General features: G+C 39.0%; 4 protein-coding genes across 4 annotated transcripts; 2 read left to right on the forward strand and 2 right to left on the reverse strand.

Annotated features, from left to right (window-relative positions):
- Positions 1-30,679: 30,679 nt before the first annotated feature.
- Positions 30,680-96,172, forward strand: doc2d (double C2-like domains, delta). The gene is made up of 11 exons (XM_041785736.1): positions 30,680-30,805; positions 40,868-41,273; positions 41,745-41,824; positions 42,335-42,409; positions 51,518-51,627; positions 68,058-68,184; positions 68,417-68,473; positions 69,173-69,297; positions 86,920-87,001; positions 87,085-87,181; positions 94,301-96,172. The coding sequence occupies exons 2-11, from the start codon at positions 40,886-40,888 to the stop codon at positions 94,438-94,440; spliced, it is 1,281 nt and encodes a 426-aa protein (XP_041641670.1). The 5' UTR covers positions 30,680-30,805; positions 40,868-40,885; the 3' UTR covers positions 94,441-96,172.
- Positions 96,173-100,350: 4,178 nt separating this feature from the next.
- On the reverse strand, positions 100,351-108,685 carry serping1 (serpin peptidase inhibitor, clade G (C1 inhibitor), member 1). Its single transcript, XM_041784357.1, has 11 exons — positions 108,532-108,685; positions 108,309-108,356; positions 108,058-108,163; positions 107,796-107,957; positions 107,375-107,677; positions 106,952-107,167; positions 103,963-104,106; positions 103,624-103,827; positions 103,401-103,540; positions 100,967-101,189; positions 100,351-100,722 (listed from the first exon to the last, which is right to left on the reverse strand). Exons 2-11 carry the CDS (start codon positions 108,354-108,356, stop codon positions 100,475-100,477), a joined length of 1,794 nt encoding a protein of 597 aa, XP_041640291.1. The 5' UTR covers positions 108,532-108,685; the 3' UTR covers positions 100,351-100,474.
- A 1,986-nt stretch (positions 108,686-110,671) lies between these two features.
- tmem134 (transmembrane protein 134) lies at positions 110,672-118,509 on the forward strand. Its single transcript, XM_041786022.1, has 8 exons — positions 110,672-110,894; positions 111,328-111,572; positions 113,092-113,159; positions 113,250-113,336; positions 113,437-113,513; positions 113,921-113,965; positions 115,705-115,758; positions 115,858-118,509. The coding sequence occupies exons 2-8, from the start codon at positions 111,372-111,374 to the stop codon at positions 115,938-115,940; spliced, it is 615 nt and encodes a 204-aa protein (XP_041641956.1). The 5' UTR covers positions 110,672-110,894; positions 111,328-111,371; the 3' UTR covers positions 115,941-118,509.
- Positions 118,510-123,951: 5,442 nt separating this feature from the next.
- On the reverse strand, positions 123,952-137,343 carry adra1d (adrenoceptor alpha 1D). Its single transcript, XM_041784461.1, has 2 exons — positions 136,125-137,343; positions 123,952-125,361 (listed from the first exon to the last, which is right to left on the reverse strand). The coding sequence occupies exons 1-2, from the start codon at positions 137,080-137,082 to the stop codon at positions 124,811-124,813; spliced, it is 1,509 nt and encodes a 502-aa protein (XP_041640395.1). The 5' UTR covers positions 137,083-137,343; the 3' UTR covers positions 123,952-124,810.
- Positions 137,344-142,032: the final 4,689 nt, after the last annotated feature.

Consider the following 142,032-nt stretch of genomic DNA (forward strand, 5'->3'; position numbering starts at 1 on the left):
TTTAGCATTGAGGTTTTGTGGCTAACCCTCCTTGTGGAGGGTGTCAATGGCTGTCTTCTGGACATCTGTCAAGTCTGCAGTCTTCCCCATGATCGTGTAGCCTACTGACCCAGACTGAGAAACCATTTAAAGGCTCAGGAAACCTTTGCAGGTGTTTTGAGTTAATTAGCTGATTAGGGTGAGACACCATGACTTTCCAATATTGAACTTTTTCACAATATTCTAATGTTCTGAGACACTGAGTTTTGGGTTTTATATTATCTGTAAGCCCATCAACCATTTAAAGAAATAAAAGCTTGAAATATTTCACTCTATGAGTAATGAGTCTATATAATATATGGGTTTCACTTTCTGAAATGAGTGACAAAAATATTGAACTTTTTCATGATTTTCATAATTTTTTTTAGATATAGCTGTACTGTTTTAATGAAGTCCCAGTGCTAGTGGCAATGTTTTGAGGCTTTTGGCTGTGCAACACCTCTGAGACGACTGGTCATAAAAGTCCATTTTTGGCTGATAAAGCTGCTCATCTTCTGATATCACCTCTGGTATATTTCTGTATCAAAATTATAGAGCATGTAACAATTTATGTAACCAAAATACTAAACTAAAGTCTTCTGTTGACATTCAAACTGGGGATACACAATGTTATGAGCATATTAGTATAAGACTGACACATTGAATATAAATGTTGGTCTTTAAGGGCTGTATGTGTAGATAAGTTTGTGGATTTTAGAGCAGAAAAAACAGACATTCTTCTTTTTCTTTGTTCATCCTCATCCTTTGAACTTTAAAGTGTACTCTGAGGACTAAAGTTTGATTCTTTGTTCAGCCTTTAACTTTAAAGGTTGTTTAAAGGACCAAATTTTAGGTCTGAACTACATTTACATATTGATATATCAGTATTGATGTCATTATCAGCTACAATGAATTTGTAAACATTGGCATATTGGAATATTTGCAAAAATCCAATATTGTGCATCCCTAATTCAGATCAGTGGGGCTGAGCAGGCTGTTATGCTGATGGTAACAGAGGGTAAAATCAAGCAGTACTTTGCATTGATAATGACACACAGATTTAATTAGTACAAATTTGGAGGTAAATGCAGGGCAGAGCAAATGTGGGCTGCACCAGAGACAAAACATGGATATAAATAGCTTTCCAAAACAAAGCATTAGAGCATTTTCCCTCTGGCAGCCCAGTAATCAGGATAGCAGCTTCTAGGTAACTGAAGGACTATTCTGTCACCTTTTTAATTAGCTTCTAAAGTTAAACTACCTCTTTAAAATCTCAAGTTATTCAAAAACTACTTAAGGTTTGAAAAGGTTTGATCTTTTGCTTCTGCATCACATGAAAGCTGCCAACTCTGGGGCTGACAGCTTTCATTTGGTTGGGAATGGAAGTGCACGCTGACCAGGGGACAGAACTTGCGAACTTATTTCACTTTACTGCAGTAAATAAATGCTAATATATGCTCATAAATGACAGTGCGGGATCAAGTGATGCTATTACTAGTTACCATTTTTAATTAATTAAAAAAAAAATATCTGAGGTTATTTTGTAGGTTATACAATTCTAAAAAGTTACAGCGCCGTGCTCGCGGAGATCATATGATCAAAGGCAGGTGCTCACTTATCATCTCTAAATTAACTGTTTTTTTTAGTAGGATAAAAAAATTAATAATGCTTCTAAAGGCTTGCTATGTTCATTTTAAGCTCATTTAGACTAACAAACAGATTCAGGAAGGAACCTTTCATGGATTAAACTGGTCCCCAACTAGGTGACTTTTTTAATTACCTATTGTTTTGTGCCTGGGTGTAATTTTGGTTGACCAAGTTTTTCTTTGGTTGACGACAGGCCTTGCCAAGTCAAACAGAAAACCTTGATCCATATCACAGGTTCCCAGAGTGGGGGTCATTAGATACACCCCTTCAAAAAGAAAAAACTGAATGACTTTAAATGGTATATTTTACTCATTATTGTACATAAAAAACAACGCCTTAATCATGAGTTGGTATCAAAGCAATGGTTTAAAAAAATTAAAATGTTGGGTGCAGATTGTTAATGCACCCCATGCACGGGTTTGGCCTGGGTTCATGTCCGCCCTGCAGCTACTTTCCTGCATGCACCCCCCCACTCTCTGATCCCTGTTTCTGACTCTATCCACTGTCCTCCTCTATGAATACAGTAGTAGTGGGTGGTAAACCGGTATTAATACTATCACTGGTAACATTTCTGTGTTTAAACTCAGGAATTGCTTGATGTAAGTCCATGCCAAGTCCAAGAAGCGGGCTGTAGTGTTAAACAAAGTCAGAGAGAGTCATCTGTAAACACTGCAGCAGCATTAAGTCGCTGGTACCGCTACAGAAGCTAAGTTGAATCAGTGATGAGCCACTAATTTATTTCCTTCACAATAAAAGCCCATAGCTGGTTTTATCTCTTGAGTGCTTCTATTGTTACAATCCCATGTAGTATAGTAAATAGTTGCTTAAAAGATCTCAGCACTACAGAAGTGAAACTTAAAAGTACTGAAGCAGTCACAAAGACATGAACACAGATAGACTTATAAAGTTATGTTTCTGTGATCTTATGCTCAGACATGAGTTCAGCATGCCAGCACTCTTGTAACATCTGAATATGCATGTAAATTTATTTCTATTTTAATTCTGTAATACTGCTATATAATACCGTTACTGTGAAAAGCAAGAAAAATACTGTGATATATTTTGGACATATGGCCCAGGCCTAGAAAAAAGGCAAAAAGAAAAAAAAAGCCCCCAAAATTCTTGGACTCTTATTTTGGGGGCCATAATTTTCAAAGATTGGGAACCCCTGATCTACATAACTAATTTAATACAACCTTCAGACAGTTTAAAAAAGCTATGCTGTTGTTTGGACAGGGCCCATGATATGAAAACCAATTATTGGGAAAAGTTTGGTTTATCTGAAAAAGGAGGTGGTAAAAAAAAAAAAGTGCCACATTGGTGTCGGACTGGTTGAAACTTTAAGGAAACGCAGATGGGAGATGGTCTGACTACAAGAAGGGAACAACCAATCAACTGACAAGTATATCCTTTCAATGTATAAAGATACAAAGACAACATAGAGTTAATATTAATGGCTGTGTAAATACCACAAGATTAATTCAGCAATTAGAATAAGAAAACTATCATACCCCTTATTGAACAAATAGGACATCCCACCATGCAGCTTTATAGTGGTCGTCCCTAAGACCCGTTAAACATTTGTAATGTAAAAATGATATAAAGAACGTAATGTTTTTGGACATGTATGCTTAAAGAAAAATGACTTGGCAGTAGTTTGTATTTACACCAAATGTCAGTAAAAGCTGTTGCATTGTTTTTGTCCAATTGTCCACAAACAGACAACCAGAAGGGAACATTACTGAACTCCCTGGTGACATGAAAACATTCAGAAGCACAAAAAAGAAGAGGGAGTGCTCATCTCGGATTGGCTGAGCTCAGGTGAGGCTTCCCCCGTCTTTGTACTCTCCTTCAATTTTCTCTTTGTTTTCGTTTTATCTTTCCATTCGCCTGCTGTCCAGTCAGAAGACAATCAATCCCAGAGGGGCCAAACCAGCCTGTGTCTGATCCATAAACAACCCGTAGTAATGCAATCGGGTCTGGCACTCCATCTTATCTTCACCTATCTCAACACTTCTCCACCACTTCCTCCTCCTCACACCCTTCTCCCACCTCTCCACCCCCCTCCCTAGCACTGATTTCATGTCATGGCTCCAAAATGAGACTGTCACCTTCAGTAGGAGTGAAGATAGGGGAGGGCTACATCCCCCCCCCCCCCCCATTTTCACACACTCATTTTCCTGTCTCTTCATCTTGGACAAACTCTGTATTGCTAACTGTATTTGTATAGTTGTTGTCTCATTACCACTTCTTCCTGTTTGTGTTTCAGGAGACTAATCACACAGAGAGGCAGATTTTAATAAGTCTGTTGATGTAATTGTATTGTGGCAAGTAACAGGGGCACAAATATTGAACCAAAAATTCGTGGGCCGGCCATCTGTCGCCTTGTAGAGCAAAATATACTCCGAATCCAGAAAATCAAATACAGTACTATAAGCAGGGAAGCAGATGTCTGTCTGAGTGTGAGCATTCTGCAGAAGGTGTGCTCACAACAAATCAGTGATTTAAAGATTGCTCAGAAGCTAACAGTTCATTGCAAATAATTAGTGCATCAGAATATACGTCTCTTACCTTCTCTGGACCTTGAAAGAAAATAAATAGAAGATTTTATCAAATGTTTATTCTGTTTAATCTGATTGTCCCCTTGTTTGTCCTGGGTGATAAATGTGAATGAGGTGTATCTCTGTTGTATGAAGCCTTACCTAACAGGAGGATTATATCATGCAAGGTGATTATCCAGCTAAATATGTCAGGATTAGAGATGCAACCAACTGCCTCTGTCCTCAAGAACAAAAAGGGCAAATATTTTCTTCCTGCAGAGAGATATTAGGGAGCCAGATGAGCAATTGAAAGATTGCTCATCATGAGCATTGAAACTGATTACAAAATGTTTCAATTCAAGCTGTTACAGTTTAAATGGTTTTGATACAGTTGAGTTTTATACCTGAGAGACCAACCCTGGTGTCCATGATTACAATAACTTTATTTTATTTATTTATCCCTGAAGGGAAATTCATTGGTCTGGAGTCTCATCTGTTTATGGTAGAATTATATAGTCTGATTGCTGAGGGTATGAAAGATCTTCTATATCGGTCCTGCAGCGAAGAGAGAGGAGCCATCCACCACTGTTGTTTTTTTTTTTTTTTTGGGTCATTTAGGGTGATATGAAGTGGATGATCCATGTTCCCCAGAATGGCCTCCATCTTCTTCAGTGTACATCTTTCCACCTCATCTTCCAATGAGTTCAACTTGATACCAACCACAGAGCCAGCTTTTTTCACCAGTTTGTTCAGATGCCTTGCATCCTTGTGTTTTACACTGCCTCCCCAGCAGACTGTCGCATGAAAAATGACAGGATTACAGGATTGATTGACTGATTACAGGAGCAGCACTAACTTAGTGCATGATTTAGCAACTGACAACCGGAAAAATAAATAATTTTAACTTAAATTAATTTTCTTAATGTAAATTTTAAATGTATTAAACTTCTTGTATAGGTCTGACACTGTGATTAAAACTAAGGGGCCCAGTCACCAAAGGAAAAATACGGAAGAGTATTAGGGCCACTGAAAAAAATTTTTTGAGACAAATTTTTTTTTTTCAATTGTGAGATTAAAGTCAGAATTCTGAGTTTAAAGTCAGAATTCTGAGATTAAAGTCAGAATTCTGAGAAAATAGTCAGAATTCTGAGATTAAAGTTAGAATTCTGAGAAAAAAAGTCAGAATTCTGACTTTATTCTTCAAATGAAAAAAAGTCTCAAATGTCTTTTTTTCAGAATTCTGACTTTAATCTCAGAATTCTGACTTTAAACTCAGAATTCTGACTTTGAACTCAGAATTCTGACTTTTTTCTCACAATTGAAAAAAAAAAAAAATTTGTCTCAAAATTTTTTTTTTCAGTGGCCCTAATACTCTTCCATAGAAAAAGCTATTAAATACATACGTATTTAAACAAGGGAATAAGAATGTCATATGATGCTTGTTACATTTCATTCTGCATTTAAATGACTACAGAGTGAAACAAAAAGAGGAAACCACAGAGAAAATTACAAACAGCCTAGTTAGAGACCCCTTCTTAAAAATAAGTTTTTCAAAAATGTCAATAATTTGGTACTTTTTGATACCTTGTTTTAATATATTTGATTGAAAGGATCAGTGTCAGCTGTTTGTCTGGTTCTGTGGCTTATTTAGACCTGTACAAGTGCTGCTTAAAAACATAGAGGGATATTCAATTAATCGTTTTACTCTATTTTTGAGAGGAGACTGGCTGCAGACTTTACATCTCTGACGGCCCCTCAAGAAGACTAATCATGTGAAATGCTGTCTCTTTCAGAACTGAAATACATGCTCAAACTTTCAAAATAAAACCGGATTAAACTCATTTTAGGGTAAGGATTAACGTAAGAGTAAGGATACCAAAAGTTCAAAGTTAGAAACTTGACCTGCAAAACCCAAAACGTTTCATAAAGCAGAGTAAACAGTCTGTTTACAGGAAAAATGCTGATCCTTCTTGAAAACATTCTAGCTCAGCAAAAGTAGTTTACGTAGCTCTGTTAGCTGCATAAGCTATGTAGATAATAGAGCGATGTAGCAAACATAGCTATAGATAAGCTCCCAAGCAGCTATGTAGCTACATTAATAACTATTGTAACTCAAGCTACGTTTAAGAATATGAACAGTGGTTTGCTGCTACTCTTTTGAAAGTCTTCATCTGCAGTATCTTGTTAAAAGATGCTCAGAATAACATCACGCATCTTTTGAAATGTTTGAAGAGCTCGCCTAATATCATAGCAGGAGAGCGTGAAGATTTTCTATTGATGAGGTAACATATGGCAACCATTATGGGAAAAAATGTTCTTAACAACACCATACAGCGCTTCACTTTTCAGCAAGAGAAGTGGCACCTCAATCTGTGCATTTGGGAACATACAGGTGGTTGTCTCTCTAGCACATGCAAAACGTTGTTACATAAAAAAAAAAATGGTCATGAAAAATATAATTGGATGGTAGTAAATGTAGCTGGGAGGCCCACTGTGTGGGAAACACTATTGATATTATGCAGCTTTTTATATTATAATCTGTTACTGCTGGATTTTAAATATCACCTTCTCAGTAAAGAAGAGTAAGAGAGGTTGAATTTTTTCTTTCTTTATTATTGGCTATATAATAGGATTTGAAGAGGATTTGACGCAGTATAAAATGTCTTTATGGAGATGCATTTGATTTGTATTACTGTTTAAATACGCATTTTGAGGCATGGGTTGTTTACAAGCAAGAAATTTATGATAAAAATGGATTGTTGAGATTGTCAGGGTGTACAAATGAAAGGAAGAGAATTCTGGTAACAATGGAAAGACTGTTGAAGTTGTCTCATACAAGATGCAGTTGCAAATTGTATCTTTAAAAGAGGTTAGAATAAATTTTCTAAAACAGTCAGTGTTGTAGCCTCAGACTTAGGTCCATGCAAATGAGTTGCTATATATTTTTGGTGCACACTAATTGTGTAAATCTGGGCCAACATTTTTGAGAAAACTTAAAACTCCTTTGCTAATGCTCAGTATGTCTCTGCTTCATAGCTTGAAGGAATAACATTTCCAATAAGCCCCGGACCTTTGCAGATGAAATGTCACGGCTTAACAAAGATGCCACTCCATGGGTGAGTTGAGGTTGTGTGGAGAGCTACAACAGAGGAAGGTATCTGATACTCTTCATTTTTAAAACAGAGCATACCTCTTAATGTCCAGATTTATAAAAAAAAATTATGGATGTGATACCATGCTATGATGATGTGTGCTCCCATGCTAAAACCTGACCTGCACTTTGTGGTTTCAGATTTTTTTGAGAAAACTTGGAGAAAACTGCAGAAATATGCTGTTTTTCAGATTGGATAAAAGAAAGGGCATGTAATGACACAGGCAGACAGAGAAAGGCAGCTGATTCTTCACTCATAAATAATGTCAAAATGATATATAAAACTGTGTAACCATGGAAGGAAGCACAGTATAACCTCTAAACAGAAATACTTGAGGTTTTCTTCAAGACTTTGCTAAAAATATATACACAGTTTTGCATTTGGTTATGAAACTTGTATGTCATTTTGTTGCTGATCTTCAGCTCTGACACCATTAGACACTCAATTATTATTAAGTTGCAGTTGCAGAGCAAGCAGATGATGTATAAATGGCTATTAATGTAAAATTTAACCCCCCAAAGAGGGATAATGAGATGAGACCTTAAGGTTCAAGGGGTTAATTAGCTAATAGCTGAACAGAATGGCATCTATTTAAGCCTGAGGTGACAAGTCCACTCAGTGACACATGGTGTTTTAAATACTGCCAGTATAGCGATGCTTACTAAGGTTGAAGATAAAGATGTTTTGTTAAGTTGTCTAAGCAGAGCAAATAATATATAATCTGTATCAGTGTGTCCTAAAATGACAGGACGTAGCGCTACTGACACTCCTCTACCGTGCATCCTTTATCACAAACGCTTCCTTCACTCGTCACTGACTGACATTAGTGGAGTCAGACAAAACGTGGGGAGAGTTTTCATGTCCCTTGGTGCCACAATGCCCATCGATAGCTGACTTGTCCCAAACATGCGTGCTGTTCCCTCTGAAAGGACACCTCGAGTAACCTATAAATGAGGGCAAAACTGTCTTTTTTTTACCTCAGTGTGGATGTCAGGTCTTTTTTTCTTGAAAGTTACATAAATGACACATCTTAAGTCCCTCCGGCAAACAAAGGATGTAACTGTCCATACAAATTCTGTTTTTTGTTCGTTGGCATTTTGTCCTGCTCTGCTGTGGTCAGTGTTTGAACTTTGTCTCACTTCGGTGGACAAACCAGCTGAGTGACCCACGACTCTCTCAAATGTCACACCTCACAAAAGCAAAAAAACAACTAAATCACTAAATCCTTTCTGCATTTATGTTCTAATGGGAAAATATGCTCTAAATTAACAGAAGCATAACGTTTTGTTCTCCTGAAGCAACTCTTAAATACGCAGATGGAAGTCCAGTAAGTAGAGCAAAAAAACTTTGTTGTGCTCATGAGAAAACAAAAACTGCAGGTAAGGCACAATCTAATTTTTACGCCTGTTTCTCTTTCCCTCTCTCTCCTCCTGTTCTTTGCCCAGCGAGGCACAGCTGCTGTGGGAAACTGTTGAGGAACCTATTCCCCTGCGCAATCAAACCCTCGCCACGCTCAAATATGCTTAGTGCGTCCAACCAAACCCCTTATTTAGCGCTTTGGCTTTTTTTTGAAGAAGAGGAAACTTATTTCACCCCTTACCTTCACAAAAAAAAGACAAGAGAGTGCAATAATGTCACATTTCATGCACCAGTCAGCTCCCGATGGAGTGCACACCTTTGAATCGTTTACCTAAGTGGAAATCAACTTCTGTATTTTGCATGGCTTGGATTGGCTGAGAGCAATAGTGCTGTGTTTTAGCACCATGAAGTCAAAATCTGCAGTCCACATGCTTCACTTAAGGCATTTCTGGAGTTCAAATAATATCCTCATATGTGTAATTTGTTTTGGCAGTTACATATTTATGGAGAAGTGGAACAAAGGACAGGACTTCAACACTTCAAAGTGTTAAATAAACCTGACTGGGTTAGGATTTCCTTTTTTTCCAAGATTCAGCTACCTATATCAGTCTCTATTTCTGTGTATTAGCCTCTCCTTTTCAGATGCCATCACTTTCTGCCCTCGTGTGTTTCCCGTCTGTTTGATTGTCTGCACCGCTCTGATCAGTTTCACCTGTCTTATTAGTTTCACGTGTCCCTCATCACCCGTCCTCCCCTGTGTATTTAGTCCTTGTGCTCTCCTTGTCCACTGTCAGTTCATCTTAGCTCTTTGTGGTTAGCGTTCAGGCATTCTTGTCTTTCTAGTGCTGTACTTTTTATAACAAGCCCTTTGACTCAAGCTTTTAATATCTGTGCTCATTCGGGACAGAACATCTGTTTATCAAACCCTGCTTCAGGGAAAGGATATTCGATTTTAACCTCTTTATGTCCTGAGCTTGTCATCGTTTCAGTCTGAATTCTAGCAGGGGTATTTTAGAGGGAAAATGCTTATGTTCTATATTTTTTTTTATACTAAGAAAAACAAAAGACTGAGCTTGAAGTCAGTCTATTAGAAATAAGTACATATGTAAGTTTTTTTCATGGAAAACTTAATTTTATATGCAACACACAGGGTATAAATTCCATCACTAAAAAAACTGCACTCCATAAAATGTGTTTAGCAATCCCCCACTTAGCCCCCACCTTAATGTCATTGATGAATTTTGCATAATGAGGAAGAAAGCCTATTTAAAATGACCTTCCTGGTTAATGCTGAGTGATCCCAGAATGCTTGGCAAGTGCAGCACAAACCAGTAAGGCCACTTCAAAATTCATTCACAAAACAAAAATGGTGTTTTACCATGTTGTTCATAAAACTTGTGGTGGGCATTTTTTTGTCAAAACTACTTATCTGTTCAAAATAACAAAAACACAGGAGAGGAGATCAAGGCTGAGCAGCATGTCTCATGCCTTGGAAATGTCTTGTGAAGCCACAATGTTTTAGGGGGAGTGTGGGTGACAGAACATGCAAAGAATAATCATAGTTCATCACAAGTAAGCAGCACAGAACATCACTGAGATAAAGCAACAGAAAAGTACCTTAAAGTTGCAGTCTTAGACATAGCATCCAGCGTTTCTACGTCAAAGATAAACATCTGGTGTCTACCGTGTGGCTTGTGTGACAAAAAAAATGGACCCTTATGGCTATAAAAACTGTACATTTCTCTTGCTTTGAAAACTATTAAAAATATTTTTGTAAATGTACACTGCTCACAAAAATTAAGGGAACACATCTTAGATCTCGATGAAAGAAATATTCCAGTTGAAAATCTTTATTGATTACAGTGGAATGCGTTGAGATCAAAATACGATCAATGGAAACCAGAATCATTAACCCATGACTGGATTCAGAATCACACTCCAAAAAAAAAAAAAAAAAACAATGAAAAAATCAGATCACAGGCTGATCCAACTTTTTGTGAAATTCCTCAAGACAACTCAAAATAAGGCTCAGTTGTGTGTATGGCCTCCACGTGTCTGTATGCAAATCCTAAAACGTCTGGGCATGCTCCTGATGGGACAAGGAATGGTATCCTGAGGGATCTCCTCCCAGACCTGGATCAGGGCATCGATCAGCTCCTGGACAGTCTGTGGTGCCAATTGGTGGTGGTGGATGGGACAAGAAATCATTCAAGACATGCTTGATTGGATTCAGGTCTGAGGAACAGGCAGGGCAGTCCATAGCATCAATGCTCTCGTCATGCAAGAACTGCTGACTCACTCTACCAGCCACATGAGGCCGAGAATTGTCATGCACCTGAAGGAACCTAGGGCTCATTGCAATTTGTCTGAGGACCCCATCCAGGTACCTACTGGCAGTCAGGGTTCCCCATGGCAAGCACATGGAGGACTGTGCGGCCCTCCAAGGATAAGCCTCCCCAGACCATCTCTGACTCACTGCCAAATCTTTTCTGCCAATGCACAAAAAGCTTTGTTCAGTTTTCTTTTTTTAATATAGAAATGTTGTACAGTTCTGATACATCTATAGCTCCAGCCACACTAATCTCTTCACCAGTCACCAGCTAAACCGTTCTCGTAGCTACAACCTCATCCTCAAATGATGCTAAATTATCCAGCCTGCCTGGGAGCAAGCGTTACAGCTTGAAGCTTTCCAAGATAGATCCAGCTGATGGCAGACATGAAATCTGGCTAATCCATCAGCTTTGCAAGATTACCTTTAAATAAAAACAAGTGAAGAGTTCAGATGTTCATTTCCACTGATCTGGAACTGTTTATATGTGGGTGTGTGGCAGCAGGGGGTAGAGGCTATAAAGGGGTCCCACGGTTAATGATGCATTCAGTTATTGGTGACGGATAATGTCATATCAGGAACTAATTGCCTGCACTGTTGCCTCATTAAGCACGGCATGGCGTCCTGCTACGGGGCACTGGATGCACACCTCACTGAAATCACTGCACCTTCAATAGGTCCTTCTTTCTTACTCCATCTCGTCCTTATCCTCCTGTCATGTTCTTGATTTAAGATTATTTCCATAATTAGTCAAAAAATGGCTCCCATTATTTCATGATAAAAGGGTCGAGGGTGTGAAGTTTTGGTTTATTCATTTGATTTCTTGCTGGGGAAATTGTTCTGAGATGCTCACACAACCCACCTTTTTATTCATCAGTTCTGTCAATTTATCAGCTTCTCCTGCATTTAAATTCATGTCTCTTCCTCCTCTAATCTATCCATCCTTATCTTGAAGCTGTTTATATTTTATAAGCAGAATTTTCTCTGCTTATAAGTCAATTGTCTGCTCTTTAACATTTGCATTTGTCTTTCTTTTCATCTCTATCTCTCCTTGTCTTACTCTGCAATAACCTTCACACCCCTGATCCAGAGCAGTTGGCTCGTCTCCCCCGTTCCCTCTCCATCTATTCACCCCTCCATTTCACACATGCCTACTGCCCTGCCTCTGGGCCACACTTTCCTCCACTTCCCCTCCTCTCTGCTTCCACCTCTACCTCTCCCCCTCTTTTATTTATGGGAATATGCTGATGGGGCAAACCCTTGGAAAGGAATGTATTTTTCTTGTTACGCAGGTTGCAAAATAGAAATTGCGGTTTGAAAAAAGGAAGGGAGATGGTCGGAAGAGTGAAAGAGCACACACAATTAATCACAAAGCTGTCATTTGTCCTAAAAAGCAAAGCCATTCATCAAAAGGAGCAGAGGAAAGAATAGGAAAGGGTGAACAAGACATAGAGGAGAGAGAGGAATATGTATCACATGATACATGTAGGATCTAATTGGGTCAATGGCAAGTAATGCTTTGTTCATGCTGAGCTTTGCCTATGAGTATGAGCAGCAGGCGTGTTGGAGATGGGCATCAGCAGGAGAGTGACTCAATCTCAAACCTTCAAATTCAGTTGCATGTTTTCTTACACAACATGCAATTCTAGAAGAGCAAACCTCACCATTTTTTCTTCAAGTGGTAGATGGAACATCTGCAGTGCTCATAGCTGCCACTTCCACATTAAAGGTTTGTTTGCCACATGCTTGCTTTTTGCAAACAACCTCTGCATGCAATGCAGCTTTACCTAGATGCTGACAAAGGTTTGCTATATTGCTTTGATTACTTTCTTGTGCCGAGCAAATGGGTTGCATCCAAAACAGCTATTGTGAGGAAAAGTAAAGAAGGCCTTGCTGTAAAGAAAAATGCAAACCCAAGCAAGGAGCATGCGCAAAAGTAAGCTCTGCCTTACAGGACACATGCTCAATGGCAGGATGCTCAGTTACGCCTGCTAATATAGTTTGATCTCTGCATTGTGCAAATGCAAATTTCATTGTGTAAAGGGGAGCTTTAATCACTTCTATCACCTTAAATCATCTTTCTGGTGAAGAAGCAAGCTTAAACACTAAAAAATGGGAGTAAGCTTGTTCACAAACCATTGCATCAGCACATAGTCTGATCTGATTGAACTTTTCTTGTTCAGTTTACCTAGCTGGCAAATTCTTGTTTCATTTGTGGTCTAATAGACAGTAAATTCAACTGACTCCTATGTGCAGGGGAATGGGGTGGGGAGATGGAATAGCAAGTCAGAGCTTAACAAGCAGAACAGATGGGAACAGGCAACTTCGAGGGCAGCAAAAAAGTATTACTGCACTGCAATAACTTGGAGGTTCTACAACTCAACTCAAGTTCATGAGGAAACCAGAGACTCATCAAAAAGGAGAGCGGGAAGCGAGAGGTTGGGAATTAGTCAGTGCCCCCTTGTATAGGCCTAAACATCAGGGTCAAAGAGCACTAAGCCTCTTTTTCTAACCATTGGTAAGGTGCTGCAGGAAAAGATAAAGCTGAGTTTTCACACAAACAACAACCTCCTGCTATGAAAAATGAAACAAACATGGAAGGGGACAAAAGGCAGGCCCTTGTGTGGCCACTTTAGACTAGCTTCAAAAACTAGCTATCATTTAGATCTCTTATTAAAATGTGCATTTTATGACTAATATAGACACGTTTACTGCCTGATTGAAAAGAATGTTATGGTTTTTAGAGATTAGGGCTGGGATGATATGCCTAGATGATGTGCCTAGAGCAGTGACATCAGCACCTTTCTGAACAGTACCATAGAAGTGTTGTTGCCAACATCCTGAGTGGCTAAATAAAACTAAACAAACACTCTGAATGGTCTGATAAAGATGCTGGGTGCAGGTTTGGCTTTTTCCTTCTGAGGAAAAGCTCTTCAAGAAGATAACTGGCCTACCAGCTTGCAGCTTAATTTGTGAACTAACCTGAAACAAATAGTAGTGGTTCACTGGATTCAAACAACATGATCCACTTTCTGTGGCTTACAGCTGCTGTTTTGAAGTCTTTAAAAACTGAGATGCACAATATAACCAACATAATATCGGTAAAGACACACACAAAAGTTTCTGCTGATATTTACAACCTGTATGCAAGGGATGCACACTATTATCAGCAAGATATAGGTATCAACAGACATTAACCAAAATTTTATACCCAGCAACAACACACACATAGGTAAAAAAGACACCTAAGGGTTGGGGGGAAGAGATTCAGGGACCCCAGACCAAATACTTTTAGTTTGGATGCAAAGTTATGTTCAAAATAAGAGAGAAAATTCTTCCAAACTTTAATAAATACCTGTACTGGGCCTTTGTGGAGTATCGAAGCTTTTCAAATTTGAGATGGGTCATGGCGCTCTCCACCCATTTCCTGTGCAATGGTTGTTTGGTAAGTTCCAGTTAATAAAGACCAAATGTCACACTATATGACAGGAAATTCTCATGCATCACAATGTGTGCCTTGAAGAGCAAAAACTCCAGGGACGAGTCCCAATAATGCTATCATTGAGTCTGCACATATCTCCTTACTTTAAACATTAGAGAACGATTCAAAGATGGCCAACCAGAATGGAACACGTCAGCTAGTCTTTTTCTTTGTTCATTCCTTAAACTTATACGTGTTTTTAAGGACTGAAGTTTTAGGTTTGAACAACATTTAAACATTGGTAATGATATCTGTATTGGCAGGAATTAATTTGAAAATATTGGCATATCTGATGGCAGCAAAAATCCATTATCACGCATTTCTAGAATTGAGTGCTCATAATGGAAACTTGTACACTATATACAGTAGCTGGCCATCCAACTATAGGGAGAATAAAACCACTCATTTATTAGCTTAAGTGACTGACTCTCAGCTCATGTTGGCTGACTTTTTAAATTGGATATAAAGACAAGATTATCAATCTTTGGGGAAAAAAGGATATTTTAAATCTTCCTGCAGTACTTTGGTGAATTGAACTGTTTCCTCACTCTTTCTAGGAATTACGTTTTTCATTTGTAATGCCTATTCAGCAGAAATTTGATTAGTTTCTCATTCAACTTGAATATATTAAATAGGGATGCACCAATGCTTCGGTTTAACATTGGTATGGGATGATACTGGCATAATTTAAAAACATTATCTTCAATACAATTATGTGGAATGAACAGAAATCTGTTATCACTATTGTCATCTCTTGTGTCTTATCTGTTGCTGGCATCTGGTGTATCTAGTTGCTGAATCAGATAAGAAATGTTTCACTGGGTGGAAGAAGTCACTTGTTGGACAAACTGTGATGCTTTCATGGTCACATGTGGATGAATGAATGTATGTATGTGTGTTTTATTTAAGTGTCTTGAATTATTCAGACACTTTACCTGACAATACAATAAATATTCCAGAATCTGGCCAGCACCAAACAGCACAGTATAATATCAATAAATGAGCGTAAGCCCCCACATATCTAAAACACTCCAGGAAGTAAAGTAAAACAAATGGACATAGAATCCCATTAAACCAAATGTGAGAGCATGTGTTGGCAAAGTGTGAGTCTTTAACCAAAATAAGTTATAGAAAACAAAAATGATTATTGGCTAAATTATTATGGTAAACATTGGTATTGAGCCTAATTTTCACAATTGATCCACTGCTGAGGTCATAAAGGTTAAGTCATTATTGGGCACAAAGGGAGGCATGGCTGATTTGACTGGTAGATGGGTGCATTGCAATTGCAATGGTTTGCAATATGCTAGCTATATTTTAAGCTAACTGGGAAAATGTTCAGTTACCACATACGTGTTTTTTTTTTTTTTTAAAGATTTATTTTTGGCCTTTTTGCCTTTATTTGATAGGACAGTGGATAGAGTCGGAAACAGGGAAGACAGCGGGGAGAGACATGCAGGAAATAGTGCCACAGGCTGGATTCGAACCTGGGTCGCCTGCGCAAATGGCGCGTGCCTTAATCACTCGACTACCGGAGCGCCACCACCTACATGTTTTAAGCATTTTTATTTGTCAATATGCAGATGAAAGAGTTGTAGTTCCACTGGATGCACTAACTGAAAAAAGGACTTTGTTGTACTCACAGAATCACATTTGAGAAAGATTACACAGAGAGGAAATTTTGGATTAATGCTATTAGGACAATAAGAGATTTCTTCTTGTCCTGCTTATAATGGCAAAGTTGAAGTTAGAGCTAACAGGGATCCAGAGTCTATTGTTAGGTACCGTTAATTTTCCTACTAACCTATGTTTTCATCATGAATAATATTTTGTCCTTTACTTTCTAAACAGCAGAATAATGATACATAAATCCATTTGCACTTTATTTGCCCTTCATCCTGGAAGTTGTGCAATGGAAAGGATTCACCACAAAATTTGCACAATCTACATATTTGGAAACTGTATGGTCTTGCAGGAACTGTTAGTGATGTTCTCGCAAGGACACTGATGTTTTAGTGATTGAACTAGTGCCCTGAGTGCCCTAAAACTTGCAGTTTTGTATCTGTTTTCTGTGGCTGTCAGGTTTTATTTTGAAAAGATGAAAAATGGGCAAGTCTGTACTGCAGCTTCACATAGTGTTCAGTGATAGCTGCAACTTTCTTAATTTCTTTTTGCTCTTCAGTCATTTCACTGTACACCACAAATGACCTCTGCTAGCCCCGACTCCACCTCTTTGCCTGCTTATTGATCAAGTAGAAATCAGACAGACAGCATTTTGAATATTAACTGTAATCAGGATTCAAAGCTTCTCTTCAGAAGCCAATGAGAAACGTCACTGAGACGATGCTCCATGCTTTATACAGTCTCTGTTGTTCCATTCTTTATCGTTATCTCTGGGAACACAATCAAAACAAAGGTCATGAGAAGTATAAAATAAACAAAGAATGAAATAGCACGTTTATCCTGAGGAAATATCATTATGCTAATCTGTCATTTTATTAGACAGTGGGTCACCCCTTTTGTTTGCATTGCTGGCAGAGTCTGTCACTAAACATTAGATGAAATGGTGTTTGATTTTGTTGTGTATGAGTTTAGATTACAAATAAACTCACAGGTTTGCTCTTTTTGTGTTTACTCCTGCCTGATGGTGTTAAGGTCAAATCCTAGGAGGGGTTAATGGGATATGTCTGTGTTAGAGCAGCCCTAAAGACACAGCGAGGACTGATAAAACAAGGGAGAGGTGAAAGTGGAAGGTGATGTTGTTGTGTGATAGCAGTGATGGGAGGAGCTGAGAGAGAAGGACAGAGTGAGCTGAGGCCAGGAGCCGTGCGGAGCTGAAGTTTGGGACGTGACGTGCTGTGAAAAGAATAATGCACCTTGACAGAACAGCACTCTCTGCCAGCACGGCCAATGATTCCCCCCGAAGCACAGTGATGCGGAGCGCAGGCAGCACCTGTGACACCAACTGCCACCCCTGGGAAACATCAACAACTAGCCACCTGTTAAAAAATGCACTCACCAACAACACACTGCCTATTAAATGTATCCAATATCTCCCGATTGACGTCACATTGACATGCAACGACTCATCTTTAGAATTCAAATGTGACTCAGACACTCAGGAAAATTAGTCTCATTCCTATCTAGAAAGGAAAGATCCTATATTTGCTCCTGATTGAGACGGATATAATTGAAGACTTCAACTTTTGAAAAGAGATGACACATTCTTCCTTTTAACAAATGGAAAACTGAATATATAATGGAAAGAATGCCTCCTTTCTTTTCTCGCCATACTATGGATTTTGTTTCTTCCTTATGTATTTGGATCAGTATGACTTCATGATGACCGCAGACTTTCCCAAAAGTCTGCGGTCATCATGAAGTCAGCCACAGTGGCTTTTGTCTTAAACTGTTGCTTTCCAAATCTTTTCACTAGAAGTAAATAAAATTTCAAACTGATGGCAAAGACTACTGATTAATCATTAAACATCAGGGTGATATCTTGCATTTATATTGAATCATTTTGTTTTATAGACACCTAACAAACACCATCATTAGCAGTGACAATTAAAAGTTACTGTTTGCAGGCAGAAATCTCAAGCAGTATTTATCTCTGCAAACTGTAAAGGAAGTTATTATTGATCATGCCTAATCCTTGAGCAATATATTTCTTGGTCTTATGCACATCTGTATCTTGGTTTCTTTTGTCCTCATGACTCAGACCTCACGCCTGGATGCTGCGTAGGCTGGCCGCCTAAAGGTAAGCCATGAACATCCAAAAGGACACAACACACCCAGGACAAAGTCCGTCTGTCCCACTACCATCTCAAAAGAGGTGTAGTATCATCAAATCCTGCACAAACAGGTGAACAGCTTCCTCCCATGAGTTGCAGCCCCCACCCCCCTATGAAAAACATATTCACCCACAGACATGCCTTTAAACAGCTGCTTAAGACTATTTTTTAATAATGTAGTACTCATGCCCTTTAAATCTGTTGCAGCATGATCACTTTGTTGATTATTATTAATTTACAGTTTTCAAATCTCAAACCTGTATTTTATTCACAATAGAACATAAATAACATTCAGATATTGAAACAGAGACTTTTTAGCATCAGCATCTCCTCTTCTTTTAACAATGGTCTGTAAATGTCTGGTGGGTTTCCAGAGAGGAATGTTGTCCCATTTTTGTCTGGTGCAGGATTCTAGCTGCTCAACAGTCCTGGGTCTTCTTTGCTGGATTTTCCATTGTATGATATACCAAATGTTTTCTGTTGGTGAAAGGTCCAGACTGCAGGCAGGCCAGTTGAGCATCCGGACTCTTCTACTGCAAAGCCATGCTGTTGTAATGTATTCGGTATGGCTAAACATTATCTTGCTGACAAATGAAAGGCCTTTCCTAAAGAGACATTGTCTGGATGGGTGTATATGTTACTCTAAAACCTTAATATAATTCCCAGCATTGATAGTGTCTTAACAGATGTGTAAGTTGTCCAACCATAGGCACTAATGCAACCCTATACAATCAGAGATGCAGGCTTTTGAACTTTTGTCCATGTGCTGCTTTCATCCCATCTTTTGCCCATTGTTGTGTTTCATCAGGAAAAAAAAAGGTGCCCAAACAGAAGACCTTAAAGGTCACACATTTTACGCATTTAAGAAAGATTTATATTGGTCTCAGAGGTCCCCAAAACATACCTGTGAAGTGAGTTGCTGTAAACAAAAAAATCTTGCATATCTTGCATAATATTTGACTTTAACAAGAGTGGCTAATTTTCAATATTTGCTTTGCATTTCTTGTGGTTGCCATGTCAGTCTAAGCATGCTCTGTATGTTGTGATATCATTTTCTGTTTTGTATGGGAACTCAGATTTTAAGTGCTTTTATTCAGCCATTGTTCTGATTAGTTTACATCTGCACCATACCAAAAGTCTTGTACCAAAACAATTAGGTATGAATAAGTGTATGTTTAAACTTCTACAGATGATACCTCTGATGACCCTTTGTGCTGGGGAAGAGGCCCCAGCCTTTTAAAGCGTCACATCTCGACTCCAACAGCAGTAATCCAGTGGCACTAAAGTGGCTCTCACCGTATCTCAGCGTGTAAATTGCCTTTTGTCCCTTTTTAACAGATGTGTATTAGAATGTGTTAATTTCACACCTTTGTTGACCTCTACCTGAGGAGCAGAACGCAGCCACGGTATAAAGGCACAAAACAGCTATCCATCTCTGTGCATATGACAAACCAGCTTTTGTGTTATGTAGCATCCTGGAGAATTAAATGTGTGAAAATACTGTGAGAGATGTTTGTCTCATTTCCCTTTGTCAGTGTTGGATTGCAAAATTGGCATGAGAGACAGGCATCGTCCTTGTCCAGTTGAGAGAGAGTCAGTTAAACAGACATTTTACATAATAACAGTGACATCTATAGCAATAATCATGACAAGACTAACAATAGTATGATCAATTAATGAGCTATCAATGATGATAGCAAAAATGTTTAATTATAATTATGATTATGCAGTCATTAGTCAGTCATCACATAAAATACAAAAATTACACACAGTATAGACAGTTTAAACAAAGTCAATAATGATGTTATGAGTAGTGACTTAACAGGCATGGGAAAAAGCAAATTGCTTAAATAAGCCTTTCCTACATTCTTATTCATTTAGGCTTCCAGGAGTGCAAAGAAAACAACAGATAAATCATACTCAAAATACCTTTTAATTCCCATTTTTGTTTTTTGGTCAAAATCCACCTGTGCACTAGGGCTGCAAGCAGCACTTGAGGGCCCTCACACCCGTTTCTTGCAGCAGTTGGCATCGGGGTTGGAAATTAGATTTTTTTTTACCAACCAGCTACAGTGGCTGGTGGATTAAAAAATGTACCAGGCACTTGTGTGTTTGGTATTGTGTGTGTACTTATGATACAATAACAGCATTATTTAAATATAGGCCACTATGCAGTATTCAGTGAATACGTTTTGAAAATCCTGCTGTCACATGGGGGCGCTGTGAAAAAGAAAGGAATCAGAGGCATGGATTCATCAGGATGAATGTGAGATCATCCCTGTGACATTTGGTGCTGACTGATGAAAGCAGAGCAAAGTTAGATGGAGAAATTTGTCTAAAAAAACAACAACAAAAAAGCAGAAAAAATGATTCTGAAGTTTGGCCTCTGGTTTGGGCACTCAAACTATTGCAAGAACTCACAAAAAACTCAAGCTGAGATCTCCAACTTGTCTAGTTTGAGGAAAAAAACACTACGGCGTCAATTGGATAAATCCACTCGGACTGGTTTGTTACAATATGAAACTTGTGAATTGCCCAAAAACACCCAAATTTGACCCAAAATTGTACATTTTAGAGGATGGCCCCAAGAGACTTTTTCCCGTCTAGACCTGATACATATGTGTATTAATTTTCATGCCTGTAGACTTACCCAGTCCCCTATCTCACTTTTGGGGATCCTGTGTGATGTACTTGCAAAATTCCACCACCAGATGGATATTTCCGCTGGGGGACAATTTTGGGGAAAGTTTGGTGAGTTTTGATCATGCTAAAGCCCCGAAAACAGGCCACAAATTTACGAAAAAATAACGCCTATAGATAGAATATGTCTCTGGCACCCTTGATGCTTGGACCCTAATTACATGCTTGAAAAAAGCTTTTATATAGTGTCTAGGAGTGTCTTCGATTTTGTTCATTTAAGTAAGAAAACAAGTTATTGGACATGGGAACATGATCTGATGATACATTCATTTTTGAATTTTGAATTTTTGCAGTAAATTGTATAAAGGTAGATTCCCACAGTTCCACACACTCAGGTATGTACAGAACAATGTTAGAGCAATAGATTTAATGCAAGCCCTTAAATGTCTGGGTTTATATGAGGGTTTTTTGTGATTGCCAAAAAAAAAAGGCAAGACTTAAGGGCTGTAAGCTATATAATTTTCATACATAAGCATTACTTTGGAAACAACCTGGCCAGTCTAAAGTTTAGCATGCAGACTCTTACAGCACACCCTCAGCTCTGCATAATGTTAAAAAAGGGCAGAGAAATAACTCGGAATTCAAGATCTGTCTGCACCCAGATCCAAGGACGAGGTTAGGAATGGGTGAAGGGTTTCTTTGATCGTTATCAGAAAATGTATGCGATTCCCTGTCTTGTGTGGAACCAAATGTTGAAAAATTCATTGGGTGGTAGAGCTACAGTATGTAAATGGAGGTTTACTTAATCTTGCAGCTAATGGCTGGCTGAGGGACTGGAGAAGCTGTGTTCGGACACTTAATGGAAAACCTGCAGTGCTTTGTGCTGTGGTAATGGCAGGAGATTATCTTGCCCTGCAGGAGGACTGGATGAATGCTCTTCCACAAATTGGTCGTACCCCGTCTCTCCTGCCAACCAATCTATCCCTCTCATTCTGGATGTTTATTATTTATATTAAACTCATGAGCCACATGGATGCTTTATTCATATTGACGTGGAGGCTGAGGGATGTATTTCAGCTGGGTGAATTTAGTTTGGTCATGCATTTTAATTTCTTACACTTTCTGATCATTGACTTGCTTGTATTTTTGTACAAACTTCCACTTAAAATATTTTAGATTAATCTGTTCTCATCTGCCCTTCTAAATTTTCACTTTGCTGCTCAGTTTTCCATCCTTCTATATATTTTAGATCCTCCTGACTATTATTTACTTTTGTCAGCTCATGGGCAATGCCACTGTGTTAAATATCCATCTGACGGGCTACCTAATGTTTACCCCAGAGAGAGATCAATACTGCACCGCCATCCTCCAGACTTCATTTTTCAAGCACAATTGATTGTGTTTCTTCCTCAGAACCTGCCCGGACACGCTAGACCAGACAAATCCATGCGGTTTGGTGTCACTGAATGGTGTCAATTAGGCCCATGCCTGTCCAATGTACTGATTACCTTGCTCACCGCGTTGTCAATGTGTGGTCGTGATGGTGTCACCTTTCCATATGGATACTGTACTTGTCACTTGAAGTCACATTTGAGACTCTTTTTAATGTAATTAATTATTTGCTGTTGGGTTTGTGCCAGGAGAAACTTGTTTCGCTAGAGTAGTGTTTTTCAAAGCTGTGATTTCCCACATCAATCAAAAGTTTTAGATTTAATTCATTGAAGGTGAAATTTGACTTTACTTTGATCATATTAATTGATGTATTGATGAACAGTAGAGATGTGTATCGCTTTATTCAATTAAGTTAATGTAATGTGGATCTTCTTTTCTTATTTCCTTTCAGTCAGGACGGTTCAGTAGATGGATGGATAATAAAGGAAGTATTAAAAGTCCTGCCCTTATCTTTCAGAGAATTTAAACATCTCTTACCATGGCTGACACTTTAATACCTCTGGATGTTTCCACACATGTAGGAACCTTTCTAACCAAAAAGGACTATTCAAATGACCCTTATTTAAAGCTCCTGTGTGGAACTACTGATTTGCATTAATTTGGCACCCCATGCAGGCAAGTGGTCCTTTTGATCCCTTCCCTTTTTGGCCTTGTACATGCATGTTTTAGCAGCAAATCATTCCAAGAAATCCCCCCTTCTCTCTTTTAACTCTTTACACCGCATTCCATATTATTGTGCAAATGATTTTTTTTTTCGAATTTTCTCAAATAGTTGATGCAAATGACAGTCGGAATATTTTTCAAGTCAGCAGCCATTAGAGCATAATTCCATTTTTTTTAACAAGCTTCCTAATGATAACATTTTTTTTTTTCAAAAATAAAAAACTCAAAATGCACTGTTCCAAATTATTATGCATGAGTTTTAAAACATTTGATAGGTTCTGAAGAACTAAAAATGGTCATGTGTTGAATTTGCATTATTAGGAGGTAATATTCACTGAAATCAAAAGCTATTTCAATCAAAAACACCCTAACAGGCCAAGTTCCATGTTAACATAGGACCCCTTCTTTGATATCACCTTCACAATTCTTGCATCCATTGAACTTGAAAGTTTTAGAGATTTTCTGCTTGAATTTCTTTGCAAGATGTCAGAATATCCTCCCAGAGCTGCTGTTTTGATGTGACCTGCCTCCCACCCTCATAGATCTTTAGCCAACAGTTCTCAACAGGGTCGAGGTCAGGGGAGGATGGGGCCACACCATTAGTTTCTCTCCTCTTATGCCCATAGCAGCCAATGACACAGAGGTATTCTTTGCAGCATGAGATAGTGCATTGTCAAGCATGAAGATAATTTTGCTATGGGAGGCATGGTTCTTCTTTTTGTACCATGGGAGAAAGTGGTCAGTCAGAAACTCCATATCTTTGCCGAGGTCATTTTCACACCTTCAGGAACCCTTGTAACTGCCTCTCATAGTCAGTCCCTGTGTTATTTTTTGGTTGTCCAACCATTTATCTTTGTTTCCCATCTAAAGTACCAAGGTGGAACTAATGTTTGGTTATTAGTGTTCCGCCCTGCACGTTATTAGAACGCACCTCAGGAGAAGTGCCAGAAGACATGATAAAGTTGAGTAAAGTTTGAACACACAAAAAACTTTAAAGAAAAATGATAAGGAAGACAAAGACAAGAAGATATCCAAGATTAAGCCCCCATAAATGACAAGCAGCCTATGAGGTTTGTTTCTAAGTTTCTGTTTGTTTGCGTGACAATGTAGAGCACTTAGTCTAAACGTGTGAACTGCTATGCAAATTACATTCGTTTTATTATGCTAATTAGCACATTAATGTCATGTTATAGACTGTTGTTGGTGCGGGTTTTTAAGTGCAAAGGTTATACGATTTGTGGAGTATTGAAACAGTAAACAATGTGTTTATTTTATGATGTAAATAAGTGCTGCAGTTCTTGGGTTTAAGTTGCAGCATTGAAAGCTATGGAAGCCACATTGTGAGACATTGTAAAACATTAATTTCTTTACATGTTTATTTTGTTTCTTTCTTTACCCAGTTCTCATGGGTTGGCCAGAAATAAAAGTACACCCCATTTTTTAACCAAGACCTCATGACTCTTGCATTCCATGGAGGGAGGTACAACCCTAAAGGGGCCTATCAGCTCTCTCCTCATGATTCCGACCCAAATATGACTCCGCCTCCTCCTTGCTGATGTCACAGCCTTGTTGTGACATGGTGGCCATCCACCAACCATCCACTACTCAATCCATCTGGACCATCCGGGGTTGCACAGCACTCATCAGAAAACAAGACTGTTTGAAAATGAGTCTTCATGTATTTTTGGGCCCACTGCAACCGTTTCTGCTTGTGAGCATTGGTTAGAGGTGGCCAAATAGTAGGTTAGTAGTACGCATGACTGCAAGCCTCTGGAGGATCCTACACCTTGAGATTCATGGGACTCAAGAGGCACCAGCAAATCAAATACCTTCAAATACCTGTGTACTGCTTTGTAATGGCATTTTAGCAGCTGTTCTCCTAATCTAATGTCTGGCGGAAACCTTCCTCATTATGCCTTTATCTGCACTAACTCTGGATCAGACACAAATTTCTTCACAGTACAATATTCACGCTTAAGTTTTGTGAAATATCTAATGCTGTCATACTTTGAACAAGGCATTGCAGTATTTGAGTCTTTTCAGCAGCAGAGAGATCCTTTTTCTTTCCCATATTGCTTGAAACCTGTGGCCTGCTTGATAATGTTAAACGTCCTTCTGAAGTAGTTTTCCTCTAATTGGGCTCACCTGGCAAAGTAATTATCACAGGTGTCTGAGGTTGATTTCAGTGATCCCAAGAGCCTTGAGACACCATACCATCCATGAGTTTAATTGAAAAACAAAAAATATAATGTTTATGACAATAAAATCCAATTTGCATATAAATTTAGAATGCGTTTCAAATGCTTAGTTGGGAGCATTTGTTGGGGAAAATATACAAATTATTTTTGTCTGAAAACTATATCCCATCAATGGTTTGACATATCTTACTACTTTAATTGACTGTCAATCTGTCTGTCTCGATGTCTGGTGCTCTGATTGTCCTTAAAACCTCTCAGAAGAAACCCTGAGTGTACTGTTTCAAAACTGATGCCATGAAAGTCATGAATATGTATAGACTTTCTATAAAATCCCCAAATGTTGCACCAAATCATCAGTCAGGGACTTCTGATACGTTCCATTTGTCATCTTATCATCACTGGCCATTGTGAATTGGAAATAATCAGCTATCAGTTAAAAAAAAGACTTATTTTGCAATTCTAGCCATAACCAGTTTAAATTCATCATAAGATCTCTTAAAAATTTACACAACCTTCCTTGCCTATGTGCTGTCAGCTTTCTCAACCAAGAGTTTCATTTTCATCTGTCCAATTTTCATATAAATTTTCTGGTACATTTTTTGTAATCATTTTTTTCAGTTAACTTCTCTAAACATGTTCTTATGACTTTAACTGGCTGGGCTGAAAGCCCCCTGTTCAATTTCTGTCCTGACAAAAATAATTTTTAAAAGTGTTCTTTTGCTGCCAGGAATAAAACTCCTGCAGAGACTAATTTATTTTGTTGGCTCAGTTGAAAAGATACCGTCATCACCCTAAAAATACCAAGCATAGTCCTTCATGGTTGCCAAAACATATATTAAACTCTAGAAATAATTTAAAAAACACAACCTCAGTGTCCTCCATGTTAGCTCAGATAATCCTTGATTTTAGTTCATCCATGTACTAATGAGATTTCTGTAAATCAACCATGACCTAAACATGTTGAGACTACAGTGAGAGCTCTCCTGGCAGAGTACAGTGTGTCCTTTGGGTGCCCAGTCGTATGGAGAGTGTCTGAGAGTTTTGGTGGTCAGCAGGTCAGCTGTGAGAGCTCTGCAGTTGTCTGATAGCTACTGCCGTGGGTGGAGGAAGCTCCAACCTTTACATAGCTGCATTCATTTATTTTTATTCTTTATCACCAAAAAGATCTTCAGCCAGAAACCACAAGCATGAAGCTCATTAAAAGAACTCTGTCATCTCCCAACGAGGACAGAGGTTCACTTTCGCTGCACTTCTGCATCAATTTCAAGCCACTTAAAGCATGTAGCCCAGCATGTTTAAAGCACCTATTTATAGACGGATAGCTTGGCATTGGTAGACTGAGCATTCATTTATCTCATTTCAACTCATTAAGCGCTCGTGTTCTCTTTGCAAATTAATGAATATACAGTGTAATGGTCTGTTAACGCAGTATTGATGGTGTGATGCTGATGGTTAAGAGATACCAAAGTAAATCAAAGTACTCACAGATGGACAAGCACATACATCTACACGTACGAGCTCCTCTTCCTCCTGCGGCTGACCATTAATTTAATCGAGCAGGGTTGTTGTTGTTCATCTGTTACTCTTCAACCGTGGAAAATTATATTGTCACCAATTAGTGCTCTGATGGGTTTCCAGACTGTAATCTGTCATTGGAAGGTTTTTATATCATCCTCCATCATCATGAGCTGTAAACAAAGGAGCCCTCCTGTTGATTTTGACAACAGGAATATGTTGGCTGCATCCTTTCTCACTAACCTTTTTTATATTCTGTGTCCATTTCTGTCATGCATTTTTAAGTTGCTTTTACTTCCTGTTGCTTTTGTTTTTGCTCATCTTTATGTTCCTAAACTTTACATCTGTATGTTTTTGGAATCACACAGACCCCCTATTAAACATTGTAAAAAAAAAAATAGGGTTTAAAAAGTAGATATTTTCCCTTAATAGATATTTGATTGCTCTTGACTTAACTAAATATTACTGATGTAAATCTTTAAGTATCTCAAGATTCTATTTGATTCCTGATTCACAACACATCCTCTACAGTATTTCAGTCAGGAGCACTCTCATCATACATTTATTGCAAAATAGATGTACAGTTTTACCTGGCGGAGAAGGCTCTGCTCTAAAGCTGGGCTAAAGCTGGAAACGTATTTATCAGAAACTCATCAGTGGAAAAAACGATCATAAACCTAAAGTTGGGTATACACTGTGTGAATTCAAGCTGACCATATGACGGTCATGGCAGATTGTCATCTCACACTGTACAACTGAATTGTTTACGACGCACGATCATCGCCCACAAGTTGTGTGCTCACACTGTACGATTCGACGGTCATGCACGACCTGAGTGCTTACACTGTGCGACTGAAATCGGGATGGACTGTGACAGAAACCCATGGAGTTTCCTTTTTAAAAAGACTCACACACTCTAGGTGAAGTGTCTCCATTCATTTTCTCTCCCTTCCCCCTCTAACTCTCCCGCTCGCTCTCTCGCTTGCTCTCTCTCCCTCTCCCGCTATCTCTCTATCCCACACACACAAACATCATCACTGTCTGTGTCTATCTGTGAGCTGCACGTCTGCGGATAGGAATATTTCCTGCTTGTTTATTTACATTATCATAGCGGGGTGCATCAGAAAGTGATTCCAGCCGTTGTCATGGTAATTTTGGATGTTGTCTGACCGTTTACAAAGGACAACAATCCCCCAAAGTTATTCATTCTGTTCACATTTCTGCTTTGACTGTGAAGTGTCTGGAGTCGTACAACCAACATATCAAACATGTCAGAAATCCTCACAATCAGTCGGGAGGAGGTTGTGCGGTCGTACGACAGGCTATAGTCCGCCGTCGTATGCCCCTGTACACAGCACGAGAAATGACACCCGATCTGACTGAGAGTCACACGACTCCAAAGGGAGTCGTGGGACTCCAAATTCCTGGCTGAATCGCACAGTGTACACCTGGCTTAAGGCTTTTTTCTGTTGACAATGCTGTAGGAGAGCAGGTGTTATGTTTTAACAAGTGACCATGTTAACTGCTTACTTGACACTGAAAGTGCCAGTGGCTTTAAAAACTAAACAAAGGGGCTTTTTTAGTTTTCCATATCTGTTATTAATCCAGACGCATTCATATAGTCACCAGTTAGGATTAGGACTGGTCTTTGACGTGAAACATACAATTGATCCTGTTGTTTTTATTGTCTGTGACATTCAGAAGTTGATAGCTGATATTCAAGACTTGCCGACTACGGTGACCTTGATCAGAAAAAAGCTTTTCAACCAAAGCACTGGCCAACCGAATGGCAGCTGTCAGCCTTGCTAAATTTACTACAAGATGTGTCATGGAGGAGATGTTAGTAAATAATCATGAGGGGTGTTAATTTGATTGAAGAGACTCCATAATTCAACACAGTGGAGCAGGGCAGGACCAAGGGGCTTTTCTTATTGGACGACAAGAAGACACAAGAATTTATTGGTTTATATTATTGAAATCTTCTGGTAATAGTTTGATAGAGGTTAGAACTGGAGGAAGGCGAATGTCCGAGTGAATGGGCATGAAAGACTGAGTGTAGCTACAACTGTTCTATGTTACACTTTGTGGCTACGATGAACATAGTAGATAAAACCAAATTAAGTAACACCCAGCTGGTGCATTAGGCCCCAGATCTATTTTGGTGGAGGTTGCTGCCAAGAAGCATCAGTTCTTGTAGAGCAGGTGGACATGCAAAACATCTGGACATTTGAAAATCCACAATGCATGGATTCCCCACTGTAAATCTCCACACTTTATTAACATTACGATCTATCCTGTGGCAAAAGCCATGAGTTATCATCGGTCAGAGGGTCACAGGGGTAACATGATGACAAATAAGCTCATTTTATGTGGAAAATAACAGAATTTTACAGGAAAGCAAATATCCTTTCTAGAAAACACTTAATTTTCTAATCTACTCACTAATGGTAGAAGCAAAAAAAAACAAAAAACAAAAAAACAAAACAGATTAATACTAAGTGAAAAGCAAATCAACTTCATAAATGCAAAGTTAGCTGCTGTTGGCACACTCGTAGCTCTTCTGTGATCTTGTGATCTCTCTTCTCCAGCTGCTCAGGGCTCTGCTGTGCAGCTCCCCAGAAATACATCAAGTGGGCGAAGGCACTCGTGTTGGTTGAAGCAAACTGCTTGCAGGTTTTCATTCATCTCTATATCATTAGAAATGATTCCATTATCAGGAGAAAACAAGCTCTGTAATCCTGATAGAAAGCAATGAAAAAACAAGTCAAAGTTTTGAGAAAATGGATGACATAAACTCTCTTTCACAGGATAAACAACACTTTTACCCTAAACTACTCAAGAAAAACATCAGAGATGACTTGTTATCATGTGTCTCTTCAGGGCTTATTACAGTCTTTCCTTTAGGAACACATCATACAGCATTATATTGTTTTAAAAAAGAGAGGGTTAGAAAACCATTGGCTATTTATCAGTGAAAAAGACATTCACAGATTAAGAAATCCACATAATCTGCTGCCAATGTTGTGGATAAATTAGACCCCAAACAGGTATAAATCCCTGTTAAACCTCTTATGATAAACCCAAAATGGGGTTATTTGGGATTTAGGATTAGCATGCTGTGTAAAGAGTTCTGTAAACACCAATAATGTATATATAAAGATGTGAATTCCATCTATGCCTGTATCATTACCTTTATGATGTCCTGTGTCCACCTCTAGTTCATCGCAGAGTGACCATGACTATTTCCTCTGTTATTAATGTGTTGTCATCTTTGTGCAGTTTTATTAATGGTGCAGCCGTTACTATGAAGGCTGCCACACTTGAATGCATGCAGACAAAACACAAGCACACACACACAGACCTACACACATGGTTGGCTGATATTGGCCATAGTCATAGCCAACACAAAGTAATCTGGCCGTGTGATTGTACGGCTGGCTGTGTGTTCTGTTCAGCTCAGTCAACACGTTGAATTTAATTTCCTCTCTCTGCCCTTCAGCTGCTGGATTTTTGTTTTCATCCCAGGGTGATATTTCCTTTTGTGTGCTCTCTGTTTTTTTCTCTTTATCAGCTGAATATATATAAGAGTATGTTCTCCTTTTTATGTTTGTTTTAGCTGCTGTCTTAGTGATTGTCTTAGGTCTCTTCATCAGTCTGTCTCTTCTTGTCTGTCACTTTGTCTCTTTGTGCCCACCATCAAAACACTAAGTTCTTTTTTTTTTTTAAATCTCCTCACCGCATGAAGAAAAAGTGAGTGACAGCACTATATGCACAGTCTGCAAATGACTGACGGGGATTTTTAACCAGATACGTCACAAGTAAAGGGGAAGGGGAAGAGGGAGGGACAGAGGAGGAGAGCAAAGGAAGAGACGGAGAGAGTGAGAGGAGAGAGAGGGAGAGAGAGTACAGAGGGAGATATTGACTCAAAGCTGGTCTGCATGCTCCTCAGTGTGTGAGAAACAGAGGACGTGAGTGCAGGCAAGATGGAGTGCTGGCACAGATGAAGACTGTCCCTGGGTACGTTTCTGTCCCTGTCTATATTTGTGCGTGTGATACATGTGGCTGCATGTGAGAGTCTGTCCGTGTCAGACCCGTGTGAGCATTTTTGAGTTTGTGAGCAACCTGCTGCAAGTGATGATTTTTGCGCAGGCGACACATGCGTTGAAATTGGGTTCCTTTTCATGTGAGCTGCATGAGTGAATGAATGAGAGGATGTATTGGAATTGGAGCAAGCCTATTGGGGTTTTTATGTGTGTGAAATGTCTTTATGCACATGTGTGCGTGGAGGAGAGAGTCTATAGGAGTACTGTAACTCTAGTGAAGAGGGAGTCATGCGCTCTAAATACAAGTTTGCAGCAGAGTTCAGTCTGGTTCTGTGTGGATGTGATCTGTCTTTTGGCTTTTCAGCACCAGCTTAAGACTGCTCAATATACAAACATGTATGCACTCTTATAAAAAGCAGACTGCCAGTATTGTCCTCAGTGTGGTTGATCTCTTTCAGTACTTAAACAAAGTATTCTCTGTGCCACGAGGAATCAGATCATTACTTATGTTCTGTTTGTTTTTGCATGCTGTCTTCACACATTTTACAGCATTGGAGTATACATTTAAAGTGGAAATATGCAGTTTTATCCGGACAGAGAGAAAGAACCTATTTAAAACCTACCCACAAAGCAAATCCCACTTGTTTAACTGCATTTTATGCCTATAAATATGAATGTTTAGTTTAAGGGAATTAAGGCACTGAGAGGTACTCAACTGGTTTGATAAAGCAACCTTCATTCAATCCCAGTTTCACAGATTGTTGATCAATTAATCCATCTCTCTTGCAAATGCACTCAATTCCACTCCTCACATATGTGAAGTCATTTGAAATAAAAGCTGTATGTCAAACAAGAAGTCAGCTCAGGCTCTGGGAGGATACACAAATTCTTGACAACTTTCTGATGTAAATTACCAAATTAAAATATAAATTACTGAGAACAGATTGACTGATAATGAAAATATCAGTCTCATTAGTTCAGCCCAAGAGTTAAGACTTTGATTTATGAGTTTTCAAAACAACACAAGACAAATAACAGGGGACCAAGCAGCCTATTTATTTGTGTCCCCTTAACAGATGCATCAATCAAACATGTGAATAAATAAGCGATAAATTATTCTTGTTTTTTGTCAAGATGCTTCCAGAAAACATAGACGTCACCTAGAGCAAGTCAACCCTAAACCGCAATGACAGAAACATATGCAATATTGTTGAAAGGGGGGGATGACAAGTGACTTGCATCCTGAAGTGACCTGCCTGTGTTGCTGTGTTTGCATTGGTAATGTAGTTGTGTCATATAGTTAAAGGCAGAATGAGCAGGATGTCAGACTATCCTGCCTGGGTCAATAACCACAGAAGATTTCACTCCGACATGTCATCATAGTCAGTCACCTGTTCATTTTTACAATAGGCTGCTCACTGGATGGGTAATAACAGAGACAACTACAAACTGAACCATAATAATAACCTGAGTATTGATTTGGAGATTATGTATTGATTAAACATAGTTTTATTTGGACCTTTTAAACATGGCAACTGCCTCCAAAGAAACTGTTAGCTTTGTAGCCTTCTTAAATTAGTCTGCTTAGCTGATTCAGCTAACATTTAACCAGTTTTTAACATTCATGATAATGTGAGACAAGATGGACCGAAGTCATAACTCTTGAATGTGTAACCTTTTAGGTCTGCTTTTCAACTGACCTTGCAAAGCAGACACCATGGCTGTCATCAGGCAAATCCGCCTTGAAAAGCTCCAATCCTCACCGTTTGCACCGAACCAAAAATGGTTCTGACCAATCAGCATCACTTGAGGAGAACAAGGCGGTAACTTGTTGTACTGTGAGCCTATAGCAATGGCAGTCACCAGTAAAGCAGTTAGCTTGGATGTAGCTTTAGTACTGAAGCATTTTTTTCAAATTAATCACATTTCTTTACTAGGTAAATAGGAAACAATGGCACTGAAAGTTTTTCATGTAAAAAAGATGTTTGCTCTTCTGTACTGTGAGCCAGTAGCCATTAGCATTAGATATAGAAAAGTTCCCTAATTGAGTGGTGCAGTCGTGAAGTAATTTTGTAGGCAAACCCGGAAGTTCGCTTAGCATGGGTTCCCTCGGCGTCGAGCCTATGGGATATTTCAGTGGGTTTTTGGATTATTACTGAAAATAAGCTCTGTGTCCAATACAAGTTTATAAAACTTACACGTTTTGTTCATAGAGATAATCTTCATAAACTGATAATATAAGCATCATATCTGGTTCGTTAATCTAACTGTTGAAAGTAAAAAGCTAATGTCATACTATATTGAACTACAACACGGTCGACTAAATTTAATGTCATCACATGAGGATACAACTGAGCGGCAGGCTCAGTTGCCGCGCTTCGGATGATGACGTATGTAGTCCTTGTTAGCTATCTTTTAGCAACCGCCTTAAGACGTGAAAAGATACACAATTCAGAGGTGGGGCATGTTTCAGATGTATTTTATGTCGTAGGATAAAACGTTAAACTCTCTTGAACTTGGGTTCACCACAGACCTTATTTCAGGCATTTAACCGAAAACTCATTCAAAATTCCCATAGACTTTCAGATGGGGGAACCGGAAGTGCTAAAATGCTAACTCACTTCAGCGTTTTGGGACTCATTCCTGCACCACTCTTTTGACCCTTCACTTAGCCTCTCCCTAAAACAGCCACTTTCCAGTCCTGGGTAAGAAACTGTAATTATGCACGTGAGGCCTGACGAGCTTCAGCAGAGACTAGTACCGAAGTGGTGAGCTATATGAGACCCTAAATCTTTATAGTGGAATTTTTCACTTTCACAAAGCCAAAATACTGAGAGGAGAGATGTCAGTTATGAATAAAATGGCGCGGAAGACTGAGACTACATAAACAGCGTCAGCAACTTAGTTTAGTTAGCAAATCGCTAATGGTAACACATGTATATTAAAATTAGCTTAAAATGTAATCATATCTCAAGTTACTCTGCTGTACAAGATCAATGTTGTTTCACTATGTTTGTCCCGATGGGTCACGTATTTCTTAGTTGTTTAAACAATCAATAAAAAGTGTGATCAGCTATTTCTTACATACATACAGTCTGTTACAACACACACGCTGCTGTGTTTAACACATAAACACCAGCACTTAGCTTCACTTTTGCATGTAAGCTACTACCACACAATAGCCAAATAACACCCTCCAGAGAAAACACCAACAAACTTACAACAAATAGCTAACCAGCAGTCAATTGTCATAAAACACCACATTAAAACTCAGCATTTCAATAAAACCGGGGTCTTACTGTCTTATTCTTCATAAGCTGAAGAGCTCAACTGCACCTGCTGTTCCCTTAGAACTATAAAATAACCATGGTGGTTTTGTGGAGAAGAGAAAGATAAACATTCACTGTGAATACTTTGGTGCTGTCCTCTAGTTGAGGGGTCAAATGAAGCAGAATCGGCTCACGGCTGCTACTTTGTGTTTATGTTGCTGATCTGTCTGCAGCCCTCCAGGTTTATGCTTCATTATTATCCTCCATCGGTGATTAAATCAAAATCAATCCATACTGTCATTTTCCTGCATAGATATTGTGTGTGATGTCCTCAGTTTTAATCTTGTGAGTATTTGCTGCCTTAATTAGCCATGTGCTAACTTGTGTGTTAGTCATTAGGTCTTTAGCCTGTAAAATTGATAGTTTTTCCTTTAGAATCCCTCCTACTTACATAGTGGAAAACTAGTTATTCAGCACGGTAGATGTGAAAGCTTGCCCGAGGTAGCAACAGTAACCAAGGAGGGCAGGCTCTGCAAAGGGTCAATTGTTAATTTACAGTTTTAGGTCATAATGCCTTCAACTGAATACCCACAACAACCAAGGAGCGAGCGGATCTGTTAGTGCTGCCAGACCACCAGGTGTTGCGCAATTTCACGGCTCACAAACGCAGACATTCATTGCAGCCAGGATTTCATACCATTTCTTTTCTGTGTTTTATTATTTTTCTGCAATTTTAATAGTAGCCAGAACAGCCTGCTGTAAAGGGACAGCAGGTGTAGGATATCAATAGACATCCATGTTTGTTTTCCTTAAGTCACAAGATCACCTGAGGTTGTTGGCTGGCTGACAAGTGTGTGGACTCAGTGGTCTCTCAATCTGACTGAGTCCTCTAGTGTGTGCACTCAGAGGATTGTGCGAAGAAAAATCTTTTGAGTATGTTCTTATGTCTGTGGTCCTTCAAGATTTAAAAATAGTTTAAAATCTTACAGTTGAAGGGTGTGGCCAGCATTCGCATTAGGGCTGTCACGATATCAGATTTTCACTTCACGTTTGTCGTGGGCAAAAAGTGTCACAATAACGATATTATCATATTTTAATAATAATGGGACAATTAATCAAATTTATCTTTAACTTTATTTATGTTGTGTTCTCTCTTTTGGCAGATGAATTACACTCAAAAAACCTGTCTAAGGAGGTACTGCAGCTGCTGTGGCATTGCGGAGGGTCATATTTCTTAAAAATGCATAAATATTAATAGTAAGGTTTTTATTTATTCTGTAGCAGGTGCTTTTAAGCTTTTCAAAGTAAAAAATAACATCTGATTAGTTTTTTTTCCAGTTTGGCAACAAAAATAAAATTTCCATGTTGTGAGCAGGGTCAATCTGTTTATCAAAATCCAAGATAGTTCTTTTCACATTCATCAGTAATCAGAGATAACATACTTTTACCAAAGTTAAAAGTTCAGGGCTTTTGAGAAAACATTAGAGGCATCACCTCTGACTGATTAACTTATCCACCACACAAGATTTACATATCATAACGCCAAAACTGTGTCAGAAATGTAGGGTTATAAACACATTAGGAAATAATAAATTACAGACATATTTCAAGAGCACCTGCAGCAGTTTTTAATGAGACCTTTCCTGTTAGCTCTGCTAAAAGAACCAAGTTAGAGTGCTGCATTGGGATCAGGTCTGAATTTAACTTTTGCTTGCACTAAAACTGTTTAAGTTAGAAAACAAGGAACAGTCTAATTTCTTTAAATGTGCACAGAAGCTTTAACGCTCCTCATAGCACTGCAGACATACACTGTAAGCGTCTCCACTGCTCTGATGCGCCTCGTGATGCACAGGAAGGGACTGGCACAGAGATACTGAGCCATAATACTGTTATTTGAGGGGAAATTGGAGCGTTATGGCTGACGAGGATGTGAGACTCTTCTTTCGTGCTTCATTCAGTGAGAAGACTTGGTTTAGAACAATGAAAAAAACATTATTTGTCAAGGACAGTGCTTAAGTGAACGCAATATTATAATTTCTTAACCTGAACGCAGCTTCTGTCATTCCGTGTTTTACGTGGATGGTCAGACTTTATGGAATTGGACGCGCATGTTGTGGGTGCAGGTGGGAGGGAGGGATGACACACACGCACCAGCAGGTGTTAATGATCAAGGAAATCAGGGGGAATGGGCAGGTAGGGTGTTAGCTGTCCGACGCAGGACTCTATCTCTACAGCCTGTCTGTTAAGAGACGTGTGAATGAGGAAAAGAAAACTTGTCTTCTCTATAGGTCTTGCTGGGCTCCCAGTGTGCGTATGCCGGGGCGCACATGGAGAGAGAGACAGAGAGTGGCGAAGTGAGGCTGGATGGTTTCACAAACGAGGGGCGCTGAAGTTAAAGGAGTGCAGGAGTTGATGATCTGTTACATTGATGAACTTATTAAAAATGTTCAGGGCTAGCGACGGCACTGGAGTGGCACTGGATCATTTACACAATATTATCATATACACATTTTTAACATGACATTGAAATTTTATTTTTTAATACCACGATTATCGTCAATACCGGTATATCGCGACAGCCCTACTTCACATAGAAGATGTTTTTGCTGTCTCCTAAAAGTATTGCCAGGAATACTAGCAATAAGCTCCGCTATTCAAACACTGTGTCAGGGCTTGTCTATATAGCTCAAGTAAGCACTGGAGCTGTGCATTCTCATCTGGTCTTGTTGCCCTGATTGGACCGTCACAAATTTGACAGGCAGGACGTTCGCACAATCGCCTTCCAAGAATTTTTTGAAAAGTTCTGCCTTTCACAAACATTGTGTAGTGGAGGTTTACCTGATGAATGTAAAATATATCATGCAATGGATATACTAAACAGTCTATCTGATGTGTCAGGTTAACAATAAATACATGGGGATTGAAGTCACACATGGATGTATGATGTATGAGGCAAGACCCAATCCAGGTGGTAGTAACCATAATTGGTTACAGCTGCTGTCAATCAACAAATGAGGAAGAGGTAGAAGCAATAACATGTGAATGAGAGTTATATACTGTAGCGAGATGGCATTGCATTACTTGCAGACCTGCTTGCACCTCTAAATTGGCCGTGTGTGGGTAATCTTTGGTTTCAGGAAAATTCTCAAACAAGCAAATGAATAATGGACAGCCTCAACCACAGGTACCAATCACAGGAGCAAGGCAAAAGAAAACAGGTGTCCAACAACATACTGTCACAATGTCCCAACCTGTAAACGCATTAGCCAGTCCATGGTCCTTAAAGACAATTTTTGAGGGGCTTTTTGCCTTTGATGAACAGACAGGGGAAGAGAGACTGGGAATCTGAAGGGAAAAGAATGGAGGAAGACATGTGGTTGCCAGTGCATGGAAGACTGTAGCCCTGCTCTACCATCTGAGATAAACCAGCACCACAGTCCATGGTGCTTAACTGATGTAGACGACTGGGGATTTAGCATGAATATCCGCTGCATCCACTATTTACTAATAAAAACGGGATGTACACTCATCTTTTAAAAATTGATACACTGCTGTAAAAGGCACATATTCAACCATGTTACACTTTACATTGTATAACTCAATCTTGCTATTCTTATGTTTCCTCTTTTCAATATTTAGTACACTACAGGCTGTATTAACTATTACATGTAGTTCTGAATAACACAAGATGGAAAAAATTGTAACTATCAGTACTGTCATTTATAAATAAAGTAGAGGAAACTACATGCATCTGGAAATTTTGTTGCTAAATCCTGTTGAACAATACCTGTACCAAACCATGACCCCAAAACCAAGGTACAAACCAAGCCAGTGGTCTGTTTGACATTTTCTTAATGTTTCATTGGATTTTACATCTCTGTGTTGTCTTTCTTTCCTTTTATTTCCTTTTTGTCCACAGTGGCTAGAGGCACAAGTAATATTAAAATAAGGGCTAACTTTAAAGAGGATCAGGTTGCATTACAGCTGCTCCTCCAGCAAAGGTCAGTTCTGTGTGATCTGCTTTAATGAAATGGAGCTCATGCATGCTTCCAGATTTAAAAATCCCATTCATTGTCTCAATATCAGATTTGATTATTAGCCAGAAATATCGAACATAGACTTACCATAAGATACCTGAATGTAAAACAGTAGTATAACATTCTGTTAAAGACAAGAGTTCCTAAGATATCAACTTCCTTTTAAGGAAAATGAAGTTTATTCTCAATCTTAGCCAAAAATACTACAGTAACCTACAAAGTTGGTTGTTGATGACAACAGTTGAGCTCAACAATGCCTGCCCACTTTTTGGGCGACCCTGATTCTGGGAGTGAAGTTTGCCTTTCAAAATCCTCGTGGACATTTTGCAGAAAACCCATTACATACTTTAAATGCATGGACCAAGCTATCTAGCTCCTGAGTACTCTTGACTATTAAGCGTTTGATTCTGTGTAAAAACAGTGTTTTCGAAAAACAGATGTGGATGAAGGAACTATGTAACCCACAATCCATTGTTATACATTTTGTTCATGATAAATAGTGTTGTAATGTATCAGTTTGTATATGGATCGCTTCACACTACGCTAACATGTATTGCCGCCATCAATGATCGACAGCCCTCGTTCCTGGGCTTGGCAGACATTGCCATGGTAACTGGAGACCCCACCAATCAGAGACATCGTTGCGACACTCAAGGATTGGGGCTATTGTAGTATATTTGGCTGAGATCACATATAAACTATGTTTCTCTTGATTAGAGGTTGCCTCTACATGAGCATTTATTATTGTTTCCATCTGAGGCTTGTGGCAAGTCTCACTTCTGAAACTATTGCTTATAATCAAATCTTCCATGGAGAAAATGAATGGGATTTTTACTCCTGTAACCACACTATTGAGTCCATATGTAAACTAGGATATACTACAGCAATATGATTAAAAAATATAAACAGGACAATAAAGATAAAAGCAGAAAGAAGCTACATGGATGACTTGAAAGTTGGAAAAGCTGTCCTTTTCAGTGAGTTAAAGGAATCACAATGGATGTGGGTTATGTAGGTCTTTCATACTTGTGCCTTTGTGGATCACTGCCTTTTTCTCCATTTTCAAATACCTTTTTAGAACCAAGTCAGATTTTTAATGGTCTTGAGTTTTCAGGTAGCTTGTTGGCTTGTTCTGGAAATAAAGATAAGGATTTTGAGAAATATCTAAAGAGGATGTGAAAGGTAATTTTATCAGAACCAGTTACTAAAAAAGTAGTTTTGTTGAGCCCTGTAGTCGACCTTAGAATGCTTTTATTGACCAATCAGAATCAAGCAGGATCAGAAATAAACTTCCAAGCATCAAATGCAGATTTTGCATTTGCGTGGAAGGGCTGTGCACCACATGGTTGGCAAATGTTTGCGGCAAAAGAAACATCATTAAAAGGAAACAGCAGTTTTAGTTTTACCTTTGTTGCAGCTGCAGCTTCTTTTGTCTGCTCCTTTGCTGTCTGCATACCAGAGCTTTACACATGCTAACACAGAAACACCAGCAACCAAAATTGACTATATGAGCATGAACTACCCTGCTGCACCCAGTCTGCTGCTAGCTTGCATCAGCATAAGGTTTGCTAAATAGCTAATATGTGGTTTTAAAAGGAGTCACTTAGTCTTTCCAGGGATTTTCCATTTATTTTGACCACATGTATGCTTAAATGTAGGATTATTTCAACAATCTGTTACCTTGTCTAGTCAATCAAAAAGACTCTGATTCAAAGCTTTAAGATTTTAGACCCTTGAATAAAGTGAAAAAGACATGTACTTTGCTATAAAAGCAGACCACTGTTTTGTCTCAAGGCCAAAAACCCAGATCCCAAAGATTGTTGTCTAGAGTTGTCATCTCAAAATAAGAAAACACAGAGACTTGGCTCTGCACCAGCATCTTCTTGATCGGCTGTATTTGTAAGGAAGAAACCCTTAGATTTGCCTTAAACCATTAAATCTGGGACAGCACAAAAAACTAAAGGCATACATTGTCATGTCCCAGTTTGGAGTGTTTCCCTGTGATCACCGAAATCAAAGTAGATCTTGAAGAAACAGACACAGTGGCGGTGTGGGAGTGCATACAAGAAAAGCTGTGCTCTCTCTCCTCTTAATCACTGCAGGGAAAACAGGAAATGATAGCATTTGGCTTAACATGGTTAGAGTTTGGTTACAGTTATTACACTTCATTTGACAAATATGGTAAAAGCTGAGCGAGGCTTGGAGTAGTATTATGTAAATAACACTCAGAGGGCTTGCAGATGCGAGGGAGAAGAGTGAAAGTGAGAGATAAGGGAAGGATTAGAGAGAAGCGCAGATACACAAGTGACATCACTTGTTCATACTTTACTGCACTACATTTGAATATTAATTCAGAGTGCAGACTTGGTGTGCTGACACAATGTGTGAGTCACACTTGATGTGCCAAGGGTTCTGGCAAATGCTATTTTGGCTTTTGAGAAGTCAGGTTTGTATCAGCTGATGGGAGCAGGCGCATTTTTCAGTTTTCACCAGGAGGTTTCAGATGTGCTGTGAATTTTAAGGTGTTGCCAACATTTGCTTGCCTTGAATAGAGTTGACCCCTGATGCTGCTGTGCAAACTCAGAGACAGGAATGTTGGACACTCAGGATTTGACTGTTGTTTTCTTTCTTTTTTTTTCTAGTTTAAGCCTCTTGTTTGTCCCCTTTGCTATGATCCCTGCTCTTCTTTTTGTCCTTCTTTATTTCTTTCTTTCTCTCTTTATCCCACAGCCCCGTTTCACAGTCCACATGAGTGTCTCCAAACCCCCTCCACCCCCTTCCACCTCCCACCTCTCCATCCCCGCCTCCTCCACCTCCACCCCTTCCTCGTCCGCCACCTCCCCCTCGGCGACCCCCCACTCCACCGCTGTTCCCCCTCCCTCACCGGTCAAGATCTCTATGCAGGAGCACTTTGCCATCAATGTGTGCCCGGGCCCCATCCTCCCCATCCCGCAGATCTCCGACTTCTTCCCACGATTCCACGACTACCCCTGCACGCCCCCGCCTCCAAGGGAGAAGAAGATCTTAAAAGAGGAGACATTCAACGGGGAGACAGTTGGAGGGTACAAGGATGGGGAGAGGAGAGAGAGCCACGATGGAGACAGGGAGGAGACTGTCGACTCTGACGACGATGACAGTGAGTGAAGAAAGGAGAGGGAACAAAGTTTTTGTGGGAAAAAGTTGTGCATTTCATTTTAGAAGTACAAGGCAATGCAGCAGAAAAACAACACATCCAATCTAAAAAAAAAATCCTCATCATCTCTTTTCTCAAAATGAGATTCTGCAGTTTTCCCCAGAAACACAACATATGCTTATGGAGTAAATGTGGAGTGAAGCATTTTGCCAAAGTGTTTGTCACTTCCACTTTGTGTGATGTGGCTGCCTCTGATGGTTTATTAGACATTGTTGCAAAAAACGACACCAAACCTGCAAGTTGCTGCTCATTTCCGAACCATAATCAAACAAGACAGATCAATTCACATCAGGCACTGGCATGTTTTAAGAGACCATCTGCTACAACTATGACTCAGAGCTTTCGAGCATGTGCATATGAGTGTGTTTATTCTTTCACTGGAAGTAATTTGTAATGCTTGTTTTTTTTTTTAAGCCTACCTGGGAACGTTGGAGTTCAATCTGCTCTTTGATCAGGAGAACAACTGTCTTCATTGTACCATTCACAAGGCAAAGGTATGCTTCCAATATCTTTTTATATTGTATGTGTATTTGCGTAAGTGGTTGCATAATCCTCCCAATGAAAACAATTATCTTGTAATGCTTATAAGTTAAAAGACAACATAAGATGGCTTTTTTCTAAAGTAACACCCCCCCCCCCCACACGCCTGCAGAAGCTTCTCAATTCAACACAGAAGCTCATTGCTTCATAAAATGTTGCTTCCGCTGCTGCAGGAAACACATTCGGTATAGCTGTTGTACAAGGACACCAACCTTGCTTTACACTTGGTGTACTGTCACATGTTGTTAATTATGCAAAGCTCATTGAATGGTTCCCCTGAGGACAACACAAAGGAAAAAAGAGAATATGGAAAGAAACACCCAGAGGTTCTGTAGAGATGTAACTACAGTATAAGAAGTCTATACTGTCTTTTCCTGCTCTTGAAAGAAGTGTTTGAGGGCAATGACGTCACCTTTGACACATTGTGTGATTGTGCATCCCTGTGTCTCTGCTTGTGTCTTCAGGGACTGAAAGCCATGGACTCCAATGGGCTGGCAGATCCATACGTCAAGCTTCATCTTCTCCCTGGGGCGAGCAAGGTCATTACTCCAACCTTACCTCAGTGGCAAATAATGTAACATGCTACCACACTGGGCTGTCCCACACAGACAGTGCCACAGGAAAGTCCCACAGCACAAAGAAATGGCTGTAAGACACAAACAGAAAATAGGAAAACAGTTAGGGCTGGTAGATGGTTAACATTTTTGGTTATCCTGGAATTTCTGTTGTTAATTGCAATCAATCGCATCCTCTTCATGACATTTAAAAATGCTATTATTTGAGTTTTTGTACTATCTTAAACTAAGGGAAAGACTTCCTGTTTGGATACGGACCTGCTATTATTTTGAAAAGCAAATAAGAAATATTGGGTAGATCGAAGATTATGAGAAGAAGTTAATTGTGGAGAAAAGAAATTGATAGAGATTTAAAAGGAACAAAGCCAGGGTTGTCCAAACTATGCAGCCAGATGCGTCCCTTTTTAATAGGCTTGCTGCCATTTCTGAAAATAAAATAAAATATGGCCCACCTTAGAACATGACGCCTATACTTGACTTTATTGTACTTCTTAAGTACTATTTGCAAAAAAGAAGTTGTTATGGATGATAAAGGAAATATGTAAACAGTAAATATGAAAAAGTGGAATTACAAAAGAAACAGATGACTTTTGACTAGTCCCTGAGGACTATTTGTACAAAATATACAGTGAATAGTACTGATAGAATATCAGGAGATTTAGCTGTAGGAGGCAGAACAGTAGCACTGCATACATTAGAGAGAACACATTTGGACACTAGAGTTTAAATTGTTGAGTAAAATAAAGTCAATATTGAATATAAAGTGAAGGTAGAAAGAAATGCACAATTAATAACCTTTATGTGTCAAAACTTTGTTAACACTTTACTGGTGCACAGATAGTAAAGTGGTTTAATGTACGCGGGCGGCCTGGCTTCGAATCTGGCCTGTGGCCCTTTACCGCGTGTCTCTCCCTACTCTCTTCCCTGTTTCCAAGTCTATCCACTTCCTATCCTCTATTTCCTACTAGCCTCTGTCTAATAAAGACATGAAAAGACCTAAATATAAAACTTAAAAAAAACAACAACTTGTTAACACTTTCCTAAGCCTCTATTTTTTATCAGGAAAAAAGCAGGAAAAACTGCACCGACAAAAGAAAAAACATAATTAGCATCCTAAATTGCAGAGATGCTGATTCACACAGGATAAGTACTTGGAAGTTTTTACTCTGCAAATTACAGACATGGTCGGTTCAAACTGGATTACATTATTACAAATTACCAGAGGTCCCTAGGCAATACTAATCCAATGCGAAAAAGGGTTTTATTTGTATGTCTTAGTGCTACCATGCTAATTTTGGAAGCAAACGTTTTGACGAGAGGGATTACTGATATTTTTTGTGACTAAATTGAGACAGTGCTGTAAATGATAAACATATTGGCAACCAAAATAATAACAGTGCCTTGATTTATAATGCTGTGATGGGTTACAGGAGAAAATAGCAGTATCAATGGCATTCTAAGCATGGATCAAGTAGCCAGGGTCGACCACGGCCCCCTTAAATCTGACTGGCCCCCAAAATACTTAAAATTACTGGATAGGGCACCAGTTTGGCTCAGTTTGTAGAGCTGGTGCCCGCATGCTAAGACTCTGGTCCTCAATATATACTGGATCAAATAAAATCAAAATGCCCCCCAATAAATACTCTTCTAAAAAGATTTACTTTTTGACTTTAGATTGGTTTTACTAACTTTTAAATCCTTAATGTGAGATTTATAAAAGTGGCCCTACCATCCATATATATATTTCGTATTTGGCCCTCAGTAGAAAAAGTTTGGACACCCCTGAACTAAGCAGAGAGTAAAGAAGTAAAGGTATGATATCACAAGGAGCAGATGACTTTTGATTAGTCCACTGAGCTGTCTGTTGTGGTGGACTTATTTTACATTACTGTGGCTGCAGGGAGAAGCCGACAATGCAGCTGTTAAAGACAAATGCTGAAATTATGGACATAAATTAACTGTGATTAATGCAGCTAATCTTTACAGACCTAGAAACAATACATTATCAAACAACAAATCAGGCAAAAACAATAATTAGTTTCAGTAATGTCTGATTCTTGTGTTTTTTCTCAGCTCTTACAGGACCCCTGTATCATTTGAAGCTGTCGAGCAGGACACATTGCAGTTCCTTACTACCTAATGTTGTCTGTCCTTTGCTCTGCTTTATCAAGCACAAACATGTTCTGGTCTGCTGCCCTCCTCCTGTCTTGTTTTCAACTCAAGCAGCAAGAAGATAAGCCTCACCACAACAGCAAAACCCTAACTCCATCAGAATACAACCTGTTGTTGGCCATTTTTGCTCAAGGTTGACATGAAGTGAGGTTATGAGTTGCGTTAGAGAGGATGCTGAGCCACGATAGGTTGAGTGAGGCTACTGTCTGAGGTCTAAGGTGCTGACAATAACAACGTCTGGGATTTTTTTTTTCTGTTTTGTCCTCCAGCCTTCCTTAGCCCGTCTCCCCTCCCATCGTTATCGCGCTCCTTTCCCCACTCTTCACCCATATCGCTGTCTATATCTTGCCATCCGGCTGTGACCTCTTTGACCTTGAAATACCAACAGTGTGGGGGAGAGAAAAGGGAAACAACCGAGAGGGAGGAAAAGGGGGCAAAAAAGAGAGGGAGTGGAGAAAGAAAGGGAGGGAGAGACGGATGAGGGGAGGACAGCAGCAGGTGGTTGTCATGGAAACAGGGAAGATTGTTACACGGCTCACGTCAACAGGCGAGTGTTGATGGTGGGGGAGAAGGGTGGGAGAGGTGGCAGTGGTGGGAGGGGGGGCTCAGAGAAAGCGTCAATGAGTAGGTAAGTGCCCATGAACAGGCGTGTGTTAAATACTCAGCAGACGTGCGACCGCGTCACTTGAAAAGTGGGAGCGTAAGCATGTAGAAGTGAAGATGACAGACGCACTCTCGCACACCTACTCTTGTCCCCAATCAGACTCAGCATGTGAGCATTACAATGAATAATACAGAGCACAAAAGGTTTCAGTTTCTACAAGACTGAGTTGTCAAAATACAGAGAGCAAAAGAACGCAAAGAGGTCCCACTCATTCTCTCAGCCTCAGCACACCCGCATCTATCCAGTATACTGTCAGGCATGCTGTCTTGTAATGTCAATGGCACACTGTAACACATGCAGCACATGACCTTGCAGACACATGCTAAGGCTTTAGTCACAGCCGCACAGAGATGCTCTCGTCATCAGTCTCTCTCTTGATCACCCCCCCCCTTACTCTCACACACAAACATGCATTGGCATAGTAGTTTCCGGCTCATTTTTGTGTTCATTGTTATTTTTTTCTCTGACCATTCCTAATCGAGGCGCATGGAAAATTTGCCTGCAGCCCGACTCCTCAGCCACAGTTCTGGGAGAAAAAGAGATCAAGAGAAAGAAAGTGTGAAATACAGAAGATCCATGCAGACAGATGGAGAAAGAGGAGGGAGAGTGTGATGGACAGATGGAGGGCTGGAGATAAAACATTTAGAAACAGATGCAAAAGCACAAGTGTAGAGGGAAAATAGAGGCAGAGAGGGACAGAGGGCAGGGAGAGGGAACTGGTGTTTTAAGTGTTTGTAGATGTAGCACACTGAAGGAAATGTGCTAAGAAAGCCAACCCAATTCAGTCAATGATGGCTGATGATGAGTTGTGAAATACTTGTTTTTTGTCAAATTTTGCTGGCACACGGAGCTGCGAAACCCCTCAAGTCGTGACTGTGCCTGTACGCAGCTCCACCTGCACATTAATGAATCAAACAAAAGACATGAATCAAGAACATTTGTTCCCTTCGCGGAGCAGGCTCTGGAGGGCTGACTCTTGAAGATAAGTTAAAAGTTTCCAGTAGAAAATGGGGAGTTAATCATGGACATTTGTAGGAGAAAGGAAGGAGGAAGACGGGCAGAACAATGGGATGTGGGGACAAAAACAGACCAAGAGCACGGAGATGGAAGGGACGGTTCAGCATCAGGCCCCGAGGCACTAGCAAGAGGCTGACTGTGGCGGACAGAAAAAAGAGAGAGGGAGAGATGAGGTGTTTATCTGCAAAGCTTCAGACACCAGCAGGAGCTTTTGGAAAGAATAGCGCATACTCTTTTGTAGCATGCTGGAATAAACAGTCTCTGTCATGCATAAACAGCAGTTTTAGAAGAACCTTCTCTTAAGCATTGCAATGATAAGGGGTTAAATAGAAGTATGCGATCACAAAGGAGGGTTAACCTACTTTAGGGTATCTGATAAATGTTATTAGTATGCTTTGAAAACAGCTCAGTGTCAGCCTTATATTAAAACACTTGTAATTGATGCATTACATTTCCCTGACGTCGAAGAGAGGGACGTCTGTACTACCTTGCAGCAGCTGCCTAGACAAATGGATGGATGGGCTGATGCATAAATATGTGTGCAGCATTTCAATGTTACTGGTAGAGCTGGAGATGTACCTCACCACTCTGTATGCATGGACATGGGGAATTTTAGAAGATAAAACTGTCAAAACCCCCACAATTTCTCTCATTGTCTACGAATCCCCCCCAAAAAACAAAAACAAATACACAATACGTTGGTTCTTCTCTCAGTGATGTTGGACTTCTCCCTGCCAATCTGTGGCTCACAGCCCTGAGCCGATTTATTCCTACAAAAGATGTAAATCTTTAAAAATGGGTCAGTCCCTAAAAGAAAGATGGAGAGATAGAGAACTCCCCTTAAGAACAAGTGTGAGGATTCAGGAAGATCTTTAGCAAGCTAGACACACAGTAAATTATTTATAGGAATAGTTTTACTTACTTAAATCACCTGCAGTAAGAATTGTTGATGTTGGTTATACACCTCAGAATAATCCTTTGAGAGTGGGACAGGGATCCTCTTCTAGGGTTTTTAGAGTCTGCTATTTGACAGGACCAATATAGAGAGAAAAATGTGGGGGGGGAGAAAAGGGTTGGCACACTTCGAAAAGGGTCTGGATTAGAAGTCAGACCTACAACCAGTGGGCTGAGGTCTTTATCTTGGTGTGTACTTCAGTGAGTCTACGCTTTCATGGCTTGTGAAAACCACATACTTGTTTGTTAATCTCCCCTGCATTGCTTTTCAATAATCCCCCTAAATGCTACTCAGCAGTGGGATTTTTATGCCAGTTCCTGGTCCTACCAGCAAGCATATCCTGCTTGTTTGTGCACAGGAAACTAAGGCAAAGTACACGTTATACTGGATTTAGAGTTGAAATATATTGAGCAGTAGTTTATGCTGCAGTTACTGTAAAGAAGAGAGAGAAGAAAACGAAGATCGAAAGTCTCTTCAGCTGAGGCAGAAGGTGGAGGAATTTTTTTGCTCTCAATTGGCCCTTTAGAGACATGAATGATGCATGTCTGATACATTTTGATGCATAGCGCTTGCAGTCTGCATTGCTTCAATGCATAGTTACATCTTTGAGGTGCATATCAGCTACATATGTAGGCCTCTGTGTAGGGCTCAGAGCTACACAGACCTATGGCGTATGCTACAGCATGGATTTGATGCAAAAGTATAAGCCAGGTTTTAGCCTCTGTATGTGGGATGGCTGTGCTAAACCTAGGTCTCCATCTTCCAAAAACTTGTCATGATGCACCACCATGTCTCTTCAGCTGCCCTTGTCAAAACCCAGGCTTTGGAAGAGGCATTTGCTGTTATCTTTTTTTCTTTTCTTTTTTTTTTTTTTTCAATTCTGGCCATGAATTATCCTTCAAACTTTGGACAGTGAAAGTACTGGTCTTCACTTTGTTGCTCCATCTGCAACTCAGTGATATTCCACAAAATTTCACAAGCCTGCCCTTTAATGAGGGACAGAGTGTTTCTTCTTTTTTCTAAAACTTGTAATTGGTTATCGATTCTTGAAGACATGGCTGACGAGAGCTGTGGCAAAGTTTTCTAGCCTTCATGTGTAGCCAGCAGAAATGTAGAGTTTTTATCCAGAAAGTTGGACAAATAATATGACCTTCTTTGTGTTCCATGGCACTAACTGGCTGCCCAAGAAGTCTAGTGTCAAACATTTTTTGGTGAGTGAAATTCTTGTGTTAAGGTGCTGACATTTTTTACTTAGTAAGTACACTTTGCTAACCTGACACGCCATCTGGAAAACCTTCAATACTAAGCGTTTGAGAAAGGGCAGAGGATTTCAAAAAAATTCAGAGTGTGATTGGATGAATGTACTGTCTGTCACATCTTTACGGGCCAATCAGAGCAACAAAACACGTGACATAGCTGCAACAGAGATGCACAGCTACCGAGGAATAATGAGTAATAATACATGCGAACCATGGCGACTATAGACATGTCAGTACTCGACTTTTGTCGTTTTTGAAAAGAAAACAACTCAGTGCTGTTCTTTGCTCTTCCTTTAACGAAACGGGCATATCCATCTGCTTTGAAAGGTTAACACTTTGCTTGTTATACCTAACTTGTTAGCAAGACTGTTGGCTTTTGATTGTGGCGAACAATGGTGGCCTGAAGACGGATTCTTTTTAGAACAGGTGGAAAGACTGTTGTCAAGTAAAATTGGTTATTTTTATTAGAATTTAATTAAATTAAAGTTGAAGTACTGATGTGTATATCTATTTAAGTAGAAGTGATTTATTCTAAAGTTTGCTCTAAGAACTGATTCCTTATGATACCTTAGGGTGTTTAGAGTGGAGCTAAACGTAAAGCATGATCTCTCCTTCCTATGTAGTGCAAAAAAGAAAATACAAATCTCCAGCTGGCTTGTTTGATTAAAAGGGAATCTTTTTTATAAAAAAGGGAAATGCAACATCAAACACTGGATGGAAATAAGTTACAGGTGTTAACTTTGTGTTTTCCAACCACTCAGTGGTTACTTCCAGAGAGTTGGCTAACTGAGGCCTCACATAAGCAGCCAGGATACCAACGGTTGGCATCACATTGGCAGTCTTCATTTTTTCCTATGGAGCAGCCAAGTATTTTTCCATTGTTCCTTATGTCTGGGGGGAATGCCAGCTTAATTAACAGTTTCAACCCACAAGGCTCATCAAGATGCACTCACTTTACCTGCAAGATGCAGCTACACTGCCAGTCATTCTTGGAGCCCCATCCAGGACATAATCAACGCAGTTGTTCTCAGGAGTTTTTTAAGGGGTGGCACTGTTACTGTCATGTTTTGCTTCCAAGATTTGAACAAGATTTTTCCAGGTCAGAATTGCTGTCCCTCTATTTACCTAGTATTAAATAGGCTCATTTTCTTAGAATAAACAGGCCCTTTTCCTGCCTATCATCCCAAGGTCATATCTGCCTAGTATCGCAATCATTCAGTTTGAACTTGCCAAAATCAAGACAGTCATGGATGCCCACCCGACTTTCAGGGGTTTGCCAATTTCTCCCAGCTTTAAACTGAACAGTTTGACAGTAGAAGCTAGCCTCATCTTCCAAACAACCCCCTTCATGTATGGAATACCCTCTTCCAAGTTCTTTATGGAGAATAAAGAATCTTCCATCCATGTGCACGGCTAAATACATACAAGGCAGAGGGGATTTGACGTGTTACTTTCCCACCACCCAACAAAAAGCAAGAAACTCTGTCTGGCAAGTTAAGTTCCAAGGATGCTTTTGCTAAACTATGATATTCAGATATCCTCCAAACTTCCTTCAACAAAAGTTGAGGCAGCTGCAAACTGAACATCAAGCTTCCACTGGTTGTCATATCAATCCTTTTTTTGGCTGTACTTAGCAGAGGCAGACCTGCCCTTTCATCCAGGTTGGCTCTTTTAATAAACTTTCTGTCAGACTCTGATGAAACAAGCCAACTTGAGTTGGTTGTCCAGTCTGCTCTCAGTCCAAGAAGTCCTGCCAGGCCAGAATTAATGAGGGACAGTTACGCAAAGCATCAAAAGGTGACTTTCATACCTAAATACTATCATAAACAGGACATCATAGGCTCATATTTGCTGACATGGTGAATATGGTGCTGCACAATTGAATTCTGTATAAACATGACTTTCAATTAATATAATAGATTTTTTCCCAGTGGTGTTTGTTGTAATGGCATTTTTGGGTTCCTATCTATTTTCAGTCCTTGAGGAGTCATGGGAAAATTTTGTATGCCAAGTCCAGGAAGTTCACTCTGATATATTGGCAGCTCACATTACTCATGATTTCTGTATGTAAAAGTGAGTGTTTGTGGAGGAATTAAAGTAAAATGGTAATTTAGTAAAACAGAAAACTTAATAAAAAGTACTCAAAATGTGAAATAAATTATTTAAATTTATATTCTCTGCTGCCTGTAGCCAATCCTGCAGCTCAGAACAGTCGGTTGGCTTCAACTTTGCTCCAGGGAGGTTTATCGACTCATTTTATTACAAGCATGTGTACAGAACTCCATCCCTTAAACCACAGGTTTGGCTTTCAAAGTAGTTAGAACAGCATGTTCCTATGATATAAAGAAGGAATTAAATAGGATCCGTGCCCAATATCTTGAAGGGTTTATAAACATTACAATATAAAAAACAAGAAACTCCAAATGAAAACCCAAACAAGATGAACACATCCTTAAGGCAAGGCTGGAAAATGAGACAGCAAGTGACTGCAAACTTTATTTATGGATGGTGAAGCTTTTAAGGGCTCATGGGCATTTTCTCTCTTAGAAAGCTTTAATTTTTCATGCCCAGTGTGTTGGGCAATTAAATTGGCTGCTGTGTTGTGTTATGTTTGAGACACAGTGCTTGTTTTTGAGGTCTGGCTGGTGCTAATGTGCTGTCTTATCAAGTTGAGGAGCAGACAGACGGACAGGTGAGATGAGGGAAGCCTTGCGTCCTCGCTCTCTCCTCTGCAAAGTAGGCAGCAGATGTCTGCTATTTCCTGAGGGACAGAGATAAATGACGTTTCTCCACTCCTTCTCTCCCTCTCTCTCTCTTTCTCTCTCTCTTGATCTTTTGGTATTACTTTTTTTTCCTCTTTTTCATGATCTTTCATTCTCTTTCTCTCATTCTGATCCGACAAGCTTGCTCCCTCACCCTTAAACACTTCCCATTCCTCTTTTCTTCTTTGATCTGTTGCTTTCCATAATTATCTCCTCATATTTTTCCCTTTTTTATCTCCTCAGGCAAACAAGCTACGCACAAAAACCTTGAAGAATACGCTTAACCCAGTGTGGAACGAAACTCTGGTGTATCATGGCATCACAGCAGCTGACATGACCACCAAAACGCTCAGGTAGGTTTTCAGCTCTAATCATGGTCAGCAATTATAGCACTAAACAACCAATGACCGGTTTATTATGTGGAGGATGAAGATCCATGATTCCAATCCTCCAGTGGACTGCCAGCAGCAGTCTGTGCCTCCCAGTGGGCTTTTCCAGGTAATTCATTATTACAGCCAGACGACGCCAGCCAACTGTTCCACTTGCTGTTGCTGCAGTAACTGTTCAGGTGCTGGCCCTCCCTCTCTCCCTCCTGCTGTGCTCTCCATACGGACTGATTGAGGTCAAACGTAGCCATCTTGGCCCAAAAAAACTGTGACACACCTGTGTCATTCTGCATGTGTGGGCATGATCAGAGACAGGGGTTTACATGCGTTTTGTTTGTGAATGTGCCCGCTGCTTACAATCAGTGTCAGTTTACTCAGTGGATTCGTAATAGAATCAGATATTATTTTTCCAAAGGAAACAAAAGCACATAGGAAAGTCAATTTTTACTTATGCCGTCCTCAGGGTCAGAAAAAATGAGACGGAAGTAAGTGAAAGCATGGATCTTAATTTTAAGATATATGCTATCAAATAGAATCATCAGCATTAATCTTTAAAATTAAAGATGTCTGAAAATATGAACTCCCAAAAAAGGGGCTTCTGTGGCTCAACATGTCTTAGGTAAACCCAGAAGCACACTGTTTCATTCAGTTCAGACATGGATTTTGAGTTGCATGACTTGTTTGGTTGTTACAGGAGGTTACTATGGCTGACCAAATCCCGACTACGGCTCGACCAGCTGCTCCCAACTTGTCAGATTGATTTCCGGCATGTTTGATATTTTGTTCGTATGAATTCACACACCAGCCTTGGCTAAAGCAGAGCCCTATGCAGAATCCTCAACTTTCTAGCATTTTCCCTTTGTAAACTGTCAAACAACGTCCTAAATCAACATGAAAACAGGAGGAATGGCTTTCTAAGGAAATATACCTACCCACGGGCCTACGGCTGACACAGATAGTGATGCTATTTAGTGAGAGAGATAATGAGCAAGGGAGAGTAAATGACTACATATGACTTCAACCTCAGTATGTGAGACTTTTTCTAAGTGAACTCAACAGATTTCTGTCACATCCTGACCCAACTTCACTTGTACAGTGTGAGCACTCGAGTTGTGCAAAGTCGTACAGTATGAGCTGATTTTCCACCACGACTGTAAGAGAGTCGGATGGAAATTGCAGAGTGTGTACCTAGTTTAAGGGGTAAGTTGATCCAAGTGAGTCAATGTGGGGTAATCTGAAATCCTGATCTGATTCACTCCTGATTGAAAGACAGAAGAGAAAAACAGAAGGTAAAAGAATAGAGTTTTCATTTTTAAGGTTATTTGTTGGTCTTTTAGCCTTTATTTAGAATGGGCACCTGAAGAGATACAGGAAATATGGGAAGAGAGAGTGGGGGAAGACATGCACCAAACAGCACAGAGACTGGGAATTGATCCCAGGATGTTTAGGACTACTATATGGGAGCCTGCTCTACCCACTGAGCCAAACATGCCCAGAGGTTAAATATTTATTCTGTATTATAGACAACAACTTACAAAAAAAAAAAAATTCTTGGCACAAGGAATAGGCAAGTCAAACATCTCATCTGTTGTATTTAGCTGCAGAAAAATGTGCATTTTGCATTATTCTCATAGTCATTTTTTCTTTTGGCTTGCTGTGAGATCCTTTCAATCCAATCAGATGATGATTTAGAATTTAAAAAAAACTTTATGGTCTACCCCTTGTAAATAATAGAAATTTGTCTATGATTTGCTTGGGCAAATAAGCAAAAACTCACATTTGTCACAAGTGCATATTCAAGGAAGACAGAACTTGATACATGTAAAACATGCCACATTCACTGGACAGATCCAGATAAGCGTCTCATTTCAAGATATAAAAGGTAAAAAATAAAGCCTGTTTTGATCATAAGTCACGTAAATGTAGCATTAAGATTTACTTGTTAGTGCACTGAAATTAGTAATGTTTTTAGGTGACTTATTTCAAATCTGGGTAATTCTTTTCACGCTTCAGAGACTAAGCTGATTTTAAATGCCTTTTAGTCTTGGCTCAACTTACCCTATAGCCTTTGGCTTACTTTGCCCCATAGCTACCATTTTGGAAAAAATGCCAAGTTTAGCAATTCAGCCTAATCTAAACATGCAGAAAATTCACTTAGACAGGCAAAATGCTGAGGGGGGATTATAAAAATGTACTCTCTACTTTTCCCATGTGCTGCTCTCCAACACTGCAAGATAGTTTTGATGGATGATTCCTGAATTTATGGACACATGACAAAACCTCTGCATAGTTGCTGAAAAGGGCAGGGGGTGGGTCAAAATTCCCCCAAACTTTGGCTCATCTTACCCCACTCTCCCCTGCTAGCGCTGTTGTATGTAGGCTAACATACTCAGAAATCCGTGTACACATGGATCTCATCCTCATCCCACACACAAATGCAGGCAGGCAGGTGTGCTCTTCTCCTGTGTGTATGTCAAGGACAATAACTGGCAGGAAAGAACATGCATGGCCCCTCCTCTTCATGTAGAGGAAACATGCACACCCACATATGCAAACAACACACGTCCTTGAGCTTCTGCAAACACACTCATTAGGGAAAAACATTTACTCTCCTTCCCTAAACATGCACACATACGCACACAAACAGCAGCTTTGAGAAGAGTCACTTCAAACTAGAGGAAACCCACCTGACCTCTGTTCAAGGACATAGCCAACAGACACAAACCAGCACGGGGGCTCTGGGTAGCCAAAAAATGAGGAGGAGGAGGAGTGTGACCAGTGTCGGGAGTTGAAGAGAGGGAGAGAAAGAGAGAAGTGACTGCCAAGATCAACAAAGAGAGCAAGAGGGAGAGCGTGAATGATGCCAAGTGACAGATAAGGCAGTGTGGAAGAGAGGAAAAATAGGGAGCAAAAGATTGGGGAAGACGACAGAACAGTGGGATGGAGAGGATCCAAGGGTCAGCTGAAAGAGAGAGAGAGGGAGGTGGGTGGATACAATGATGAATGAGGGAATTCACTTAGCTAAGAAAAAAGGGTGAGCGATTGGGAGGAGTTTACTCAAAGGGAAGCCAAAAATTGAAATATTGAGGGGAGTGGATAAATTTGAGACTCCAAGTGAATGAAACCCTGTATAGCAGAGGAGTAAGGGGAGGAAGCAAAACATAAACAGAGGGAAGAAAATCTGCTCAAACTCTCACTGGATGTGTTCAGGCGCCAGTGTGATACCTCAGCCAATACACAGACTTTGTTCTCATTACTCAACAGAAAGTGGCAAACAGTCAGAGAATGGAGAAAACAGAAGGATCCCCGGAGAGATGTTTACTCACTCACTTGTGCCCTTCTGCATGCTGCTCTGCTGCTCCCAGCTTGGTGTAGAAGACGAGATGCTGTACACTTTGATCCCTGTGCTCATTGCACTGGAAGGCGGGACGACTCTGTCCACATTCAGCTTCCCTGTAGACCTACCTGAAGGCCTGGGCTGTGTAGAGCTAACAGTTAAACTGGGCAATACTGCTGTCAGAGCAAAACCTTCCATATTAGATAAATGCTTTTTGACATGTAGGAACTGGGATCGCAGACAGTTTTTACTTCTGGAGTTTGTGGCAGCAGCAGGGATTTGCACCAAATTTGGTACAATAGTACAAAAGCAAACGGTCCTTGATCAGCAAAAAAAAACAATTGGTTGGTATGGTACACCCTGACAAACTCTTCTTATTTTTACAGAAGTCAGCTTAAAAATACTTCCAGATATAGTCTGATTTTATGGGGCAATATATTAAAAAAGCAAAACATCATTAGCCTGCCTTGTGAAAAATGATTGTACTGCTGATTTTTTTTATTTTTTTATTTTTTAAGTAGGGATATTTAAATCTAAAAAAAATCAATGATTTTGCATTTAAACTTTTTTTGTTTCATTTTGGAAAAACTAGAGCTACCAGAGACCAAACCTTAAATTCTCACTTAATGTATTGAGCAAATCTGCTGATATTTTACAATGATTAATCTCTTTTTTGCCCATGATAACCATGCTGAAGCTTGATTTCTGACTTCCGATCCGGCATTGCAGAAGTAGAGTTAAAGTGTTTTCATTCTAGCAACTATTGTTTATCTACTGGGGTGAAATAAAACAGAGGGGAAATAACTGCTTTCTTATAGGGTAAATTTGACCTGCATGGCAATTATAGGTATAAAGGACCATTTTAAAAATCTGGATCAATTTACACACATTTCAACACCACCAGGTGCTACAAAACATTTTTAACAAAAGTAAAACAAACATACAGACCTTAAAATTGTATAAACACGAAGTTAGACACAATGTAAAAACTTGAAGATCACGCTAAAGACGGAAAAGGAGCTATTAATGGATTGAAAAGAAAAAGTATAAACAGAAGTATTCAGTAACACAAGGTGCTGATGACTTTTGACTTGTCCACTGAGCTTTCTGTGAGTTTTTTTGTAATCTGAAATGAGACATTAAGGTGCAGTGATGTACTTATTTTAAAATCACTGTGGCTGCAGGGAGATTTTGCGATAGCTAGACCAAAGTGTACCAAAAGGGACCATAAACCATGATATTCATGTGATTAAGAAAAAAAATGATGCTCCTGTAAAGTGAAATCCAGACTTTGTGTCTTAACACACTAGATATGTTGGAATTAGGTTGCTGTAAACATGTGAAAACACTGAGATCTATGTGTGACAGGATTTTTGATTTAGACTGATAGAAAGTTGTTCTGCTCTTTCCTGGCTTGGTTTTATCTGAGCAGGGCAAATATAGGAGCCCATGATATTACCGGTCTTGATGGATCAAGGTTTCCTACAGGTCATTAAAAGCATCATAATGGAGAGATTTGTGCCAGAAAACAGTAAATTTAATCATCATATTCCGTCTCTCTGCCCTGGCACAGGGCCAGACAGCTGCGCTCTGATCAGAACCTTTTTTGTTTATTTGAGAAGACTGTGTTTCTTGTGAGTGGGTGAGGCTTCAGCTCATTCAACTGAAACACCCACACCATCCTAGAGCAGATTTTACTGCCTCATTTTTCATGATTTTTAAGTTTGATTTGATAAACTTAGAGATGGTTTTCATGACTGAAATTTGGCCTGGTGGTTCATAACACAGTGGCCCGTCATAAAATCCAATGTAAAATAAAGCTTTTTTAATCATTTTACAGGACTTTAATCTCATTGCAATTAATGTATTTTTGCCATTTTTAATAGTGTTGTCACTGCATTTTCATTGTGTTCTCACCCCCATAAAGGTTTAAAAAAAGAAATCGAAGGTAACCCCTCATTGCAGTTCTGGAGGTTCAGCTTATTCCTGATGAAGGAATGCAGAAAAAATGGTCTGTTTTGTTAACCTTTTTTTTTTTTTTTTTTTTAACTTTGTGGTTGGTGTTTCAGTGCTTTCAGTGTGAGGCAGTAGCAGTACGAAGTGTTTGGTCCAAAGTAACAATAAATTCCCATGACTCTGACATGGTGTTGAAAAATTTAGCCATTGAGCTGTCATATATTTGATAATTTGCATGTCTTACATAAATGAACAATATCCTGAGATTTCTTAATGCTTAGATTGGAAATGACAGACTTTTCCACTACCAATTAGAACAACTACTTAGACTAAAAGTATATTGATCTTAAATAGGAGGGGAAATGGTGCTGGATGTTATCAGGCCAGCCCATGGACATGCCAGAGCCCCTGAAAAGTACAGCGGGTTTGATTTATTACTATCAACACATGCCTGTTTGGTTTGTAGCATTGATGTTGGTCTTCTGGCTAACATTTCCCTCCTTTTTGGAGCTGAAAAAAAAAGTTTTTGTAGAGTTCAGCTATGAATTCTAATATTACTAGTCAAATGCTGTAGTTCAACAGGCTTGCCCACATTGCTAACGTTACCCAAAAAGCCCCTTTCTTTCAAAAAAGGGGTTAACATTTTGAAAAACAGCCACATTTTATTGAAACAATACACAAATTATGTATTTTTATTCCTGTTATAAAAAATAATAATTTAGGTTAATACGTCGTGGTTAGCATGGATTACCCTTACAATGGACAACATGTCCTCCATGGTAACCACCATGTACAGACCCCCCCCTCCCCATGGGATGGCTTGGATGTCATCCCAGTCCACAACATCTAAATACATTTGGATATTTAAAAGCATATTAGATGTGAAGCCCATTATCTGCAACCGTCTGTGGAGCTGATGCTATAAAAAATGCCATGTGGAAGGATTTCAATGGTGTTATTGAATTAATTATATATGCAATAGCTTATTTGCAGCTACACTGATTACATAAAGCCATTAAGCCCTGAAAATGCACTTAAAGGGAAGTAGAAGCTGGTTATAAAACAGCTTGAAGGAATTAAAACTCAGAATTGTAACAGCTTTCATGGTTGTAATACTTTGTTTATAGTATGGTATTTGATGATACTCAGGTTTACCAGAAATCCAGACTTTTATTAAGAATGAACTAGCTGAGAGAATTAATCTTTTCTTTCCTCATTCCTGACTTCAGAGTTGGTTTCATTCCAACTAAACCTGTAACTGGTAGAGCGAGGCTGCTGGGCTGAGGTGACCAGCTTTCGAGAGAAAGCCAATACAGTAGAACTGGAATAAACTGCAAATGAACTGCATCTTCACAGGTTATGGCTGTATAATAACATTTTAATCATGTTGCCTTAAGGGAACCTTTTACCTTCCCCCAGTTTGCTTATTACATTAATGAAGTTTGAGCTGTTTTTAATTTCTAGAAAAACACTCCAATAATGAGAAAACTGCACTGCCAACACAAAGATGTGTTAATCTCAGTGAGTCATGCCCTTAAGTTGCTCTGAAGTTTGTTTTCATTGCAGCGAGGTCAACATGCTTTTGATATTGAGCCCAAATTCATCAACAGTGTCAGCAGTCTTCCTCTGCCTTTTGGCAAATTAATAATTATTTAGAAAGCAGTGACAGTGATAATGTGGTGCCTCAATCCTTTTATTTAGATGACATGGCATATTTTAGTGCTTAACGCACCAAAAAATGAGTGGGATTGTTTTTCTGTGACTTTTGGGAGAAACTCATCTCTAAGACTCTTTGTGGTTCTTATGACTCAAACAAATATCTGGCTGCAACTTAACAGAGGAGAGACGAAGCATGCGGAGGTGTTGTGATGAGAGGTGGCATCAAGATAACCAGTGTGTGAGTGCATGTGTGTGTGTAAAGGACTACCAACATGATGTCAGTGCCAGGTCTAGTCACACTCAATTTCTCTCCTCTATCTCTCTGTCCCTCTGTCAGCCTTTGTAATAGACTGTCCCACACTGTGGGGAGATAGGGAGAAATCTAGAACTTGATTTGCTATTGGATGGAGGGCGAGGCCGAGATTGGCTACGGGATGCCTCAGATGAAATGTATGGTTGGTACTGATATGGTCAGGTGTGGAAAAAACATGTTTATTTATGTGTCAGGTGTCAGAATCAGATTGGTATTTTTGTGATTTTTTTCATTTTTTCTTTCACCTGACAGAAGTTAAGTCATATGGATGACAGTAGACGTCAGGGGTTTCTGTCATTATTTTCCAGCATTAAGGAGGTGAAAATCCTGACATTCATTAAATATATTCTGAAAGATGTTTATGAGCTCCTGAATCATTGAAATGAGTTCAGTAATCCTCAAATTTTTCTCTAATGCCCCCATGATGAGTGTTTCTTTGTCAAACATGTGGGTTATTGCTGCAATTTTAAGCAAATATATATGTATCTCAATGCTTAGTTATTAAAGAATATCTAGAATATCATCAGGTGAAAATTTTAATATGTTCCATATACTATCACCTTCCCATCAGCCTCAGCTGCTCTTGGTGTCTAGTGATGATTAAATGGTGATTAAGGATGGCAAGTATGGTAAAAATTGTCCCTGCATTAATTTTAAATGTTGTCATTAGCTCATTTCTCTCTTTATAGACTGTGTCTCATATTGTAAGATGTCATGTAAATAATATTTAAACCCATATTTTGAGCTCGTGTCAAGGGTGTCGAAACCTGTTCTGTTGAATTAGGTAGATACGCTAATTGATTCGATATGCTTTAAAGTTTATATCACAATAAAAAGCACATTAATGGATTGGCCTGTCAAAATGTTGGCTTACATAATTAGCAGGGTAGCACTGCCTAGTGTTAAAACTAAAACATACACTAATCCAAATAAATTCATACCATCCTCACATGCTGTAATTTTTTCTTTTTTTTTTTTTTTTTCTTATTGACAGACAGGTATAGTTTTGCGTTACCTTCCCGGACAAGCCCCCAAAGTAACACAAAACTATACTCATCTGTCAATAAGAAAAAACAGATATAATATACACTACAGCCAAGCATGAGCTTCAGGTTTGATTGTGGGCCATTTTCATTTATGTTTTAGACTTTGCTGCAGGCCAATTAAAAATGGGCCAGAGGCCACATTTGGTCCCCAGGGCATAGTTTGGACACCCATGGCTTATGTGATACAAACTGTCTTTCAAATGCACTTGAACAGCTGATTTAAAATATGGAAGAAGGAAGAGTTCTAAAATTTGTGAAGTTTTATCATAAAAATCCCTTCTGTATGGAATTAAGCAAATGGAGTACAAAGCATGCTAATGTGGGGATTAATTAAGTATACATTTAAAATTACTGTAATACAATGTGATTAAAGGACAAGACTTGTTGCATATATGTCATTGAGTTGTGCATTTAAATCATCCCAGATATTCCTGTTAATACTGAAATATAGTGGGTTTTTAGTGACACATGACAGCCGTGATGTCACTCACTACACTTGATAGCAAAGGTAAAGCTGTTGACATAAGACTATTATGTATTTTAGCAGACAGATACATTCTAGCTGTGGCTGGGAGAAATAGAATGAAGATAAAATAAAGCAAGCCTACTTGATACAAATGTCTGTGAATCTGTTTAATGAAGCAATTCACATCAAGGACGATCACAAACTTGTAAAGACTAGACTGAAAGAGGTGTTCCTCCATACACAGGTTGTGATCTTGAAGAATACAACAGCCTTGATGCCCATGAAGCTGTCTACATAAATCTCTTTGTTAGCTGTTTCTGAATATGCTAATCAGACTACATAAAGAGGCATTCTCGAGGGCTCTTATGTTTTCAACATCTCATTCAGCTGAAAGTCACCTGCACCTGTTTGCCAGTGTTAGCATTAGCCCATTCAGTACTTCTGCTTCAAAAGAGACGGCGCTGTGGAAGATGCTGTTCATGCTATGCAAAAAGATTTACTGACATTTCAAGCTTTCTGCACTTACTGTGTGTCCTGTATTTCTCAACTGAAGTATTTATTTAGCACCAGCATCCAGTGAGTAACATGACCCATGAAACTATTACTTTAATGTAAAAGTTTGTAACTAATGGCAAACTAATATACTAGTACTACACCAGGGGTCATCAATTACAGTTCTACCAGGTCTGGTCTGAAATATTTCATCTAACCTGTAATATATGTCAGTCTGAAAAATATTGAAAACATTATTTCATGAACTGGGGTAATAAAAAAACTTTAAAAATATAACAATACCAATAAGATATCCAATTAATGAGTTTTGCAAGTAAAAGCCACTTTGTAGGCGATTAAAATAAAAAATAGCTGTTTACAGGTGCCCAGTTCATAAAAAGCTTAGTTTAGAAAAACTGAATGAAAGAGAAAGTGTTGGTTACCCCTCGATTCTAGATATTCATTTTCAAAACCATTTTTTAATTTAAACAAAATCTTGGATCTTCTTGGATGACTCCCCTTTTCCTTCTCTGCTATAACTACAGTATAAAAAACTTGCTGCTTACTGCTTAATATTTATCAGCTCCAAGTCTCCAAAGAAAAATGAAACTCAGTTTAAGTTCCAGAAGTAGTGCTCATGATGGCATAGGTCAGTGCAGCATAGATTTGCTGCAGGACTCTAGCCTAACTTTGACATCTCCAGTTAAACAGATTCCACAAGCCGGTGGAAGGTGTGAGGAATCATATGAGGCATTTGCACTTAAAAAGGAGAAGACACCAAAAGTTTCAGCAGAGCTGGTGTCACATTTCACAGCAGCCTCCGTCTCATCAGAGACACCCTACATGTATGACAGAGCAAAGGCCTATAAATCATCTGACAGCCATGGTCATGAGTCAGAGTTATTCTGAAGCCTCTGCTACAGATACTGATCCGTTCTGACTAAAAGGCTGCAACCAGCATGTCAAACGTCCAAATGTCAGAGGGACGGGAAGAGAACATAAAGACAGGGAAGGTGTGCGTGCATGTGCGTGTGTGTGCAGAATCCAAAGAGAGAGTAGAGAGTGAAGAGCAAGGAGGAAATCAAGAGCAGTGACAGTCCATATGGGAATATTGGAGCACAGAGGGAATATTGTAGCAGGTGATGGGCTGTGAAGTGTGTACTGTAGCTGATGGAATATTCACTCTCCATCAAACATCCACATCAGCTTAAATAAGTGTGCCCTGTAGAGGAAATAATTTTACACAAGTGGAGAAATAAAGAAGAAAATAGTGATCCAGTTCTCCCTGACAAAGTGTAGTACAACTGACAATAGAGAGAAAACCAGATTTCTCTCTGCCTTTATGCATTTAGAGCTTTTTTAAAACTGCTTTTAGTTTTACATCTTTTGATATCAATTCACAAATACCACAACTAGAATTGTACATTTGTTATTTTATCTGTGTCCTTGACAAAGTCATGTCTATACTTTTAGGCTGCATCAAATCTCTTTTGACTTTCCTCTAGAGCCACCATGAGGCTGACACTTTGTAAAGCTTAATATGCGAGATTCTGGGTACTAAATTGGTATTAATAAAATATGCCCATGTTGATATATTGTGCATGATTCCCTCGGGGTTTGTTGTTCTCTCTATGTTATTGTTCCTAATATGCACCTTGTTTATGGGTCACTCAGTGCCCAAAAGTGGTTCATGCATGTTTTTGGCATATGAACATGTAGGAGAAGAGACACAACCCCACCCCCTCAGGGGTACTTTGTGTGGAGACATAATAAAGGAGTACTGCATAAGCACAACTGAAGGAGAACCAACAATTCCTGAACTGAAGCAAATGTTGCATTTCCATTTGTGTTTATGGCTAACCGTTCAAAGCAGATGGACTGGCCAGATTCCTTGTCTGTCATCAGTCAGATCCATCTTGCAAAGCTCCAGTCTGAAACGACAGTCAGAGGACCAGTCACCATGGATTGAGGAGAACAGGTGGGGTTTAGTGGTACTGGAAGCTGGTAATGATGACTGTCGCCAGTGTAGTTTTTAACTCAGATGTAGCTTCAGTATAGCCACAGTTTTATCAGAACTTGACCACATGGGTGGGGTTTAGTTGTACTGTGAGCTGTTATGGCTGCTGGTGGAACAGTTAGCTCTAATGTAGCCACAGTGGCAGTTTTATCAGAACTGGGCCACATTTCTTTACTAAAAGAAGAGCAAAGAGGTCCAAAGAATTGCACAGGAGACCTTTGGTGGAAAAGATGTTTTCGCTCTCCTTCCAACCTGCTTCGGCATGAGTTTGTGATAGTTATGGGCAGGTTTTTTGCTGTATTGAAAGCTAGTTGTAATGATTGCCACAGGTGAAGCTATTACCTGTAGTACTGTAGCTTTAGTGACAGTTTGTATCAGGTCTTTAGTAAAACAAGTGCAAAGAGCCACACTGAAAGCTTTAAAAGTGGGGACGATGTTTTTCCACGTCTCCCTACCAGCCTTGGCATGACTTTTATCCAACATCAAGATCCACCTTTGGCAAACTACGACAGCACCTCACAGCCAAGCTTACACTACTCTCTGGATTTTGGATTATAATCTAATTGCAATTTTTTTCCCCAATATTGCAATTGCGATTTGATACGCGATTATTCCTTGACTTTCTTTTATTCCCCAACAAGGGCTGAACAATTCTTTAAAAGTTTCTAATTCTAATGATTTTGACTCGTATTGCAAATTGGATATGAATTGTTGCACAGAAGGGGTTTTGTCATTCTTATATTAAAAAAGAAAAACGTACAAAAACGAAGAAGGTAGGTTTTTTTGTAGACTGTTGGCATCTGAATGATTGCATGACATGTCATGCATAACATCTGCTACAAAAAAAGATTTAAAGCTGGTATTTTGACACAGATTTCAGGTCAAGGAAATATTGCACCTTTTGCCATTTGAAAATATTGCGATTTAATATAATTTTTCGATTTTTTGCCCAGCCCTACATCCAATCAACTTTCCTGCACTTCCCAAGCACTTTTAATGGGAGGTTTCCCAAATGAATATGAAACAAACAATGGATATACAAAAGTCTAACATGTCAGGTTATAGCTCTGCTGGATTCAGTTTTGGTACTAGGTGCTTTGTAATCCTTTACCTTCTATACTTTGATATTAGTATCATAGTACCTTCATTCTGTGTCATTTTGTCACAGGTAGACAGGTTTTGTTCCAGAGACCATTGCTTGTTTCTCATGTTGGACTTCCCACTTGTGACACTCCTACTGTTTGACAGCAAAGTGTCCCACAGTGTCTTGACGTCATACTGTAGAATAAACTCATTTGGAACTTCACAAGTGATACCAAAAAGTGCCAGGTACCAAGTACAACCATTTATAGAACATCTAAAAACTTAGAGTTTAGAGGAGTTAAGTGGGTAACACATATAGGCAAGTACCTAAAGATGATTTTCTGTTGCCTAAAAGGTCAAACAAGTAACTGAATCACCATCTTTGAGGTGCCTATCATCACTTGAAATTGTTCTCAGCATGTTGTTGTCAGATTATCAGATCTTGTCTGCTATTTCGGTCTTGCAAACAAGTATGTCCATAAGGAGGCTTTGTTTCGGTCTGAAAATCTGCCCTGCTTGTAAGCCTTTAAATGTTGACAGTACAATCAGCCTTCCTCCTTTGCAGCATTGTCTTGGTCTCTACCCCTGCTCAGCCAATGCCATCTAGCTTCAATAAATGCATCACCAGTGCAACCCATTCAACTCTGACCAATGCCTCATGAAAGTTAAATCACACAAGCCAACTTCCCCAAACTAAACTGTAATAAATCAGACATCATCAGCCCCACAGTCTATCGATAACTTCAATCTGTCTCCCTCTGCACAGATGTATCAGTCATTTTTTATGGCAGCTTCTGTTTCACATCAATCAATGCACCAGAACTGACTTTTTTTTATCTAAAGTACACAGCTTGTCTTTTGTCCATCAGTCCTCTTCCCTTCTGCCAAAACTTTAATCCTTCCTCATAAAGCCTCAACAACCAGGCCTATTATACAACATTGAACTTCTCAACCATCACCGGACATGGAGGGGGGGGCATCTCCATTGATACCACTTTCTGTAAATCTGTTAAATGTGCTACATTACAACCAGGCAAGGTTATTACAAGTCACTAAAACTAACAGAACAACTAAAACTCAAATGAAAAGCCACTATAGTTCACTGAAACTAAGAATAAGAAGAGGCTTAATAAAACAAAAGAAAACTAAATAAAACTGTATTGCGTGTATCTAGTGGGGCCCCTCTGGAGGCAACCTTGGCCTCAGCTTAAACTGAGAGCCAACACCCTGCCTAACCCTTACCCATACCCTAGGCTTGCAGGGTAGGGGAGGGGGCTGGTGGTGGTGGTGGTTACTTGAGTCAGATACAATCTGGCTGCTCTGGATGCAACCCGGGCCTCCGCTGGTACACTAAGAAAACGACCAAGTCTTTGAAGGGGAGAGCGAGAAACAGTCATTGCCGCTCCCTTTACTCCCCAGCAGGTGAAACGTTGTTTCAGCAGCCCTGATGCTTAATATCAATACTTTGATTAAAAGAAATAACATTTCCCCTTTATTTCGACTCATCACTAATTCATGACAACCCAGAGAGGCAATTAGGGCATCACTGAGGGTAATGAAGCCTTATACTGCTTACTACTGAGTATATCAGGTATTTTCTACTACAGAGGATTTGAATGGAAAAACTTGTGTTGTCCTAGACAGAAGTTGGTATGTTACTGGTCTAGTTTAAGGAAAACATGGTTTAGTCTCAATAAAAAAGGACCCTACCAATGAGGTGTCACTGATAGGTGAAGGCCATTGTTACCTACAAAGTTCAGATGTCACTTTGTTCACAAAAACCTTTTTTTTTTTTTTTGCAATCTCAGGGAAAATAAACAAACTGCCCTGAGTCTTGAAAGAAGTCACAGCCACATTGCTGAGTGATGAAGCCAGCTTTATTTTACATCACCTGGCACCAAATAAGCCAATAGCAGGGTATTTTTTTTAACCTGTAAATACTTTGAACTTAAATGGTATTGGTGTTTAGTTACTCTTTATACTTCTTAGGTTTTGTTGACACTGTTACAACAATAATTATGTCGACTTAAACTATGAACAAAAATGTCTGTCGACTACCTTTTGTTCCATGGGAAAGAAGACTACCACTATTTAAAATTTGGTGACTAAAATTCTGACTAAAAGCAAGTTTAGTTCCAGTTAAGAAGACCAAAATGGGGCTAAAATGTAATTTAGTGTTTGTTGGACATTCAATATCCATGATTTTTCTCAAGTGTAGGTAAATCAAACGCAATGCATCTGCAGCTTTTCTACCATCTCAGCTCAGGAATGCAGGGATTCCAGGTGGTAGAATACATAGTAGGTATGTTCTAGCACCAGATTTGGGCAAAGAGAATATGTATTTTGACTAAAAGTGGACTAAAATTTAAAGACTTTTTATTGGTACAAGCCTGTTATCGAGTTTTCGTCAACTAAAACTAGACTAAAACTGTAAAGGGTATAAATGACTGAAGTGTGACTTGAACTAATAAACATTTAAATCTTACAACTTAAATCAAAGATTGCTGCCAAAATGAAGACTGCACTTTCAGAAAGGTGATGGTTCAATTTTACAAATAGCATTAAAATGGATGATAAAGTTGTACTGGAGTATTTTGTATTAAAATGTGTGCTGTTGCGATCATTTTTTGGGATGTTGTCTTTATTTTAATTGGAAAGCTGAAGAAAGACAGGAAACAGGGAGAAAGCGGAAGGCATCAAAGATGAATCAGGACTGGGATTCGAACTGGCAATTGGTGCATTAAGGACAGTAGCCTCTGTATATGGCACCTATCGACTGAGCTAGACTGATGCCCTTGAAGAGTGTGTCATTTTTGGAAACAAGTGTTCTAAATACCTCTTAACATAATGCAGGCAAGTTTTAACCTGACACGGCAGACGGATTTGTTTTCACACATCCATCTTGGAAAGCTTTAATAGGAAACGTCTGAGAAAAGGCTTTAAAAAAAATACTTGCCGTATGATTGGGTGAACGTTCTGTCTGTCACATCTCTACGGGCCAATCAGAGCAACAAAACACGTGACGTAGCCACTATCGAGCTGCGCGTGCGCAGCTACTGAAGAATAACGCGAAACATGGCAACTATAGACATGTAAGTACTCAACTTTTGTCGTTTTTGAAAGGAAAACAACTCACTGCTGTTCTTTGTTCTTCTTTTAATGAAGAAATGTTGTCAAGTTCTAATAAAACTGGTGCTTTAGTAGCATCCAAGCTAATCTCTTCCTCCATAACTGCACCAGCTCTCGCTGCTTGTTTAAGTCACGACTCTGCTGCGCCTGAAAGTATTGCCCCTCGTCGCTGATTGGTCCTGTCACTTTCTAACCGGGCCCAAATGGTTCAGATGGGAGCCTTGCAAGATGGATTTGCTAGTGAAAAACAAGGAAACGGGCGTATCCATCTGCTTTGCAAGGTTAGGCAAGTTTAACACCACTGAAAATTATAACAGTGTAAAAAAAAAGAAGTAAATTTTTTTTCTTTTGGTACGGTTGGTGTGAACCGAATGTTACTTGTAAAAACAGAACCAAATACCCAAATGCCTAACCTACTGAAGAGGTCTAATTAGTGTGCATAACACAATGTATGCAAATGAACCGACATGAGTCCTTTTTAATTTATTCTATTCATATAGAAAACAAAATCAGAATCCTTTCAAATCAGCCATTTATAGACAGAGCATGATTACCTGCTTTAAGCAATGTCTCTTCTTCTGCATGTTTCAATTAGGCCAAATTAGTGTCTGATTGAGTGTCAGGAAGTGATTGAAATCCTTTATGAACTCTCTCCCTCTTCAGCAGTCACTCAACACGCTCAGCATTCACGAAGCTGCTGGTGTGAAGCTGCTGAGAACTCGTCATGTGTTGCAGATAGAGCAGCTGAGTGATTGTTCAGATGCTCTTTGGATATATTTGGCAGCGTCGACGCCTGCTTTTTCAATAATGAGCTGCAGCAAAGCAGCGCCAGGGTTCATCTGTAAGTTATCACTGACTCACCTGCCTCTTTTCTTCTCCCCTGCTGCTTGTGTGTGAAGGCTGTGTGTGTGTGACATGGACAGACTGGGACGAAATGAATTCATCGGGGAGGTGAGGGTGGCTCTGAAAAAACTGAGAGAGGGAGAGAACAAACGCTACAATATGGGCCTGGAGAGAATTGCACAGGTACGTACATTGTGTGCGTGTGGGCACAGACTGCTCACATAAATACCAAATTGGTTTCTGTAGACATATATATCAAGATGTGTCCTATTTCCATTGTGCATGTTTGCCGGGGGGCTATCACACATCAATTTCAAAAGCTGCGTTATAAAGTGTAATAGATATTTACCTGCAGGCTCTGTAGGCTATAACCATCATCTCTCTCCTTCTCTGTGTTTCTGCCTCTCTCTCTCAGAATAAGGAGACTAACAATCAAACAGTGGAGCAGGGAGCGCTCGTTGCAGAGGAGGAGGTAAAACTATCATCAGCTTTATCATCAACAATCTTATCAGCAATATAAACCAAAACATGGCTCCCTATCATTTCCTATTACTCCTTTTATTTGATACATTTCCTTATCTTTTCACTGATACTAATCTATCTTCTATTTATGCAGTCTTCAGAGAAAAAGAAAGTTTAATTAGATGTTTTTTTTAATCAGTGCATGCACTGATCCATAAACTCTATGGGGACCAGTATTAAAGAGAACCGCACACAGCAACATGTTGTAGATGACACCTGAGCTGCAGGTGTTTTTCTCCTCTGGTGGTCTTTATCTGGGCCTGTTCATGATTTTAGCGACAGGGGCTAATAGCTTTTGGTCTCTGATTAGACTCAGTTTATGGTTAAACCTGCAGATTAAAAGAAGGCAGCAGCAGTGTACTTTTGCCAGGCTTAGATAAGGTCTTTTAATTACAAGCTTTAATTTGAACATTCCTGCTGCAAAAACAGATACAAATCCATTAAAGCACCTAAAACGAAGCAGAAATCACAGCTATTCTATTATTTTTTTACTCATTTTTACATTCAATCTGATGGTGCTTTATTTTTGGGACACCAGTGTTTTTAGAACTTTTTTCAGGATAGTCATTGTGTATTCACTCAGGTAAGAAACGTCACGTTGAAAACAGGTGCTGCTTCTGACAGACTGCTGTTTTTTCCGTTTCCCCAGCGTGGTCGCATCCTGGTGTCACTGTGCTATAACACAGAGAAAGGCTGCCTGCTGGTGGGGATCATACGCTGCGCCCATCTGGCCGCCATGGACTCCAACGGCTACTCTGACCCCTTCGTCAAAATGTAAGTCACGTCACATATTCATGAACAAGCCTGCTATCCTACAAATTATGCTGACATTCAGGGATTAGCAATTTATATTTGATATGCATGAGCACAAACACATGGGGTAAAAGGGTTGGCCTGTAGGTTCAAAAATAGTTTAACGTAAGTCAGAGTTGGAGGGACATTCTTGGTGGTGTTTGGTTAGTTTTATTTGCCATAAACATGCTTAATAGAAATAACAGGGAAGTAACTATTTCAAAACCAAAAATAACTACCTGGAAGAACCATAACTGTAAAGGTATCTACCTCATGTGGCATCAGTCCTCTGCTCCTTTAGTGTTAACTACAACATTACAGAGTATGCCAGAAAAGCAGTAATAGTTCTTATTTGGCCTATGATAATCAACAAATAGGAGTAAATCTTTAAGCTGAGTTTTTTTTTTTTTTTTTTTTTTTTTTCTGGCCTTTACTGATATTTCTTAACATAGTTTGCCATTTATGGGTATTAAAGGAGCATATGGTTGAAAATCTGTAGCTGGCCGTCAATCAGTCAATATTTAGAAAAAGATTCAGTAGAGTAAAAACGTATTTTTCCACCAGAAAAACTTTCAGTGTGATTCTTTGTTCTTCTTGTAATGCAGAAATATTCCCAGTCAGATAAAAACTGCTCATATACCATAGCTACATCTGAGGTAATCACTGCACCAGTTGCCATTGTCTAGCAATTAATCAATAATCAATTGGTTTATTCACAAAACCAATAAAAATCCAATATAATCCATCATGCTAATTTATTTTTAAAAATTGTTTATGAAATGGGACTCCTCAGAAGATGTGTGGAGCTTATAGATAGTTTGCAGTTTGCAGTACAACTAAACCCAGCCCATAACAGCAGCCTCGTTCTCCTCAGATGACATCGATTGGTCTGTCTGTTCTCAGACCAGGCACAGTTGTTTTAGATTGGAGCTCTGCAAGAGGGATCATGGAATCTGGCCATTTCATCTACTTTGTAAGATTACATGTTTGTCCCTTGCTTGTGAATGATATTTCAAGAACACTTGGGGATTTTCTTCACGCTATGCACATTTTCCATACTGACTCAAGGATGAGTTGATTTGATTTTGGATTTCAAAGGTCAAGGTCACTGGCCTTAAGCTCGTCCTTTGTTTAAACCAGCGTTTCCCAATTTTTTTTTTTCTGGTGACCCACTTTTAACAAGGTACGAGCCATCGCTACCCAACAACTTAGCCTTGGTAAAGCCGATGGCTGGCCCTAGCTTAAATAACATTAATTCTGGACTCAATCTGGTCCTGACCTGGCACTTTCTGTTTTACAAGCCTGGAAGCAACCACTTCCCTCTGTCACAGCTGCATGCTCGACTCCTTTGGCCTCCATTGGCCATTGTCTTGTTTGGAATAATTCTTTACTTTTTATTAGCCAAGCTTCAACAAATGTGACATTTGGCAACCCAAAACAACATCTCTGCAAGCTGTGGGCCCCGACTCAGACTTTGGGAATGAGTGACTTAAACAATATCAAGCTACCACAGGAACCACCCCAGCCCTTCTTTCTTACACACATCTACTTTTACTGGTAGGCACTGGTAGACCTCACAGAGGCATATAACCACTAGGTGGTAGCTCTAGTTTCATTTCACATATTTGCTTCACCCCTCAGCCAGCCTGGCAGGGCTGGTTGGAGCCACAAGAAGCCCTGCTCTGACATCAGAATGACACAGGAAATGCACAAGCAGAGAGCAAATGTAGAGCTTTTATAAGAGAGTGACCTCACAAACTAAACACCCGTCTTAGTCAGCTAATGGAGAGCACCACCATCACAATCCCTCTGACACATGATGATGTCTGATAGGGCAGCTGCCTGTTATTTTCAGACACTGAAAATATAAAAATGTAAAATGTCACTGCCATTGAGAGGAGACAGTCTTAACAGCATGCACCTGGTGTGAGTCATGTGAAAAAAATTTAGTCACTGACGTAATCAGTTAACCATTTATTTTAATTCTGTATCAGCTATAATTAAAAAAAGAGCAGGTAACACTTGTATTAGTTTTTTTCCCATCCTCCTCATGGAAAAACATAGTCAACAAGAAATTTCAATCATAGTTTTAGTCTATGACATTAGCAATGTCCTGATGTAGGTTTGAAGCAGTTTAAAACATTTTGATTACAAGCCAATTATCAAAATACTAGACTACAACCATTTTTTCAATCTAATTTCTCAGGTCTTTCTATGAGAGAGCACTAAACAATTTATTTTGGAAAATAAATCCAATATAGTGTGACTGTCTGTGTCTGTGCTAAGGTTTATGGTGGTGTGTTTACATACTTCTGTAGGTGGATCCATATTGAAGACAGATCTAATATTGCATTAAATGAACATGATTCTGATCCATGTCTGTGAGCACCAACCTTTTTCTATTTTTTTCTCAATCTCAGCCCTTTCAGACCAATCTATCAGAGTAGGCCTAAACATAACTGGCCAATCACAGTGACTCTTTGCAAACTAGCACTCTGTGCACCTCAGAGGTGTTAGGAGCTCAACAGCTCTACACCGTTGCTAATTTTAGAGCATTTCTGTATATTTATTAATCAGCTGTCAATGTTTTTGAGTCCCTCAGAAAATAGCTGGTATCAGCTGGTTTACATGGCTTTTGGTGGGAGTCTGTCTTTGCTGATTTTTTTATGCTGACATCACTGACCGGCGATCAAACAAAGCAAGAAACTGAAGACATCACATAGGGTTAAAATAAACTGACTCATACACTCATCTGAGCCGCTAACAAATTACTTTGAAATAATAAGTAGCCTAATCAGTAAATAAAACAATATTTGTATTAACTCTGGACTTATTTTGCCATTACTTTACTGCTATCCTGGCAATACGAGCCCTTCTCTCAGTCAGGCAGGTTTGTCTGAAGTGCGAAACACAGAGCTGATGGAAAGCAAAGTGTCTGACACCAAGTACCTGAGCCAACCTGCCTGTAAGGCATGGATGGTGACAGATAAAACCCACACAGCTCTATCTCGGATCTGCCTGCTGCACTTTAAAACCAGCACTGAGGTAGTGAAAGAGCTCACCCACACACCAACAATCTGATGGTGTAGCTAACACAGCCTGCATCAGCAGGATACTGAAATAACTCATGAAGTAAGATTAAATGGCTCTAAAGTAGCTCTGAATGTCTGCAGGTGATCAAACTGTGATCAAGAAAGTTATACTGGAAGGAATAATTCAAGGTTTAAAAGATACATAGGCTACAACTCTGATCAGTTGAATGGGATCAGCTGTTCATCTGTGGACTGTGAAGTAAGATACCGAAAAGATGATGCATGTTCTTGTTTAATGTTTACAAAGGCAAAGTGTTTCCAAGAGCACTCAACACTTACATGTTTCCTTCTACCTTAAAGACCCTGAGTGATCCTTTTTACAAAGTTTACAACTTCTCAATTCTGACAGGTTTCTCTTGGAACTATTACAAATACTTTAATCAAGGTTAAGGTGCTTGTTTAATGTGAGTTGACACACTTTTTGACACTCTGACTGTTGAGTTGTTATCAGAGTAAATCTGTGACTGTAGCTACATTTCCATTACAGGAAACAATATTTCTTAAATTTCGACAAAGTACAATTGCTCTATGAATGTGTTTCCATTGAAGGGAGTTTTGGGCATGAGCCTAGCAATTTTCATAAAATCTCATCTCACAAGACTCCGCTGCGAGGAAGCTGGACATTCAAAACCTGTTACGTGTTGGTACGGTTATGATTACTTCTACAGCAGTTGCCTTGACAATTTTGAACAAAAGTCGAATGCAACGGATGATAGTTCAGAGGCAAAGTCTATATGTATGGCAAAAGCCATGTATAAGGGTATGAAGTATGATTTTAAGAAAAGTTTCGGTCTCCTCTTCTGTCCACACGTACTGCACCATGTTGTCTTGGAGTGAACTATGCATGTGGCACTGTATGTCACGTCCTGTGACGTATAAATGCAGAATAAAGGTTTCCATTGCACTTTTATTTCTATAACGAAACATTTGAAAAACTCCTCATGAGAGCGTAAAAACTTTTCAGCAACATTTAAGAGGTTTTACAGCCGTTTCCATGACCAGTTTTCTTATTTCTCGATTTAGATTTTGCGCATTTCTAAGGGTAATGGAAAAGCTTGTTAAGCTTTTGTCATAGTGACAGCCTTGGGGGAGAAATTATTTCTGTGCTAGCTTGTTTTAGTGTGCAGTGCCATGTAACACCTACCAGAAAGGAGGAGTTCAAACAGTTTGTGTTGCGGTCGTATGGGATCTGCATCTATTATGTTATCTGCCCATTTCCTCACCTTAGACAGGTCCAAGTCATGGATGGATGGGAGGGAGGTCAGTCCCGATAATTCTCTCTGTAGACCTGATCATTACAGTCTGTTCCTGTCCCATACAGAGAACAGACTGGATGATGGCTGTGTAGAAAATGATCAGCCCTTCCTGAGGCATTTCGAACTTAAATGCTGTAGACACTGTACCATTTAGGATCATGATGGAGAGTAGGGGGGCTCCTCAGTATCTTGAGCGAGTAAGGCTCCAGGTGGTTCTGGCCACACCAGAGGGCCAGCTGTTTCACCTCCTGTCTGAAGTCCTAGGAAGTACATGAAACTCAAGAATCTTGATACATCCAGGTTTCAGCAAAAAAATTTAAATCAACTTTATTATGCACTCTCAGATCTTCCCCAAAAAAGATTTAGAAGCCAAGGATCAACAGACCAAATGTAATTTGTTATTTTTGCATTTCCATAGAGCAACAGTTGGAAAGGGTCCCAAAAACTCGACCCATACATCCCACTTTTTGGGGGATGGTAGGGGTACCCCTCTTCAGTAGGGGTACCAATCTTACCAGTGCGTCCCAAAAAGGTGGAGCTACACAAACAACAATAGCGGTTTGCACTGACGTCATGTCAGTGTGCAACACAACCGCTCGGCTTTTGCATAAGCTTTTGTATTATGTCGTATATACTGTTGTAAACTAAATATATTCACATATTAACATACCGTTAACATAATGAAGATGTAGTTATTTTTTTAAAAGCACTTTCAGCTGAAATAAAGCTGTTTAATCCTTATTGCCTATTGATTTCTGTCATGCTGCATGCGACTTCACATGCATGCCTTTACATCCCGCCCACCAAGTGAGAGTACAGGTGTTTGTGCAAACACAAACTATTTTAGTGTTTAGCGTACCTAACCATACCAAACTGTACTCAATCAAAAACTGGATCTCCTGGTGGCTAAAGAGTCTTTGGTATAGTATTTGACCTAGTAACCAGATCTCTTCCACACTAGACCTTTGGGACGTACCACCTACGCAGGGATTCCTCAGGGGGTAGGTTTTCTTCCCCAGAACTAAATGTAGGCTCTGGTTCCAAAAGCACAGAGTTCATGCAGGGGTTCCTTGTTTCTGGAGGAAGTTCCTGTGGCATAAAAACACCTTTTCAGTCAAAAGTATCGGTTCAAAAACATTGCATCAAACTTTTTCAGCTCTTACAGAAACAAAAGCCCAGAGGATGTTCATGTCTTGTAAAAACTGAAACACTACACTTTTTCTCAGACACAGAGGAGGATATTTTTCTCCTTTGTCTCCACGGTATTGATTTGTTCCACTACTTTAAAGTGACACATTGTGTTTTATTGGACAATTTTGCTGCACAATGTTTTTGAGTACACCAGAAAATAACACATGCACCATGAGTAAGCATCTTCCTTCTGTTGTCCTCGCCGACTGTGTTGTCTCCATTCTTTTGTTGTTGTGACTTTCTCTTTTTCATTCTTGGCACTGGCAGCTTATTTTAGAAGGAGAACTAGTTGACACAATTTGTTTAAGCCGGCGTCTGTTTTGATTCTTTTCTCTGGCACTAACGTTGTTTGAATTTATCTTTGCCTTTCTGCAGGAGGTTTCTTTTGTTCTCTTCTGTATCAGGACCTTTCTGTCTCCATTTCTAACAGCGTGCTTTACATGAGGTTGGTCTGCAGAGAAAATACTTTTCTAAATGCTTCCTTTAGTGATTTCTAACCTGATTAATGCTCTAAAGTTTTAAGTGGAATTAACTCTAAACTTGAAAAAACACTAGAGGGGAGAGGAGGTTGGGGTGTAATGTATTGCTGACACAGGTAAATTACCTCTCTAGAGTATAGTGGGCAATTACTACAACATGGGAGTAAAGAATTAATTTGCTTAGCTAGCTCTCTGACTTCCTTTACTGTCAGAGCGGTGATGTCCTGCAGCTGTAACTCCAGCAGTCCTCTCAAGGAGGCTCTTAGTGAAGCTGATCTTGATGCCAGTCTTTCTTTGTCCATGCTTTGTGTGTATGTGTACTGCATGTGTGTGTCCCTGCATTTTTCCAGAGGGCTTCTCCAACCGGTCCCTCCTCTCTCGCTGACTCTCAATCCGCTTTTTGAAGCCGCTCAACTGAGACAAGGTCAGAATTATCACAGAACTAATTTGTCTTCCAATTGAAAGGACAAATTAGCATTTACAGACAAAATGAGTTTACATCCACCAGAAGGACCCATAATTCTCTCTCCGTCGCTGCACACATTACCTGAAAGATCCTGGGAATAAATTATGGTGTCAGAGAAAAGACATGTGAAGGCAGAAAAAGTGCAAAACATGTCGAATATTTTCTGCTGACTGAGCACAAATGCCATGCTTCACAGTTTCGTTGTCTGTCTTTTGCTCTTTGCCCCTGAGCACGTGTGTGAGGTGTAAATCTCTCCGCAGCAGACAAACAGTATATTTAGCTCCTGTCTCCTGCTAGCACACCTTTTTCTAATTAAAATTTTGTGTTTTTGCCTCACTCTGTCACAGCTTTGCATCCAGTTTTTTTTTTTTTTTTTTTTTTACACCGGCTAATTTCCCCTGTCAAATCTGCATTTTTTTTCCTTCTTTCTCTCGTTTAGTTCGCCCGTTTGTCCCTCTCTAACCTAAACGTGCTGTCAGGATGGTTTTAGGCACCAATTTCTCATGACCCCGGCAGTCAGAGTGCATTTAAGATGCCATGTGACTGAGTCATGTGGGTCCAATGACATAAAGGGCAAAGCCAGTCATGAGATGAAATAATGTAAATTAAAGGTACAATATGTAGAACTTTTGCACAGAAATGCCAACATTAATTTAATGGATTACTCTTAATATTTTAGAGTTGTGATAGTCTGTTTCTTGTCATCGCCATCGTCATGGCAGAGCCATCACAACTGCTACTGGAAGCTGCTGTTCTGTGGCTGCAGCTCATTCTTGTTTTCTGCTACTAAATTGTTATGGAGCACATTTATCCTCTGCCATTGGCTATACATTCTGTCGCCCGTTTGCACTTTTAATTTGGGACCAATTGGTCCTGTATTTGAGAAATGTTTGCTACTGTAAACTCGTAGGCATTTTCATGCATTATGAGTTTCAGACGCACTGCAATTCAATATTTTGTGTGCGATGTCTGCAGTCTCACACAAAAATTCAGGCACTTTTTAGCTTCCTTGAATTTGTGACAAGAAGGAGATCAGTTCAGACACACATTTTGCAGAAAGACCAGCTACAGTGGAGAACTACTCTTACATGATACTGAGTCAAACCATCCCAGCAAACAGCTGCCTATAAACATTTGACAGCAACTCTGACATAGGAAGAGGGCAGCGGGGTTTATGACCAAGGAGCATGTTAACCTGACATGCCTGATGGATTTCATTCACACCTCTCATATACAGTATTTGGGAAAGGGCAAAGGCTTTGGAAAAAAACTCGGAGGGTGATTGGATGAACGTTCTGTCTGTAACATCTTTACAGGCCAATCAGAGCAACAAAACACGTGATGTAGCCGCTACTGAGGTATGCCCCTACCAAGGAGTAGCTCCATAGAGACCTACATAACGTGAACAATGGTGACTGTAGACATGTCAGTATATGACTTTTGCTGTTTTTGAAAAGAAAACAACTCAATGCCGTTCTTTGTTTTTCTTTTAACAAAGACATGTTGTCAAGTTCTGATAAAACTGGCACTTTAGCAGCATCCATGCTAATGTCTTCCACCATAATTCATAATTCTTGCTGCTTGCTTACGTCACGACTCTGCCGCGCCTGAAAGTACTGCATCTCCACACTGATTGGTCCTGTCACTTTCTAACTGGGCCCAAACGGTTCAGATGGGAGCTTTGCAAGATGAATTTGCCAGTAAGAAACACGGAAACAGGCGAATCGATCTGCTTTGCAAGGTTAGGTCTGCTCAACTTTGCTCATAAAGTCAGTAGGAAGAAGCAGAAAAAAGGAGTTAAATTTATGTTGTTTACTTGAACAAAATCACTCTGTTAGGTATAGGTTTCTTCTGATCTGTAATCCGAAAAAACGTCACTCACTCAGACCTTGCAACCAGAGCCCAATGTGTTTTTATTTGCCTTCACTGCAAAATTTGTAGAATGTGGCAAATTGTTTCGCATTGTGAACCTGTGGCTCTGCCACTTCTTAAAAAAAATCCTGCTGGAGCCATCCTGACAGACAGCTTCAGCACACACTCTTGCGTCATAGCAGTGAGCCAAGTTAAAGAGATGGAGAGCAACTTTTTAATTCTGTCTCTCTTGACCTGTGAGTAGGCCACAAACTTATGCCTTAAACTGGTATATTTCTATGGTTGGCATCCACATAATACATTGGCAAACTTTGAAAGTGAAGTTTCGGTGCAAGAGTGGGGCAGAGATGTGGACGGGCTGGGCAGGGGTGAGCCAGCAAGAGAGAATAAAGTAACAGGTGCTGAATCACCAATCACCCATCTCTCTGTTATATTTCCTTGGATGGCATCCACATAATAAATGAGCAAACTTTAGTGTTTTAAAGTGAGGTTTCAGTGCGTGAGAGAGAGAAAGGGTTCAGGGGGTGGTGAGCAAGCAAGGAGGAAACAGTAGACTCTGTTTTGAATCATCAATCACCCATTTAAATGGCTTGTACTGATGCGAAATTTAATCTAAAATCAAACCAAAAAATAAATATGACGGACAAAAATATTGGAACAAAATGAGCTTGATTTTATGTTTTAACATGCAAAAAACTTGGACGACTTAAAGGCCTTTACACTCCCCGCCAGCCACTGCATGGCCAGTCGCTTGATACCAAAGCTGAAAGCCTGCTCGGAGATCCCCTCCTCACCAAATATAAAAAAAAACAATAGGAGCAGTGGCATTTCACCAGCAGCTCAGGCCTCCTGTCTAATCTACAACAAAAATTCTTTTTCCTCTGCCCTCAAACTGTATCAAACAGAGCTGCTCCTGTCAAGACAGTGGCAGCTGAGATGGACAAAACAGCTGTTCCCTCTATAGGAAACACTCCGCCAGCCGTGGTGTCGGGAATAGATCAGTTGCCTAAAGTGCTGCTGAGCGTCCATGGACGTCAAACTGCTGCTGGTGTTGGTTTGCTCAGAAAATAATGGGATGAAAAGCCACAGGTGATGGGACTCACAAGCACAACTCAAAAACACAGTCAAAGTTTCAAAGTCTTTACTGAAGAAGGCAAACAAATCCACAGGGCGAGGCAGAGGTAAATCCAAAACACATTGCTTGAGTCAAAACTGAGAATCATACACAAAAGACAAAGGGCTGGAGTATGGAAGTAAATCAGTGCCTTCTGAAATGTAATTTGAATTTCAAAAATTGAATTTTTTTTTTTGCATCAAAACTGGATTTTGAATTTGAAAAACCATCAAATCAGCACCGAATTTTTTTTTGCCACTGAATTTTTATCCAATCAAAAATAAATTAAATATAAAAAATTCAATGTCTCAAAAAAATTCTGTTTTTAAAAATTCAACATCGGAAAAAAATTCAGCATTAAAAAATTCAATCTCAGAAAAAAATTCAGTGTCAAAAAAATTCAACAGCAAAAAATTTTACTTCAGCATCAAAAGAGACCAAGTAAACCAGGGAGAAGCAATCGATCCCTGTCTCAATTGATCTAACGTCCAGCCAATCAGGTTACGCTCCCTCAGTCACGTGAAAGAGACCCTCGAAGCTTCTTCAGCAATGTCGGCCAATGGAGGAGATTGTGCCTCAGTAAGTGTGTCTACTTTCTCCAGAGGGGTCTCAATCGAACTTTGGATCAACCTAACGGCCCGCCCACTAAGCACGACGTCCTGTCAGCTAGCTAGCTAGCATTCCGGTTGACAGAAACTGAGCCTCTGCCTGCTGAGCTCAATCAAATGAGACGCGCCAATCAGCTTTCATCCTGAATATAATCCAAAAGGTCGTGGTACAAAAACATTCACCCACCGTACTTTGGGAGCACAATAAGACACTGGCTAATGAGACACATTTGGTGTTTTGAACCAGCCTGTAAACCAGTTTATTTCTAGTGTCAAAACCGACTGTTTAACATGTGTCCAGACGGAACTTCCGGTGTTCCTGCAGCCAGCCTCAAGTGGACACTCGCGGTATAGCAATTTTTTGCACTTCCGCATTGGCTTCATTTTTCAGGACTTGAGGTTGCCGATTGGTTTAATATCATATCAGTGGGCTCAGATGTATTAATTATGTCACCAGATCAATCAATCCCAACAACAGGTTACAGTTGTAAACCCCATAAATAAACGGGCTGTTGTTATGGTGATAACTGAAGACTTCTCTGAGTTTTAACTCAGAAAAATGTTTATGTTTGGGTCTGTTTGTGTTGTGTTTAGCGTTAGCATCTTAGCAAAACTTTAGCTCCGCTGTCTCAACAGGTGAAATTTTTTAGCTGCCGTAGTTCTTAATCGCTTAATCTATAACATTAAAACCGGTCCAAAGACCGGTTCATGCCGCCTTTTTACGACGCAGGACTGATGCACTCGGACCGCTGACATCAAGATCGGTTAACCAATTCATATCGGATTATCTTTACACCACTATGAGTAACACAAAAATAAAACAGGAAGTAAATACTTAAATAGTAAAAAATGAAAACATAACCTAACAAACAGAGCAGGACATGTAAACGCCTCAAATAGCAACAAACAATGGCATCCTGCCATCTCTCTCACACATGAACAGCATTGCCAGCAAACACAACTAGCACCTAAATAATAATAAATATTCCATGTCAGCTGGAGGTCTGCATGTAGGCCTTTGTCCTGTCTGTTTATTTCCTGTATTATAGGGGAGGCACATTAAAAAGGAACTCCTGCTGTTTTCATAGTGATTGCAGATGCTGTCTGACAGTTTACAAAGGAAAAAAGACTCCACAGTTGAGGATTCTGCTTGTGGCTCTTCTCTCACTGTGGAGATGTGTGCAATTGTACAGCCAAAATACCAAACATGTCAGAAATCCATCCAATCAGCTGACTGGGATGTAGTCTGATGCTGTGTCCCGTTATACAATGCGTGACAAACAACTTCAAAGTGTGTCCCTATAAACGTTGGCCAATATTTGGTTCACTCCTAATATTGTACAGTGAAATTTGCTCAGCATCAACTAAAACTAATTTAAAAACATACAACTGCATGAATATACAACATATGCTTGGAAGATTTCAGGGATGTAGATAACAAGATTGATATACAAGTAAAAAACAGGTGCCTTGAAAGAGTTATTGTAAATAATTACCATCAAGTGGAAATGTCTTACTTAAGGGGTTTAAAATTGAAGGTACTCTCCTAATTTGCCAAGCTGAGACTGCTAAACCCTCATATTTACTTTGCCTGAAGCATTTTCGCGCAGAGCAGGGACTTTGGATTTTGTCCCTCATGTTTTGCAAAGAGTCGTCTCCATTAGTTGTGTTCGCCCTGAAAGACCAAAAACGAAGCAGAGAAAGAACTAGTTTGTTTGAATGCTTAATGAGAATGTGCCATATAGCAACATACTGTACACAGAGCACGCTCAACAAGGGTGTTGTGTCTTTTTCTGGCTCATGCAGCCCGACTTGCGTGTCTGTGGAGCGCACAGTGAATGAGCAGAGGACAAACTCTATGTCAGATAAACCCTGGTGGCCATGTGAATGTGGCTGTTGTGATTTTGGGTTTTGCTTTGAAGTCACACTAAGCAGAGATCTGTGCAGGCTGTTTTTTGATGTATGAGTGATTATGGTGACTAACAGCTCTTTCAATGTACATTCATCACAGCCTGGGTTGACAAAAACATAATTAACACACTCATGTCTAGCACCTAGCCTTCAGTATGCCCTGCAAAAATACTGTCTATATAAATCTTGTATGAATAGTAAGTGTGATGTTTTTCTTTGGCGTATGTTTAAAGCTCTTAAAGAATTGCTGCATCACCGTCTTTATAAAGAAGGACAGCAGTCAGTCCCTGTTAGCATTATCACTCACTGGAGCTGTGTGATACATGGCTGAAATGGTTAAGGTGTACAGCAAAGAATCTTTTTTTTTTTTAACTCAGGTCTTTGTATTTAGCAGTACACAACCTACTTTTGGAGAAAACAGCTAACAAAAATGGATGGGATAATCCTTCCTATCTCCATGGACCAGCCTCCCTTGGTATGAATAACTCTTCACATTGAATTTTTCATGGTAATTCCAGTGTTTGGTTTCAGCTGTACAGCATATTTTTAGTTATTATTATGAATGTTGCTGTCATATGATGTTTTGCCACTCTGCAAATTTGAATCCCTGCCATGTTATCGTCTGCACATTTGTATTTAAAATATGATTTTGCACAGAGATGCCCATGGCTTTCACCTCAGCCCTTCAACCAATGCTGATCAAATCAAGGCTTTGTTTGACTGTCTCTCTTAGTTGAGTCTTTTTCTTCTTCCTTTCTGGTAAAGGCCTTTGTTGGTGTTTACAAAGAAAAATGTGGATCATCTTGTAATGTTTTAAACTACAATAAACACTTAGGATTTATCTATTTAAACTGGTTCAGAAACATTTCATAAGCTGAATGGCTTCAACAAGATCAATGAAATTCAAAGTGAAAAATGTGCACAACAGGCTCTCTTTGGTTGACTAAAATTGATTAGCGTTAACTCAGGCAGGCTGCCGTATGCTTGAGATCAGCTGACCTCACACAGGCCCTCATTAGCTGACAGCCACCTGAATCCCTCTCAGCACGCTATTGGCTAGTTGCACTCATACTGCCATATTTAAACCGCTCCAGCCTGGCTATGCTTTGCTGCTCCTTCTGCAAGCTGCTTTTGCAACCCTCCTCCACCCCAGCTCCTCCTCTTTACTACATCTGACTTAATCAGTGTCATTCTGTTGTCACTGATGCCTGCTCTGAGTTTACAGCTGCTTCTCTCCCTGCCTCAGGCTTTCCTTGTAGGCACAGGAAGAGCAGGAACGTGTGCATTTCCTACTTGATGCTTCCCACATGGGCTTGTGGAAAGGTAGAGGAATCTCAGAACAGCTACACCACCAACTATAAATAACAACAATGAGAGCAAATTAATAACTGCTGATAAAGAGAAACTTATAACCCCAAATCACGTGTGTTTCTGGACAAAGTGGTCCTGTCTGCAGAAGAAATTCAGAATTTCCCAAGGCTGTTAAGTCCTTCTCAGGGGCATTTAGCTACAAGGAGATAAACCCGTTCAGAAGAAGCTCAATTTGAGGCAGGTTTTTATCTTATGCCATTTCTTTTATACTCAGTGTACTATAGTGCTCTATAACCCACTCTGAAGCCCATACTCTTCATTGTACAATTCATGACTTGGCTGGTTGGCTATCACTTATATAGGCTGTGTGATGTCATGCAGGATACTCCCCTCACATTCATGTTATCTCCTGATAGAAACCCCTGGTAGTTTTCAGCATTCCCCTGGATTTCTCCAGGGTCCAGAGGTTTGCTCTGAGCTGGCTGAAGAAGCTTTCACTTATTTTGTTCCACAGAGTAGGCTACATCAGAGTAATCTAGTCAAACTGGATCATTTAAATGCATGTTAACTGTCCATCTGAAAATGTGATTGCCTCATTCATCTATTTTTTATCTCTCATGTTTTATTCTGTGCTTGCTGGTTTTTTTGTTTGTTTGTTTGTTTGTTTTTTAATCATCTTGCAATTGTAACTGGCATGCTTTTTGCCAGGTCAGGTATTAAACTCAAGGTATTACCTTGTTGAGTAAAGGTTGAATAAAATTAAATTAAGAACACCAACCATTTCTGTAGTATTTTTTTTAACTCCCACAGAGGCATTTCTGTATCAAATTATAACATCTCAGGTTTATTTTACTGTATTCATATACACAATACTGTTGATGATTTCCACAGATATTCAGGCTGAGCTGCATGTGATCTCTAAAGACTTCTTTTTTTAACCTGACTTGACCCAGACTTTTTCTGCCATTACCCTTAAATTCCAACGAGAGGTCAGAGTGACCCTCTGTGTGTGTGTGCAGAAGGTAAAAGTCAAGAAAACAAGCAATTGGCTGGCATGAGGGTGGTGCTGACGTTTATATCCTGTGAACAGTGAGTCAACTGTGTGATCATAAAGCAGCATCTCATCTGCTTGCTGGTAAATATATTCCCACTCACTTTTCAGAGATGCCCTCCTAAGCATCCCGTTTAAGTGTCATGTCCCATGTTTGCCTCATTCACGTTGGTTGTAACAGGGCTGTTTCCAACTTTTACCCATCATGTGCAGATGGAATGCATATACTTGAAGTGTTGACAAATTCATTACAAGGAGAAAGTTGGAACTCTAAACTGACTGCTGTCATAGCATTACAGCTAGTCTACCTGACATTACACAGCAGATTCAGTCAATACTCCCAGATTTATTGACACATGTACCGACAAATCAGGAGGGAGCTTTGACATGCGGTACCTTAGTGATGTTTTTCTACTGGTCAGATAGCAGTTGTTTTGGCAACAACAATGGTTTACATATATACAGACTAATACAGAGACAGGGTTGCAGGCATGGTGCATGCTGCCAGTGGCGCCGCACGGATAACAATTCAACGTGCGCACAATAACCATTCCAGCGCGTGAATGACACGTCAAGGACAAGAGCGCACCTACAAAAAGGCAGAGAGAGAGAGAGAGATACTTACGCTGCAAGTCACTTATGCTGTCATACTTTTATTTTCATTAAAAAATATGTATATACTGGCAAAAAATGTACGCACAGTGTGTACAGGGTTACGGCTGGCGGCACCACTGCATGCTGCAATGTTTTGTTATTTCCCTATTCTCACTGGCTAAAATTGGGACAGGGCTGGTTAAAAAACATGACATATTGGCATTTTAAAGATTTTACACACAGGACACAAAGCCTGAAAACAGAAATGTCCCTGGTAAATCAGGACGTATGGCCACTCTGTGTAAGGCCAAATACTGTCTGCTGTCTCTTGCTATCTTGCTTCACCTACCATCTTGGACACAATTTAAATATTACAATAAAAGTCTTTTTTTTTTTTACATCCTGCCCTGCCATGACCCATCCCCCTTGAGAACATGTGGAAAAACAGCATTTGTGTCTTAATTGTTCCTGTCTATGTGCTGCCAGTAACAACCCGAATATCCATACCACTTACTTGATAGAATTATTGACCAAATGTGGGTTTCAAACATGGACTTCAGAAGCATATCAATAGTGAGTGGGTCTAGAGGTCCTCCCCCAGAATCTTTTTTTTTTTTTAACAAAGTAGATGAAATTCCCTACAATTTGACAGAATTTTAAGAAGTTGTGATGCTTTATGAGGCTCAAGAACAAGAAACTTTTTGAATATTGATATAGATTGAGATTGCTAATAAATTATTTTTATTATTACTGTTTTGAAGTATTAACTCATTTATCACTGGTTATAGCAGCACTTAAAGAGTTAAGCATTCTTTTGATGGGTAATTTTGCTGGCAAACATTTACTGCCATCACAGCATCCACAGTCATGTCTGTCAGTCAGGATTTTATTATTTTGATAACTGGGAACTCTTTGGACAAGCTGTTTGTCAGCTGAAAATTACAGATTTTCAATAATAACAACTTAATTCCTCCTCCTAAAAGCTGATACCAGCTGATAGTTGGCGTAATAAACAGTTTACTCTGGTTACTTGTTGAGCCTCCCTCCTCATCTCTCCGCTTATCCTGTTATCCATGTTAGCATTAGCACTTTGCTAACCAATCAATGAGGCTGCAGAGATTTTTGAAGCCACCAAAAGCAAGATTATAAGCAACAGGTGAGTTCATTATGAACATTTAGATAATGTTGTGTAAAGTTGTGTTTGGTCACAGGGTGAGCAACCCTTCTCTAAAGTGGTCAAAGGCTATCAACAGTAAAATATGGCCCCAGTCTTCCTTTAACTCAAAATGTTGAAGGATTCTCAAGAATAGAGTGGCTTCAAAATAAGCAAACATATTAAGTAATGAAAACTCTTCATAGGATTATAAGCATTTTCTGTTTTCCTGAAGTAGGTTTCAATTGTTTGCTGTATTTATGCCCTAAATGAAAAGGCAAGTAACACCCCACGTATGTACAGATTTGCCAGGACCTACCCACCAAAGGATCACCAACAAAAACGTTTAACAATGTGAGAAGTACTATTGTTTTATTAAAATGAGAAGATAGCTTCACTTCACAACTATTTTCAACAATTTCGACCACCTTAACACAAAGTGGAGCCATACTGAAGAACTTTTTTTCTTCAAGTTACTCAAACTACTATTTAAAGTAAGCTAAGTTTCAGTTATTAAAAGAATAAGGAGTAAACTGTAGAAATTTAACCCATATCATTCGGAAGTGACATTTTCAGGCCTGACAACATACAGTAGCTCAAGTTTTTGTGCCACTATCTTGTTTCTATCAATTCCTCCTCTTCCTCCACCTTTCCCTCCTCCATCCTTCACTCGCTCTGATTCCGACTCAGTGGTGACAACCTCAAGCCCATCTCATGCATCAGCTGTCAGGCCAGGACTCGTCACTGGCAGGGAGGAGGCTGAAAGAGTGAGATATCGCACCGCCTGAACATCTTGACTTGGAATTTATGCTGATGATGACTCCCCATGCCCTCTGGCACTCCTTCTGTCGCCTCTTCACGGGAGCATACAGTCCTCCAACGTCGGCGTGATTAGGATCTTGCTGTGGTCTACTGTCTTTCTCTCTCTCCTTCCCATTCTGCTTCTATCTCACTCTCTTGGTGTCCCTACTTTTGTTCAAAAGACTTCTGGGTCACAATTATCTCTGGAAGAATTTTTACAAACTTCCTTGTCCTCCTTTGTTTCCACCATTCAGCAAAGTTTTCTGTCACATCAGGGCATGGATTAAAAAGTAATGGATTAATCACTTTGATCTCAGGAAAAGTGATTATTCTGGCCTTGTTTGAAAGGTGAAATGCATTTCAAATCTCTTTTGTCCTGCAATGACTGTTTGAGATTTTGGCTGAAACACTCTTTTACTTTCAGATTAAAGGTTTAGAAGATGATACAGAGCTATTATGGCAGGTTACAGTTGATTAGTTAAAACTGCAGCAATGAATGAAAAAGGAGCTGTTCAGAGTCACTCAATGTTGCATACATTTCACATTAACATGTACAAGCTCTTTATTGATTTTTGAAGTTGTAAAATCATCCGAAGGCTAAAGGTTCTCATGAAATATCAGACTGCTCCTTTAAACTGAAGCTATGTGTTACCTAGAGGTTATGTCCTCATCAGCTTATTCTATTCTTTTCTTTGTTTTTCCCAGAATCCTGCAGCCAGATATGGGAAAAAAGTCAAAATACAAGACATCAGTGAAGAAAAAGACTCTCAACCCTGAATTCAATGAGGTACAACTTGTTTCCTGCAAACTTTGATTAATTTTGTCTGTTTATATACTGCATAAATGCTCTTGTGTACTGCACCTGCACAGGAGTTTTCATATGAAGTATCCTTGGACCAGCTGGCAAAGAAAACCCTGGAGATCTCAGTTTGGGACTATGACCTGGGAATGAGCAATGACTTCATAGGTAGGTTATGGAAAAAACTGAGGCATGGAGGGGAGGAGTGGAGAAAAAAGCGTCAGCAGCAAAGTCAATGGCTGTACCAGCGTTTGAATGAAAGTGACGCAATTGCAGAAAGACTAAAAATCAGGCCGAGCGTAGGCGGAGGGACGACCAAAGAAAAAACGAGCAGAGATGAGGGGTAATTATGAGGATAGAGGAGAAAGACTGAGCGAGAGAAGGAGAGTTTGAGTTGAAAAGGAAACGGAGGGGCTTAAGAAATCAAAAAGGAAAACTCTCACTCTGGATCCCCATCATTCGTGAGCTTGGCAGATCAGATAGCTGCAGCTTCATCAGACTGCTAAACAGCTTTGGCATGGCGTTGTGTGTACATCATGGCAATGTGCACGTGGGAGCTTAGGGAATGATGGAGAAGTAGTGGGGAGGAACAGTGAGAATGGATTACCACCCTGTGAGCTTGAAGGCCTTCGGATCAAAGCATTTTACTCCAACGTGTGTGTGCACATGTGTGAGGCAGTGCATGAGAGGCACCCGGTGTTTAGATAAGCCCAGTGACTTATTAGACCTGCTGGGAGAAAAGGCCATCGGTCTTACATACAGCCCCAGATAACAGCCATTCCCCTGACCATTATCATTACAGGTTAAGCTATGCAGACCTGCCAGTAATGCTAATTGGTGCTAGGGAAAAAAATGACACCCAGACCAAGAAAAATGAGGAGAACAAGTTGATAAAGAGACAGAGGAGACAGAGTCCAGGAGCACTATTGTAAGAGTGAGAGCAATAACAAGCGAGCTAATAGGCTTAGAAGAAGATATAGAGGATGTCACACGGTAAAAGGTGAGATATCTGAGATACATGGAGGAGAAAAGTGGACCGCGAGGGAAAAATCTGAAGGCCAAACTACACAAGAAAAGACAGGCAATCTATCAAGTGGATGACTTGTTGGAAAGATCGATACATGAGGAGTGATGGGAAATTTTATCTTCATCTAGAACTAAATGTATATAACAGATAGAAAAATGTTGCTTTGGATATTTTACAATGTCTATATCGCCTTACCGGAAAAGAATAAGCACTGTAATAAAGACTGTTTATAAATGAATAGTGAGTCTAGTAGGGGCCCACTGTGTAACCCCAAACAGGAATTTGTGGCAATACTGACACACTGAGACACAAGCATCTATTTTACTAACTTTCAATAACACAATTTCACAGCAAAATATTCTTAGTAGTACTTCATGAGGCACACTTCTTCAGCTGTGCAGTTGCAGCCAATCACATATGCATAAATGCATATAATGCATAAAGGCATGACAACATGGTCAAGACAGTCTACTGCAGTTCAAACAGAGCATCAGAATGGGGGAGGAACCATGATTTCAATTTATGATATACAGCAGGTGGTTTTGCAGGCTGTCGTGTTGTTTACACCAAATTCTGACCCTAGCATTTGAAATGTCGCTGCAGGAATCGAGACTCATCAGAGGCAATGTTTTCAGTGTTCATTTTGCTGAACCAGTATGAATTGTGAAATTTCCTGTTCTGTGATGACAAGAGTTGAACTATCTTCTTCAACATAGATGTGCTGTGCTTTCAGAGAAGCTCCCCTGCATATCTCATTGGTACTGAGTGCTTATTTCAGCAATTGTTGCCTTTTAATAATTTCAAACCAGTCTGGTAATTCTCCTCTGATTTCTTTCCTTAAAAAAGGCATTTTGGACCAAAGAGCAGCAGCTCACTGGGAATTTACTTCTTTTTGGACCACTCTTGATAAACCCTGGAGATGGCTGTGTGTGAAGATCGCAGTAGATCATCAGTTTCTGAAACACTCAGACCAGCACATCTGACTAAAACAAGACTGCCAAGTTCAAAGTCACTTAAATCACCTTTCTCCTCCATTCTAATGTTTGATTTGAACTTCAGGAGATAATCCTAACCATGTCTGCATGCCTAAATGCATTGCTTAATGCTACTGAATTGATTAGATAATTGCATTAATGAGCAGTTGAACAGATATGCCTAATGAAGTGAACAGTGAGTGTAAAAGTCAGTGATTTAGTTTTAGTCATGTTTTCAGCTTTACAGCAAATGCTAGCCTAAAGCTACCTTCTCTAAAATATTTCCTGAGCAGTATTGAGGTCAGGACAATGCTCTGCTTTTGTCTTCAGTCAAATGTTTACATTCAGGTATTCCAATAGAGCAACTCTACACAAACCACTTCCATGTTTAACAGATTTGTAATTGTCCCTTTAGGTAGCCCTTCAGCCAACCTCTTGCTAAACAAGCTGTCCAAGATACTGTCTCTTTAAACCATCTAATGAGCTGTCTGATTTCTGATTGGCCATTTTTCTCAAGGCCAACTAAAGGGAAACAACGACAGCACCAAGCAGTGCTTGAAGCTTCTTCAAACACAAAAGTTGAAGTAATTCATGAACAAATTTTAAATCTCCAAGACACGCTGAGCTAGGATAAGTATTGAAAACCAACTCATACCTACTGGACCAAATCCCATCACAGGTATCTGTGTGATAGATGTGTCAAGTTGGGTTTCTTTACTTATCCCATATTCGACTGGCAGCTTACAAAGATATTTTTACAAATCAAAAGAACTCAGACAAAATTACTTTTTTCCCTGTTTTTAGCTAGTCTTAGTCTTGCCTTCTTTATGGAACAAAAGAACATTTTAAGTCATAATTTTAGTTGGTGATTTTACCACTGCTATGAAAGTGGAAATATTAACCTATTCAGAGAAGGGGTGTGTGCCATTTACCAACTAAATGACTGAACGTCATCATCCTTAGGTCTGCACCAGCATTACTTGTCAGTTTAACATGCACCTCTTGGCTTTAGCTCCAGGAAAGGTCTGCAAATGTGCCCTACTACCTGTGTATAGTAAAACAGCACAGAAGCATAATGCAGCATGGAGTGATTTGGCAGCATTTTTATTTAGAAAAATGGAGAAAGAATTGCATATAGTGTGATGCAAAATAAAATTGCATATCGATTGGAGCAGCGCATGAACACATTTAGCACAGTAATGTTTATGTTAACTTGCAGGGAGAGCTGAAGCTTTGCGGTGGTAGTGCTGTTGATATGAGCGGTACTTAGCAATCTTATTTAACCGTATTTTACCTAAAGACCCCATCATCCATTGTGTAGACATGCTACTGTATGTAACTTACGTCTGATGTTAAATGCTTTGTAAGTGTTTTTTCAACTAGTAGGTTAATCTATGCTTAGGTTTATGCTAGATTGACCTTGAAATCCGTCACCTTGGAGCATCTCTTAACCAGAGGGGTCTGGAGCCTGTCTTTTACATGTTTTACATTATTTTCTGAAACACTGGCCATGTTGAATTTTTAAGTTTAACAGTCACAGAGAAACTGATTGCAGAGATTCAGGAGACTCACTGTATCACACAAACATGCCGAATTTAAGTGTACATACAGTTGATGTTGAAAGCAGTCGTGGAGTTGTACTTAATAATTTTTTGACTCTTAACAAGTACAGATATTTTTAAGATCAGCAATTCATTTACTGAGTACATTTTGGAAACTACCATAACTATTGGTTATATGTGTCTGCTGGTTGGATTAAGATGAGTGAACACCAGAAAACAATTCTGTAAGAGGTAAAAAATAAGCAGGTCAAACCTCAGGGACTGCGGGTGTCTTCTCACCAGCATGCGTGACAGCCTTTTTCCTAACTGTGTCATCTCCCTGAACTCTGGTTCCTTACTTTCCTCCTTCCTTCCTCACATGTCAGGACGGCTAACCATTTGTTTGTCACCGACAGCCCACGGGCTCGGAGAACACGCCATCGATCTCTGTTTGAAGGTGATGGGGGTTTTGTGGGGGCGGAGGTGGAGGTGACAAAGTGTTGTGCGTGATTATCCTATCGAAATTGTGCCGGCAGGTTCTGACCTGCACTTCCAGCTGTGTTTGTCCGTGTGTGAAAACAAAGGAGAGAATAGAATTAGGATAGGAAACACTCACAGGCAGCTCCTCCTCTCTTCGCAGCAGCATCTCAGGCAGTGTTCAGTGCCAAGCTCTGATGAGACGCTGATCAACAATCGAGCCTTGTTTTCCTCATGGCTGTCATTTTGCAAGGCGCCGTTATGAGGCAGCATTGCCAAAATACCGTGTTTAAAACTTCACGCTCCATTGACTGTGCAATCACAGCCAAGGGAATGGCTCTGTAATAACCTCGGTATGACAACTGCCAGCATCTCTCTATCTTACAGTCTGCCTTCTCCACCTAAGCCTCCATCACCTCAGCTCACTTTCACCTGAGTCATTTCCTGCTTCTCTGCATATTTATTCCCTCCATGCCCTTTCAATAAATCTTTCCTTATCTTAATCTCTCTTTCTTGTAATTCCCCCGCTGCCTGTCTATTTCTCTTTCTCTCTGCCTGGAGGAATTTGTCTCAAATGATTGCTGGCTTCCTTCTCTGCTCCCTGTCTATCTGCCAGTCAAAATATAATCTTTACAGGCATGAATGTTAATGTGCATTATTGCCTAAGCTCAATTACAGTGTATTGAATATGAGATTTAAGTAAACAAAGTGTGCGTCAACTTGTCCCCTTGTTTTGTTGTCCTAAAGCTCAATATACTTTTGGTGCAAGATTGCTAATTACATTCATTTGAAGTGCAATTTTAAGACGATTCATTAACAAAACTTGAATGACATCTATGAGAGAAGTGTAGTTTCATTGTATCTCAGTGGTTCAAAGTTCCTGTTAGGGGTTTCTATCAGATAAAAAACAGAAAAAAGTTTAAAATGATGCCTCTGTATCATGGGTTCCCAACCTGGGGTCTGGACACCCCTGAGTGTTGCGTCAAAGATCTTAGTGGGGGCACAGGTCCCTGTCAACTCTGTGGTTGTCATAATTAGATGTTCATATATATATTTATACCGTAGTCTTGGTGAATACTATTCTGTTTGGCTTTGGAAATTCCATTGGTGTCCATTAACTTCTGATATATGGACACCATTCAAACTTCACAAGTAGTTCCGGTCACAAAGTCATTACATTGTTCCAAATTAATGCGCCGCAGCCGTTAGCCGCTACTCCATTAGGAGTAACTATAGCAACCTGAGACAGTCATATTTTCTGAGCAGGGAGTACAGCGCTGCCAGCCTAAGGAGCCTTCAGCCTGGCATCAACCGTCACTTAACTGACATAAATAACATGACAGACTCCAGGTTAATGACCAATAACGTAAGACAGTCTTATCTCCTATATCCGATGTACATCTAAATTGAAAATGGTGGTTGGATAACCCCAGTGTAAAGAAATGTCTCTTCTAAGAGTCAATCTATCAGTCAGTTTATTTATAACATGATGATTCTGGGCTAAAATCAAAAGTATTTCCTTATTGATAATTTCCAGTAAAAAGTATCAATTGATAAGACTCAGTCAGCAGGACTTGTACAAGGAAATTGGTTTGCTTTTGTTAGATGATGACTGGGGGGGGGTTACTGCACTATATGACCTACAGAAGCAACAAAAGACCGGTAGTGTCAAGATGTACCATTTCTATATTACAGTTTTTTAATGTTTGTTAATGCTCACTTTTGGTAAGTCTTAGTTGAAGTGAGTTGTACTCTTCAGTTTCCAGAGCAAAGATTGACAACTGATGTTTGAAACAGCATGAGGTTCTTGTAGAAGATGAGCAACTTTGTCCACAGGGGGTGCCAATATTGACAGAAATCTTGTCACGGGAGTTTAAGAGTTAAATGTTTGAATTTCAGGATAATTTCCATCATGAGATTTTACATTTGAACACAAGAAACATGTTTGAAAGGATAAATCTTCTGAGAAGTAATCCCTAAATCCAGTAATGCCCTAATTTCTCAACCTATATGATTAATAAAATACATTAAATACATTAACAAAATAAAAGGTGCAATTTCCCTTATCTCCCTGGTGCTAATCATCTGATGAGCCTCAGGTTAGAATCTATTTACAGCACCACAGCTTTATTCTCACTCACTTCCGCTTTCTAAGCCTGAACAAGAAACACATTTAGATGAGATTTTCTCACAGTTTAGCTTTATGAAGTTTGTCAAAATAACATCATGATGCATTCATAAAATGTAAAAGGTCATGCTTTGTTAGGTCTGTCCTTAGGTGAACTTTGTAAGTTAAGGGAATCAAAACAATTAATGCATATATATGAAGTGTGAAGAAGAGGTGCTAGCTAACAATAGAGCACCAGTGCTACAGATCCATTGAGCACTGATAATATTAATCAGCATCTATGAAGGGCCCATTTTCTGAGACTCTCAGGGATCAGGCCATTTCTACGGTATTTCCAGCAAACATGGGAAAGCGGTATGGTTAAGCAGTCAATAAGAATTATCAATAAGGGTATCACTGGATATTAAACTTGACCATATCCATCACAGCTCAAACAGCATCACCACCTTCAACAGAGGCTCAGGAAATGCAAGCTCCAGGTGGTGACAACATTGAAACTAGCCAATTGCCCCTTAATTGCCACCACAAACAAGACAGACAAATAAAATTATAGCAGGACTCTTTTACCGACACATAAAACACTTTAAAAACACAGTGTACAAGACCTGCTCAGCACCAAACAGCAGACAGACACAATAAGTGACGACAGCTGAGAAAAGTAGTGGAGCATTCAGCTGCTAAAGAGCAGGATATTTCCCCTGTGAGTTTGTAGCAATCAAGAACAAAGCTAAAAGAGAGTGACTAATGGACTTTCATTTATCAGGTGTACAGAGACTTGACTCCATTGAATGACAATGTTGCTCCATTAACACTGGATATGTAAACACACTGCTAACCAGTTTAATGGCCATTTTGTGGCCCCAAGTGCAACAAGATTAAATTATTCCTTTTTTAGGTACAAATTATCCCTTTTTAAGTATTAAACTTTATCAATCCCACAGGCCACTTTTCACTTAACATTTTCCCTGTAATGGAGGATTTTGACACGGTTGAAACAGCACTCATTGCTAGAAAAAGGATCAGAAGACTTCCTCCTCTAGTGGTCCATCTTCTCATTGCTTTCAAATCTCAGTCTCTGTTACGTCTCCTCCTTCACCTCCTCATTCTCCTCTCTTCCTGCCTCTCCTTCTCTGTCTGCAGGCGGAGTGGAGCTGGGCATCAATGCGAGTGGACAGAGACTCAAACACTGGTTCGAGTGTCTCAAAAACAAAGGGAAGAAAGTGGAGTACTGGCATACGCTCACACAGCAAGGAGCCCCAAGCAGTGACAAACCGGACTAGATTACACCAGACATCCATGCATAGAAACACACACAAAAATACACAATAGCACGCACATTTGTCTGACTGAAAGATGGTTGACAACAAAGACCAAGTAAAGCCAGAGATAAAAAATGCAATAATAATGATGTTAAAATGAAATCCGTCATATAACGCCAACAATTACAGCACCAAGTATTAGTATATGATATTCATACTAATATTAGTGATGGTAATGATGTGTTATCTGAATACATTTTTTTAAAATGTATTTTTTTCTAAAGGTGAACCAAATTGTGGCAATGTCCTCATTAAAGTGTCGACGTAACAAAACAATGTTCACAAAATTGTGCTTTAGACCTCACTGTATTGTGGAAGTGGCTCATACTCTGTCATTTAAATGAACATCTGATGAAGACATTTGAGATTAATGTACTCAAATTCATTCAGTGAAAGGGGCCAAAAGTATGTGTGCATACGTACAAGTGACTCATAATGTGGTGTATAGTTCCAGGAGCAAGGGTGATTCTGTTGTAAGAAGTCTTCAGTGGTTGTTGATCTGATGCAAAACAAGACACCAACTTATAAAGCACAAAATGATCCATTTGGTGGATTTGTACCTTTCAGTGGTCTTGTTCTTATGTCTCTCATTGTCTTTCAGTGACAGTGGCTTTCTATACACCTTCATACCACACATCGATATGTCAGTGTGTGTTTGTGTGTGCATGAGGGCTACGAGAAAATGAGTGCCTACATTTTTCTGTCTGTGTAGTGCGTGTGCATCTGTATTCACACCGTGCCCCATTCAAAATGTCTCCGTCCAACTTCAGAAGCACAGGGGTGTGAAGACATAACAACAGAGGACAAGAAAGACCTACACAGAAGAGAAATCCTCTGCCACCTCTAGCACAGACACCCCCACAGGCCTTGGTGGGTGTGAGAGTCCCTGGCTGCAGGACTAAGAAGCTGTCAATTGTGTGTCCCAGACCTTTGTCACCTCTCTCCCCGAGTGCCAGAAACTTTAAGAATTGAATACATCTTGCTAAATAACCCCTGACCGCTCTTTTTGACTCTCCTGATGAAAAAGTTGTTGGCAGCAGGCGGAACGGATATTACTTTTGGAGGTGTCGCTAGTTCCTTTACTTTCCAAGCAGCTTTTTCTTCTGGGGCTACAATTCTGCTTCAACATTCACAGATGATGCAACATTTCCTCCCTGCAGAGCAATCTCAAAACAGATATATTTTAAATTGAAAATCCAGTCTTTTGATTTGTCCTGCTATAGGATTTAGAAAACCCAGAGCATGTAACCCTCCATTAATTTGGTATAGACTTCTTTGATGCTTTTCTTGTAAGGATTAGAAAAAAATATATTTGAAACCTTTTCGTCATCCAGTTACTTCTGGCCTACAAAATATCAGGTCTATAGAGTCACATACATCATTTCCTGGAGCATTGACCATAGCATGACTAATACAGTAGAAATGCAGACTATATTGACCATATTCACCCAGTTTACATTTTTCTATACAACATATTTAAGGTGAAAATTTCTGATAATGTTTTTAAATGTATGAATCTTTTTAATTCAGGGTGTCTGTCCATCAGCATTGTTTTATTGTTTATGACTAATAACCAGAGAATTGACCTTTATGTTGAGAATAGACTTCAGGCCATCTTTCAAAAGCTCTTTGTTGACATTACAATTGCACAGTAAAGCATCTCTTTTCTTTTTACACTAAATCTCTATTACCGTTGTCCTGCTGTTTGTTTTTAAAATACATACCAGCATAGTCAGTCTCTAGTACCTGTTACACAACTTTTATTATCTCCTATGCCAGCTCCTTAGCCAAACCATATTACCCTATAATCACAGCTGTGTGTGTTTTGCAGACAAAGTGTAACAAGGGTGTAAATTTTCTGCCTTGAACTGGCAATGTAAAAGGGGCTTTAGTAAAATGACCCTTGAGCAATTGTCAGGCATCAGGAAAGAAGCAAAAATGTCATTCAGCTACTTACTTAAAGCTTGCTTGCCTATAAAAAGTATTTATCTCCTTGGATGTTTTACCCTTTTATTGATTTTATAAATCAATCATGTCCAATATAACATTGCTTAATTGACAAAATATTTTTGCAAAAACCACCTATACTGTCAAAGTGAGAACAGTTTTCTGTGTAATGTCAATTAAAAAAAATGTGTAATGTAAAAAAGTGACTGCATAAGTATTCACCCCTCTCAAGTAAGTGTTTAGTTGATGCACCTCTGGCTGCATTCACAGGACTGAGTCTGTGTGGATACGTCTCAATCAGGCTTGCACACATAGGCACTTTAATTTTACTTCACTCCATCCAAACTGCTCATGCTCTGTCAGGTTGCTTGGGGATCAGGTATGAACAGCCCTTTTCAGGACTAGCCTGGGCTTTGACTCGGCCACTCCAGAACATTCACCTTGTTTTGCTGTATGCTCAAAGTCATTGTCTTGGCGAAAGTACAGCTTCTCTCAAACCCTATTTCTCTTGCAGACTGTGGATTGTCCTCCAGGATTTTCCTATATTTTGCCACATTCATTTTACCCTCTATCTTTACAAGCCTTCCAGGACTGGCTGCTGAGAAGCCCCCACAGCATGATGCTGCCACCACAGTGCTTCTCAGTGGGGATGTATGTAGTGATGGGTGTCCGCCAAACAGAGCATCCTGTCTAATTGCCAAAAACTACCAGTTTGATCTCATCAGACCAAAGAACTTTCTTCAACTTGATCATTTAGTCTCCCACATCACTTTTGGCCAACTCTTTTTTCTTCAACATACCACTCTCCCGTAAATCTTTGACTGCATGGTGAAGAACCTGGGCTACAGTTGTATGCAGGCTCTCCCATCTCAGCCGCTGAAGTTTGTAACTCCTTCAGAGTAGTCATAGGTGTCTTGGCAGCCTCTCTCACTAGTCTCCTTTTGGCACGGCCAACCAGTTTGTGAGGACGGCCTGATCTAGGCAGATTAAACATGTGCTATATTCCTTCCATTTCTTGATGGATTTAACTGAACTCTGAGGAATGTTCACTGCCTTGCAAACGTCTGTATCCGTCCCCTGATGTCACTTTAAATAACCTTTTCTCTGAGGTGCTTGAAATGTTCTTTTGTCTTCATGGTGTAATGGTAGCCAAGAAAACTGATCAACCAGTGACTGGACCTTCCAGACACAAGTGTCTTTATACTACAGTCACTTAAGACACATTCACTGCACTCAGGTGACTAGCACCAATCAACTTCACCTCAGTTGAATTAGGTCAGTTTTTTAAAGGGAGTGAATATTTATGCACTCACTTATTTTACATGACATATTTTTGTTTAATTTACATTACTTTGAAGTAATCTGTTTTCGTATGATGTGAGAGGGTTTTTGTCTTTTTTGCCAAATTTTATTGACCATGATTTATTTATAAAATCATTCAAAAGGTAAAACATCCAAGGGGGTGAATACTTTTGTAGGCAGTGTACAACTGCATCTAAAACCACATACTTTCATACTACTGATAATAAATATAACATCTGAGTTTATTCTGAATTCATGGGAATTTGTGTATGTAAGAAATGCTCTGGATTTATCATCATTTTTAAGTGTGATACACGAACTACTAGTTATGCGTAACTGCCCTCCCAAACTATTGAATTGCAGAGCTTTCCAGCCAACATAAGGTATTTAATATTTGTTCAAAATATGTTCAAGAAACCATTAGTTGTAGAAGTAATGAACATGTATTGTCATACTTTGAACACCATCCAACAGTCTTGCTAGCTTGGTGCTAGCTTATTCAACATGGGACTGGAAATATAAGACTTTGAAGGCAAATGAAAAAAAAGAAAACATTCTTGACCACATTATGAGAAGCATGGGTGTTAGAAGTGTAAAAAAAATACATGAAACAGTTTAATGGGGGGTCTTTAACAGAAAGTATTTGGCCAAATAGAGCAGTGGTTTTTAAACCAAATGTCCTTGAATCCCCAAGGACATTAGTAGGCTACTCTTTAGTTAAATCTTTATGTATCTGAGTTTATGGGCCTGAAACAGATTTTAAAATTTTGAAAATAGAAACATTTAAAAGAAAGGTGAATTTCTTTTCATGGTCAAAAAACGATGAGTAGATGTTTAACAACGGTTTCATTTCTTCAGTACCTTTTAATTTTACTTAAAAAAAGCCACTGTTGAAAATTCTTGGACAAATCATTAACAAACATGAGTTAATTCTACTTAAGAGCTAACAGTTGTGCTAGCTTGTTGCTAGCTTAGCAGGGCATTTGTGGATCACTTACATGTAGTATATTTGTTTAGGTATTAAGTAGTTAGTATGTTAGTATGTGGTTTCAGACATGAGTACATCAAACTACAGTACACTTTTCCTGTTTGATATATAAGGACTAGTCAAAAGCAATGTTGGCTTTGGCTTCTGGTAATATCTACCAGAAAGGGGTTAAATGCTAACATTAGCTTTCATTATTTTTTGTTTGAACTTAAAGTATTGCCTAATTATATCACAATGATGGTAATTCCCCTATTTCCCAGAATTTTAGACCTACAGATTAAAATACAGCAGTCTTGACATTATAGGAAAATGTCCACTGTGTGAAAATGGTGAATGAAAGGTTTGACCCCTTTCACCTCCAGCCTCAGGAGATAAGAGGGATTGCAGGCTGTATATGAACACATTCTCCTACACAGGACATGGACTAATCACAAGCCAGGATCCAAGAAATCTGAAAACGCCATTAGACTGTAAACATAATCTTCATGTGTCACTGCACGTCTCTACATATTGACGGTGTACATGGCGCAGACTTTCGCTGACTTCTCTAAATGCTGCTCATGATATCAAATGTACCCCCGCAGTACATTTCTCTCTGGTTCTGGCCGTACATTGGTACACATGAGCACACCCACAGTCGGTCAGTGGCCTGTGGGAGTTTGCTAACTGTTGAATCGATCCGGCTGCTCATATTCTTGGTGCCCTTCAACAACCTTGTGTCTCATTGTTGACTGGAAAAAAATGGATCCTTCAGTGGTGAATTAGGTTTCGAATGAAGAGCCTGGGTATAATCAGAGTTGGGACTGAACAATGTGGTATGACAGTGAGCATAAACACATGTTCAGTTAGATCTATTAGGAGGGTTGCTGGGTCTATTCTGGACTTTTTCTATGCACATTAAAACACCCAGCATGTCAGCAGACAGATAATCAAACCACATCAAAAGCTTTATTGTGTTATCCCGGAATCAGACATGCCTTTCTGGGAATACTCTGTACTTTGATTGGAGCTTTGCTGGGTGATCTAATAGAGTCCACATTCCTGGCTTGATGGTTGCTTTATTCCTGTCTCTCGATCTGTTGGTTCTGTTTACAGCCACCAAAATTTCTGACTCTTAATGACGCTGCTTTGCTTGTGTAATCATTTTATCTGCAATACTGCTGCATGTTTAGCAATCACTATGAACCTGTATAATAGAGCGCGACCTTAGCTGATTGTTCTGAATGTGGATGTGTTTACAGTCTACGCCATCCATGCAGTCTTGAGTGTTTATTTGTATGTGAATACAAAAAAAAAATCAGGGTACTTTTTGCTTAGTTTGTGCTCTAAACTGAGCAGGCTATTGATTTCAACAAGCAAAACCTTTACTGTCACAGATTTTGACACTCGTCTTCCTTAAATTGATAGGTGGTAATGATGCAGGAGGGCTGAACCGAATGAGATGGGAGTTCACTTTACTGCAGTTCCTGTGTATTCACTGTCAATGTCAATCACACAGTATGGCTGCCATCCTGTGGTGGGTTTGTGTAACTACTTCAAAAAATAAACTGAGGTTGTTTCAGAGGTCATCTGTCTTTCTTTCCATGTAATCCACTTTCTATTTATTCCTAAACACATGACAGACAGCAAATGTACAAGGTTTTTTTTTAATGTTTATTCATCATCGCTTAGAACTAGTGTACATCCAGGCTTGTATATTTGTTAATGTGAGGCCCACTAATTTCTGCTTCTTTTTGCCTCCTATACGTTTCCTCTCTCTTATGGGTCAGTTATTCTCCCAATAAAGAGTGGCACATTGGCCTGGTTGCTCCACAGCAGTATGATGAAAGGCCGCAGAGCAAAGAAGGAACGGTGGGTGCGAGAGAAGGAAAAGCTGGTGACAGCTCCGGCCTCAACCCCCTGTTCAGTCAGAGCAAGGAAAGCTCTGTGTCTGGCATCATCAAGGACAAAAGTCTCCTCAGAGTTCAATCCACACAGCTTGGCATCCTCAAAGAGTGAGGACAGGCCTGTTTGGGAGGAAAAGTGACAGAAAATTGTGGAAAGATGATGAGGTAAAGTGCAGGAAGGAAAGTAAAGTAGATCACTAGCAGGGTGATCAAAGAGCAGATATTTGTGCACTTTTCTCATATGGGACATAATAGCTGTGCTCGCTTTGCCTCAAAGTCTAAAAGCATGGATTGTATTTATTTCAGTGGTAATAATCCTATTTTTAAGACTTACAAACAAGAGAGGGTATGAAGGTGAACAAACCTAATTTTCTGAGCAACATGCTCAGGTCTGGTTGGACATCAAGCTTGATCTTAGGCAACATGACCTCAACATTTTCAGGAGGTGTTGTTCTCAGTTCTTCTACCAGGTCAATCACAACTTTATCCGTCAAGTTCTCCTCAACCTGCAGCAGGCCAGTGGCGGTACTGGAACGGGGCAACACGATGTAAAGACTGTTGTCATTACTGAGAGGAAAGCTGGCTACCTGTTGGGAAAACAGTGTTAAGTGTTAAAACATTTTAGACTGATTGCATGTTTTGTTGCACAAGCATCTGCTCAGCTTTCACCACAGGCACATGTTTGCTGCAAGTTGGCTGCATCCACCTACTGTGGTAGCCTGTCATTTGTCATTTGTTTTACTTCAATAAACCTCCCTGAAAGTGACTTCATTCAGTGTATAGTTGAAGAGCGTATTATTTAAAATAAAAGCATTCTGTCCAAACAAAGGGAATTTCTCCATAGAAATGCTCAACCATATTCTACCATTGTGGAATTGTTGGATTCACCAGTAGAAGAAGTTTAAAGAACAACTTCATGAAACAGGCGTTTTTGAGCTTTTGGTCTTCATCTGGGCCATCAAGAATAAGAATGTAAACATTTTATACCAACCCTGATGTGCAAATATGATACAACAAGGTAAATATGGCTCTCCATTTATCATTTTCCTGTCTGTTTTGGTCCATAACCACACGCAGTCTGAAAGAATAAAAAATGCGAGACCTCAATTCTCTAAATTCTCTGAGCCGCATGCACACATGCAGGCAGTCTGAAACCCCTGACTTGTTGAAATGCAAACAAACTGAAAATCAAACTGTGCAGAGAGCAATTCCAGTATGGCTACCACCATCGGTGGCTTCAAAACTCCATTTCAATGACCTATGGATAAAATTACAAAGACTTTGTCTAATTTATATACAGTCTTACTGGATGATTTTAGACAGTAAGAGTAATATTTGCTTGCTTATTGAGATGATAATCATCCTGAAAGTTGTAATTATTATCTGTATGAAGGTAAACTGTAATATGTGATGCATAATGCTAAAAGTTTTATATTTTTTACAGGTTTAATCACACAGACAACGGTCAGCAGTTTACCTGTTAAAGCTTTTTGACTCGCTGGGTGCAATACAACACAAAAGATATTATCTGTACCAGTGTTTCTCAACTAGTCGGCCAGGACTTTAAAGTGGGTCGCAGATGTGTGCTTGGAAAAAGTCTGATGTACCGATGCACTAAGTGATCTTATATACTTTATTTTTACTCTGTTTTGGATTAATAACAAGTAAATTGTGGTTGTTTTCTTGAGATCCTGACTTATTAACCCTGTATCTTGAAATAACAAAGCTGGTTTCCCATTATAAAGTAAAAATGTCTTGATACCACTTGAAAACTAGAAAAGCACTTGGAGAGTACAGACCTCCGCCATTAGCTCTATCTCCCAATAGTGAAGAACCCTTCAAAAAATTCCTGGATCCGTGTCCATGTGCCCTCCGCCATGGCATTCGCCGATTACTCCCTCCCCAGTGGGGTGGAAACACGGTGAGGCAAAGCATTGGCTTCGCTACGGGTGCCAACAGATGCATCCATGCTCTCTTGGGATGACTGGAAGTCATGGCAGGGGGGGGAATATTCCTCTGTTCCTCCCAGCACTGTGAGTATTCTAACTACAATTCGCTGTCTTTCTCTCTGTTACGCTCTGACTCGTCTCCTCAACCAGGCGTGCGTCTTTCAAACTCTATACTCCAAAACTTTGAATAGAAACACACCCAAAAACTGCTGCTAGGATTGAAGTTACCCATGTCCGCCATCTCCTGGTGTAAAGTGGTAACAGCGCAGACCTCCGCCATTAGCCCTATCTCCCAATAGTACAGAATCCTTTAAGAAATTCCTGGATCTAGACAGTGATCCGATCACTCCCAAAATCTAATCAGTTCTTCCTTATGCCATTTCTGACATTTCCTGAAAATTCCATGAAAATCGGTCCACAACTTTTTGAGTTATGTTGCTAACAAACAAAGAAACAAACAAACGAACAACCGAACAAACCCACCCGATCACATAACCTCCTTTGCGGAGGTAACAACCAAAATTTACATTTTATCATGGGAGACACAGTACTCATATCTGCACTTTTTAACCTCGTCATTTTTTTCATCTATGTCTTGTTCCATGAAAGGTCCAAACTGCAACGTCTAATTATTAAAGGTGTTTTTTGTAAACTTGCCTGTGACTTGACCACTTGAGAACCTCTGATTTACACCTTATGTAGAACAAGTGTTTCTTGTGTAATTGAATAGCATTTAGAACTCCAAGGCACTAAGAATAAAAAAAACATTTTCTCCGACAGCATTGTTGCTGTACTTTAACTCTGCTTTATATTCTGTAAAAGACAGGTGAAGCTGGGTTGTGCGTTTACCTGTGCCTCTAGCTGTTCGCTGTATGTCACAGTTGTCATGTAATACCGGTGGAAGAGGACAGGCACTGTAATCATATCACCGTTCAGTTTGGTAAATGATCCTTTCTTGGGGTTTGGGTTAAACTTCGTTTTCCATTGACCTGAGGAAGAAATATGCAGTCTTCATAAAAATTCCAAAAATTTAACCTTCTTACACACATCTGTGCACATACACTTGACTTACCGCTGAAGGAGACGGCATTGAGCAAGATCAGCTGTGTACTTGGTGCTACATCGTCAACCAAATGGGTGATTTTGTTGTTGGTCTTATTTGCCACCCAGCTATTAATCATCAGTGTGTTGTCCTCGCTGTTTTCTAGCAGTCTTGTTGGCTCTGCCTCATAGAACTCAATGGATTGGTTAGTGAAGGCCTCGCTCACATTCATTTCTGAGAAAAAGGAAACCAGCATGAGCTTCTGAAAGAAAAATTATCTTAGCATGACAAGCACTGAGAATCTCCACTTCCATCCTTTGGTCTAGATTCTCTCTACAGAGGGTATATTTCTGAGTGTGACTGTAATACGCGAGTTATAGAAGATCTGAGAAGCCATCTGTAAGGAGCCAGACAACTTTTCTCTCAGCTTTTTCATCTGGACGTGAACACAGGAAAAATCATGAGTCACACGGATCCCAGTCTCAATGGCTTTGCGAGTGTTATTCCGGGCACCTAAAGGTAAAAAGACAAAAAACACAAAATGTAGTTAAATGTGCAGATGTATGGAAAATTTTAAATGTATCATATGAAAGAGAAAATTCAAAAACACATTTATTAAACTGCATAATTTAAAGTTGATATTGTTCAATACATGCAGAGTACAAAAGCACAAATATGTCAGTGAGATACTGATAGAATTTAGCTTCAGAGAGATTGAACAAAAATTGTTGTCTCATTCTCATTATAACCAAGATATCTGCTGAAAACAATATTATTTCCATAGACACATTTAGACACTACATCCATGAATTTCTCATGCGTTAGCTCGCATGCCCTGTTTACCTGCACAGCTGAAGGGAAAGCATGTCTATAAGACCTAATAGTTTCCATGTTATAAGCCCAGAAGTCAACATTTATTTATCAAAATATAAGTTATGATTTCCCAAAATCACAACATGGTTTTATCTGACAATATATTTAGCTTTAACACAATATTTGTTGGCATTTCAAAACATGATTTCACTGTGTCCACAGGCTGTTTACTCTCTGCCAGCTTGCTGCACACAAGCTGGACACGAGCTAGCAAGAGCTTTGCAAATAAAGAAGTTATGTCCAAGTTCCACAATAGTTTTCCAAAATGAGACTGTGACCACCGATGGAAAAAAAAAAAGAAAAAAACAATGGGTAAGAATCTGGCAAACTGTTTTAAGATTTATTAACAACAATGATGCTATGAAAACAGCACAACAATATTTCTAATGATGAGTAAGGTGTGCTTTTATGCCAGCTAGAGTTGGATTCTAAATTGTCGGGTCAGTCCGAATGTTTGGTCAGAATTACATGCTGTATAATGTAGTTAAGGTTTGATGTGGTCATTAACGGATTATTTTATACTAGTCTGATTTATTAAGCAAGTAGGCCTATGAACTCATGGTTTCTTTGTTCTTTGCATTTCCCAGAGGTGTCAGTAAGTAATCCACCCTCCAAAAAAGTAAGCTCCACTGAAAGTAGTGGCATAGCCCGCCAATGCTGGGACCCAATTATCCAATAAACAACCAGCAGCAGTTAGAGAAGACATTATTGTCTTAGGCCTACTAAACTGGACTTTTAAAATGTATGTAAACATGTTAGTCCAACTGAAATCATACTATATTAAATTTCTTGAGGTTGGAATAACACATCTACGAACATAATGCAGTTGCAGATTCTCGAGCTTTTATACAACTATTTTGAACTGGACTGGACTAGGCATTCTGCCATCTGCCTTCAGTTCACTGTAGGCTTGAGCAGTGTTTCCAAACCATTTTCCTTGGGGCCTTCCCTACATATACCTATGAAAAGCAGGTAAGTGTGGTACAGATTCTCTTTGCTTTTTAATCAGAGGTGGAAAAAGTATATTATTATTGTACTCAAGTAAAAGTATAGTTACCTTGGTTAAAATTTACCTAAGGTCTATAAATCTACTCAAGCAAAAGTAAAAAGTATTTGATTTAAAGTTTATTTTAAGTACAGAGTACTTGGTATAGGTACTGAGGAGTTTTACAGTAATATGCAATCTTTTCTTAATGGCAAGAACAACAAGAGAATAGATCTCCAGCCAGGTTATTTCGGTAAAGTCACACCTCTATAATGAGTAAAATACACAGATAAATTGAAACCATTAATTAAACTCATATAGAGTTAAACTCAACACTAAGTCTTATTACATACTACATACAGTTAAACTACACTTTGAAACTGTAAAATATTTTACAATATGACAGAGCTGCATCTCTTGAAAATCTGTGGTAAGGTGGGTCACCTCTGTCAAAAACAAAGCAGAGCATCAACCTCATAGCAAGGCAATGCATACTGATGAAGAATATGTTTGATGCATCTTATAGGAGCACCTAAAGTCACAGGCAGTAACTCTAACTTGGTGGATAACTTCACTCATGCTTCAAATGTGTCTAACAATGAAAGCAATAACAATCCACCAGAAACATGGCCAAAAGAACCAAGAGGCAACATCTAAACACTCTGCCCAAGGGCATGATGGGAAAATCAACCCACACATCCCCCAGGATTTGTTATCGTGGTTGGTGGAGCGTACTGACTCCTCACAGAGTTAAACTAACACTATTGGATCAACACTGTCACATCACTCTGACACCGAAGACAATTTTACTCAGAATGGAGCAGAAATTAGACTTTTGGAGTCAAGATCAACTCAGAAGTGTTAAACCCTGAGATATCAACACTCCAGTTTTTGCTGTTTTGGTATGTGATGTGGGATCATTCCCTCACAATGTGCTATTGTGTAGTCAACAGAGGAGGAAAAAGTATGAGAGTACTGTACTCGAGTAAAAGTACATTTACTCCGGTTAAAATTTACATAAGTAGACGTAAAAGTACTAATTTCAAAGTGTACTCAAAAAAGTACAAGTACACAAAAGCTACTCAATTACAGTAACCTGAGTAAATGTAATTAGTTACTTTCAAGCCCTTTTTTTTAATGGATAGGATCACAATGCACACCTGAGAGAAGGAAATGGTCTGATGTAGGAATATTAGAATTACATCTCTGCATCTATGCAGTGATGTTCTTTTGGTTCCAATAAGGGTGTAGCGATGACAAGTAATGATGCATATTACACCAGACAGATTGGTAAAGGGTGTGTTCAAGATCATCAATTATTATGCCCAGAATTTTCATTTTCCTTGTTTCTGTCTTAGTTTTGCATCTGTTTTTATCTTCTGCCGAGCACACTGAGTTTACATGTGTATGAAATATAATAAAACTGAATTGAAGTGAATAGACTTCAATAACTGAAATACTGATAATAAAATTGAAAAACAACAGGGGGACTTTTCATACCTAGCAACAAATGGGTCAGTGCCCCAGCAATACTGATCGGAGAGAAGAGCAGGTTGCTGTGGGGTTGTGACTGTCTGAGATAAGAATACGTTTCAAAGGCAAACTGTGTGAGGGATTCCTTCAGCTTGGGCTCATCCATGCGACTGTTTTCATCTGGGCAGGGCTCCCATGGTTTGTCCAAACCAGTGCATGAGTGTGGAGCAACGGTAGGTGCAGCTGAAAAGAAAAAAAGTTGAATGGATGGTTGAAATGTACATAAATGATGTGCCGATACTTTTTTGATAGCAATACTTCAACATGGCTTAGAAATTAGACCTCTATTTCACATTTGGGGCTTATTGTTCTGTCATCTGCTGCAATAACCAGTGGTTCAATATAATGTCCACTAATGAAGCAGTATAAACAAAAGATTAACCAACCTACCTCTAACATAGATGTATAGAGTGATCAGTGTCTCCCCCTCAGCAGATTCACAGTAGTAGGTACCAGCATCCTCCAAGACAGTGTTTCTGAGTATGATGGACTGATCCGGATCATCTGGATAAAGCCGTTCTAGTTTTTTCTCACCGTCTGTTGAATTGTCTTCGAGGTCCAGCATAGTCCTCTGGCCTGCACTCGTCTCTTTGAACCAAAGTGCTCCAGCCGTGACCCCTCCGGAAGATGGGAGATGGCACGGGAGGTGACCATCTTGTCCTTCAGGTATCATAATGGTATAGGCATTTATAGCTGTGTAGAGAGGCACACACTCTTTTAATTTAAGTGTTTTGGATCTGGCTTTAACACTCATTTTCATTTAACAAAATATGTAAACAAGACAAAGAGGAATGTATATCTTTGTTTTTACCAACAACTTCAATGTTGTAGCTCATGCCTATTTCCATGTCATTCTCCTTTACAAAGCACGCATATTTGCCATGGTCGGCAGCAGATACAGAAGATATAGAGAGAACCAAGCCATCCCTTTTAAATCTAGTCGATCCAGACCTTAGCTGACCTATATCTTCATCTGTAATCAGAAAAAAAAATACACGAGAATTTTTTTTTGTTGTTGTTGTTGTTGTAATACAATAATAACAGCTGTTTCAGTTACAGAAGTATAAAATGACCATTGAATGTCCAGGTGATAGCTGATCCATGGTAAGCAATCGGAAGTGAGCAGGGCAGCTCCAGAGATGAACCAGATATCACCCGGATTATCGTGCATGAAGAAAGCTAAACAAAAAATAATGTGTTAAATAACTGAGGAATTATCATTTTAACAATCCAGAAAGATGAAGCCATTTAATAATGGTTAAAAATGGCTAATATAAAGGGCCTAAGCAGTAGATTTAATTTTTTGTTTGTCAGGTAATGTTACCTCAAAAATGAGCAGCAAGAAGAAGCAAAATGTGGTCGGTAGTTGCATCTAAAGTAAAGAGCAAAAGCAAGAGATTTACATTTAAAAACTAATATGTGGTTTTATTTGAAGAAGGCGCTTAAACATTAGAAGTTGATTGATTTTTACAACAGTAAAGCATAATATGTCATATAATATTGCATTAATTCAATGATTCATCCACTGATAACATTAAACAACTTACACTTCTTCAATTTCCAGATGATGCCGGATTTAGTCAAGTTTTAAAAAAATCCTTTTTATTTTTCCTGCCACATTAATCTCCTTTCATTCCAAAGAACCTCTCACCGTCTGCTTCCCTGAGATAAAACCAACAATAGCTTATCTGTGATTGTTAGTTTAGAGATGTTTGTTTGCATAGAGCAGGTCCTCTGACTTTCTGGAAATCACATGGCTTCACATGCTGGCAACAGATACTAGGTGGGATGATTTTACATTGCTGTTTTTTAAAGATGATTTTCTTTCTTTTTTTTTTTTTAATCTTCAAAAATGTAGTCAAATGATAATATAAGTACTGAGAAGTGAAATGTGAGAATGTCAGGTGGGGGAGGATTTTATTCTTTTTTAATTGCATGATAAAATATTTAACTAACAACACTTCTTGCATATCAAGTAGGGTACCCAAATGACAGAACAATTCACAAATAAGGGTTTTAAATGAACATTTAATAAGGGTATGAAGGTGATCATAGTTTATAAGTTTATTTCTTTTTTATTCCCCATTTTTTTGTATTTGTTGGGCTTAGGCCAATCATTAAATATAGCTAGTTAAAGACACTTGTTACACCTTAAAAAGCAACATAAAATTTTGAATGTGACTTAACCTCTCTAACAATACAGCTTACATATCAATGAGGTAACCTGGTCAACAAAAATATTGAATGGTTTTTCCATTTTATTTATTCTAGAACACTAAAACTATCAAGTTATTCCAAATATAAACCCTGGCCCTATCTTTGTTAAACCCTTCATGGAGCAAGGAACTATATATGGTCACTTCAGCTGACTTCCTTTCCTGGCCTCCCCCCAACTCTCTGTGATACAGTAGAACCAGAAGGATTTTTCCTCAGCCAAGAGATCAGTCAACATCACGGAAAGTGATATCACACCATCCAACTCATCAACTCAACTGATACACCATCCTAGAACAGATTTAATGCCAGATTTCATGATTTTTATACATTAACCTTTAAAACTTAAAGATGTTTTTCTAGACTGAAATTTGGCCTGGTGGTTCATAACACAGCGGCCTGACATACAACAAACCTAAAATTAAGACATTTTTAAATCGCTTTACAGGGACCTTGAGACATGGCCAACTCATCTAGCTACCATATGGGTGTTTTCTTGACAACATAACTCATTATATTGTACAGTACAGTACTCTATAGTGTGGTTGGATGTTGCCACATGTTTAAAGAGTGATCCAGTGGTCAATTTTATTCATTTATATAATTTTTCAAGGTGTAAATATAGTAAAAAGGTGTGATTTTTGGTCAGTTTTATAAACTTGTAACAGTTTTGTAATGCATTTTTTGCTGTGAGCTTTATTTCTGCTAAGATTTGTTTAAACATTTAATATTTGTGCTAATTCTTACATTTTCTGGTGGAAATATAAAGAAAAACAAATGGTGTAAATAGTAAAATATATATGTGATTTTACTCCATTATATAATACTATAACAGTTGTATTACAGTTAGATGGTAAAACTTAGTTTTTATCGTTAGTCTCATCATTGCTAAAATTAACCTAGTTATTCAATATTTATGGCTATTATGGGTGTCCTGTTTTGATTATAAGATACAACTTGTGTAATTCCGATTCTAATGCCTTGCCTTCAAAAGAGGTCAGAATCTAAAGGCAACCTCACAATGTCTTGTTGTAGGCTATGAATATTTTGCATTTTGAAAGGAAATACTCTTTTGACATGAGAAGTGACAAAAGTAAAAAAAAAAAAAAAAAAAAAAAAAAAAAAAAGAATAGAAATATAAAGAAAAAAGTCATTGGATGTGTCCACCAATAAAATTATCGGGCTTGATTTTGAAGTTTTAAGTATTCCAATAAGTGTGCTGTAAGGGTTAAAATAAACTCCATCTTTCTTCTACAATGGCTGAATAGACGTCAGGCCTATCCTGCTAAACTTAGCCTGTAAATATATTTGAAGACCAATAGTGCTCGTGTTTGCTTAACTCGCTTTAAATGCATACATTTAACACGTAAGGAGTCTAGTTTAGTGCCTATATTTAATTAAAATCCGATTTAGCTTCCGTTATGCAAGTCTGTGCGTCGATCGAAATACCGACACTCGATTACGCTGCCTGTTTCCCGAGGAGATCTTTGGGCGTAATCAGGCGAGTGCAATCGAGGTCCGGGTTTTAACAGAAAGGATACAAAACTTTTAGAAAAGCTTTTTGTCGAGCTCGTCAACAAACCGAATATTTTTCGGAAGTCTTTCTACAGAGTTACGATGAATTATAAAAGAAAATGACCCATGTCGGAGCAGTGTGAGGTCGACTTCAGCCTCCCTGGAGAAACTTTTGAAGACAGTAAGTTTTCATCCTGGTCATCTGATCGACTAGCGGAAAGAGCACAAACAATGGCAGAGACCTGAAGCTGAGCCACATTTAGCCTCTGGTTTATTATACTAAACTTTGGCTCCACCGGCTAAAAAATAATGACCAGTTCGGGGCTGTATTTTATCTATTTTTTCACTATATGTTTAAAACTGACGCGTTGGCTGTATTCATCCTTGCTGAAAAGTTTGTAACTTAAAAAACTTCTGACTCTTGTACTTCAATGTTTTTTTTTCATGGTATACGTGGTTACTTTTAAGCGTTCAAAGAAAAGAAAGTCAATGAAATTACCCCTTAGCTCCAAAAGTTGTATAGAAATTAATATTACCACTGAGATATAACCTTTAATTGACCGTCATAACCGATAAATGCCTTCAGGTTGATGTTTTTTTATCTGGACCTACAGTGAGCATCAAGCTGCTTAACCTCAGGGTTTAAGAGGCGATCACCATGGCAACACAGTTCAGTATTGATGATGCCTTCGTATTGGAGGGAGATGATGAAGGAGCCATGTCTGATGGAGAGCCACAAGGATGGAAGGACAGAGAGGCAGGAGAGATGACATTTGGCCCTCTGACTTTCTCCAAACCTCAGACTCATCCTTCACCTGGGGCCACCGGCTCCCTGGAGCACAGTAACTTAAAGTATCAGGTATGAATCCTACCTGTGTGCACATGAATACAATGGCTGTACAGGGGCATCTAAAAAAAACAACAAAATATTATATAAAAGGTTTTTTTTCCTCTGATTCTCTTAAAAAATTTAACGTCCATGTATTCTAGTAGATTTATCTCATTCAAAGTGAAATATTCAAAGACTTTCTTTGTTTTCATCTTGATGATTATGGTTCACAGCTCATTAAAGTCAAAATTCACTATCTCAAAATATGAGAATATTTTGGAAAAGTCCCATTTACAAAGGTTTCCCCAGCACTTATTCTCTCACTCTGGTTCAGTACACACAATCATAAGAGAGACTGTTGACTTGATAAATGTCCAGAGGACAGTCATTGTCATCCCCTATGAGGAGGGTAAGCTGCAGAAGGTCACTGCTGAAAGGGTAGGCTTTTGTCAGAGTGCTGTATCAAAGCTTATTTATGGAAAGTTAATTGGAGGGGAAAAGTGCAATAAAAGGTGCACAAGCAACAGATATGAGCTCAGCCTTTAGAGGGTTGTCACAAAAAGAAGATTTAAGAACTTGGCTGGAGTCAGTGGATCAAGACAGGTCCAGAAAATGGGCTAAATCTTTCATGGTCCAAATGTCAAGCCACTCCTGAACCACAGACAACCAACCTGCACTAAGAAGAAAAAGAACTGGATCATTGCTCAGTGGTCTGAAGTCCTGTTTTGAAACTAAATTTTGCATTTCGATTGGAAAATCAAGGTCCAATTGTCTGAAGGAGGACCAGAGAGGCACAGAATCCAAGGTGCTTGTAGTCCAGAGTTTTCAGTTCCGCAGTCATCCGATGGCATCTGCAATTGTTGGTGCTGCAGACTCAACGCTGTCACCAGCAACCAGGAGATTTTAGAGCACTTCATCTTCCATCTGCTGAGAAGCTTTACAGATATACTGATTTCCTTTTCACCCGCCCACAGTGAAGCCAAAACTACTATAATCTTGTTTACTGACCATAGTATTACGGTGCTTGATTGACCAGCCAACTGGCTTGACCTGAACCCCACAGAGAATCTCTTACCAGACTCAACAATATAGACGAGCTGAAGGCTGCTATCATAGCAACCTGGGCTTCATAACAACCCAGCAGTGCCACAGGCTGATTGGCTCCATGCCATGATGCGTAGATGCAGTAATTTGTGCAAAAAGAGCTCCAACCAATAATTGAAAGATAAATGGACATAGTTTTCCAGAAGGTCAACATTTCTGTATCATAAATCTTTTTTTGGTACTGATTTTTTGTAATATTCAAATGTTTTGATATAATGGATTTTTGATTAGTATGTGCTGTAAGACATAATCATCAACATTTAAACGAACATCTTGAAATATTTCACTTTGTATGAGATGAATCAGGCATATATGGAAGTTTCACTTCTTGAATTAAATCACAAGGGGAAAAAAATTACTTTTTTTAGATATTCTGATTTTTTAGATGCATCTGTACACTGTTTGCATTTAACCATAACTCTTTTAAAATCTTCCGATTTGCTAGAATCTGGAAAATGAAGATGCTCTGGGCAGCAATGGCAACTCCTCTTTCAATAACTTCTTTAAAATCAGGTGGGTCATACAGTTGGAGCTATTGATATTCCTTCATCACTTATATTTACTCTGACTGATAAATAAAATCTGTGTCTGCTTCCTCCATAGTGACCCTGCCAATCTGTCGTACTGCAGCTCTCAGTGGTCCTTCAGCACCTTGAGTTCTGTCACACAGCTTTCTGCACACTGCTGTGGGTAAGTTCAAACAACATTAACACACACTGTCACCCATATACATATCCACACAGGATTTTTAATAACATAGCCTATTTGAAACCTTTGTTTTCTTGTGCAGATGGGTGTCTCATCCACTTGTGAAAAAAAACAGAAAGGTTGTTCTTGCTTCTTTTCTTCTCCTAATCACTGGAGTTGGTAAGTCTGAAGCAGTAAGTTTATAAGCCAAAAATATAAAATAACCAACATGATATAGTTTTTGTGAAGAAGCAAGAAAATAGATATATATTTGTCAAACTTCAGCTTCTGTTTTATTACAGTTTTACTACTGGTTATTTTTACATCATAGGAATATTTTTCTGCAATGGAAGCTCTAGTAAATTTTTTACTTTTTAATGGGTCAAGTAAATAAGAGGATACTGCCTTAAATGGTTTTGCAATATTTCAAAGTTAGTTTGTTTAGTGTTGTGCCAGATGGTGACATGCTGAACTTTGTCCTCTTGTTGATTCTCTGTGTGGCAGATGTTTTCCAGAATTACTCAAGTCAATGTGATATTTACCCGAGTGCCTCATCTCTTACTGATAAAGTTTAATTTTTTTTTTAGCTCTTATTTTCACAGGTATTGTCATACAGCTGAATCCAAATGCAGGTAAGGACAGAAAGGAACATTCAGGCAAACTTAGTCATTTCTGTCACCATAAATTAAGAAGACACAACACCTTAAGCAGTTTTTAAGCATTAATTAAAAGCAAATGATAACAGGGCTAAAATAGGTCACAGCTTTCCTCACTTTTGTTTGTTTTTCAAAAGGATCCCTATCAGTTGCTGCCAGGGCAGTGACTAGTTTTCATGAGGTCCACCCATCAAACAACCATAAATAAGATGACATTCAAGATATTATAGACAGTTTAGCCTCCATGCAGTATTACTTACCCTCTAACCAAGTTTTTATTAACTGGGGCTGCTTTCCGACATTGTTTGGGAGGCATTCAAAATACTTCAGTTCTGTACAACCAAAAATTACCATGTATTTGCAGATAATTAGCTATCCTGGTGTAAACAACCAAAACTGTTTCTTATGCCCTTTTTCTAAAAACACACCATTGTCGGGGTCAGTTAGTGAATAGGTTTATGTCAGGGTGCACAACATAAAAATCATGCTTTTTCAATTGGGTGGGTGTGATTAAGCATATAAACGTGTGTTTTGAGGTCTACAAGACCCTTACGTTAATTTTTTTAAGTGAGGGCTTTTGAGATTTATTTTGTAATTCTGTTACTACGTAAATCTCCAGGCATTCATAGAGATGTAAAATGTTGTTTATCATTTTGACTGGGGTGACTGGGTGAAGTAAGGTGAATGTGAAGTAACACTGCTTTAACCCATTCAGTACCCTATATACCCCAAAGTGAACATTACTCAATATTAAAGACAGACGAAAAAGGAAAGAAGAATGAGTTAAAATTAAATTAAACTGTTTCATTAGGAAGGATGTCAATGAGGCAGTACAGTTTTCTAGTTTAAACACATCTCATCAATAAACTGCATGCATTTTAAAGATTTAGTGAATAATAATGATAATTATAATGATGCCAGTAGTTATTGTAGTCTCAACAATACTACTGGTAGAGACTTTTTCTATTTTTTTTCATGAAGTTCCCTTATATTTTGAGGATGTTTAGAAAAAAAATATTTTAAAGTTCTATTTAAATCTTGGGCCTTAGTAGATATTTTTAAGGCACATGGCAAGCTTGCTGCTATCCAGTTTCCAAATTTTTTTCTGTATAGTGCATGTTCTTTGCACAGAAACTACTATATAACCATGCATGACTTGTCCCCTAATATGGCCTTGTCTGGTATTGTTATACTTGATCTTTGAATATCAGCTTGGCTTTGCTAAAGTACATTTGTAATAATGATAAAAAAAGTCCTCAACTTTTAGCCTTTAGAAAGCATGATGCACATCAAGTATGCTAACTCTAGAGAGCTAGATGTACACCTTTGCTCTGCAGCAGTTGGAGCCTTTTAGTCTTTTGTTGACACACTTAACCAGATGACAGAGCAATAATGAAGATGAGACAAAAATAATGATTATATGACCTCTCGGATTGAATGAATCATGTTATAAAACATGCACATCTTCTGAAGGTGTTCACAGCTCTTCATATATGAGTTACAATCCTTTTGTGCCAAACTCTGCCCATCAAAAGATTTTTTCACATGGTGAACAGGTTTGAATTAAATGTGAGCGATGAATTGAATTTAGAGTACAATATAAACTGTAAAATACATTATAGTGCAAAAATTCTACATGTTGTATCTTTAAAGTCTGAGTATTTTAGTGATGATGTCTTCATGTGCTTTGTAACTAATAAAAACTGTTCCTACAGGTGTTTCAAGTGCTATTTTCTTTGTACCTGGATTTCTTCTCTTCATCCCTGGAGGTGAGTGCATGATTTAGTTGCTGGAACTGTTGTTCTGCTTTTCCTGTGCCAATAGGTGTTGACATTAGTACTGTGTTTCTCTGCATTTTCCTCCTCCAGTGTACCATGTGATTTACATCAGCTGTGCTGTCCGTGGAAGAAGAGGATTCAAGTTGTTTTACTTACCTTATTTTGAAAAATGACATAAAAGACAAGCTACATTTTCACCACATTTCTTTTACAACATTATTTGTCTTATTTAGTTTTCCTTCATATTGTCACATGCTTCTTTTTCTTGTCATTGTAATGACCACTACTAATTGAACCACTCAGTGCCAAGACTATGTTTGTGCCATATGAACTGACATTATTGTGTGTGTACTCTAAAAGAAGGAGATTGGTCCTGCCTGTGTTTTCTATGTTGTGTGAATAATGACTGTGAAACAACAAAAATTAAACTTTTTATAGTATAGTGTTTGAGATGGTTTATGAGGCCTTGGTTAGGGCTTCATTGAAGGAGGGCTGGAAAGCTGAATTACCTAAGCCTAAGCAGACTTCAGGCTTGTAAATCATACCTCATTTTATGGCCATATGAACCACTATTTTGTCTATCCCAGTCCAAACTTTGTTTGCCCTTACACATCAGAAAGTAAACATCATGTTGATTTGGTTTGCTTGGCACTAATGCTGCCATGGTTACATGCGTTAAGGAAATAAGTAGCCACTTTGAAATGGAAATAAAATCAAGTGTGGTTTCACTTAAAACCTAAAGCCAACCAGACACAAAGATACACCCAGATTGTGTTTTGCAGTAGTTTATTTCCCTCTGCGGGTTTTCTCAGTTAATTACCACAACAGCTGAAGAAACAATCAAATGTGCATGTCACAAAGGCTGCATGCTGGGGTTAGTAGTGATGCCTCATAGTAAGAAGGTTCTTATTTTTAATCCTGTCTGGACAGGGCATTTCTGTGTGGTGTTTGCTTATTCTGTCCATGCCTGCATGTGTTCTCTCCAGTTATTCAGGCTCGAACAAAATACATGAAAAAATTGAATACAAATATACAAAACTGAGCAAAATCCCTAACTGAACAAAGACAGGATTAAACATTAAAAATAAAAGAGTATAATTACTGGAGCCCTGAGGGATATGCATGCATAAATTACATTTAACTCTGTTTCCCTGAACATGTACAGGTTGTTTCTATAGATCTTGAGGAATTGACATTATCATGAGGAAATAACATTATGTTATCCCAAGGTAACAAGTTACAAAAATGTAATTGCCACAATTTTTCTATGCACATATTCATAACCCACTGACAGCAGCTCAATGGTCCACTTTTGGGTCTCAACCCACAATTTGAAAACCACTTTACTGTAATTTAATAACTTACTGCTACTACAAATACTATTATGAATCCTAATATTGGTACATTTAATTCATAAAACACATCTCATTTGAAGGAAATCTCACACTTGGCCACAATCCCTGTGGGCCCCCTTTAAGCTTAAATTTTTTAGGCTGACTATCGCCACCTGCTGAATTGGAGTGTGCTTCTCTTTGAGAAGTTGTAGTATATTCTGTGTATCAGGCAAGTTATATTTAAATAATTAAATCCTACATTTGAACCCAGACCTCGCTGTCAGTTTCAGAGGAGTTCTAACAAGTCCTGCCTTCCATGGGGACATGATAATGTTGACTGTTGCTGAGATCTGCAGGGGCTCCAGCTGAGGGCGCTCATGTTACACACAAAATTCAAGTAACCCAGTGAGTTTAAAGGACTGCATTAAAGTCCCCTGTATAATTAACTATTATTCTATTCATAAATAAAAAAAAACTTCGTCTATTCATTATAAACTATTAACACAGTTTAAGTGGTATGCAGAGTAGTGGTAAGTTTAATCATCATTGCTGCATAAACACTGTGAATTGCAGTTTTAGATGCAGGCAGCTTTTCAATACATTAGTAACCAATGTGGTAAATCAGGCAGACTGCTTTGACTGATGTTGACCAGTTGCTGTCATGACCTTTCTGCTGAATGAGCAGCAGCAACTTTCTGTTTTAGTCCTTGCTGTGTTGACAAAATTTAAAAGCAACTTAATGTTTACAGTAGAATGGATTACCTCAAAGTAAGATATCAACCTCAATAGAGCATTAATCCTTAAAACAGCATGTTACTACAGCTACTTTTGGCGTTGTTGTTAACAACAAAACTTATTCAGGCTAACATTCTCAGTGACTGTTTATTTATTGACTTTATTTACAGGACTCAAACATGACATATGACATGGAAAATTTCACTTGGAGCATACTACTACCACTGAAGGTGGTCAAGAGCTACTCCCATTACATTGTTGAATAAAACTTTATCAAAACACATGATACATATTAATGGAGCCATACATATTATAAACAAGATTATTATGAACACAAATACATGTTTTAAATAAATTTACAGTGGCATAAAATAAAGTTTTCTTTCAAAATCATGCAAACATTTTAGAGCAACATTAAAGTTTGTGAATGGAAGAATGTAAAGGCCTTCTGTATGTGAGCTTTTTGCCAGCCTGTGTCTGTTTTGTAATTTACCACATGACTGTTCTCAAATTATCCACACTGTTCATCATTTTCGTTTTTTGCAGGACTGAAAAACAGCTTTAGTTACTGTTGCTGTTTTTGTTTCAAAATTATGCTAAACTTTGTCATGGTGTGTTTTTATTTAACACACTTGTCATGTCATTTGTGTTGGAAAATACTTTGTGAACTCTGTTGTTGAGATACTTTTTCTAAATAAACTTTTTGAACTTCCTTGGTTTTGTTTGTGATTTGATTGTTGAAAAAAAATCTTTTAACTTCATTTCACTTCAACCCTTTGGACATTGTTAGCTTTGTTTCATGGAAATCATGTGAACTTTGTTTTTGTTGATTTTTAATGAAAATTTCATGTTGTATTTTAATTAGTCTTATTTGACCTTGCATTTTTTTTTCATTAAAGACACACACAGACTTAACTCTGATGTCATTGTTGTGGTGGTTGTTGTGCCTTTGTTTAATTGATAAAAGCATTTTGAACTTGTGATTTTTGTGTCAACATCCTCTTGAAATTTAATGGGTGTTTGATGGAAATTCAAAAATCAAAAAATGTGTCTATGTTTAAAGTTGATTTGGATGTTGTTAGTTAAACTATTAAGCAAAGACGTCTTGCTCTGTGAGCACAGCTGAACAGTCTGTCATCTCCAGGCTCTGACTCTAGCCTCACTCATCGTGCGTTATTTAAAAAAAACACGATGAACCTCTTAACAAAGACTGCAAACCATTTTTAAAAAGGCTTAAAACACTTAGCATTTTGTGACCTTTGTGATAGTAGTTCTGCTGCTGTTTGAGAGAGATTCCTTCATAAACGTGGTTGTTTTGTGCTTTTTGTTTAATTATTTCATTAAAATAATCGAGTGATGGAAGTATTGTTAAAATATGTGATTTTTCCTTGAGGAGGTGATGGTGGGTCCCGAGGCTAGACCAACCAAGAACCACTGATTTTCCAAAGTCAAGATTAAAGGAGATTAGGCGTTTGCTGTCAGGGCTCCTCGAATTTGGACCGACCTGCCTGAGGGGAGAAGGCTTGCAGACTCAATAACTTCTGTTGAATCACCGCTTAAAACTCACTTTTACAGACTTGTTTTTATGTGATCCTTTCTTTTTCTTGTATTTATTCATATTTTTTTATGTGTTCCATCTCCCTTCCTTTTTTATTCTGCTGTTCTCGCTCTGTCAATCATTTCCTCCATTTTTATCTGTTATAAAATTGCACGTATTATTAAATATCATTATCTTATACTTATTTTATTTTGGGGGGGATAATAATTACAACTCTAATGGCCTCTGGTGTCATTTTTGTTCTTGCCTTCATGTTTGCCATTTTAAGACCTCTGTTTGGTCCACCTGTTGAGGTTTATTTTAGTATTTATTTTAGTTCATACCTTTGCTTTGTGTTAAAGCACTTTGTAAACATTTGCTTTTAAAGGTACTATATAAATAAAGTAATTGTGATAAAATAAATGATCTTACTTCTACTCCATCAACTTTAATACTAGGCTTTCTAAAGCATGGAAGGCAGCTAAAATTTAGACTTATATACTACAAGAAAAGATACATTTCTGTGTCCAAATAGGTCACACCTTAATCAAAGGCTTAATTTGTCTTTCCATTGAAACAATCAACCACATCATAGAGACAACTAAGAAAAAGAATGACCAATATCGAATATATAGCGTTGGTTCATGCAGACCACGCAGTCAAGCACTGCCATAATAAAGATCTGCTAATCTCACGCAAGCCCTCATCAGCTGAGGGCCAGTTAAATTGCTCAAAGCACTCATGCTGCCTTTTTAAACTGCTCTTCTGCCCTTGCAACTCTCCTCCACCCCAGCTCCTCCTTTATTCTGCTTCTAACTTAATCTGAGTCACTCTGTTGTCATTGATGCCTGCTCTGCTCTTGGTTTTTTGCTGCCTCTCTCCCCACCTTGTACTTTCCTTATCAGTATAGGAAGAGCAGGAATGTGTGCTGTTCCTGTCAACGCTTCCATGCGCTGTGGAGGGGCAGGGGGATCCCACAACAGCCACACCACCAAACATAAAAATCAGCAATAATTGCTTATTAATAACTGCTAATAAAGAAGTATTTATAGCCACGGCTCATGTGGCTTTCTTGACAAATCAGTGCTGACTGAATTAGACTAAAAGTGAGAAACAGGTTTAGTGAGTACAACAGAGATCATTGAAACTATTTCTGGTTTATGTTTTAAACTGTTGTTTCTTATCCTAAGGTACAGAGAGCTGCATTACTCAGAGTACATCACAAATTGTTCTTCTCCAAGATAGTAAAGGTTTAAGCATTTATCTGCAGTCTGTGTTTTCTTTCATTTAAATGCAAACATAGTTTGAGTAACATCAAGTGTGCCCAATTAGCAGTCAAAGCTTTTATTGACAGCTTGTTCTTCTTTATGTGCCGCTATAGGCTGTGAAAGTCCATCAGCCAGCAAACAGTGTCCTTTGTTTTCTCATTCAGAGACAAGAGGGTCACAAGGGACAAATGGAAAAAAAATTCAACGTTATTTTTTCAGGCTACAACAAAGAGCATTTCAGCCAAGGGAACAAGCTATACTGTTTGTTTTTTAATGTTGAATTTCCATATAAATACTTTTCTACTGTTCATTTCTGCCTTTTCAAAGTAAATCCAATATTCCTTCCATAATTGGTTCTGTATTCCTCCCCTTGTGTGCAGTGTAGTAGCAGTTTTTGCTGCTTATGATGTCAGTGGGCAAACACTGTTTGTATTTTCATCTTTTTCCCCTCCTTTTCTTTTCTGAGTTTTTACCCACATTTATTTGTTTTGGTCACCATCCTAAATGAAAAGCTTGACTTGCATGAACTTTGGTTGTAATGAGGCTAATAACAGGAAACCATCAAGATTTCTTCGCCCAATAGCCCTGATAACTCAACAAAAACCCAAATCCCTTTTGCGTGCAAGTAAGTTCTCCCCTCTTGTTGCTCAACACATGAAGATATTGATCAGTTTCCATTCATCATTGCTTTTTAATGTTCACCATTTGCTAATCAAAAGTTACTCCTCTGTTCCAGCGTCCTCATATGAGGACATTTGGATTCCCTGTACCATAAATCTTATTTTTGCTGAATTTAGACCTTTTGGGCTCATGCGTGGACTCTCTGTTACCATCTTGTGGTCAGAAAAGCATTTACACTCAGTGGCCATTTAAGATGGCCGCCATCCTAACCAACATGCTCTTCGACCAGTCAAGGCACAAAAACTCATCAAATTTCATGATTGAAACTTGTTTATTTATGCATGGTAGTTAGATATGGCTGCAAATTTAACAAGTTTTTGTTTTTGTTGTTTAACAGTAACAAGCTACAACACCACTAAACAGGAAGTACTCAAATGAGAACACTGGGAATTTCTAGTGGTAAGGAAATACAACTAGTAAGATTTTGTAAAGAATCCAACAGTTTATGAGTTAAAGTGAGTATCAGTTCTTATTGCATATAGTAAAAATCAGTCTACATTGATTTTTATATGTACGGGATTTATTTCCAGGGCATATTTCTTTATCAAGAGCAAAAGTTTGATGATTGCAGAAGAAGGAAAAAAACTCTAAAGTATCTCATTCAAGAGATCAGGGCTACAGCCAGGGTTTCAGAATTAGTGAAGTGTCAATTGCAGATTAATCAGTAGAGCTGCAGTGTGATATTGGTGCTTATTTTCATTAGTTTACAGTCACTTTAAGCGTTTATTGCTTGGTTTTTGTTTTCTTTGACTGAGGCTTTTTTATCCACAAAGAGATGAGTGCTCAAATCTTCTGAAGGGGGTCTGGATCCTCTGTGGGGGGCCTCAAGATAAATCAGTGGGATACAGGGCCATAGTTGAGAAAGACTTATTTTCTAATTTTGCGCTTTTTGTTCCACAATTCAAGCTTTTTCCTTAGAACTTATTAAATGACAAAGAAAGGAATTATTTAATTTAGGTTTGGGTTGAAATATGAAATCTTCATTGATGATAAGAAGAAGAAGAAGTACCTAAAAAAGACACCAGATGGTGGAGTTAACACATTCCAGTTGCAGTTAGTGCTGGTAGACTACAGCCAGGTAGTCACAGAGACAAAGAAGCAGCCATGTTCAAATTCCCAGCCAACATCACTGGTTGATCCTTGGTTGGAGCAGAAGTAAGGGTACTACCTGGGCTTGAAGCAGGGATCTCATGATGGAAAGGGATGTGCCAATGCAGCTAAGCCACTGAAGACATGAATGTAATTCCCACATTTTCTGTACATGAGACAATCACCTTAGCTGCTAGTTTAAGTAGAGCATCTGCCTTCAAAAAGCTGCAGCTAAAATATTTTTAATCTGATAGCACCACCTATAGGTGAACTATAAGTTGGGCCTAGTCTGTAGAACTTATTCATTATGCTCAGTATAAGTGTTTAAGTGTTTTTTAAATATCAATGAGGTGTGTCTTTAGAAGACGTACTAAAAATAGGTTCTTCGCCTGCTAATGAGGACTTAATGACCAATATTTGAAACAGATCAGAGCTGAAAACACTTCTTTAGCTGTTAACACAGCACCTCCTGTGGTTTTAAATAAAGGCAAATCTTTGCCTTGTATTTGTGCCAATTATCCCTGATAGCACACACCTGCACAATGGAGTCATATGTTAGTGCAGACCCATGGCCACCACCTGGCCTTGACCTTAGGTCTTATGAACAAAAAGAAGTCTATTAACCAACTGCGCCACTGATGGAGTAGCTGTGATGGATGCATTTCCAGCACATGAGGCCATGACAGCATTTGGAGAAAAAAAACATGGGATATCTTGGCTGTAGTGGGGTTTAACTGGGTTGCTCTCTCACTTGTGGGACTCACGAGTCAGTCATCTGACCCCCCACCTCCCAACATAAACTCATTCAAACAATCTTTTTTTAAAATTAAAGATACATTTTAAATCATGTGTAATTTCTTGTTGTTTTATACAAACCATCCTGTCACCCCCCTTCACTGTCCCCACAGGGGCTTACCTACCCCCACTTTGGGAACCACTGGTCTAACCAACTCAGCCAGGTGAGGTGTCAGTATCACAGTTTCACCCAGGCATTTCCAGCATTTAAGGCAATGAAACAGGAGGGATTTGTTTTTGGTTACTTGAATGCATCTTGAAAAATCTACAGTGATGAAGTTCTGAATTGATCATTGGTTACAGCACACATCCACATATTTGAAGGAAAAAGCTGTGTGAATGACATTCTTAAATTTCAACACTCGCCCTTTTATACTTTTTGAGATACCTTGATTCTAAATTCCATTAAGGGCTGATCAAAATTTAATATTTAAAAAATTCATATAAAATCACTGGTACATGCTAGCATCAAGAAAAGTAAAAGCATGCTTCTCCTCCATGATGTGCGTCATTGTTATAAGTTTCAAGTTCCTTGCACAAACCATGTAGATATACAAGCCAAAAAACTACAAAATTATAATAAAGAAAAGTAAAGACATAGGATCACATAAGCTGCTGTTCCAGCTCTCATTAATAAGTAGGAAATATAAAAAATGTTTACCAATAAAAGCTTAGGTCTCAGGAGGATGTATCCTTGAGTAAAAGTGGAAAAATAACCAGATCAATAGTGACATCTGCTGGACATGTTCTTTTTAATCATGATCACAGTGATGTTACTCAACTTGTTTCTCACATTTTGTTATGCTTTAAATCTTACATGACCAAACATGACATCAGAAAATACTAAAGAGCATTTCACATCATGAATCACTTGATAATGCAAAATCAAAGAAAGTATGGCATGTTTACCCATACAAGCAAATAATAATAATAATGCAGCATCTTTATTCTCAGCTGGTTGACACAATGCCTTGTCAAAACAGGAAAAAAATTACATTCATAAATGTTACATCAGATCAAATACAGACATCTTCAAGGAGTAAAAATTCACATTTTAACTCAGTATTTTCTTTATTAGGCTTTAAAATATCTGCTTTCATTTACTGCTACTGTGATATCAGAATTTGGGAATATCAAAACATCTCCAATAATAACATCACGCAACAAGTAACCTGACTAAAATTGGAGATATAGTTTTGTGTAAAATCTAAAACATCAACAGTAAAAATGAGACCTGTTTAAATAGCAAAAGTATGTCCATCTTTCAAGTGATGGCTGTGTTTTGGCTGTGCGCATTTCTTCCAAGTGACAGAACTCAAACCAAATCCATGAAGTTGTTTACTTTTATGTCCGTGTCCAAAATGGGAATTTAAGCAGCTCACAGGAAGTTTGATCAACACAAACATGATGGGAATGAAAGTTTTGAGATAACATTTTAGTCTTGTTTGTACTGGGATTGAGCCATCAGTCTTGGGTCAGGGCTTTATTCCAGCTTTTTTTCTCAGATATTTTGTGAACACTACCTTTTTCCCGTCCACAGTGTTCCTTGCGAGTTGTTTCAGTATGACCCTTTTAAAATAAATAAAAGATTCTCTCACTTCACTCTAAATGTCAGTCTCTTTCAGTCCGTAGCAGTCTGCCAGATCATAGAACTGATAATTGCTCTGCTCACAGGCATTGTAAATCCCCATGGAGACTGTGTCGACTATATCAATCCGACCCACTGCAGGTGCGCTGCTCTTTCCCGTCCCCCCTCTGATTTTATTGGACAGATTGTTCACTTTTTCTTTGAGTTGGAAGGAGGACTTTTGCAGAGGGGGAAACAGGCTCCATCTTTTGAAACCGAGTGAACGCCCTTTCCCTGTGTGAAACAAAGAGCTACCAAAGGATTCCTGCACAGTGTAGCCAGGTTTGTAGTCTCCCCTCTGATCCTTTGTCATTCCCTTGACCGCCGTCCGCCACCTCTGGTCATAGAAGCGGCGCAGGACTCTCTGTCTCTTATGGCACTGGCACCTGAGGAGGCGGGTAAAGGCTCGCTGGAACTCCTTACTGGAGCACGGGTAGATCATGGGGTTGATGCAGCTGTTGAAGTAGCCCAACCAGAAGATCACCTTGAAGACTGTTTCTGATGGCTTCAGTGCTGGAAAGAAGGAACCTGAAGGGAGACGAAGCTAGTGAGCTAATTTTCAGCAGACAGACAGTATAATCAGAGTACATTCATTATCCCTTTAAGTTTCAAAAAATATATTCCACAAGTTAAACACAAAAAACAAGATACTTGATGGAAGCTACTACAGTGAAAGATATCAGTTCAGCACATATACAGCAATATGATGCATTTATCATGGCGATCTGGAGTAAAAATGTGTCAGTTTGTGCAAACCATTACAAAACAAAAAGCACTGAAACTTCTTTTTCCTCCAGCGAATGCATTACAAACTAGGCTTTATGTGCAATGCTGTGAGACATTTTTCTCCCCTCTGACAGCAAAACATTCACAGCATTGTTTTTGTAATGATTTATTGCAGCAGGAGCAGGTTTGTTGTATTTATTTATGAGAAGAAAATGTGTGTTTTCAGGACTTTTATTAATAGGACAACACAAGCCACCATACACAAACCCCCTGATTCTTGACTGTGTGATGTGATGGATGTCTCTAAAAAGTTCCTATGTCAATTTAAACTTTAGTTACAGAGCACATTTTATAGGCAGGATAACAGCTTCACATTTAGTCAATTGATCTTCATTTGGATAGTGCCATCTCATGACACTTTACTAAAAAAAAAAAAAAAAATTTACAGAGCAACCCAACTTTTACGGGAATTTGTGTTGTAGTTTAAAGATAAAAGTACATCAGATTTCTGCCAAATCTAACATTGAGTATTGAGTCAACCCTTAGCAGAATTTAGTAAAGTTACACTGGCAAGAAGAAACCACCTTTTAACAGGCAGAAACCTTAAGCAGACTTATGTTGAACCACCTTCTACTGGAGCTGTGTTGGGGGTATGAAGGGATAGATGGTGTTGCAAAAAGAGATGAGTAGAGAGCAGCAGAGAAACAGTGATGAATGAGGTAGATTAATGGCTGCTTAAAGGATCATTCTCTTGTTGTAATCTTTATGGACACAATGCCATTAGTAATGATAAAAGTAGGTGTAATATAAACGAGAATTACCCTGTATGATAATAGACTATTATTCTTATATAAACATTAACAGCTGTAATGGTAATGAAATGGAGAGGACTAATATTGGTAATTCTAGCAGTTGAAGCTGATAATGATAATAGATGTAAGGCTGATAATGATAGTTGTAGTCAGGTGGATCCTCAGCAGCAGGCCATCCATGCCAGTAATAATGGTAGCAGTGTGATAATGGCAGGAACATCCATGTCTGATTATAGCCTGATCATTTAAATATTAACGTAAGTGTCTTTGATATTAATGAAAAAGGTGTAAGGGTGATATTGAGTAAGTAATATTTAAATTAATCAATGCATGAATTTATCAATAAAAAACAAAAAATCTATTGCCTTGTTTCCACATTGTTTTATGATGTAATTCCCTTCCTTGAATTACTTAATGCAGATTTTCACAGTGTAGCAGTGCTTCATTCTTTATGTGAAGCATATATATTCTGTACTGATGTGTGGTTTATTCAAAGCCTATTATTGAAAATGGTATTGATGAGAGGGAAAACTCAACTTTAAATATTCTTTTTATAGAATGTTGAAGCCTTAAAATTGCACAGTGTGGACTTTTTCTAGGACACAATTTAAAGTAATTTATTTAGGCAAACAAAGTGAAAGTCACTAAAGACCCTCTGTATTAAAGGCCAAAGAGGACATACAGTATATGCATGCATTCATTAAAGGTCACATTTCAGTTGTCATAGGATAAAAGAGCTGACTTTCCCATGAAAGTGAGTACATTTCTTGAGATTCTGAGGAAATTAATTAAATAAGCTCGCTATCAGAAGAAAGCAAGCATTTTTGTCTCAAGACAACAAGATACAGTGCCAATAAAAAGTATTTACTCCCTTGGATATTTTAATGTTTTTATAAATCACCCGTGGTTAAATAAATTTATCTGAAGCTCCTAACTTCTCTTTTGTGGCCTCTCTCACTAGTCTCCTTCTTGCATGGTCACTCAGTTTGTGAGGCTGGCCTGATCTTGGCAGACTTACACATGTGCCATATTCCCTCCAATTCTTCATGATGGATTTAACTGATCTCTGGGGGATGTTCAGTGCCTTGGAAATGTTTTTATATCCAACCGACTTATTAACCTTGCAAAGCAGATGGATACACCCATTTCTGTGTTTCTCACTGGCGAATCCATCTTGAAAAGCTCCCGTCACCATTTGGGCCCAGGTAGAGTCGTGACGCAAGCAAGCAGCAACAAGAGGCCGGTGCCATTATGGCGGAAGACATTAGCGTGGACGCCACTAAAACGCCAGTTTTATCAGAACTTGACAACATTTGTTTGTTAAGAGAAGAACAAAGAACAGCACTGAGTTGTTTTCTTTTCAAAAACGACAAATGTCATGTACTTACATGTCTATAGTTGCCATGTTTCGCCTTATGCAGTTCTATATGGAGTTTATTCCTCGGTAGCTGTGCACACGCACCTTGACAGCGGCGATAATGTCATGTGTTTTGTTGCTCTGATTGGCCCGTAAAAATGCAATAGACAGAACGTTCATCCAATCACCCACCAAAATTTTTTTTCAAAGGCTCTGCCCTTTTCCAAACGCTGGGTATCGAAGGCTTGTATGTGTGAAACACATCCATCTGGCGTGTCAAGTTACTTGACTTGTACTTTTCAATAACCTTTTCTCTGAGTTGCTTGGAGTGTTCCTTTGTCTTCATGGTGTAATGGTAGCCAGGAATACCAGTGACTGGACCTCCCAGACACAGTGATATTTATAATATAATCACAAGACACATTTACTACACTCAGGTGATCACCATTTCACTAATTGTGAGACTACTAGCACTAAGTGGCGGGTTCTCTGTTGAATTAGGTCAGCTGCTTTAAAGGGAGTGAAGATTTATGCAGTCATTTAACATTACTTATTTGTACTTAATTGACATTACTTTGTAGAAATCTGTATGACTTGGACATTAAATTTTTTTTGTCACCAAATTGTATTGACTATGACTGATTAATAAAATCAATGAAATACTAAATATAATACTTTTTATAGGTACTGTAAATAAGATGAGGTTTCGAGAAAACAACATAAATTAACTCTATCACAGTTCAACAGGAAAAAATGTATGCATACATGTCCTCTTAGAGCTTCCGTACTTGTCAGTTACCTGTTTTGATTAGTGTTGGATTTGGCTTCCCCTGTGGGTGAAGCAGTATTCTTTTTTTTTAATCTCTTTGCTAATGTTGTTCTGTCCACATGTAAGCTGTGTTTATCGACAAAATGTCTCCATCTGCGTTCAGATATATCAGTGTGATTATTTGCTCTACACAATTTTTAAAACAAAAAAGAGTCTGTGTCTGATGTGCATAGTTTATACCTTCATCTGCCACCTACACCCTGGCAGCAATATTTGACATTTAAAACAGCTATACAGGAGAATCTGGTTGCAAGTACTCTGGCTCATAGGAAAGCCTCAGTATGACATATGACTGAACAGAATGCTGAATGAGGACAAATCATTTTTCAGTGAAAGGACAAGTTTTCTTTGTGATTTCAGTAAGGTTTTGGTATGACATGTTGTTTTTTTATGGGACATTGCCTCACTGCTTTCTATTTATTCCTGTCTCCCCAGGCTTGGATTAAACACAGTGTTGACCCTGGACACAGAAGCAGCATATCACAGTGCTAAAGTCAAAGTCTGCACTCCCTGGGGCCTCCAAGAGGTCCATTTTCAGTTTGATTTGGTTTGTACTTGTATAAAATGACTTGTTTGTGACTTTTAGATTAATAGTTCATGTGGTTTTGACAGAAGCTATCAACAACATGGTGTCTATGAAAAACTGAGCTCTCAACTTAACTTGTCACTTCTTCTGCAGCATATGCATCACCTGTGACAGTGCTCGTCTTTTAAATCAATTTCTGTTGAAGTGACTTATCTTTAAACCAGTTGTGGCTCAATCATTCATGATAAAGTAGAATAGAGATCACACAAAGGGATGTTTTCCATTGAGTCTTCTCTACAATGGGGCAAATCCTGGTTGGATGCTCAACTACATGTAATTGTTCACTACTTGTGCCTGTTCTCTGACAGCGAAGTTCCCATCTACAATGACATCATTGTTACTCCAGACAGTAAGTGATTTACCACACTGATACACAATGACTACACCGCAACCACAGGTTGTATCTTTTAAAGCCTTTTTTTCTACTGCCCTGAGCTAACAGTGTCTTTTCAAGCTTGTTTCTGAAAGGCTGCCATTTAATTTACTTCTGATGAAGTGGTTTTCTTTTAAAGTTATCATTGGCTCATGGACAAATCCTAAAGCCAAGAGTCTGGGGACCTTTCCAATTTCTCAGACAGTATGTTGTGATGGCTCTTCTGTTCGAGTAAATACAGCCCTGATCAGTCCTCAGTTACAAAGCATGGGGAATTACCTCCGCAACATTTAATTTTATATGTGAAGGCAGCTGTTTCAAGCCTCTCTTTTTATAATCTATTAAATACAGCCCCCAAGAGACAAACTGTAGCTCATTACCACTTGTATGCATTTGTAGTAAACTACAGGAATAAAACTACAAAAGATAAATATATTATATACTAAACAGGCCTGTCCAGAGAATTAGCCGAGCCCCTAAGAAATCAAGTGAATGGGTCCTCCTTAGGTGTGATTTTCTGATGATATCAATGCATGTGTGTTGGATCAGTGGCACTGGTTCTATAGCTAACAGTAACCTCATTATAGAGCTGAAATGTGTATCAAGCTATTATTGGGTTCTGGTGTTAAAATTATTTATATGTGTCACCTTGAACCTCTTTTCACCACTCCACTGTTTCTGCCCATTTTGACACTTTCAAAATAAACCAATTTTTGCCACTTTTTTGCCTTTTTTCTCTCCATGTTAAACCAATTTGTGCCACCTTTCAACTCATTTCACCACTGTTTATGGTTATTTTTGCCTTTTTTTTTTTACACAACAACTTCTTCACATTTTTGAATCAGAATATGCTTTACTGGAAAAGCATGCTCAATCAACAAGGAATTTAACTCCAGTTAGCTTTGCTTTCAAGATATTGTAAAGCATTTTTTCCAGTAAAAAGTCTGTGCATTGATAGCGTGTTTTTTTATCCCATTTTTGCCTCTTTAACCTTTTTGCCCCCCCAACCCCACCCATTTATGCCACTTTTTGCCCATTTTTGCCATTGTTAACTAGTTTTTGCCACTTTTTACCATACTTTCACCATTTCCATCCATTCAGCCCCCTTTTTTGCATCATTGTAAACCATTTTCACCATTTTTTCCACCATTCTTCCCACATTTCCAACCATTTTTTGCAAGTTTGTAAATTATTATTATTAATTTCACTTGCGTTTTGATGTTTGTACACATCATCATTATTTTTAGAGATTATTATTCAGATTAGAAATAAAATATGGTTTTCAGAGATTCAGCTTTATAACACCATGATTTTTCTAACTTCCATGGGCCCCCAATTTTGCTGGGGCCCAGAAAGCCCCCCTCCATGGGCAGCCTTGATATTAAAGCAAATATTTGTTTTTCTCTAAGGAAAGAAATGAAGCAAAGAACCATAAAGTAAATCATACTTAGTTTTGGTCTTTAAATATAGGATTTGTTGACAATAAGTGTTTGATCTGAAGATCTATCCTCTGGAAAGAAAAGGGCTTGGATTCTTCAAACAAAAATAGGCACTCAAATGTCTATTTTATGTGTTCAAGAAGAGAGCATTATTAAACAAAATTGCTGGAAAATCAAGAGACAGCTTTTCTGTGATGTTTCCTTTTCAATTTAGTTGCACTTGATGTTTTATCCATTACACTAAAAGAAACAGCATTGAAATTATTCTGAAAAGCTGCATCTCTTTTCCCATCATCTTCTGGCAATAAAAAACCTATTCATGAGTCTGGTGCACTAATTTCAGCAAATGGTGCTTGGAATGAGTCAGACTACTCCGTCTAAATTTGCATCATCACACAGAAAGGGGTGAATGGCGCAAAAGGGCTGGAAGTACGTCTGTGTCCTGACAAAAGGTTACTAATGACTGATGTCTTTGTATTGTGCCAACATCTATTTGTTTGACAGGAAACAAACGACCAAGCAGGACTAGGGAACAATTGACAATTACCTGGAACTTTGTGCACTTTAGTGCCTAAAAATACATACACTACATGGACAATAGTATTTGGCCACACCTGGTAATTATTGCATTCAGGTGTTAATCAGACCCACTGGTGTATAAAATCAAGCACCTCGCCTTGCAGTCTCCATTTTTATACTTTTGTGATAGAAATGGGTCATTCTGAAGAGCTCTGTGACTTCAAGTGTGATAATGTGATGGATGCCACCTTTGCAAGAAGACAAATTGTGAAATTTCATCCCCAATTGATATTCCACAGTAAACTGTAGGTAATCATTAGAAAGTGGAAGCGTTTAGGGACAACAGTAACTCAGTCATGAAATATCACAGTGGGGTCAATGACTAGTAAGGCATGGTGCATTAAAGTCACCAACACCGCTAATTCCATAGCTGAAGAGTTCTGACCTTCCACAGGCATTAATGTAAGCTCAAAAACTGTCATTAGGACTTTCCTGGAATGGTTTCTATGGCTGAGCAGCTGCATGTAAGCAGAAGTAAATTTCATGCCTCAGCATACCAAGACATTTTGGACAATGCAGAGCTTCCAACTTTGGTTGCCAGTCAATCGCAGGGCTGACATCTAGAGACAGACAACCAGGAACACTCACATTCACACCTACGGCCAATTAAGAGTGTTTAATCAATCTAATAAGCATGTTTTTGGTGGTGGGAGGAAGCCGGAGTACCTGGAGAGAACCCAAGCATGCACAGGAAGAACATGCAAACTCCGCACAGGAAGGCCCTGACCAGGAAGCGAACCAGGGACCTTCTTGCTGTGAGGCAACAGCGCTAACCCCTGTGCTGCTGTGCAGCCCGATTAATAAACCAGTAAAACGATAAAACATAAAGGGGACGAATACTTTTTATAGGCACTGTAAATGCGCAGACATTATACTGTGAAAACAGATGGTCCTACAAGAGCAACACAGCTGCACAGAAGTTGCATGTTGTGGACTTTGCCTAATCCAAATTTAAATAGTCACCCAGGAGGATGGTTTAAACCTTTTTCCAATTTGGGAGGTTTCAACAACAGACAGTGTCTTACATAGCTGGGCAACTTAAATCAGATTTTAAGAAAAGTGTGCACAGATAAGTCTGCATTGTGCAAATATTTTAGTTTGAATCAAAAAAAATTGGCAATATTCGACTGACTAATATCTTTCAGAACTCAAAATGAGGCTGTTTCTCCAAAAATCACGACACAATGCCTTTTGACTATGAAATGCAACATGAACTCACTGTTGCAACTCAGCTCAATAGAGGGCAAGCATGCGACATCACAGCAACCAGGAGTTACAGCTGTGTGAAATAAGCTAGTGGGCTACTGAGAAGCAGTGATCAGCTTGAATGCTGTGGAAACACAAGAAGAGGGTGTACTAGATTAACCTGACACGCCAGATGGATATGTTTCACACATCCATCTGGAAAACCTTCGAAATGCAGCGTTTAGGAAAGGGCAGAGCCTTTGAAAAAAAAACCTCAGAGGTTGATTGGATGAATATTCTGTCTGTCACATATGGGCCAATCAGAGTAACAAAACTCGTGACGCTGTTGCCACTACCGAGGTGCGAAGCTACTGAGGAATAAAAACCATATAGATATGCATAACGCGAACCATGGCATCTGTAGACATGTCAGTACACGACTTATGTCGTTTTTGAAAAGAAAACAACTCACTGCTGTTCTTTGTTCTTCTTTGAATGAAGAAATGTCATCAAGTTCTGATAAAACTGTCACTTTAGCAGCATCCACGCTAATGTCTCCCGCTATAACGGCACCTGCCTCTAGTTGTTGCTTGTTTACGTCACGATTCTGCTACGCCTGAAAGTACTGCCCCTCGTCGCTGAGTGGTCCTGTCACTTTCTAACCGGGCCCAAATGGTTCAGATGGGAGCTTTGCAAGATGGATTCACCAGTGAGAAACATGGAAACGGGCGTATCCATAAGCTTTGCAGGGTTAGTACTAGATGCCATTAAGGAGAACAGGATATCTGTGGAACTTTAGGCTCATGTTTTTTTTTTTGAGGGCCACAAAGTGTGCTCTTTTTACCTGGCTAGATTATCATGCTATATTACTTTGCAAAGCTAACCTTTTCAAGACCAGGCTGTGTTCAAAGCTTTGTCTTTAGATCAGGTAAAAAAACAAAAGTGCCATCTTTTCATTTATTATACCCCGCCAATGTTCTCAGTCACATCCCCTGCTAATATAACAGAGTAGCACATATTGTTAACCTTCAGTTTGAGAGGTAAACTATGGTAACATCAATGCACTCCTTCTACAAGTAAGTTTCATTTTTGGTCCCACCTTTATCTGGGGAGAAGGCCAATTAAGAGTTTAAAATTAAAGGATGTAGCCAAAGGTGGCTGATCAAGATTGGGCCTATGCCACCCCAGCCCAACACAGGGACACACCCCTGTGTATTGACTGGTTCTAATGTTTACATTTTGTTCTTACTTATAGTTAGTCCAAAACAGACCCAAAGTATTATCCACCTTAGATTTCAGGCTACATATAAACTTGCCCTTTTCACTCCAATTGAGTATTCAGAATGATCAGGAGCAGTCATTTCATTTTTCATGAACTTCTACGCTCTCCCAGCAGGCTTTGCTCCGGTAATGGGATTGACTCAATTTGGAGGTGCAGCATGACTGAGAGTGCTCTACCTGATCATACAGAGTCATTTGTCCATGGGGCCTTCTCTATCGAATTATGTGAAAAATATGCAAATTAAAATTCATGAGGACACCATTACTGTGTGCATGTGTGTTGTGAATGCACTTACTTTGTCTAAGTGCAGCTTCATATATGCAAGAAGCTGTCCTCTGTTTGATTTATGTCATGCTATAATGTCTCTTATTGGTCATTCTCACTGAAAGGACTTTTCAACCACCTGCTTGGACTATTTCCACATCCATTCATCATTTTAACTCCTCCAGCCAATCCTTTTAAAGATGGGGTCAGTCCAAAAGCACTTCTTGACATCATTTCATTTGTTATTTTGGCTCTCACAAATGCAGATAAAATAAACAAAAACCTTGTATTTAGAACATTTTGGTAATACAATAAGAGGATAATGCTCTAAAACAGGTACTTCATGTACTGAAGCTCATATTTATAATGGGCAGCAGTCTAAGAGAGCTCATTAGTGAAGAATGCCAGAGTATTATGACTGCTGCTTGAAAAATCTCATGTAAGCAGTCTGAACAAATAGGCTCCAAGAAAAATGACAGGCATCAATGTTGCAAATTTGACCTCTTCTGACCATAATACCAGGATTTTATTAAATTCTCATAGTCTGGGTTAGGATTTAATTACTAGTTTGTTCCTTTATATAAACAACTCAGCTTGGTTAATTGTATTAATTTCCTCTTTTTATTGTAACCTGCAGGCATTGAAATAGTCATCTTAAACTTTTTTGTTGGTTTAACACTGCCCTTCGCCTGCAGCCAGTTTATTTAATTGTGCATACGTGGTCATCATGAGGCAGTGGATGCACAAATAAATATGACCACATTCTCATAACACAAAGGCTTTAAACCCTGATCCTGAGGCTAATTATCCACCTGGATCCTAATATTCCAGGTGTTTAATCATACATAAAGTTTGCTTTGAGGCAGTGGGTCTTAACTTATAGGAAAGATGCACCTCCCCATTTATAAGAAATTACAACACACTTTGGACCTTATGTGGATCAAAACACATCTTAAAAAGTGACAGGTAAAAATTAGGGGATGGCTGATTATCATCCTGGCCTATTATTAAGGCTAGTATTTGGCCGATTACTGATATCAGCATTTTATTTACCACTGATCAGTAACATTTATGAATCAAAAAGTGTGCTACTTTGGTTCTTCTGCAAAATGTTTCTTCCGCTCTGGCTTTATTTTCACTCAGCACAGTCTCCCAAAAAGTCTTTAATACAACAGGTTGAACGACCCTTAAGTACTAGCCAATCAACACTAAAGCCTCAGGTGCCACCAATGCAGTGAGCTTAGGATTTCACTCCCTTTTTTTCTGCTTCTATGTTGCTCTGTGCTGTTTCTAATACAGATAGACCTTAGGCTAATTTTTTTATTCTACTTTACCTCAACAATTGCAAATTGGCTCCAAAAATTGGTTACCGTTATCATGAATTACTAATAATCACTATCTATCCGACCTGAAAGACCAATATTGGTTGACCCCTTAGTAAAAATAAAAACTGTCTTGAAAAAACATTATTACAGAAGCCCTAGGAGGACATGCACGCATGAAGCATTTCATTTTACTGTGTTTCATGAGGCAACATGTCAATGTGTGTTGGTAAAGAGATATGGAGAAATTAACATTAGAAAACCAGCTTTTTCTCAGTCAGTCTTGAGGAAAAAAAGCCTAGTTTAAACAAATTATCACATCAAAGAAGATGAAAACTAAATAGGGAGTTGTATATCTGCACAGGGCTTCGGTAGTTTGTTGCCAGGTTTTTTTCCAGGTACACAGTAACGACTCATAAAAGCACCACCAGCTGAAAATCAAAGCTTTAAAACGTTGAATCAGATAGAAATCTAGAGATTTATAACTTTGGCATGATGCATTTTACGCACGAAGGATGAGAAAGTTATAAGACATACCAATGGGCAGAAAGAAGAAAAAAGGCAGCCAACACAGTATGAACATCCCCACAACGATGGCGAGTGTTTTAGCAGCCTTTTTCTCCTTGGAGAACTTCATGAGCCGCACAGAGAGCGAACTTCTGAATGGGTGGTTTTTGCTACTTTTTGCGCTCGCCGTGCGCGCGTCCTCCAGCACGCTGCGGCAGTGAATCCGTAGCACCACCTCCATCGACTTATCTCTCTCCCGTTTGACGCCAGCTTCGAGGCTCTTAGTAGTCCTGCGCGCTACCACATAGACCCTGAAGTACATGAAGAGAATGACTATGAGCGGGAGGTAGAAAGAGAAGAGCGAGGAGAAGAGCGCGTAGCCCGGCTCCTCTGTGATGCTGCAGATGCTTTCGTCCACAGGCGGAGGTTCCTTCCATCCCAGGAGCGGTCCCACAGAAATGACCGTGGATAACACCCAAACCAATAGCAAAATAGCCACTGCCCTCCTCTCCGTCATGATACTCGGGTATTTCAGGCAGTGTTTGACCCCTATGTAGCGGTCCACGGAGATGATGCAGAGGCTGAGGATGGATGCTGTGCAGCAGAGCACATCCACCGCTGCCCAGATGTTGCAGAAAACCCGGCCAAACACCCAACACCCCAGCACCTCCAGAGAGGCAGAGAAAGGCAGCACGATAATGCTCAGCAGCAGGTCTGCCATGGCTAAGTTTACAATGAAGAAGTTTGTGACAGTCTGCAGATGTTTGTTGCACACTACAGACAGAATAACCAAAATGTTCCCAACAATCGCCACCATAATAAAAACGGAAAGAAAAACTCCAACCACGATGACCTGCGAGTCCAGTGTGAAGTTCGTGCAGGTCGTGGTGCTGCCGTTTGGAGATATCTGGTCCAAGATGGATCCGTTAAAAGATTCAGCAAAATAGATCCCATAGTTGCTTTCGTTCCTCAAGTTAGAGTCTGTCATTTTGAAACGCCATAAAGACAACTTTAGAGTTTGTTTTCACAAAGCAGTGAGTCAGGCATTGTTTTTAGTCTCTGAAGTCTCTCAGGCACACACAGGGAAAGGTAAAAGTCCCCAATAGAAAGCCTGCATTATTAAGAGGCAAAACAAAACAAAGTCAACTTCTAATCATACTTAGAAGGGAGTAAGATTATCCTTTAGAGAAAATAAAATATAAGTATTAAATCTAGCTTCGTTTCCATTCCTTTCCTCCACAAGATGGTTTTCCACTGGTGGCATCGTTTGTAAGTGATCACAGAGTGAGAGCTGGTACAGCAGGTCTGAACCCGCAGCTCCACCCCCCAATTCATATTTTTACTGCTGCGTTCACGGTCTCCACAAGGGAGCCCCATGAATCCAGTCACGACCTAAATATGAAAGAGGGAGAGCTGATGCTTCGCTCTGTTCAGGAAACTGAGCAAACAACATGTTTACAGAGGTAAACAGTGGAGGAAATGCTGGGTTATTTGGTATAGTTGTTCTCTGCTATTGATGCAAGGTGGATGTTTAGATTTAAAAAGCAAGTGTGATGTTTTTGTAAAGTATTTTTAGAAATAGAAATGGAAAAGGGAGGCCTAAGTGTAAACTTAACCCTTTTCAGCTGGCTTTGTATTTACTCATGTCTGATCTTGCAGGGGAGATTGTAGGTTTCTTGTTCATTATGTTATTGTCTCTTTCTCCTATGTTCAATCAACTTTTACTTTCTAAATAAAATAGGTCTTTGAGGTCCTCCAATAAGGATCTGCAGACTCAAAACTAAAGGAGAAAGTGCCTTTAAGTTTCTAACTTCCAAACAGTGGTACTACCTCCCACTGTCAGTGAGAGCCATGAACTCTGTGGACATCTTTAAAAAGCAGCTGAAAGCCCTTTTATTTTTACTTGCCCTTGTTTGATCAGCGTCTGCCATACTTGTATGAGACATAAACTTCTAATTTTGGCAGCAGATAACAACACAAGTATATTAAATCTCTTACTGCCACTCTTGAAGTGATAACAGGGTCGCCCATAAAGGGGGGAGACAGGGCAAGTTTTCTGGGGCCCAGCTGCTAAAGATGGCCCTGAAGACCAGCCATACCCTTTCAAATTCTAAAGTCAAACACTGAAAAACAATATATTTGATTTTAAGTTAAATGTAGCTACTATTATAGTAAAGTTCCAATATTTTGAACGTAATTATCTGATTTGTTTTGTATGCATGTCTTGTCAAAATGTAAGAAATGTGTAATGGGCTTGCCACACATGGCCTACCTATGAGACTAGCTACCCGGTCCATTTCATAAACCTCTGTTTTATATTTCTATTGATATTTTTATGTTTCGTTGCACTACAACAGCTTTGTTTACTCAGTAACAGTACATTACCCTTTTTATAAATTTGTTTCCAATTGGAATTTTTGTCTCTTTGCAATACAACTATTCTTGACTTTCTTTCTTTTTTTTTTTCTTATTATTATAGCTTCATATATTCATATATTTTTAACTGCCGTTACCATCTATATCTGAGACCTATATTCAAAATCATCTGTTTAGTTTTCATTTTTGTAGACATATATTTAGTGTATATATGTTTCTCTTTATCTTCATATATTTGTTATATTCAGTTGTGATTTTTGTTAGATTTCTGCTCTTTGCTTTTTGTAATACTGCTGCTCTAAGTGCTTTGAATTGCTCCCCTGGGAACAAATTAAATTTTTGTGCACTTCCCAAAAACTGCCGTAAAAATAATATATTTTAAAAATGTTGCTGCTGTAAATTAGTCAATCTTACACAAACAACTTAAGCAAGAAATATACATATCAAATATTAATTATATTTTGGGGGATTTTAACCCTTTGAAGGCCAGTATGTTTACATAACTTCACAGTTTTTTAATCGGACCCCCCCCCCCAGAAAAACAACAACAACAACAACAAATAATAATAATAATAATAATAATTTACATGAAATACATTTCAAGGAGTATTTGCTTATCATTTTTATCAGGCCCTGAGATGAGTCAGTGATTGGCAGCAACACTGATTTTGATGCATTGTTATTTTCATTTTTTGCAGTGTCAAATTAAAAATAAAACACTCAAACTCATGGTCCTAAGGACAAAAAATGTCCACTTCCTAAAATAAGCTGTAAAAATATTACATAATAATATTTTTACCACTTTAAATGAGTCAACTTTTTAAAACTACGTAAGCCTAAAATATAAAATATCGAATATTAATTATATCTTTGGAATTGTAACCCTGTAACGGCCAGTAGTTTGCACAGCTCCTGTAAATGCAATCATTAATGAATTTGCTGGCAGCAAAGCCACGCTTTTTCTGTCAGAAGCCGTCAGAAGTTTATTATGAAGGCATTGTGTGCTTCAAGAGTAAGTTCAGTAGTTTAATGCCTCTAGTTTTAAGTGTTTATCAAGTCACAAAGTAAACATCTGTGATCAGTCAGTGGCATAACTCCACTGTTTTTAATAGAACATAATCACAGAGACTCATATGTTACACACATATGTACACTTTTTTTACACACACACACCATTACCAACAATAACAATAAACATATAAAAACACATCGTCTCAGTAGAAAGCACCCTTGCAGAAAACAGTGAAAAGTGAGAAATTTTGTGGCATGCTTTATATGGGAAAAAGTAGCGCCATCTGGTGGACAAATAAAGAAATTAAGAATTGAAAGCTAGTATAGTCCAAAATAAAATTCTAACAAAGGAATGCATTAGTTTATGTTAAGATGAATATGGGATCCAAAGTAACATTTTCAGTGGTTTTCTTTTTTTTTTTTTATTTATTTTTGGGCTTTTTCATGCCTTTATTAGGGAGGACAGTGCATAGAGTTGGAAACAGGGGAGAGAGCGGGAGAGACATGCAGGAAGTAGTGCCATGGGCCGGATTCAAACCCGGGTTGCCTGCGTACATGGCGTGCACCTTAACCACTCGACTACTGGCACATCCCTTTTCAGTGGTTTTTCTATGGAACATTTTTGTCCTTAGGAACTAATGTGCCGGTTTTTGTGTAGCTTAGTCATTTTAGGCTAATTTAAGTAACTGAGATGACAGTTATACCATTTTTAGAATATTAATATCCTCTGGCACATTTGAGCTATATTGATTCAACATAGCTAAGATTACTTGAAAACTAAAAAAAAAAAATAAATAAAAAAAATTATAATAATTAAAAGGTCTGTGTGGTTTCATGTAAGTTCTGTGGTTTTCCACCTCAAAAGCAAACTTTTCTGTTGCTGCATTACTTTTGTGACCCTCTGACCAAAATATGACTTGTGTCTTGAGCCACAGGGTGTAATGCAATATTGATATAATAAAGACATTTACAATAAGAAGTCTGTGCATTGGGTTGTATTTTGAAATGGACTGGATGCTTTGTACATTCTTGTTCCTTTTAGTATCAATATGCTCTATGTGGATAGGTGTGTTTTGGCTGCAACCTCTGATGTTAATAGACTCAGCACATATCTTGAGTGGAGTGGAGTGGTGCTTCTGGCACGTGCTGAAGATCTGAACGTTTGCTGTGGAATTGGAAAGATTGACTAGAAAGAGAAAGATCTGCTTCGTAGAGTGCTTCATGTGTGGATCGCTTCACAGACAAAGTATGTCGAATTTGATGGTTAGGCTTCTGGAAACAATATGAATCAGCAAACTGGGACACCAACATTACAGATGCAGATGCAATGTGTAGATAAAGGTGTACTGGGGGGGGGTAATGTTGTTACAGCACTGCTGAGGAATCAATCTCTAAGTCCTTTCTAAGTCCAAACACTTAATGCTGAACTTTAATATTATTTGTTTCTGTCTGTGCATATGTATCACACTGCTTTTAAAGATAACATGACAGAACAGCAGAGAGAGAGGGAGAAAAGAGAGACTCTCTACACTGGCTACCCGAAATAACCTCTGATCCATCCCACAAAGATAAGACAAAGCAGCATCAATCAGATTATCTAAACAGCCTCGGGCGACAACAACAAGCCAGCTCAGACTACCAGATCAGACTACCAGAGTAAACTACTGAGCGCATGGGGGCAAAGCTGTGAAGTTTCCCAGGGACACTTGCAGCTGCCATCCCCTGGCTGTATATGCATAGCTTCAGTGGAGGGGCAGGCCTGAACAAACCACCAGGGAGCCCGGAGGAGAGGAGAGGTCAAGAGGCAGAGTCACAGAGCGGACAAACAAGGCCTATATGGGAAAACATTAGTCAGGTTGGAAAAAATGTACACTTTGTCTGGACATATTCTAGGGGAAACCTGTCAAATATGTCCTGGTCTCCATGGTAACCCAATATAGCTCTTTTAATTAATTAATCAAGCTACATAGATATGGAAGAGTGTAATTCTGCCAAGATTGAACAACTGTTGCATGCATTTCGCTGATTGTTCCCTGCTGATGGTGCTTCTCTCTTCATCTCTCATTGTTTGATTTGGAATGATTTGGTAGAATTGCAAATTAGTCTTTCAAATAACTTCTCATAATAAAAAAGTGAGCCAGGGATTTTTTTACTGAAGACATATTGCTTATTTTAAAGTTTAATCAAAAAGTCAGCTGGACTTTTTTGATTTTCTTGGGGCAATTTGCCTCTCATCAGATCAGCTTCAATAATTCTGAAAAAGTCTTTCAGTCTGGAGATGAAATATTTCATGATCTGTCTGAATGAGAACCTTCAGAGACACAGTCTTTTCTTATCATTGCACAAATCTGCCCAGCATCTGAAGGACTCGTCTGAGGTCCATGATAACAGCTCAGTATCTCACCAAAGCTAAAGAGCCAAGGACTGATTTTATAGCAGGAGGTTGCTCTTCTCAGAAAAATCTTCCATGTTGACCTCCAGACATCAATCATGGATTCACAACACTCAATACCTATCTTTTTAAACAAGCTGTGCAGAATTTCTCTCTTAT

The sequence above is a fragment of the Cheilinus undulatus genome, linkage group 4 (genome assembly GCF_018320785.1).
Source record: "Cheilinus undulatus linkage group 4, ASM1832078v1, whole genome shotgun sequence".
Classification (NCBI taxonomy): domain Eukaryota; kingdom Metazoa; phylum Chordata; class Actinopteri; order Labriformes; family Labridae; genus Cheilinus; species Cheilinus undulatus.

Coding starts and splice junctions, on each gene's coding strand:
- doc2d (XM_041785736.1), top strand. CDS start 40,886: ATGAGTGTCTCCAAACCCCCTCCACCCCCTTCCACCTCCCACCTCTCC. Junction 42,410..51,517: donor TTCTCCCTGGGGCGAGCAAG/GTCATTACTCCA, acceptor TTATCTCCTCAG/GCAAACAAGCTACGCACAAA. Junction 87,182..94,300: donor AATGAGCAATGACTTCATAG/GTAGGTTATGGA, acceptor CTCTGTCTGCAG/GCGGAGTGGAGCTGGGCATC.
- serping1 (XM_041784357.1), bottom strand. CDS start 108,356: ATGCAACTACCGACCACATTTTGCTTCTTCTTGCTGCTCATTTTTGAG. Junction 103,541..103,623: donor CAATGCCGTCTCCTTCAGCG/GTAAGTCAAGTG, acceptor TTTCTTCCTCAG/GTCAATGGAAAACGAAGTTT. Junction 101,190..103,400: donor GCGAACAGCTAGAGGCACAG/GTAAACGCACAA, acceptor TTTTCCCAACAG/GTAGCCAGCTTTCCTCTCAG.
- tmem134 (XM_041786022.1), top strand. CDS start 111,372: ATGGCAACACAGTTCAGTATTGATGATGCCTTCGTATTGGAGGGAGAT. Junction 113,160..113,249: donor AATAACTTCTTTAAAATCAG/GTGGGTCATACA, acceptor CTTCCTCCATAG/TGACCCTGCCAATCTGTCGT. Junction 113,514..113,920: donor TCTCCTAATCACTGGAGTTG/GTAAGTCTGAAG, acceptor TTTTTTTTTTAG/CTCTTATTTTCACAGGTATT.
- adra1d (XM_041784461.1), bottom strand. CDS start 137,082: ATGACAGACTCTAACTTGAGGAACGAAAGCAACTATGGGATCTATTTT. Junction 125,362..136,124: donor TTTCTTCTTTCTGCCCATTG/GTATGTCTTATA, acceptor GTCTCCCTTCAG/GTTCCTTCTTTCCAGCACTG.